Raw genomic sequence first — 144,179 nt, forward strand, 5'->3', positions numbered from 1 at the left:
ATTATTCTGTCATTCTCATGTATATACTATACTTGCACTATAAATGCTATCTTGTTAATTTGTCAAACAAATACAGAAAATACGATAGTGTAGTTTATTTATGATAAAATGGTCAAACAAAAGTACCAGTGAGGTACATGATATGCCCATCAGGAGTTTAATAGAAAGCCATATCTATATTAATGAATATGTTATGGGTATGATTCAATTGTAATTATGTGAAATGTTTGCAATGGGATGGATGAACAGCTTGTTTTGGACCAACCACTAACCCAAATTGTTCCTACATCAGGCATTGAAATAAGCATTGTGTCTGGTAACCCATTTACAGGTTACCACAAAATATAACCTGGTAACCTATAGGTTTCCACAACTATATGAAAGTTAGAATTGAATTCCTGTTACTACTACGCGGTCGTTCTGAAATTGTAACGGTGCGCGCAAACATCGGTACGAGAAACAAAATCCGGAAGTAAATTTATCTAGTGGGCACTGCTTAAACGCAGATTGCCAAAATTTGCTTTGCAATTCCACAAGTGCGCACGAACATCGGTGCAATTTTGTACGAGAAAACAAAACGCGGACGTAAATTCATCTAGTGGACGCTGCTTAAACGCGGAGTGACTTGCGCGCGAACATCGATGCAATTCCTGACGAGATAATGAAATGCAGAAGTCCTGAATGCATTGCCTGGTTTACGTTCGGAAACGAAACTACCGTTCGTTGAAATTTTTGTCGACAACGAAACACCGTTCTCGACTTCTCTAACATGTGGTAACCTCCCGGTAACCTGAACGACTGTTCTCGACTTATTTCGATGCCTGCTACATGTGAGGTTTGATGGTCCTGTAGGCATCTATGCAAGTCTGGACAAGGATTTACTGGTATGTGCAGTAGACCGTGAAAAGTAAGTCACAGTGACCTAGTGATAGAATGCGACACACCACCATCCTAAGTTGTTCCTACATGTGAGGTTTGATGGTCCTGTATGCAACTGTATGCAAGATATGATCCAGACAAGAAAAAGTGGACGAACGGACAGTGCCATGCCATACCATAATACGACCCATAGAAGGGTATAAAATAAAAAAGTTACTTTTTCAGCCATTTTTGTTCATGTAAAATAATTTATTACTGAATGGATGAGAGAAACAAATGACTCCATCATATGTGGGATAGAAAATCTATACCCCCGAGGTTTTGGAAATTTCGGCCATGGAACTCTGCAAGCATCGTCCCAGGTCTAACTTTTGGGTGTACTTTTTTTTTTATCCCATATGATGGGAGTCTTATAGTGAATCCCACCATATGTTGAAAGGAGTTGTTCAGTTTTTGTTCAGTGATGTATGTAAACAAAATACTTTATTGCAATTTGTGTTTTCGGTTGTACATCACATGCTTTCGGTCCTGATTTACCAATGAAAACACACTTGTAGTATAAACTGTTTTAAGAAAATTTACTTGTATCTTCTGTATTCTCGGTGTCTATCTCACTAGCTTACGTACAGTAAATCAGAAATGTATTTTGTACCACTATTGATCCAATGCTTGTAGGACTGCTTACTGGTATTTATATTCTGTTTAACGACACCACTAGAGCACATTGATTAATTAATCATCGGCTATTGGATGTCAAACATTTGGTAATTCTGACAAGTCATCCGAGAAAACCCGCTACATTTTCCCCCAAGGGATCTTTTATATGCACTTTCCCAGACAGGAAAGCACATACCATGGCCTTTGACCAGTTTCCTCATCTTAAATGCCAACATATAGGATTAGGCACATGAATTCTTTAGAACTCCAAAGTATCAAATTGGTTTCTTATGTGCATGCTTTTCAATCTTTTTTAGCCAAAAATCATATTTAGATGAAAATAAAAGACATAACTATGAATGAGCTTTGTTCTGGACAGTGGGACAACATGGTCACGTTTTGTGAATATGGTCATGAATGAGTTTTGTTCTGGACAGTGGGACAACATGGTCACGTTTTGTGAATATGGTCATGAATGAGCTTTGTTCTGGACAGTGGGACAACATGGTAACGTTTTGTGAATATGGTCATGAATGAGCTTTGTTCTGGACAGTGGGACAACATGGTCACGTTTTGTGAATATGGTCATGAATGAGCTTTGTTCTGGACAGTGGGACAACATGGTCCCGTTTTGTGAATATGGTCATGAATGAGCTTTGTTCAGGACAGTGGGACAACATGGTCACGTTTTGTGAATATGGTCATGAATGAGCTTTGTTCTGGACAGTGGGACAACATGGTCACGTTTTGTGAATATGGTCATGAATGAGCTTTGTTCTGGACAGTGGGACAACATGGTCACGTTTTGTGAATATAGTCATGAATGCATGCATTTGTAATCTTATGAGCAGCAATCCGTGTAGACAAAAACTAGGATGTATTATCCAACAAACTAGGATATATTGACCTGCAAAACTAGGACGTATCATCCAACAAACTAGGATATATTGACCTGCAAAACTAGGACGTAGTATCCTACAAAAGGTGCTGATCATCCTGGCAGTTCCATTAAAAAAGCAGCCTATGGTAGTTAAGAGTTTCTTCTGTTTAATGACACCACTAGACCACATTGATTAATTGATCAGCTATTGGATGTCAAACATTTGGTAATTCTGACTTGTAGTCAGTAGAGGAAACCTGCTACATTTTTTATAATGCAGCAAGGGATCTTTTATATGCACTTTCCAGACAGGACAGTACATACCATGGCCTTTAATATACCAGTTGTGGTACATTGGCTGGAACGAGAAATAGCTCAATAGGCCTGCCGATGGGGATCAACCCCAAAACGACTGTGCATCAAGCGAGTGCTTTACCACTGGGCCATGTCTCGCACCCCTATGGTAATTAAGTCGTGACTTTACCATAAGCAGATATTTTGAATACATACGATTTTCTTGTGCACATAAATGTAGGTACATCTAATATACAAGTTTTAAACCCATTTGAAATGATTCCCTCATCAGTAATCTCGTTTCAGTATTATTAAAGTTCTAAATTTTCTTCTTCAGGCCTACATATGAATAGCAATGCTAGTGAAATGCTTCTTCAATGCATATGATTATAACGGTCCAAGTCTGGCTCAGACCTGAATCAAACATGAACACACAAATCAGTGATAAACCATTTATTCACAACATACATTTATATGCACTTTCCAGACAGGACAGTACATACCATGACCTTTAATATACCAACATACACACATACAAATCAGGATTTCATGTTTTCAAACAGATACCATCTTCACTGATACAATTATGTTTGTTAAAATAACAAAATTCACAAATTTTGATTTGCAAATTGTAAAAACAAAAAGAAAACACAACTTTGTTTTCACCTGTCTGGTGGGACATATTTGAAATGTCACGTATGAATGTATAAAACTACATGTATAAACTAAAACAAAATCTGGGGCAATACGATCCATGTTTTGTTGTTAATATCCAGGGTCTTGTTTGTACAATACCTGTACTGGTATATGGAGAATGGGGCGTACACCTGGGTCCACCGACCCTTGTTTGTACAATACTGGTATATGGAGAATGGGGCGTCCACCGATCCTTGTTTGTACAATACCTGTACTGGTATATGGAGAATGGGGCGTACACCTGGGTCCGATCCTCGTTTGTACAATACCTGTACTGGTATATGGAGAATGGGGCGTACACCTGGGTCCACCGATCCTTGTTTGTACAATACCTGTACTGGTATATGGAGAATGGGGCGTACACCTGGGTCCACCGATCCTTGTTTGTACAATACCTGTACTGGTATATGGAGAATGGGGCGACACCTGGGTCCACCGATTCTTGTTTGTACAATACCTGTACTGGTATATGGAGAATGGGGCGACACCTGGGTCCACCGATTCTTGTTTGTACAATACCCGTCCTGGCATATGGAGAATGAGGCGTACACCTGGGTCCACCGATCCTTGTTTGTACAATACCTGTACTGGTATATGGAGAATGGGGCGTACACCTGGGTCCACCGACCCTTGTTTGTACAATACTGGTATATTTGGGGCGTCCACGATCCTTGTTTGTACAATACCTGTACTGGTATATGGAGAATGGGGCGTACACCTGGGTCCGATCCTCGTTTGTACAATACCTGTACTGGTATATGGAGAATGGGGCGTACACCTGGGTCCACCGATCCTTGTTTGTACAATACCTGTACTGGTATATGGAGAATGGGGCGTACACCTGGGTCCACCGATCCTTGTTTGTACAATACCTGTACTGGTATATGGAGAATGGGGCGACACCTGGGTCCACCGATTCTTGTTTGTACAATACCTGTACTGGTATATGGAGAATGGGGCGACACCTGGGTCCACCGATCCTTGTTTGTACAATACCTGTACTGGTATATGGAGAATGGGGAGACACCTGGGTCCACCGATTCTTGTTTGTACAATACCCGTCCTGGCATATGGAGAATGAGGCGTACACCTGGGTCCACCGATCCTTGTTTGTACAATACCTGTACTGGTATATGGAGAATGGGGCGTACACCTGGGTCCACCGACCCTTGTTTGTACAATACTGGTATATGGAGAATGGGGCGTCCACCGATCCTTGTTTGTACAATACCTGTACTGGTATATGGAGAATGGGGCGTACACCTGGGTCCACCGATCCTTGTTTGTACAATACCTGTACTGGTATATGGAGAATGGGGCGTACACCTGGGTCCACCGATCCTTGTTTGTACAATACCTGTACTGGTATATGGAGAATGGGGCGACACCTGGGTCCACCGATTCTTGTTTGTACAATACCTGTACTGGTATATGGAGAATGGGGCGACACCTGGGTCCACCGATCCTTGTTTGTACAATACCTGTACTGGTATATGGAGAATGGGGAGACACCTGGGTCCACCGATTCTTGTTTGTACAATACCCGTCCTGGCATATGGAGAATGAGGCGTACACCTGGGTCCACCGATCCTTGTTTGTACAATACCTGTACTGGTATATGGAGAATGGGGCATACACCTAGGTCCACCGATCCTTGTTTGTACAATACCTGTACTGGTATATGGAGAATGGGGCGTACACCTGGGTCCACTGATCCTTGAGCAAATGAAGGCAATTATTATTTATTAGTTTTAAAGTTATATTAATTAAAAAAAGAATTCAAACATGAAAGCTAAACCTGCCACTTGGTATAAGTTAACCCCAAATATCATTTAAAACAAAAACATTAATGTTATGAAGTTTACAGAACAGGTTGGGGAATACACTGGTTTCAGAGGTAGAAATATTAGCTACCTGTACAAAATAATACTGTAAAAAGAAATAATTTAAAAAAATTAAACTTTCCTCAATCTGTACCTATTTCCAGCAAACAAATTGAATACTTTTTATTCTGTTTAACACTGCAAGTTAAAAAAACAGAAGAGGCTATTTTCTTTTTCTGCTATAATTAAAATAAATACTGGCTAAAAACTGTACTGAAAGAAGAAAATGATTTAATATCGAGTCAACAGATACTTTCTGGAATATGACTTGTATGGGATGAATTGATTAGAGAATACAACTCCGTATCATAACACGACTATCACATATTTATTTGATTGGACAGGGTCACACACAACTCTTACTGTTTAGAAGTGAATGGCTGAAGAAACAAATTGCTTTTTAAAACTTTACACACGTAATGGATGATAGTGTACAACCATGTCTGCACTGAATTTTAGCAATACAATCACTGGGAAGAAAACATTACAATTCAATGGATGTCTACAGTATCCAAAACACACAGGTTAAATTTATGTTGACCAAGCAATAATGAGGGATTATTAAAAAAATAAATACATGTTCATCAATCACGAAGACTTGGATAACTTGGTCCCAAATATTTTAATTTGTATTTATTATTTAGGCCCGATGTCTTAGATGGCCATCAGTGTTGTCGTATTATTTCAATACATTTTTAAAAATGCTCACTCCAAATAATACCAATATTTGTTTTAATTATTTAATAAATCAATATATACATACATGTATATAAAATGCTAGGACCAACAATGTATAAAATGTATAGGCAATGTTAACTTGTTCAATATCATAGTACACAACATGATGTTAACAGACTAGAAATTACTATGAATGTACAGAATCAATGTAGAAATCCAGGTTTCTCTGCAATTCATACAGACACCAGAACAGACAGATATTCTCAAACTTACTGTATTACTTAAGTAAACATTAACAAAACTAGTCTTTGAAAAGCACAATGATTTTTTTTTTTTAACAAACTGTGAAACACTACTAACTGCTGAATAAAGTACAATTTCTAGTGCGTGGTAACATACTGAAGATATCTCAAATTTGTGGAACAGCCAATCTACAAATCATAAATAATCTAGAAAAATGTAAACAAGAAATCAATTCACAATCACAGGAAAAAAACTAATGTTTCAATATTTTATAATTAATATTCTGAATCTGGTGATTACAGATTTAGAAATAGCTTTAATTATTTTCAACTAGTTGAAAAAAGCTCTACAAAACACAGCTAAAATTGAATATTAATATCTCAACTTGTAACTAAACAACATATATACATACAATATTATCAATATTTAACATAATAAACATGAAACTTACAACTGATATTATTTCTTTTTTAATCCTATAACTCTGATGAATACAAAAACATAACTGTTAACGTAAACAATGAACAGTAAGATTTATTTATTTGTAACTTTTTTTAAAGCACAATTCTAATTGTACTAAGAAATTTTAACTGTTAACGCTCTAAAACCTTATTTTATGTTAAATGTATAAATGACATGAAATTATTAAAAATGATCTTGTACAATGTAAATGCATATTGTTCAACTAATTATGCGTCAACTATCTTTATATTTTCATACATCAAAGTTCATCTTTCAAGCTCATTTGGAATGATGTAAGTATATTTAGTCTACTCCCAAGCTGCTCCTTCTTTCTATCGCTAACTTTCCCATCTCTCAGCTTCTCTACCCTTGTTATTTCACTTTCAATAAAGTTGTCTCCCTTCTCAATGATCTTCTTCATAGTCTTGATGTAAATTTCAGCAGACGTTTTCTGGTCCTCTGTGGTAAAAGATTTTGCAACCTCCTCTGCTTTTGCAAGAATATCATTTCTTTTATTTCCATTGGCTGCAAAAAAATCCTTCACAATTTTGTCAAACTCCTCCAGGCAAGCTGGCAGTCCAAGCCAAAGTCCTAACAAAATGAAAATAGAAATTATGTGTAATGTAAGACAATTATAACAAAGAGTACCAGTGAGATAAAGTACATAATACGCCTGTCAAAAGTAAGTGCAGTGACCTAGTTATGGCAAACAACATACCACCATCCCAAGTTTTACTGGCATGCAAGGTTTGATGATCCATATGAATTGCTGCAAAAGATGTACTCCAAACATGACAGGCCTATACAATGAACATCCACCCACTTTCCCCCTCCACCTTCACTTCCTCTGTGTTTATCTGCCCCCCCCCCCCCCTATATCCGTCTCTTCAACTCCCTCTCTTTGTCTCTGTATCTCACTCTCTCTTTTTTGTTCATTCCAATAAACTTATGTAAAAAATAGACTAACAGGTATGATCATGTTCATTATGGATAGTGTCATAATGGACTTTGTCATCTTGCATAAATGTGTACCAAATACCTGATTCTTTCATGATAAACTTCTTGATGTCATCAGCATTTTTGGAGTTGCCCTTGTAATCAACCGGGTCATCGCGACCCTGAATGAACAGCTTGTATACTGGGTGATTCTCTTTCTTGACACCAAATTTCTCAGCTAGGTCTGCATTGTCTTTATCACCGTAGTCTGAAAATAAAGATAAAACAGTGTTTTTCGGTATCGTCAATATCACCATAGGCTTGCATAATACAATTTTTATTCCCAATATATATTAACGATACCGTAACACACAAGGGTAATAATCTCTTTATCATATAATCTCAAGCTTTATACATATTTTTGTAAACTGTACACGTAACTTTAATTCCAGTCTGCCATTAATAGATATATTCAAATGACGTATGAATATGTGCCGTGGTGTATTTTTGAATGGAAATGACGTCAAACTCCAATGACGTCATTTTGGATGTCCTTACATCAAAACAAACTAGAGCTTAACGTTTTTTGTTTTCTGAATGCTGGACAGCTTTCAGTGTAAAACTGCTATTGAAATGTTTTTATTTGATGAATATGTCAATTATGGAGTGTCACCCAAGTACGTTTACTTAAATGTCAATAAACCTAGTGCCTTGATCTCAATTAATTTACATCTAATTTGCAAAGTTATCAAATTCCTAAAGTATCACACGCTTTACACTGAAAATGTAAGATATGATAGATAGATATATATATATATATATATATATCAGGGGTGGGGAAAAATAAAATTGTCAATCGGTCCCACTTGATGTCATCATTAACGGGGGGGGGGGGGGGGGGAAGAAAGGAATAAAAAAAACCTCCACAAATTGTATATATTTTACATAATGGAATAAATAATATGAAAAAGGAATAAAAGTTATGAATTTAAATCCCATATATGTATAAAAAGTACGAATATTCAGTACTGTGTCCTGAAAATTAATAAAAGATCACACCGTTGGAAGCGTTTGACATCCTGAGCTAGCACATGTTTAGACAAAGAGATTAATAACGTCATCACTGATTGGACGAAATTTGACCTCTTGTGATAACCAGTACATGTAGCTGTTCTGCTTACTCTCACTTGTTAACAAAAAAGTGGAAACCTTTTGTTAATTTTAAAATCCTTTATAATTATTGGATAGACTACATTGAACAGTCAACAATAAATACATTTATAGATTATTTCAGTATATTTTATGCTATTTCAAGCAGTTTGTATTGCACAAAAGTCTCTTGCTTCGGACTGGGACACTCGACCCAACAAAGCTCCGTACATAGGTGTTGACAGGTGTTGATTGTAACCAGTTGCAAACTCTGGGTCCTTTGTTTTAATTGGAGTGTAATACCTTGATGGCTCTCTCACCAAGAATGGTGTAATTGTTAACATTAATTTTGTCAAAGTTGCTGAGCCGGTCAAGAGATTAAACATCTCTTGACCGGCTCAGCAACTTTGACAAAATTAATGTCTAGCCTAGTGGCTGTGGATTGACACCACTGTAGCCAGTGTAGGTCCGACTTCAGTGACTGACGATATATACTTAGGCAGACTTCAAAATCACAGACGTCTTGCCATTAGCCATATTGACCACTATTTATTATTATTTTAAATCATGCATGAGATACTGATGTCTGGGCAGGCCTGTCCACTTGACGGATAAGGATTTGTTCCAATAATAGAAATGGACAGGTGCTTCGGACCGACAAGAATGACAAAAGTGGGACCGGCAAACACACGTTTTTAAAAAATAATTTCGGTCTTGGAGATCGAGAATCGGTTCCAGACCGGGAGAAAAGGGCTTTTCCCCACCCCTGATATATATATATATATATATATATATATATATATATATATATATATATATATATATATTATATACACATACACACACTATGTATGATAAAAATAATAATATTGCATACTTTCTTGCAATTTTCTTAGTAATCAATACTGTTCATAACTATCACAAAAAGTGTATAATTTTGCTAAAATTTGCTAAAAATTAATATGCAACACTAGCAATACTATCTAAATGTTAAATAGTTAACCAGTTTTGTTTAAATAAATTCAATTTATATTACTTGGGAATAATATATTAACATTCAACTGTAGAGAGAAGGAGATATACACGTGTGTATGAAATTTAATGGGGGTTTTCTTGGTTTTTAAAAAAAAGACTAACTAGTAATATTCCAACCTGCAGTTTGAACTTCAGCAATGAGAAGATCTGGCTGTGAAGTGCTGGCCTCAGCAACTTTCTTGAATTCGTCCTGTTTTTCTCCATACGGATACGTCTCGTCAAACTTTACGAGAGCAACTTTATGCTTACTTATAATCTGCAAGAAAGGATGGAATAATTATAACCTTACAACCACTAACTGTCAAATAGTTTGTTTTCACTGTCATTAACTTTAATCACTAACCATCCTTACTTCATTTCACTGAATTATTTAATATAATTATATCACATTTGTGCGACATCAGTTTTCAACAAATGTTTGAAAAAGTCACTAGCCCCCACATAAAGTTATATAGTAATACAGTGGATCATTTCCACTAGCCCAGACCAAATATTCACTAGCCTGGACCGTGGACTAGTAGATTTGTCGAACCATGGCAATATTTAACAAGCAAACTCACTGTTTTTCGTCTCGTCATCAAGTGTTAAAATATTCGACAAGTTGTTCCAAATTATTGAATAGTGATCCATTATTTTTAATGTACATGCTATCCATTGAACGACTCTCAAAATCACTTTCAATCTGCTGTCCAATCAGACCACCAGCCTCTTTCACATTTCCTGTTAAGAAGTGCATTTGAATGGTCAGTCAATTTGAAAACAATTTGGCGGTTTGAACTCAATGGTCGGCAGGTTGAAAGCAATGTTAAAAAGCAAATAATTTGTAGAGTCATTTAGCATTTTCATTAAAAACAATGGATCAAATATTTAAAATTTTGGAACAATTTGTTGAAAATGTTGTAATCGGCTGTTAATGTCCGACCACTCAGCCAATGAAAAACATTGAGTTTATTAATAACATATATGCCTCTTATATTTCGGACACCCCAAATATGCCAAAGACCTGGTTTTTGGCATATTTACAATAAAAAACCCTCATAAAAACAATAATTCTGCGAAAATCGTATCCAGTAATTTTTTAACAGGTTTCCATCATCACAAGGTACGAACCGAAAAAGTGTTTCCCATGAAATTTGAAATCCTATGGCCTGCCCAAAACAGTTTAGTCTACTGTGCCGTGCCAAATTTCTTGGGAAATATTAAAAACCTATGATTTTATTTTGGTCTACGTGTCAAAAATTATATAAGTTATCAGCATAAAATCTTAATCTTGCAAATTTGCTACAGGAAATGTTTTACGGATGCTGGATGCTTGGGCATGATCATTTCCATCAAATGGATTCACTGAGATGTTCCAAATTCTCAAATGTTGATCCATTGTTTTTATTGGAAGTGCTATTTGCTAAACAACTCTCATCATCACTTTCAATCTGCCTACCAATTCAGATTGCCAATATTTTGAAACTGGCTATCAGGAATCCATCTGATTGGTCAGCCGATTTGAAAAAGTTGGTGCTCTGAATGGTTGGCAGATGTTGAGTCATTTTGCAGATATTATGTCAAGAGTAATTAAGTGCTTCTATTATAAAAACAGGCCTAATGAATCAATATTCATGAATTTGGAACAACTTGTTAAAAATTTGGTAATCGATGCCTACTATTTGGTCAATGAAAAATAGCGAGTTCGCTTGTTAAATATTGCGCAAATGCGGTAATACTAATTACCGACAACAACCTCAGAATTTACTGACAACAAACCCAGAATTACTACACTCCCAACAGACATTGAAATATAATGTGGACAACTTAATTTTGTTTAGATGAAAATACACGAATCGTAGTCATAACGGCCCTAGTACTAAACAGCCCTAACAATAATTGGCCAAAACGACCTTAAAAAAGTCAAAACGGCCAAAGTGAAAAAGTTAAAACGGCCCTTAAGAAAAGTTAAAACGGCCAAAGTGAAAAAGTCATAATGGCCTCTTGAAAAAAGTCAAGACGGCCTTAGATATAATACTTTAAAATTTTATTTCTACACAAGTGTCAAGAAAGATAACTGTGCAAAGACAGTTTTAATAGTAAGGTCTCACGTCGTCTTTTTTATGGTTGAATAAACCACAGTTTAAAATCTACATATGTGGTAGTATACTAGTAGATCTGTACTAATATGTAGATTTTAAGTACAGGTACGTTTTGGAGAAACATTATAAATAGTTATTATTATAACCATTCCAAACACACATCGCCCTAGCCATTATACAAGAGATTGTACCAAGCACAGGGCGCCCCACCCCAACCCTACCTCGCAGCCCAAACCCCAAGATTCTCAGTCTGGAGCTCGACGCGGTAACACGTGTTTGTTTCGCTTGTGCACACTGCATGTTCTTTCGCGGCTTAACTTGGGAATCCTTCACCTCGTTGTTTTTGTCAGCGAAGTGAAGTTTTCTACTGCATGGGATGTATGCGGCCATTGGAACTGATTGAATGCTGGAATGCTTCTCGTTTCGACAGTCTGCACCACCAGGTTGGATTATTCTTTTTAGCGAGATTCCTTGCCTCCACGTCATTTCTCCGGCTAATTATGTCAACTTATTTTTTTGTGTGACTCGTATGACGGCCATTCTGCAGAACGCCACAGTTGTTCGCGTTTAGTCTCTACATGTCTGAGCCTGTCCTAGCAGCACTGGAAGATTGACCGCCCCACTCTTAAGATGAAATAGGAAGCGGGGTCGGCCCCTACTACTCTTTTCTAGATTTCACTTTGCTTTATAGTGATACCATCTCGTATCATCCGGAGTCGGGCCCGTCCGCACCACTATACCAACCCATGACGACTGGACTAAATCCTAGTCTGATACTCTCTCTCGTTCAGACGGATCCGGCTTCTCATGATCTGTATTTCAGCACAGCACTACACATTAAACGTCTATCGACTGTCAATCTAGGGGTTTTCTTGACAGGATGCAACCCATCTCGTCCCTTTAAGCTGTGCACCCAAATGGCCTTAACGAGGCCACTCGCGTGGACACATCGATCGGACTTTAAACTTTTAGATCTGCGTTCAAAATTTTATGTCGAAATTACTTCCTTTTTTTTAAATATTATTAAGTCCGATCCTCTCTTCTTTCTCTTATTTAATTTTGGACTGTCCTTCTAAAATGCTCCAAATTATATAAATATTCGGCAGAGCAGACAATTCTTTTTTATTTTTGGCTTGTAACCTTTTTATTTAATCTATTAAAGCCGCACACCCTAGTTCCATCCAGCGAAAATAAATTATAATTTGGTTAATCTACAAACCTGTAACACACTTAGATCACGTTTTTATCAAATGGAGTGAAAAAGCAGGTCTTATATCGATAAATACCATGGGAATCCCCATGTCCCAATTGCTTGAAATAATTTTGAAAGTTAGTATTCTGATGTCACCAGTAGATGTCGCTCAAAGCACAACAATGCCTACGTCACGACAAATTTCAGAGACTTGGGGTGCGTTCGTTTCACCTCTCCTGGACATGTTCCAACTGTTCTGTCCTGGTTGTATCCCCTCTCCAGATATCGTAAGACTTAGCAAAATGATTGGTTTTAAGGGTTTGTAACGTTTTGTTTTGAGACACTTACTTGTCTGAACTTTGTTGTTACTGAAAATGTTCACGAACTGTGAAGAAAAATCTCACAAATGAACAACAACAAATCGGATGTTGATTGCGCGAACCGTGCACGAGAAAACAAACCGAACCAAAATGATAATGGTCACGTGATATACCAACGTTTATGACATTGAAATGGAAATATCCCCTCAATCAGGATTACCAAAAAGCACTTCAGGTAAATGGAAATGTGTATTCTAAATAATAAAATGTAAGTCAAGTGCAATTTTATTTGTGAAAAATGGGGTTTAATAGCGAAAAACAACGCCGTAATGGTTAACAAATAGCCGTAACTAGGGTGTGTCCCTTTAACATTTTTACTAATTGCTATTTTCAAAATTCTGCCCATTTTCAACACACCACCCCCCCCCCCCCCCCCCCCCATCCTGAGTCGGGCCACCGATCTTATACCCTAGTGGTATATGGGCACGTTAAACTAGTTACCATCATCATCATCTAGTTGGACCGGTAGGGGACTAAAAATGCTTTCACACAATGGCTGTTAGTTATTAAGTAGTCTGTTCATCCAGTTGCCTACTTCACATGATTTTTGTTTGGCACAATCATTGTGCTCTAGTGGTGTTTTTAAAACAGAAACTTTAACTTTTTGTTGACGGTAATTCTAAGGCTATTGTCGGTATTTGTCGGTTGTTGTTGGTAATTGTCGGTAATTAATACGACCCCGCAAATGCGATGTGGCCAATTTGATTACAAGCCCCTCCTATTTGTATATAATTTGATACATTGAAGCGAATCTGGCGTCAAATTAAAGCTGATGGCAGTTTGGCAGATGCAGCAGACTACTTTTGTCTTTTATCATGTAGGTCCCAAAAATTTCTTCAAAATCACAAAAAAAATTCCAATTCACAACTTTGAAAATAAGTGCTCTTACTTTGTCAAAGACGCCAGAGTTTAAAGGTACGGAACCCTTGACTATTTCGCCTTGAACAAGACAGATACAACCCAAAATTGCCAAAGCAACAATAACAAACTCCCTCATGTCAGCCATGCTTTCTTGTGTGATGATGTGGACGAATCAAAGTGATCGACTTATAAGACTAGACGGAAACGAGAGTGTGTTTACTTATAATTGGTCAATACTGGGAATCTTGTAGCTAATCAAAATTTAGATTTCTTAGGGACGTCAGTACAGTCAAGGGAGACAAGTACAGAATATTTTTTAAGGCGATCTAAATATCTGCAGGTAAAAGTGACGTTTTAAAGATCAGAATTGAGATTTGGTCTTTTTCTTTCTGTATTTTCTAAAAATTAAATTCACAAAATGGCATAAAAATAGCTTTTCTGACACTTTTTTTTAGCTTTGTTACTTTGTACACAATAAATAATGTGAATTTATGCTGCTACCTAGCCCGAGTACTCTGACTGTAAGAGAGCTAGACGGACATTTGGACATAAACACGCTCTCATTACAGTCAGAGACCAACCTATGTCTTTTTTTGGCAATTCCTGACTACCAGACGGTAGGCAACGAGTCCCGCTCTAATACCACAACAATCCTATGTTTGACGTCAAATACCTTTACATCAATCATTTTCGAGTTAAGTGATACAAAAAAATCCACATATTAATCACTAATACACTTACTACAGAAAGAAACCCGACAGCACCCACATTCAGCTACCCTTCGTGACACCCCGTCGCAACAATTGCAAAGCTCGGCGATCTATTTCGAGACGTAGACCACGTGATCGCGCACTGGGCGATTCCGCCTTGTGCAGCAGTTACAGGGGCTGTCTCATATCAAGCGAAGTTACAACATGGAAGAGTTGGCTAATGCCGTTTTGGATGAATTTGGATTTCATTACGTCATTAAACCAAAACAATTACACATTATTGATTCCATTTTGAATTTGAAGGATACATTTGGGTGTTATCGACAGGATACGGCAAAGGTATGTGCTACGTACTGCCTCCTCTTATGAAAGATAAAGTAAGTAGTAATTTAATTTGATTATTTTATGTTTTATGAATTAGTCATTAGTACAGTAGTAGAGTGTGTGTGTGGGGGTTTTTTTTCTCCAACAATTACGTAACGCTCTTGAGGGGATGGGGTATCATAAGATGTATTCCGAGGCGTTAAGGGGAAGGATGGCAATGCTTGTTACTGCAAAATCAAAATTGAATCGGTGCATAGCTCATTCGATCTTTAAAACTTATCTTATAGTTGTTTTGCTATTCAGATCAAACTAAAAAATACTGAAATTTGTTTTGTTCAACGACACCACTAGAGCACATTGATTAATTAATCACTAGCTATTGGATGTCAAACATTTGGTAACTCTGATATGAGTATTGGAGAAGAAACCCGCTACATTAGCAATGGATCTTTTATATGTACTTTCCCACAGGCCACTGACCAGTTCTGGTGCATTAGTTGGAATGACAAAGAAATCAATTGGTTGAATGGATCCATCGAGGTTGTTCGATCCTGCGATGCGAACACTCAAACGACTGAGCTGAAACCCACTCCCTAAGAAATATGCGGAAATGACTCAAATGTGAAACTGTGGTGTAATATCTCATTAAAAAGCAAAAAGAAAAATAAAGAAGAAAAAGGCGGTAGGATACTAGTAAATTAAGTAATAAAAATAGTTCAAATTTTGTTTTGGGTTGGTTGTAAGTATTCTGTTTGCTTAATAACTAATTTGATATGAACGATCGTTTTATCTAAGCAAATGTAAATCACATATATGTATGGTAGTTAATAATTATTGACAATGAATTAACCTACGTAGAACACAGCCCAATTGTTTTCAACAACTGAACAAAGACCGATTCTGTAACACAATACTCAATGATCAGTTGTAGACAGGAGTTCCGTCATAGTAGACAAGCTGACGCCTAGGGACCGATGGCGATGAGTTTCGCCGTATGCATGTATGGCCACAAATGACTGCCAGGTCCGATGTCGGGAATTAACCTGCTTATATCAGTTTGATGTTCAAGTACGCTACCACGATTTCTGATCAGGGCCACAAACTGTACTCAGAACGAGAGGGTGTGTGGGAGTTTTAAAAAAAGGTTTAGAACTTTTTTCAGCGTAGAATGTAGCCACAATTAATGAGATTACCCATCAATACGCATTGGCAGTTAACAGTACGACAATGATATTTGTCGCTGATTTACAAGTTCTTTTTTGACTGACGATTTGTTTATGAAAATAATAACCGCTTGATATGAGACGGCCCCTGTAACTGCTGCACAAGGCGGAATCGCCCAGTGCGCGATCACGTGGTCTACGTCTCGAAATAGATCGCCGAGCTTTGCAATTGTTGCGACGGAGTGTCACGAAGCGTAGCTGAATGTGGGTGCTGTCGGGTTTCTTTCTGTAGTAAGTGTATTAGTGATTAATATGTGGATTTTTTTGTATCACTTAACTCGAAAATGATTGATGTAAAGGTATTTGACGTCAAACATAGGATTGTTGTGGTATTAGAGCGGGATTCGTTGCCTACCGTCTGGTAGTCAGGAATTGCCAAAAAAAGACATAGGTTGGTCTCTGACTGTAATGAGAGCGTGTTTATGTCCAAATGTCCGTCTAGCTCTCTTACAGTCAGAGTACTCGGGCTAGCTGCTACCTAGAGTAGTTTAGGCCAGCTCTTTAGACAGAAAGAAATGTTTTATTTAACGACGCACTCAACACATTTTATTTACGGTTATATGGCGTCAGACATATGGTTAAGGACCACACAGATTTTGAGAGGAAACCCGCTGTCGCCATTACATGGGCTACTCTTCGATTGGCAGCAAGGGATCTTTTATTTGCGCTTCCCACAGGCAGGATAGCACAAACCATGGCCTTTGTTGAACCAGTTATGGATCACTGGTCGGTGCAAGTGGTTTACACCTACCCATTGAACCTTGCGGAGCACTCACTCAGGGTTTAGAGTCGGTATCTGGATTAAAAATCCCATGCCTCGACTGGGATTCGAACCCAGTACCTACCAGCCTGTAGACCAATGGCCTGCCACGACGCCACCGAGGCCGGTCCTTTAGACAGATGCCATTTCAATAAATCATAGTCACTTCGTACCCAAGTCATATCGTACCATCCATTTCGTACCATGCTGCCTGGTCATTTCGTACCCTAGTCATTTCATACCTTGGTCATTTCGTACCATTGCAAAAAGTCATTTCGTACCCTAGTCATTTCGTACCATTGTGAAAAGTCATTTCGTACCTCAGTCATTTCGTACCCTAGTCATTTCGTACCCTAGTCATTTCATTCCAGTATATAGAAAACGAATTGACTATAGCATAAAAGCAGTGGGTTTTGTTTTAAAACTTTATTTTGACAGTTTGAAAACCAGAACACGTTATTGTGCAGCATATCGTTATTGATACCCATAATACCTGTCAACTGTTATTTCCATTTTACCTGCCGTATATGGTATTTACTACTAACTGCCAACTTCGATTTTGTGTGAAATGGCTCCAGATAATTAATCAAAAACAACAAAACAATATAATGGACCAACAAAATATTATTTATTTATTAGGTTTTCTTTTCAAACTTGCTTATTTGCATCTTATTTGTTTAAGAAATAAACAATAACAGCCATTAAAACATTAACTACCTTACTGATTGCCAAATTAGCCAATTGCTAATGTTTATACAAAGTGGCAATAATTTTTAGTCTTTTGCTGATAAAATATCCCTTAAATTAACCACAAATTTGTAATTTAATGTTATTTTGTAAAAGACATTACCGGGGTGATTGTTATAAATTGTTATACCATGGTACGATATGACTTTCAGTTATGGTACGAAATAACCAAGGTACGAAATGACTTTTTACAATGGTACGAAATGACCATGGTACGAAATGACCAAGGTATGAAATGACTTTTTGCAATGGTACAAAATGACCAAGGTACGAAATGACCAGGGTATGAAACGACCAAATTAGGTACGAAATGACTATGGTACGAAATGACCATGGTACGAAGTGACTAGTAACCAATTCAATTACACTCTGTGGGCAATCCATATAAGATGAGATAAATTTTATTGCATATAAACATTCCACATATGGAATTGGATGCATTTATGCTGCTACCTAGAGACTAAAGTTACTAAGAGACTATTGTCTGAACCAAATTGTTAACAACTACAAAAAATTACTCCTACCATTAATTACCGTTAGATTTCCTCCAAAGTTTGTCCAGACACAAATCGCAAAAAACCCACTACAAATATACAGATTACACACACGAGACTGCAACGATGTCGCCGATATCGTCTTTGCTGAGATTGTATAGGAAAAAATACATGTAGTTTTCTGCCCTCTGCCATGTTGCTTGTTTATGGAATACTCTTCAAGAGGGGTGAAAGCCTCCATAGTATGTGACACAATTAATATGAAATCAATGATCTCTAGTGGTATCATTAAAAAAAAAAAAAAAAAAAAAAAAAAAAAAAAAAAAAAAATGATGTCATCACGTTTGCTTTTATATCATAACATGTTATGACGTTGTTAGATTAAGTCCTATCCTTTCACCCCTCTTGAAGAATATTCCAAAAAAAGTCAAAATGGCAGCTGGCACAAAATTACATGCTATTTGCCCTATGCGCTCTCAGCGAATTCGATATAGGTGACAGTTATCATCTGGTATGTGGAATCTGTCATTGTAATGGTTTTTTCAAGATTTTTGTCTGGACAAACTTTGGAGGAAATCTAACGGCAATTAAAGGTAGAAGAGTAATTTTTCGTAGTTGTTAACAATTTGGTTCAGACAATAAGAGTAGTTTAGGCGAGCTCTTTAGACAGATGCCAATTCAATGATTTATTCTTCACTTACACTCTGTGGGCATTTTTTTTTTTAACAACAATCCATATAAGATGAGATAAATGTTATTGCATATAAACATTCCACATATGGAACTGGATGCAAAGCATGTACTGATATAGTGATGTCAATGAAACTGAGGGTGTGATATCGAACCATTTTGGCCTGGTGATGGGTCACACTGGATATTTTTGAAAATTGAAGTGCAACCAATGGCAATTGCAGGCACTGTTAATTAACCAACCTTCACAGTGACTTTCATAAAAAAAACCCCACCCTTAACCCTGTCTTCCTGTTATCATGAAAATCAGAGTATTGAATTTGTTATGTCACAACACATTATCTAGACTCTCATTGAGCTCGCTATACCTGATCTTACTGTAATTGTACTTAAAATCCATATTTCATAAATAGTACAAATTTTTTAAGTACAAGATATTCTTCAAACACACTGGAGTGTATTAATTAGTAATTTTGAAACAAAAATGTTTCAATAACAATTTTATATTGAATTTGTCCTCACACTGGACAAATTCCAATATAAAACAGAAATATTCTTTCCGTCAACCTACAAAATTAAAAAAAATAAAAATAAATTCTGTTTGGTTTGTTGTAAGAAGAAAAGTAAAAGTATTTTGAAAATAACTAAAAATACTATTTTTGTGTTCAAGTTTGAAAACAATCAGCTCAGAAATAAATTGTAGTAAATTTCATAGTATGAAAAAAGGCGATCCCTTTGGGATGGACTATAGTTTATTGTTATTGTAAGGAAATGCAAAGTGATGTCATTGGAATACTGACATCATTCAGATTCTAAATTAACTATTTTGGTGCACCCTCATTGAAATAAAAAATGGTCTAGTTACCATGACCCCTGTCAAAAGAGTTACAAGTTCTCTGACACCCTATAGCTGATGTGCTGGGGTGTCATTAAACATTCATTCATTCTGTACATGTCAGTATGTTTTTATTTTTCATAATTTTAGACAAAGTATTAAGTTTAAGTTTTAAAAGATTCTAAATAAAAAGTACCATTCGTCAAATATATCAATTATGATATTAATTTTTTTTTGTTACATTTATTGTGTACAAAGCCAAAACAAGGGTGCAAAAAGTGAGTGTTATCAACCATAGACCAATTGTACTATTGAGCTTTGAGAACAGAGAAGGAAGGTAGATGTTTTTTTAAATGATGCACTAAACACATTTTAATTGCTGTTATATGGCATTGGGCATATTATAAAGGACCATGCCATGGGCTACTTAAAAAAATATCATCTCATAGACAGGATAATACATACCATGACCTCTGTTACCGTAAATGCCTATTTACTGAAACAGGTGACATAGTTATATGCACTACATTTATGATGTAACTACGACTACAGCTGATGCATTCTTTAGTTCTTGATGTGGCAACCTTTGCTATATAACAGCCAGTTTACTGCTCATTTGTAGCACATACATAGCAAATTTTAATAAAAATGTAGCTTATAACTTTATCTGCCATCTTTTAAATATTGATGTATTTTAGAACCGATTGCTTATTCCCACTGAAATTGATCTCCCTATAAAAAGAAAAAAGTTAAGTCAAATAAAAACTTGTCTTTGATCATTGTCCCAGACATCACATAATAGTGTGATGCCACCTTCGCAGGATTAGTGTCATGTAAGATCAAACTAGCCTAACCAATAATTATTAATTAAATTTGTTGTTTTATAAATCACCACAGAAAATTCCTGAAATTGTGCACCCACTGGTTTAAAAAAAAATATTTTTGAAAATTATTATTATGGCTAATCAGATTGTGGAAATCACAATCTCTTATAAATTAGAAAAAGCTTGATGTACATGCAATGAAGCATGAGCAACACTGTCGGAGATTATTTAAGTAGCATTGTTTTCATCACCAAATACATGAATAGTAATTATCTAATAATAGCCTACATCACTAATAATGTTTGTTTTTTGTTTAGATGCTTCCTAAATGAGTGGAGATGTCTGGAGTGTCTGTCAGTCTGTGGGTGAAGGCGGAACCGTTCAGTTACGGAGCTCTGCCAGTCACACCTCACCCCCGCCTTAATTTCAGTGTAAGTAAAGTTAATGTTAACATTATACATATGAGTGTTTTAAGTGATACCATTAATATCTGACCTCACCGTTTAAGGTTTACGGTTTAAGGGGAGTTATGACTGGCTCCCCATCACTTCCTGGAGATTAGTTCAAGGAGAGTGATTTTTAGCACCCCTTAGCATGTGAATTAAACAAAATATATAGTACTACAACTACAAGAGTATTAATTATCAATGCTCAGTATTGTAATATCCTTGTGTTATATACCAACACTATCATTTATTTCAGTGTTGACAGAAGCTACATAGAAGATAATAAACAAGTTACCAGTTATTATCAAATTTATGTCCCGAGTGAAATAAATTTTACTTGTCACGAGTTTTAGTGAGTGACAAGTGAAAATAATTTCACCCGGGACATAAATTTGATAATAACTGGTAGCGAGTTTGTTATTCTATTTATTACCCCAGCTATTTGCGTTTTTCTTAAAGCCTTTATTTTCGATATATATACATCAGCTACACGTACATGTATATAGAAACGACGTAAACTACTTTACTGTTCTGGGTATTGCTCTAACTTTTTTTTTAATTCACATTTCACAGATAAGTTTCAAAACCCAAAGTTCTGTATATTCTGTTTAAAAAAATCTACAATGCATTGCATTAAACTACCATTTTATTACAAGTTTAACACTGAAACCAGAAAGACAAACGCAGATGCTTTAAACTACGTGACGTCATTGTGTGTTCTTTGCCAAATCGTGATGACATCATATTTAGTACCGACAAGGTGATTGGTTTGTTGGCATCAAATCGTCCAATAGTAGTGTACGTTAAACCAATGCATGAGAAATTATTGTTTTTATTTTCCCCGTTATGAGTGCCTGCTGTGGTAAAAATTGTGTTATTCTCATTTTGCTTTTAGTTTTATCTACAAGTACAAATCTTGAACATGTTTTTTTCCACCAGAATATTAAGAAGATTGTGATTTACGCCAAGAACAAAGGGGAGACTGGTTTTCCATTGCTCAGGTATATTTAATGATTGTTCACTCATAGTAATAACAAAATTCCTAGCAAAAAGTACGCTAAAATTATTTAGTTAAGTTCACAAAGTTACGTTGTAGAAAACACTTGATGTTTAAGATTAAAAGAGGTGTTTTCACAATACTTAAAAAATACAATTCTTAAAGAGTTATTGAAAAGATGTTTGCTTCTAAAATTAAATTATCAGTTTTTTAAGAATATATCTAGTAAATTTTTTTTAAATGGATTTGTTTTGAATTGTATTGAATGTTATATTACAGTTACTCTATATATTGTATTAGGTTTTAATTTCTATATTTCTGTTTATGATTGTTTTGTTTTAGCTACTCAGTGTGGAAGCACATTGCCTGTAACAAGCTCCATCTGACAGAAGACCTTGCATGGATGTAAGTGTTTTGTTACAGATTTTTAAAACTAGTAACACTGGTTTGTTTAAATTAAAAAACCCAAAAACACTTTAGCTTATAAACCCTACAAAATTATTTTTAATAATACAGAATATAAAAAATGTATATCTGTAATAAACATTTACTTAAAAGTTCTTATACATTCACCATATTATTGTAGATTGTGTGTAATAATTTAAAGTTAACTCTGGTGAAATTATTTTAATCCTGCTATAAAACAAATGTAGCAAAGCAATAGTTACTGATTTATAAAAATTAAATATTTTTACTATGCGAGTTACGTGATATTTATGTTTTATATTTAGGTACTTCTCGTCATGTCATCTGTTTTGTGACTCTGTGTCACCTGTTGAGAGAATTGAATGGGATGAAAAATTTGTTCACGCTCAGTCTCAAGCCAAAGCAGGTAAGATGTGTGTATGGGTGGGTGTAGCTTTAGAGGCAATGGACTAGCATCCTTGTGGGATGTGGGATGGAAGTTGGGTACAGGGTGTTCAGTATTTTTAAATAGCAACCATTGTCATTTTATTAGCTATAAAACTTATATCAGTCTCTTGAAAATTGGTTGCATGAAGGAAGTAGGTTTAGAAAAACCACCATTCAGTATAACTGTAATTTCTAGACTACGGTTGGCTTCCATCGAAAGGACTAATTATCAAAATTGACAACAATACAAACTTATGTCACCTACTTTGACATAAACATGTTTATAGTTCTTAATGTCAAATGCAAACAGACCTGTCAACCTTTAGTCAAGAGAAAGCAGGAGGTGTGTGTTGAAAAAGCAGGAGATTTTGTCAAAAAGCAGGAGATTTTTTAAATTCACACAATTTAACCCAAAATCGCAAGATTTAAAAAAAACATTATTACAATAAGTTATATGAATACTATATAATGTCATATATACTTCTTAACCTTAGATCTTGGCATTAAAAAAACAAAGAAAAAACAAGTAAAAACATTTTTTTTTTTTTTTTTTTTTTAAAGTTTAAATATTATTATGATTTAATACATATTTAAAAAAAAAATATTTGATCCAAAAAATTAATGTTAAGAACATGAACAAGAAAAAAATAAATTAATTAGTACATTTACGGTATTACACTTACAGCCTTACAGGTTGCGTTACATTATCATTTGTGGTTAGTGTACCTAAGTACCAAAGACAAATTTATATAAATCTTATAAATTAATATTCAGTTTTTACTATAATGAGGAACGGTGGCGTGGTACTTATTTAAAATCATTATAATGATGCAATAAACATTGTATTTTCATTAATCATAAGTAAAACCTCATTACGGACATCGTGTGAAATATACCGGAATTATACCCATTTCCGTGAGTAACTTTATGTCAATGTCAAACAACATTTTTTAATTGTACAAAAATAATTTCTTGAAGAGTACCCTTATAACCAACATTTTACTGCACAAACATACAAAATTAACTGACACAAGTATGTTTATACAGCTAATTGGTCTTTTCGTTGTCTTGCTGTGACATGTGATTTTAACAAGCATCGTGTGTATCGCTGTCAACTCGGAGTCTTGCAGTTAACCCTAACCCTAATCCAGTGGGAAGACATTTTACAATTCAAACACGCTTCGTAGCCATTACGATGATAACAAACATTATAATAACATGTCATTTTATAAACTCCATGTGCTTTTTTAACAATATAAATAGGCTATCCCACAATTCTCACTTCGGCAAAGGTTAAACAGTCGGGACAATTCGGCCTGTTACATTCTCAGAAACCGAAAGTAGTCGACATTTTCCGAATGAGAAAAAAAAGGTGAGAGTTACTTCCCTTATGTTATTTTGACAAAAGAGGATCGATTTTTTTTTATGCTTACAAAAATGTCATTTAACAGGAGAAACTGTCTCCCGCACAGAGTAAAGGAGATTTGATCAAATAACGGGAGACTCCTGCGGAATCCGGGAGGGTTGACAGGTCTGAATGCAAATGAAGTCCATTGTAACTGCTGATATAATAGAAATATTTAAAACATATTGCTTTACAAATATAGTGACCAAACAGTCATGAATAAAACATCATATTCAACTAGATGTCTAATAAAAGTAAATGTTTTGTTTTTAGTGTAAAAAAAAAAATTCATGAACTAGCCCTCTACATTGTGACTGAAACATTGCATGCTATCTGTATATATAAAAAAAAAAAATAGATAAGTTTGAGATAAGTTCGAAATACATTTACTTACTAATAAGCGTTACAATATAACTGGAAATAACAGTAGATATATGTTGTTTCACCTATTTGTGTGTGTGTTACAGACAGCCTGCGCCTGAAGCTGAGTGTGGACACATACAAGATGGTTCTCTATCTGTACATCCAGCAGCTGTACCGCGTGTCGCTCCGGGCATCACTCGTAGCTGGCGACGAGTATCCTCTCTTACAGCGTCTGTCACCAGTTTCTAATATACCAGGTTAAACTTTGTTAATGTCCTCCCAAGTTCATCTTTAAAAATGTTAAGGGGAGCTGATAAGTAAAACCAAAATATGTATTTTGATTATAAACATTATTACAAATAGTCATCTGAATGTTATATTTGGTTATTTGTGACCCAAATTTTTATGTGCAAGAGTCATCACATGAAAATTGGAAGTGGGGAGAGCAGACCAACTAATTAGGAAAGTTTGACATTTGAGAAAACAGTACATATTTAAATAGATTGGGGCAAATTGACCAGCCATTATAGTGAGTTGCTTTTGGTGCAAGTGGGCCAACTACTGGTGCCAGTTAAAGTTGTGATAACCTGCTGGTGGGTGGGTGGGTGTAGCTTTATGGACTAGCATCCTTGTGGGACGTGGGATGGAAGTTGGGTACAGGGTGTTCAGTATTTATAAATAAGTTGGTCTGTGCATTTGATTGTAAAATCAATGTTCCTCAATATGTCCTCCCTGTCGGTGAGCCCATTGGGCTATGTCTTGTTCCAGCCAGTGCACCATGACTGGTATATCAAAGGCCGTGGTATGTGCAGTCCTGTCTGAGATGGTGCATATAAAAGATCCTTTGCTTGTAATGGAAAATTGTAGTGGGTTACCAAATGTGTCCAATAGCTGATGACAAATAAATCAATGTGCTCTAGTGGTGTCATTAATCAAAACAAACAAACAATATGTCCTATTACAACCATTGATCGATGATCATTGTTTTTTTTGTGTGCCGAACACTGTCATTTTGTAGCAAAAAATAAACATGTATTAGTATCTTAACTCTTGAAAGATGGCCGACACAGTCTTCTGTTGACTTGGAGGGAAGATCTACACCAAGAGGAACAAAGGTAATATAATAATGATTATCCCTGGGAAAAAAGGTAAGATAATAATGGTTATTCCTGGGGAACAAAGGTAATACTATGATGATCCTTGGGGTACAAAGGTAATGGTGGAATATTGTCACTAATACTTGTGGTGGCAGTAGCAAGAGTACCAATTATGTTACTAGACTGAAGTATTGCAGAGTAAGTTTAGCATAAATCGAAGTATTTAAAATCTTTGGAGTCTTCAGAGCTGAATTCATTGTGATTGTAATTCAAATAATTTACAAATGATGTTCTTAATACTTTAATTACATTATTTCTGGGTATTAATAGAACAAATCCAAGCTGTTGATTTTGATTATACTTAAGAATGCTGTGTTTGTTATTGTCAGTTGATGGACAACCACAGCCACCTGGTTGTTAAGAATGCTGTGTTTGTTATTGTCACAGTCGATGGACGACCACAGCCACCTGGATGTTAAGCATGCTGTGTTTGTTATTGTCAGTCGATGGATGACCACAGCCTCCTGGTTGTTAAGAATGCTGTGTTTGTTATTGTCAGTCGATGGACGACCACAGCCACCTGGTTGTTAAGAATGCTTTTTTTTGTTATTGTCAGTCAGTAGACAACCACAGCCATCTGGTTGTTAAGAATGCTGTGTTTGTTATTGTCAGTCGACGGACGACCACAGCCACCTGGTTGTTAAGAATGCTGTGTTTGTTATTGTCAGTCGATGGACGAGCACAGTCACCTGGTTGTTTAGCATGCTGTGTTTGTTATTGTCAGTCGATGGACGACCACAGCCACCTGGTTGTTTAGCATGCTGTGTTTGTTATTGTCACAGTCGATGGACGACCACAGCCACCTGGTTGTTAAGAATGCTGTGTTTGTTATTATCAGTCGATGGACGACCACAGCCACCTGGTTGTTTAGCATGCTGTGTTTGTTATTGTCAGTCGATAGATGACCACAGCCATCTGGTTGTTAAGAATGCTGTGTTTGTTATTGTCACAGTCGATGGACGACCACAGCCACCTAGTTGTTAAGAATGCTGTGTTTGTTATTGTCAGTCGATGGATGACCACAGCCACCTAGTGTTTGTTCAGAACCACCTCAGTGAGATGCTGGAGCTGCTGGCTGAGCCGGACAGTATTCCGCGGATCAGTGGATCTCAACCGGGGAACCTGTCTCTAAGAGCCATTGAGGCGCTCAGCTGTCTGCTTGACGGATCCATCGACAAGTTTAAGTAAGTTCCGCTGAAGTTTTCTTATTCACTTCCCCTTCATAAGCACAGAAGACTGGGGCTGGGGGGTCAACTGCCTCCCTAGTGCTGGAGCAAAACCTCAATTTCTGTAAAAAATAATAGATATTCTTGCAAAATGTGCTTACCTGAGACCTTTTTACCATGGGTTTCCATCATTCTACCCTCAAAAGTAGTTGAAAACTATGTAAAAATGTGTAGTGATTCATTTACAAACCTATATAGCTGTTTGGCAGAAATGCTAATATGAATAAATGTTGTTATTCAGATTTAGGTATTTTTGTTTATTTTGGGCAAACGCCAGCCTGCCCACCTAAAAAAAAATGGGAGCCCGCATGCCTATGTCCCTCTTCACTGAAATCTGTCGAAAGATTTAACTGATTATTATTACTTTTTTTTTTTTTAACAAAAATTTCTTTGTTAGGTTGGACATAATTGTATTGCTCTTAGCATTTTGGTTTTACTCTTTATTAAAATATTGTTTGAACTCTGACACTACCATATTTGTTTTTGGCGTCAATAAACTTGAGTTCATAATTAATATTTGAAATCTCATTACATATGTTCTGCAGTTCTTGCTTTTATTTAATGTCTTGCCTCGACAAATACAAAAGGTGAGATATAACAAATTATTTGTTTATTTACGGAATCAGTTTATTGTAGTTGAAACTATAAGAATCCATCACATGTGGTCATATGGGATAGAAAAATACACATGATGGTGGACATTTCTATCTCGGGTAAGGCTTGTTTTATTTTTTTTATTTTTTTTTGGAAATGACTTATACATCTGATTTATTTTTACTACAGAAGCCTGTTGCCACTACAAGAAATAGCCACAATGCCAGTGGTGCATGTACACAGTGGATACTCGAAAGTAAGAATCTTTACACTTTGCTTCTTCATACTTATTTAAAATACATTGACACATGAAAAAATAATAACTTTTTAATTAATGTATTTTTTTCTGTGCAAGAGTATTTCATTTATATATGAAATTTGCTTTAGATTAATAAATTCAATTTATATCATCTTCAGATCAGCATAATTTTTAAAGTTATTAATTTGCATTTTTAATGACTTAGTAATGTTGTTTATTTAAAACGTCTTAGGTCTATTATTAAATTATTACTGTGCCTTCAATCTCCAATTGTTATTACCTGTTGCTTATTGTACTGGTTAATAACTAAATATTGTTTTTTTGTCCAGGTAAACAAGACGTTTTCCGTACGAATCTTCCAGACTTGGGTGAAAGATTACCTCACACAGAACCCGTTTGGTGTCTCGGCTTGCATTGCATCTGGTGTTAGACTGTCCTGGCCTTTTGCTGGTGAGTTGAATTTTTATTCCAACTTGTGATTCATGACAGACTTCAAACATTAACTTTGTTTACAGAATGAAAGTTTGTCTCATTTCATTGTAGAATTTGATTTTGCTACTCGCCAAATTTGCCAATTGTGAATTTCAAAAACAATTGGCAAATTTTATGTTAATTTAGCGAAGTAATTTTATGTAATAATTGATATTTTGTTTTGAAAATAATTGGGTTTGTGCAAGAGCTAGCCAGTTACATTATTAAAGTTTTCAGGTAGCTTAGTTTGTAAATTTTAACTTCTTACTGCAATATGTACTATTGAGTAACTGCAAGTTGTTTGACTCATGTAAATCCAGTGTAAACATTGATTTACGTATCTATAGGTGATGACTCAAAGAGTGATGTTGTTAGTTCAACGAAGAGAGGAAAAATAGCCACTAATGCTAATATTGTACCCAAAGCCAACACAAAAGGGTGAGCATTATTTATATCAATTTAATTTTTATGATTAGTGTTACTGGTTTAATCGTAGAAAGTGATTAGGGCTTTTGGTTTGCTTGGTAACATGAGAAACAAAAATGAAGTAAAAAAATTAAAGTGCCCCACCCCACTCCCCACTTTTAAACCAAGCATTAAATACTACTGTGCATACCATTGGTAAAATAATTTACGGGACTTGTCATATTTTTTTTTTATTTGGCCAATAAATTTGTGTTATTTGCTTGGAACTATGTCCGTAAAATTAGTATAACAAGTTTTGTGCGGAACTAGGATAGTCAAAGACTGTTCTTGTTATTTTTGAAATAATCAACTTGGTCTCCAGGTCTCATCAATTAACTGAAATGGTGAGATGTATGGTTACTGTTACAGTAGTAGTAGTGCTATATATGTTGATGAAATGGTGAGATGTATGGTTACTGTTACAGTAGTAGTTGTGCTATACATGTTGATGAAATGGTGAGATGTATGGTTACTGTTACAGTAGTAGTTGTGCTATACATGTTGATGAAATGGTGAGATGTATGGTTACTGTTACAGTAGTAGTTATGCTATATATGTTGATGAAATGGTGAAATGTATGGTTACTGTTACAGTAGTAGTAGTGCTATACATGTAGATGAAATGGCTGTATATACCAGCTTCAGCTAAATAAATAAACTTACTATTTGTGTTTGTGAGATTTAATTTGGTGGTATGCTCCCAATATTGTATATTTTTATGGTAACACTGTGTTTAGTCAGTTTGTTATCTAGTGGAAAAACACAAATAGAACTGATTTTTGTCTTCTTTTTTCAGTAACAAGATGATAATTATGAGTCAGGTTGGCAAGCAGACAGTTGCTCGGGTAAGAAAACATTGAGATCAATACAACATGCACACTTGTAGGGCTTTAAGCAACAAGACATTATTTATATATCCAAAATAAATACGACAACTTATTTCTGATTGATAAAACAATAAATAAGCAAAATTACAGGGATGCAGAAATACTTCTAAAAAAAATCAAAGATAGCTTTAAAAAAAACCAAAATCAATATTTAAAATTTATGTAAAAGTTATTTCAACTTAGTTGCAAGTGACTTCACTTATTGGTATATTTTTCTACATGTATATTAATAGTAGTTATCGTAGTAGAAGTATATGTTTCTACATGTATATTAATAGTAGTTATCGTAGTAGGAGTATATGTTTCTACATGTATATTAATGGTAGTCGTAGTAGAAGTATATGTTTCTACATGTATATTAATAGTAGTTATCGTAGTAGAAGTATATGTTTTGCATATTCTATGTGTTTTTTGTAACTTTTGGTTATTTGGATTATATTTTCTTTTCATGCATAACCCGACATTTCTACCCAAGTGCATGACCCCTTCACTCCCTTGGACAACAGGCAAAAGGATACCCGGGGCAAAATAGTAGATTCCAACCAGTGATTGGCTGTTGGGATGCTCGGACCAGACCTTATTGAAACAGGGGAACGAATGCACTTGGCTAGAGAGGCCAGGTCAAGTATACATTGGGCCCAATTTATGACCTGTTTTTCTTAAATGCTGGTGTTCAAACATTGTAAATGTATGTAGTTACACGTGTATGAGACATAGAGAGGCTTTGAAAACCCAGCTTTTAAAGTTTTCTTTATGTTATGCAGAGTTCTGGCACACTGGAGATGAGTTGTGTGAAGATACACAGATGTCACTACTCCTTCCTCTACCTGCTTTCTCCTCTCAGGTAACTACACTACTAGTGAAATATCACACAAATAACACTGGCACGATATAATGTATATACTTGTATAGTTTGGGTTTTTCTTGTTGTTTTACTCATTAGAATTCAGCCTGATTTTTTTTTCTTTTATATATTTTTGTCAAATAATATCTGACAAAGATTGTCACTTCTCTGTTGTACTTTTTTTTTTATCAATGATAAACAACATTTAACTATTTGTTTTTGTACTAAATTATATATAGCAATGTTTGTAATAACTTGTGTTCTATACGTGTTTTTATCTGCAGGTCTGTGACGATCGAGAAGTGTCGCTACACCACGGTTGTGCTCGGTCCCGTTGAGACGTCCATCCACTTCAGTAACTGTGAAAACGTCACTCTGATTGCCTGCTCCAGAAATGTCATGGTCAGGTATGATATTGTCACTTGGGCAGATATAAAAACACTTTAGGATACTCATAAAACATAATGGCATCTTCTAAGCCCCTTAATCATTCATTAGGCCTTAGGGACTATTGACAATTGTTCCATGAACATAAAAATTGTGGGCTAATAAGAAGGGTGTTAATGCCTGTGCTCATTTTTAAAACAATTCTTCTGAGGTATGTTTTTAAAGGCCAGTTGGGAGGTACCAGAAAAGCGTATGCTTTGTATGCTTGTGAAAATGTCGATAATTATCGCTCCCTTAACAGTTACTGGTAGGAAATTGAAATAGTGGAAGATACTTAAAATGGTTGCTGGAAGATAATTAAAATTACAGAATGATAACAAAGTTACTGGAAGATAACTAATGGAGGCAGATGAAAATTAACATTATGAAATATTCTGTTTCAGTGGCTGCACGCTGTGCACGTTACATCTAATGACCCCAACCCGACCTCTGTTACTCGGTGGTAACGACACAGTGCTACTGGCGCCGTATCACACTCACTACCCACGACTCGAGGAACACATGGCCAAGGTGGGCATCACGGCTCACCTCAATGTCTGGGACCAGCCTCTCTGTGTTGGTATGTTGTTGGCTACATCTCATCAGTTATATACTTAGTATCACACTCACTACCCACGACTCGAGGAACACATGGACAAGGTGGGCATCACGGCTCACCTCAATGTCTGGGACCAGCCTCTCTGTGTTGGTATGTTGTCTGCTACATCTCATCAGTTATATACTTAGTATCACACTCACTACCCACGACTCGAGGAACACATGGACAAGGTGGGCATCACGGCTCACCTCAATGTTTGGGACCAGCCTCTCTGTGTCGGTATGTTGTTGGCTACATCTCATCAGTTATATACTTAGTATCACACTCACTACCCACGACTCGAAGAACACATGGCCAAGGTGGGCATCACGGCTCACCTCAATGTTTGGGACCAGCCTCTCTGTGTCGGTATGTTGTTGGCTACATCTCATCAGTTATATACTTAGTATCACACTCACTACCCACGACTCGAGGAACACATGGCCAAGGTGGGCGTCACAGCTCACCTCAATGTCTGGGACCAGCCTCTCTGTGTCGGTATGTTGTTGGCTACATCTCATCAGTTATATACTTAGTATTACACTCACTACCCACGAGGAACACATGGCCAAGGTGGGCGTCACAGCTCACCTCAATGTCTGGGACCAGCCTCTCTGTGTCGGTATGTTGTCTGCTACATCTCATCAGTTATATACTTAGTATTACACTCACTACCCACGACTCGAGGAACACATGGCCAAGGTGGGCGTCACAGCTCACCTCAATGTCTGGGACCAGCCTCTCTGTGTCGGTATGTTGTTGGCTACATCTCATCAGTTATATACTTAGTATTACACTCACTACCCACGAGGAACACATGGCCAAGGTGGGCGTCACAGCTCACCTCAATGTCTGGGACCAGCCTCTCTGTGTCGGTATGTTGTCTGCTACATCTCATCAGTTATATACTTAGTATTACACTCACTACCCACGACTCGAGGAACACATGGCCAAGGTGGGCGTCACAGCTCACCTCAATGTCTGGGACCAGCCTCTCTGTGTCGGTATGTTGTCTGCTACATCTCATCAGTTATGTACTTTGCTTGACACTCACAGACAGGGTTTTTTATTATTATTTTTTTTATGTGGATTTGTTTCATTTGTCTGGGCTAGAAATTAAGAATTATTTCCATTAGCTTGGGGTCTACTAGCCTAGAAAAGTTACTGGTCCCCAGGTAAAACCATTAGCTTCCTCCCCCAACTCCTTTATTGGTTGGAACTGTAACCATTTAATTGACATGTATTTGATTGAGAAACACCAGCCTAGTTCTTTTCGATTATATAGATAATAGATATCTCAACCTGTCAAAATTTACTCTACTCATCACCAGCAATTGTACAAGCGTGAGGCCTGTGGTGAGGGGTCAGATGTTAGTTTTTATGCATGTAAAATTTATATACGGACTATATGGTCATGTCTTGACACAGTCTGTGTGTTGGTAAATCCTTCACTTTGGTGCTGGTATTTTGTTTACACTGAACATGACAATGTCCACAGAGCCCTTGAGTGTTAAGGATTCAGTGTCATAAAATGTGATTTATTGACATTAATCAGCATGTTATATGGGTAGATGTAGTGTTTATATGTACATGTGTATTTCTAACGAAATCAAAGTGGAATTTTTGGGTGTGATCCTGAATATATATTATAGCTAAATGTTTGTCTTGCCATCAAGAACACCTCAAATATGTTTACAGGAGTTTGTGTTTATTGATTGTAGAATAGTGTATTAGTCTGTTGATGTCTGTGTGTATTGCAGATATATTTATTAGTTGTGAATGGTCAGTAGTATATGGGTAATATAGATATGTGCTAGAGATAGCACAGTGTATTAATAGTTTTTGATGTTGGTATGTACTACGTATTCCTTGCTGTTAATAGTCAACAGTATACAAGTTATATAGACATGTGCTCGAGATAGCACAGTGTATTAATATCATACATCTTTTGTACTGTAGATCTGTATTGTTGTTAATAGTTATCTGTTTTACTTGTGCTAAAGATACGTCAGTTATTTGTTGATATCTGTGCCGTGCAGGTCCCGACCACCGAGATGACCAGCCGATCTGGGAGCTGCTCCCCGTCCAGGAGTTCTTCACATTCAACATTCCTTTCGAGATAACCGGACCCACCAACGTAAGTGATCGGTCTGCGACATTTCTACACTTTTACTGCACAAACGAAAAACAAATAGTCCATTTTGTTAAATTGTGTTATTATTGTTAATGTGACCAGCCAACTGTATGTTATGTTTGTTTAGTTTAACGACACCAATAGAGCACATTGATTAATTAATCATCATCTATTGGATGTAAAAGAAATGTATAATGTATAATTGGGACAGGAAAAAACCCCAGTCCGAGAAGGGGTCCATGAGGGGTTCAATCTTCCGACCCACGCACGGCAGGTGAGCACTGCCTTGCGAGTTGGATCCAGTCCCCTATATGTCGTAAAGCCAACTCGAGTGTGAGTATAGATGTAACTCTGTACTAGCACTTGAACTTGAGGTCCACTGAGTGACAGGATCCATCCACTCCAGGAGACAAATTGGGTTGTTCCCATTCCAGCCAGTTCTGTAAAATTGGTCTATCAAAGACTAAGGTATGTGCCATCATATCTATGGAAAAATACACCTTAAAGACTTGTTGTTAGTAAGTCACACAAAGATTTCTAGTTCAATCAACCAGTAGAAAGGTTCCAGAAAAACGTCTAGCACACGTCCCCAAGACGTGAATGTGCCCTTTTCATTGTTTCTCATCGTTTAGGAGGTAGACGGCCATTACTACCTGTTGATTATGTCATTCTGTAAGCAAGGTAGTACCTGACGTCATGTAATATGTAACACTGCATACATTCTTTTTAGTGACTTAACATATATCAGCTGAGAGAAGGAGTGACGTCATGGTACAAAAATAAAATGCAGTGAATTTTATAATAATTATACTAAAATTATAAGCATAATTGAACTAGAAAATATTTCTGGCACTCGTCCTTTTGTAGATGGTGTTTCTGACACAAGTCTCAAGAAAATCAATTTTTGGAGCCAGCTCTAAGGATTTTCTTAAGACTAGTGTCAGAAAAACCATCTACAAAAGGACGAGTGCCAGAAGCTATTATTCAGTCTGGGTGTATAGTTGGGAACTATAATAAAAACATTCTTTACCGGTGTTACTTTGAACACCATTGTTTGGAGGAATACAAAATTTTAATTGGTTCCATAGTTTAAACATTTCATTTATTATTAACTAAAGATATTGTCAGCTTGGTTATATAATTTGTGAAAGTAGTTTTGACCATCTCTCTCTGCAGTCGATACCAGGAGGCCTGCCAAGTCGCTATCAACGAGCTGTCACTCAGCGGCAGAAGGCCATTGATCGCTGGCAGAAGATGGTCAAAGACGCAGGACTAACACGTGACCAGAGAAAAGAATTCCAGAGTCTTGTCGAAACCAGATTTCATGTATGTTGTCTTTACTTTTTAATAATTTGTTTTACAAGCTGAAAACAGGATTTCATGTATGTTGTCTCTACTTTTTAATTAAATTATTCTTTGCACACTGAAAACAGGATTTTATGTATGTTAAAGATTTGTACTTAGTAACATTTGTTACTAAATGTTACTATTAGTCAGAAGATACCATATTTCATTGTCTCTACTAAGTAATAAAATTATTCTTTCCAGAATTTTATTTTTGTACTTATGTTTTTCATTACTGTTTATGTTTGTACTTAACAATGTAGCCTATATGGTGATGGTAGGTTTCTCATTTATTGTATACTTCATGTCACAGACGCTATATGTTTGACACTTGATAGCTACTTACTGAACAATGTACCAAGTGGAAAAATATTTCTGTCATTAATATTAACAGTAAGAAAACACTTATCAGTCAGTTCAGTTTACAAGGAATTCCTACCTTAATTATTAAACTATGTTCAGATCATTCTACCCACGAACATTACCTTATGATTAAAGAAATATAAATCCAAATTTGATTATTTGTTTTAATAGATTTGGTTGGCCGAAACTGGACACAAGCGAGAAGTGGACAGCCTTGTGGTTCCCCTCCAGACCACCAAGCAATGAGATAATTAAACCCGTTACACCGACTGCCAGACTGTGAATTATTCTTTACAACAGCTAATAAACACCAACAAATCGTCAATGCAGAACCGTATGATGTCGGACGTTAGACTCGGACTGTTTGGATTATTTCTACCAAGCACATGAATTTAACATTGTGATTTCAAAACCCATTATCTCGATTATTTCTCCCAAGCACATGAATTTAACATTTTTAATTCAAAACCCATTATCTTGATTATTCTCATGATCTCTTGTCGTCCGTCCATTATAATATATATATTTTTTGTATATTGGTTATAATTTAAATATTATGTATAATAAAAATTTAACTGTTCAGCTGTTTTTATTGTTAAAGTTTGTTTAACAACACCTTGATTTATTAATCATCAGCAATTGGGTAGCAAGGGATCTTTATCATCCCACAAACAGGACAACACACACCTTGGTCTTTGATATACCATTTGTGGTGCACTGGCCGAATGAGCCCACCGTTGGAGATCGATCCCAGACTGACCACACATCAGGCTAGTGTTTTACCACTGGGTTAAACAAAATTAAACCATCAAAATAGTAGATTTTTTCATTCTAAGCAAACTTCAGCTAAATGAAAACATTTTTAACACCAGACCGACAAAAAATATAAATGTCTATCCATTGGATGCGAGTCAAATATCAGTTTTTGACAACTAGAAAGTAATAGAAAATATTAAACAATTTTTTGATAATTGCTAATAAATTTTAATAGAACAGTACTTTAACAAAAATATATTGTAAATATTACTAAAGGTGGTAAATGATACCCTTTACAAATAAAAAAACCCCCATTTTTTAAAGTTGCAATCTCTCCAATACATTTTTTAATATTTAAGCATTTAAAACCGATTTGGGCCTGCTATTCTTCAGTTTCCTTTAAATGCTATCTGCAGTCCAAGTCATAGTCATATTCAAATGCAGCTTTAGTGAAACTAACAATATGTAGGTGTCTTTCTTGTGCATGTACAAAATATTAAAAACATTTCTAAATATTTCATCTTGTTCCATAACCATTTGGGAAAATACTTTGCATTATTAATATATATAACATCTATAATATACTAGTCACAACAAATTAAGGACCACACTGACACTACCTCTGAGAGGGGTAGCCCATTGCTGGGCCAGTGGTTTGGGAATGTCTTTGCAGTTAATGGATGACGGAATGTCTCACTTGCAGGCATCTCGCTACTTGTCGTATGGATATGCTATCTTTCAGATATGGCAGGGCTCGACCAGTCCCGAATGCTCTGTTTACGTTTCGGTAGGATGGTTATCCAAAGCCTATTTGTAAAGAAATGTTTACCCTCCCAACCCTAATCCAACATGAAAAGTGTCAACATATAAAAGGAGTTTCACGTGCATCATGCAGTTTTCAGCCAGGTGTTCTGCTCAGTCAGAATTATTTTTTTTAAAGTCAAACAATCTTGGGTTTTTTATGCATTTGCCATACGCTTTCTACCGGCCACAAACAAGCTGCGAGTAAAAGGCTCATGCACATACAATCTGAAATGCTTTATTCAAGTCTGTAACCTACTTTTCATTACATATCATCACCTCTGAATTTTTGTTTAATTTTGGAAAAAGTAAGGTAAAATTTGATACTGGCCCGTAACTTGTGACTAGTATAGCAGATCCAAATAGTACAAATAGTGTCCAAAAATTATGACAAGATTTTTGAGTTGCATCTTGGCAGTTGATGCCAATGATACCTGTTGACAGCAAAACAAAAATGCTTGTGTTTGTGGTTGGTATTAAAAAAAAAAAAAAGATAGAGATGAGATTGCAGCTTCAAAATTATAAATAAATATATTTTGTGATTAATTACATTTTACATGAATACAAAAAGGAAAAATATATTGCAAAAAAAAAAAAAAGGTTTGCTTTTTGACAGACAAACTATCTCCCCACCTCGGCCAATGAATTCAAATTTTTATTACTGCCAAAAATAAATAGTTATGTAATAAATGACAATATGCAAAAACCTAAATACCAGATGACTCGAATCTAGAAGAGATGAGACAAAAATTATGTTCCAAATTCATTGAGAAACAGATTGCTGCTATGTACCACAATGCTGTTGCCAAGATACAGAAGATACTGTATTTCCTCTAATAAGCGTCGGGGTGCTTGGTTCATTTCAAAATGGTTGCAGACCTGGCGCTTATTGGAGACCTGGCGTTTATTTTTTCAAACAAATGTTTTAAATTAAAGCTAAAAACTACAAACTTACAATTGAAATAATACGGAGTTAATAGCTGTCAACTCTAACCATCCAGCCATGTGGTTCTACATTGTGAGACAGGAAGTGACTTGTCATTTTTAATAAGTTTTTTTGTGTTTTTTAAAAATTATGCCAAGGAGTAATCAGTTTTCGGCTGTCTTACCCGGCATTTATTGGAGGCCCGGCGCTTATTAGAGGCCCAGCATTTATTTGGTTGCAAACCCGACGCTTATTAGAAGAAATATGGTACATGTAAACGTCATGGAATTACCCCCAAAAGGAGTGTTACACATTGTTATAATCTTACAATAGGATTCATTGAAATAATACATACCTTGTACATGTATATTGTATATGGCTGTTTTGGGTTTATTTTATTTTCCAAGAATTAGAGGAATGCTAGTTGTCAAAAAAGATAGATATATATGTTTGAAAACAGATTACACTGCTCCAAACATATGGCACACATTAGAAAAAGACACACATGAAATTCCCCAAAACAAAATGGTTGAACAGTAGAAACAGGAAACTTCATAACACATTGTTTTTGTAATTCCTTAAAATGTCCTTCATAGTTAAACAGTTTATAATTATTATGTGTGCATTCTTATTTGCTACAGTTATGTCTGTTCCATGGAATAGGAATTTTCATTTCTAAACTGGATATAATAATGGAAAGGACTGTTTGGCCAGTCCAGTGTCACTCAGTTGGCAACCAATAGACAACTAGAGAAAAACTACTAGATTTTATATAATTATTAAAAAAGGTTTTGCATCTCTCCAAATCTCACAACTATGATTAGAAAAAGTTTCCCAATATTTGAATTAGGTATGCAATGTGATGTATTGATGTAAATGTAGACCAGGAATTTGCTAAAAAAAAACATGATTAAAGAAATATAACAACACTGGTTACATACATAAATAAACAACTCTAAAAGTAAATATTCACCTAGCAACAAATGACTAAATAATGCACTTGTTTTGCACCATAAATCATGCACTGCAAAGATTCTATACAATTCAGATTCTCTGTTGTAAAGTAAAATGTCCGATCACTGTCGATAAAGAAAAGCGCTAGAAGACAAAACATTGTGATGTAACTCAGAGGTGACAGGATGCAATGGCGGCAGACTTCAGTCTGGGTAACCACGCCTGGGGGTCGTCTCTGAAAGAGAAAAGTTTAAACTGGAATGAGAACTTTGTTAACACAGATTTAATTTACTACATGTGACCTGTCTTCCCAGTTTGTACACTGAGAGTTCATTTCAAAAATGCAGTATATCCATTTACACAATTTTGAGAAAATCTTTACAGCAACATGATGCAGTGTATATTAGATGAAAAAGCAGTTTAAAGATCCTGTTTAATGGGCATAGATAGCATTTTGACGTAAACTCTATTGTTGTATATTTGAAGATATATTTTTGTAAACATCTCCACTTTTAGAAGTGCAATCTCATAGGAATCAATTTACAATATTTTCAGAAAATAGTCTCAGTTTGCTATACTAGAAATAACCCAGCTCCATACCCTGTCACAACGCAATAATATAGATGTCAGAAAATAGTCTCAGTTTGCTATACTAGAAATAACAACCCAGCTCCATACCCTGTCACAACGCAATAATATAGATGTCAGAAAATAGTCTCAGTTTGCTATACTAGAAATAACAACCCAGCTCCATACCCTGTCACAACGCAATAATATAGATGTCAGAAAATAGTCTCAGTTTGCTATACTAGAAATAACAACCCAGCTCCATACCCTGTCACAACGCAATAATATAGATGTCAGAAAATAGTCTCAGTTTGCTATACTAGAAATAACAACCCAGCTCCATACCCTGTCACAACGCAATAATATAGATGTCAGAAAATAGTCTCAGTTTGCTATACTAGAAATAACAACCCAGCTCCATACCCTGTCACAACGCAATAATATAGATGTCAGAAAATAGTCTCAGTTTGCTATACTAGAAATAACAACCCAGCTCCATACTCTGTCAGAAAATAGTCTCAGTTTGCTATACTAGAAATAACAACCCAGCTCCATACCCTGTCACAACGCAATAATATAGATAGATGTCAGAAAATAGTCTCAGTTTGCTATACTAGAAATAACAACCCAGCTCCATACCCTGTCACAACGCAATAATATAGATGTCAGAAAATAGTCTCAGTTTGCTATACTAGAAATAACAACCCAGCTCCATACCCTGTCACAACGCAATAATATAGATGTCAGAAAATAGTCTCAGTTTGCTATACTAGAAATAACAACCCAGCTCCATACCCTGTCACAACGCAATAATATAGATGTCAGAAAATAGTCTCAGTTTGCTATACTAGAAATAACAACCCAGCTCCATACCCTGTCACAACGCAATAATATAGATGTCAGAAAATAGTCTCAGTTTGCTATACTAGAAATAACAACCCAGCTCCATACCCTGTCACAACGCAATAATATAGATGTCAGAAAATAGTCTCAGTTTGCTATACTAGAAATAACAACCCAGCTCCATACCCTGTCACAACGCAATAATATAGATGTCAGAAAATAGTCTCAGTTTGCTATACTAGAAATAACAACCCAGCTCCATACCCTGTCACAACGCAATAATATAGATGTCAGAAAATAGTCTCAGTTTGCTATACTAGAAATAACAACCCAGCTCCATACCCTGTCACAACGCAATAATATAGATGTCAGAAAATAGTCTCAGTTTGCTATACTAGAAATAACAACCCAGCTCCATACCCTGTCACAACGCAATAATATAGATGTCAGAAAATAGTCTCAGTTTGCTATACTAGAAATAACAACCCAGCTCCATACCCTGTCACAACGCAATAATATAGATGTCAGAAAATAGTCTCAGTTTGCTATACTAGAAATAACAACCCAGCTCCATACCCTGTCACAACGCAATAATATAGATGTCAGAAAATAGTCTCAGTTTGCTATACTAGAAATAACAACCCAGCTCCATACCCTGTCACAACGCAATAATATAGATGTCAGAAAATAGTCTCAGTTTGCTATACTAGAAATAACAACCCAGCTCCATACCCTGTCACAACGCAATAATATAGATGTCAGAAAATAGTCTCAGTTTGCTATACTAGAAATAACAACCCAGCTCCATACCCTGTCACAACGCAATAATATAGATGTCAGAAAATAGTCTCAGTTTGCTATACTAGAAATAACAACCCAGCTCCATACCCTGTCACAACGCAATAATATAGATGTCAGAAAATAGTCTCAGTTTGCTATACTAGAAATAACAACCCAGCTCCATACCCTGTCACAACGCAATAATATAGATGTCAGAAAATAGTCTCAGTTTGCTATACTAGAAATAACAACCCAGCTCCATACCCTGTCACAACGCAATAATATAGATGTCAGAAAATAGTCTCAGTTTGCTATACTAGAAATAACAACCCAGCTCCATACCCTGTCACAACGCAATAATATAGATGTCAGAAAATAGTCTCAGTTTGCTATACTAGAAATAACAACCCAGCTCCATACCCTGTCACAACGCAATAATATAGATGTCAGAAAATAGTCTCAGTTTGCTATACTAGAAATAACAACCCAGCTCCATACCCTGTCACAACGCAATAATATAGATGTCAGAAAATAGTCTCAGTTTGCTATACTAGAAATAACAACCCAGCTCCATACCCTGTCACAACGCAATAATATAGATGTCAGAAAATAGTCTCAGTTTGCTATACTAGAAATAACAACCCAGCTCCATACCCTGTCACAACGCAATAATATAGATGTCAGAAAATAGTCTCAGTTTGCTATACTAGAAATAACAACCCAGCTCCATACCCTGTCACAACGCAATAATATAGATGTCAGAAAATAGTCTCAGTTTGCTATACTAGAAATAACAACCCAGCTCCATACCCTGTCACAACGCAATAATATAGATGTCAGAAAATAGTCTCAGTTTGCTATACTAGAAATAACAACCCAGCTCCATACCCTGTCACAACGCAATAATATAGATGTCAGAAAATAGTCTCAGTTTGCTATACTAGAAATAACAACCCAGCTCCATACCCTGTCACAACGCAATAATATAGATGTCAGAAAATAGTCTCAGTTTGCTATACTAGAAATAACAACCCAGCTCCATACCCTGTCACAACGCAATAATATAGATGTCAGAAAATAGTCTCAGTTTGCTATACTAGAAATAACAACCCAGCTCCATACCCTGTCACAACGCAATAATATAGATGTCAGAAAATAGTCTCAGTTTGCTATACTAGAAATAACAACCCAGCTCCATACCCTGTCACAACGCAATAATATAGATGTCAGAAAATAGTCTCAGTTTGCTATACTAGAAATAACAACCCAGCTCCATACCCTGTCACAACGCAATAATATAGATGTCAGAAAATAGTCTCAGTTTGCTATACTAGAAATAACAACCCAGCTCCATACCCTGTCACAACGCAATAATATAGATGTCAGAAAATAGTCTCAGTTTGCTATACTAGAAATAACAACCCAGCTCCATACCCTGTCACAACGCAATAATATAGATGTCAGAAAATAGTCTCAGTTTGCTATACTAGAAATAACAACCCAGCTCCATACCCTGTCACAACGCAATAATATAGATGTCAGAAAATAGTCTCAGTTTGCTATACTAGAAATAACAACCCAGCTCCATACCCTGTCACAACGCAATAATATAGATGTCAGAAAATAGTCTCAGTTTGCTATACTAGAAATAACAACCCAGCTCCATACCCTGTCACAACGCAATAATATAGATGTCAGAAAATAGTCTCAGTTTGCTATACTAGAAATAACAACCCAGCTCCATACCCTGTCACAACGCAATAATATAGATGTCAGAAAATAGTCTCAGTTTGCTATACTAGAAATAACAACCCAGCTCCATACCCTGTCACAACGCAATAATATAGATGTCAGAAAATAGTCTCAGTTTGCTATACTAGAAATAACAACCCAGCTCCATACCCTGTCACAACGCAATAATATAGATGTCAGAAAATAGTCTCAGTTTGCTATACTAGAAATAACAACCCAGCTCCATACCCTGTCACAACGCAATAATATAGATGTCAGAAAATAGTCTCAGTTTGCTATACTAGAAATAACAACCCAGCTCCATACCCTGTCACAACGCAATAATATAGATGTCAGAAAATAGTCTCAGTTTGCTATACTAGAAATAACAACCCAGCTCCATACCCTGTCACAACGCAATAATATAGATGTCAGAAAATAGTCTCAGTTTGCTATACTAGAAATAACAACCCAGCTCCATACCCTGTCACAACGCAATAATATAGATGTCAGAAAATAGTCTCAGTTTGCTATACTAGAAATAACAACCCAGCTCCATACCCTGTCACAACGCAATAATATAGATGTCAGAAAATAGTCTCAGTTTGCTATACTAGAAATAACAACCCAGCTCCATACCCTGTCACAACGCAATAATATAGATGTCAGAAAATAGTCTCAGTTTGCTATACTAGAAATAACAACCCAGCTCCATACCCTGTCACAACGCAATAATATAGATGTCAGAAAATAGTCTCAGTTTGCTATACTAGAAATAACAACCCAGCTCCATACCCTGTCACAACGCAATAATATAGATGTCAGAAAATAGTCTCAGTTTGCTATACTAGAAATAACAACCCAGCTCCATACCCTGTCACAACGCAATAATATAGATGTCAGAAAATAGTCTCAGTTTGCTATACTAGAAATAACAACCCAGCTCCATACCCTGTCACAACGCAATAATATAGATGTCAGAAAATAGTCTCAGTTTGCTATACTAGAAATAACAACCCAGCTCCATACCCTGTCACAACGCAATAATATAGATGTCAGAAAATAGTCTCAGTTTGCTATACTAGAAATAACAACCCAGCTCCATACCCTGTCACAACGCAATAATATAGATGTCAGAAAATAGTCTCAGTTTGCTATACTAGAAATAACAACCCAGCTCCATACCCTGTCACAACGCAATAATATAGATGTCAGAAAATAGTCTCAGTTTGCTATACTAGAAATAACAACCCAGCTCCATACCCTGTCACAACGCAATAATATAGATGTCAGAAAATAGTCTCAGTTTGCTATACTAGAAATAACAACCCAGCTCCATACCCTGTCACAACGCAATAATATAGATGTCAGAAAATAGTCTCAGTTTGCTATACTAGAAATAACAACCCAGCTCCATACCCTGTCACAACGCAATAATATAGATGTCAGAAAATAGTCTCAGTTTGCTATACTAGAAATAACAACCCAGCTCCATACCCTGTCACAACGCAATAATATAGATGTCAGAAAATAGTCTCAGTTTGCTATACTAGAAATAACAACCCAGCTCCATACCCTGTCACAACGCAATAATATAGATGTCAGAAAATAGTCTCAGTTTGCTATACTAGAAATAACAACCCAGCTCCATACCCTGTCACAACGCAATAATATAGATGTCAGAAAATAGTCTCAGTTTGCTATACTAGAAATAACAACCCAGCTCCATACCCTGTCACAACGCAATAATATAGATGTCAGAAAATAGTCTCAGTTTGCTATACTAGAAATAACAACCCAGCTCCATACCCTGTCACAACGCAATAATATAGATGTCAGAAAATAGTCTCAGTTTGCTATACTAGAAATAACAACCCAGCTCCATACCCTGTCACAACGCAATAATATAGATGTCAGAAAATAGTCTCAGTTTGCTATACTAGAAATAACAACCCAGCTCCATACCCTGTCACAACGCAATAATATAGATGTCAGAAAATAGTCTCAGTTTGCTATACTAGAAATAACAACCCAGCTCCATACCCTGTCACAACGCAATAATATAGATGTCAGAAAATAGTCTCAGTTTGCTATACTAGAAATAACAACCCAGCTCCATACCCTGTCACAACGCAATAATATAGATGTCAGAAAATAGTCTCAGTTTGCTATACTAGAAATAACAACCCAGCTCCATACCCTGTCACAACGCAATAATATAGATGTCAGAAAATAGTCTCAGTTTGCTATACTAGAAATAACAACCCAGCTCCATACCCTGTCACAACGCAATAATATAGATGTCAGAAAATAGTCTCAGTTTGCTATACTAGAAATAACAACCCAGCTCCATACCCTGTCACAACGCAATAATATAGATGTCAGAAAATAGTCTCAGTTTGCTATACTAGAAATAACAACCCAGCTCCATACCCTGTCACAACGCAATAATATAGATGTCAGAAAATAGTCTCAGTTTGCTATACTAGAAATAACAACCCAGCTCCATACCCTGTCACAACGCAATAATATAGATGTCAGAAAATAGTCTCAGTTTGCTATACTAGAAATAACAACCCAGCTCCATACCCTGTCACAACGCAATAATATAGATGTCAGAAAATAGTCTCAGTTTGCTATACTAGAAATAACAACCCAGCTCCATACCCTGTCACAACGCAATAATATAGATGTCAGAAAATAGTCTCAGTTTGCTATACTAGAAATAACAACCCAGCTCCATACCCTGTCACAACGCAATAATATAGATGTCAGAAAATAGTCTCAGTTTGCTATACTAGAAATAACAACCCAGCTCCATACCCTGTCACAACGCAATAATATAGATGTCAGAAAATAGTCTCAGTTTGCTATACTAGAAATAACAACCCAGCTCCATACCCTGTCACAACGCAATAATATAGATGTCAGAAAATAGTCTCAGTTTGCTATACTAGAAATAACAACCAGTCTCAGTTTGCTATACTAGAAATAACAACCCAGCTCCATACCCTGTCACAACGCAATAATATAGATGTCAGAAAATAGTCTCAGTTTGCTATACTAGAAATAACAACCCAGCTCCATACCCTGTCACAACGCAATAATATAGATGTCAGAAAATAGTCTCAGTTTGCTATACTAGAAATAACAACCCAGCTCCATACCCTGTCACAACGCAATAATATAGATGTCAGAAAATAGTCTCAGTTTGCTATACTAGAAATAACAACCCAGCTCCATACCCTGTCACAACGCAATAATATAGATGTCAGAAAATAGTCTCAGTTTGCTATACTAGAAATAACAACCCAGCTCCATACCCTGTCACAACGCAATAATATAGATGTCAGAAAATAGTCTCAGTTTGCTATACTAGAAATAACAACCCAGCTCCATACCCTGTCACAACGCAATAATATAGATGTCAGAAAATAGTCTCAGTTTGCTATACTAGAAATAACAACCCAGCTCCATACCCTGTCACAACGCAATAATATAGATGTCAGAAAATAGTCTCAGTTTGCTATACTAGAAATAACAACCCAGCTCCATACCCTGTCACAACGCAATAATATAGATGTCAGAAAATAGTCTCAGTTTGCTATACTAGAAATAACAACCCAGCTCCATACCCTGTCACAACGCAATAATATAGATGTCAGAAAATAGTCTCAGTTTGCTATACTAGAAATAACAACCCAGCTCCATACCCTGTCACAACGCAATAATATAGATGTCAGAAAATAGTCTCAGTTTGCTATACTAGAAATAACAACCCAGCTCCATACCCTGTCACAACGCAATAATATAGATGTCAGAAAATAGTCTCAGTTTGCTATACTAGAAATAACAACCCAGCTCCATACCCTGTCACACAACAATAATATAGATGTCAGAAAATAGTCTCAGTTTGCTATACTAGAAATAACAACCCAGCTCCATACCCTGTCACAACGCAATAATATAGATGTCAGAAAATAGTCTCAGTTTGCTATACTAGAAATAACAACCCAGCTCCATACCCTGTCACAACGCAATAATATAGATGTCAGAAAATAGTCTCAGTTTGCTATACTAGAAATAACAACCCAGCTCCATACCCTGTCACAACGCAATAATATAGATGTCAGAAAATAGTCTCAGTTTGCTATACTAGAAATAACAACCCAGCTCCATACCCTGTCACAACGCAATAATATAGATGTCAGAAAATAGTCTCAGTTTGCTATACTAGAAATAACAACCCAGCTCCATACCCTGTCACAACGCAATAATATAGATGTCAGAAAATAGTCTCAGTTTGCTATACTAGAAATAACAACCCAGCTCCATACCCTGTCACAACGCAATAATATAGATGTCAGAAAATAGTCTCAGTTTGCTATACTAGAAATAACAACCCAGCTCCATACCCTGTCACAACGCAATAATATAGATGTCAGAAAATAGTCTCAGTTTGCTATACTAGAAATAACAACCCAGCTCCATACCCTGTCACAACGCAATAATATAGATGTCAGAAAATAGTCTCAGTTTGCTATACTAGAAATAACAACCCAGCTCCATACCCTGTCACAACGCAATAATATAGATGTCAGAAAATAGTCTCAGTTTGCTATACTAGAAATAACAACCCAGCTCCATACCCTGTCACAACGCAATAATATAGATGTCAGAAAATAGTCTCAGTTTGCTATACTAGAAATAACAACCCAGCTCCATACCCTGTCACAACGCAATAATATAGATGTCAGAAAATAGTCTCAGTTTGCTATACTAGAAATAACAACCCAGCTCCATACCCTGTCACAACGCAATAATATAGATGTCAGAAAATAGTCTCAGTTTGCTATACTAGAAATAACAACCCAGCTCCATACCCTGTCACAACGCAATAATATAGATGTCAGAAAATAGTCTCAGTTTGCTATACTAGAAATAACAACCCAGCTCCATACCCTGTCACAACGCAATAATATAGATGTCAGAAAATAGTCTCAGTTTGCTATACTAGAAATAACAACCCAGCTCCATACCCTGTCACAACGCAATAATATAGATGTCAGAAAATAGTCTCAGTTTGCTATACTAGAAATAACAACCCAGCTCCATACCCTGTCACAACGCAATAATATAGATGTCAGAAAATAGTCTCAGTTTGCTATACTAGAAATAACAACCCAGCTCCATACCCTGTCACAACGCAATAATATAGATGTCAGAAAATAGTCTCAGTTTGCTATACTAGAAATAACAACCCAGCTCCATACCCTGTCACAACGCAATAATATAGATGTCAGAAAATAGTCTCAGTTTGCTATACTAGAAATAACAACCCAGCTCCATACCCTGTCACAACGCAATAATATAGATGTCAGAAAATAGTCTCAGTTTGCTATACTAGAAATAACAACCCAGCTCCATACCCTGTCACAACGCAATAATATAGATGTCAGAAAATAGTCTCAGTTTGCTATACTAGAAATAACAACCCAGCTCCATACCCTGTCACAACGCAATAATATAGATGTCAGAAAATAGTCTCAGTTTGCTATACTAGAAATAACAACCCAGCTCCATACCCTGTCACAACGCAATAATATAGATGTCAGAAAATAGTCTCAGTTTGCTATACTAGAAATAACAACCCAGCTCCATACCCTGTCACAACGCAATAATATAGATGTCAGAAAATAGTCTCAGTTTGCTATACTAGAAATAACAACCCAGCTCCATACCCTGTCACAACGCAATAATATAGATGTCAGAAAATAGTCTCAGTTTGCTATACTAGAAATAACAACCCAGCTCCATACCCTGTCACAACGCAATAATATAGATGTCAGAAAATAGTCTCAGTTTGCTATACTAGAAATAACAACCCAGCTCCATACCCTGTCACAACGCAATAATATAGATGTCAGAAAATAGTCTCAGTTTGCTATACTAGAAATAACAACCCAGCTCCATACCCTGTCACAACGCAATAATATAGATGTCAGAAAATAGTCTCAGTTTGCTATACTAGAAATAACAACCCAGCTCCATACCCTGTCACAACGCAATAATATAGATGTCAGAAAATAGTCTCAGTTTGCTATACTAGAAATAACAACCCAGCTCCATACCCTGTCACAACGCAATAATATAGATGTCAGAAAATAGTCTCAGTTTGCTATACTAGAAATAACAACCCAGCTCCATACCCTGTCACAACGCAATAATATAGATGTCAGAAAATAGTCTCAGTTTGCTATACTAGAAATAACAACCCAGCTCCATACCCTGTCACAACGCAATAATATAGATGTCAGAAAATAGTCTCAGTTTGCTATACTAGAAATAACAACCCAGCTCCATACCCTGTCACAACGCAATAATATAGATGTCAGAAAATAGTCTCAGTTTGCTATACTAGAAATAACAACCCAGCTCCATACCCTGTCACAACGCAATAATATAGATGTCAGAAAATAGTCTCAGTTTGCTATACTAGAAATAACAACCCAGCTCCATACCCTGTCACAACGCAATAATATAGATGTCAGAAAATAGTCTCAGTTTGCTATACTAGAAATAACAACCCAGCTCCATACCCTGTCACAACGCAATAATATAGATGTCAGAAAATAGTCTCAGTTTGCTATACTAGAAATAACAACCCAGCTCCATACCCTGTCACAACGCAATAATATAGATGTCAGAAAATAGTCTCAGTTTGCTATACTAGAAATAACAACCCAGCTCCATACCCTGTCACAACGCAATAATATAGATGTCAGAAAATAGTCTCAGTTTGCTATACTAGAAATAACAACCCAGCTCCATACCCTGTCACAACGCAATAATATAGATGTCAGAAAATAGTCTCAGTTTGCTATACTAGAAATAACAACCCAGCTCCATACCCTGTCACAACGCAATAATATAGATGTCAGAAAATAGTCTCAGTTTGCTATACTAGAAATAACAACCCAGCTCCATACCCTGTCACAACGCAATAATATAGATGTCAGAAAATAGTCTCAGTTTGCTATACTAGAAATAACAACCCAGCTCCATACCCTGTCACAACGCAATAATATAGATGTCAGAAAATAGTCTCAGTTTGCTATACTAGAAATAACAACCCAGCTCCATACCCTGTCACAACGCAATAATATAGATGTCAGAAAATAGTCTCAGTTTGCTATACTAGAAATAACAACCCAGCTCCATACCCTGTCACAACGCAATAATATAGATGTCAGAAAATAGTCTCAGTTTGCTATACTAGAAATAACAACCCAGCTCCATACCCTGTCACAACGCAATAATATAGATGTCAGAAAATAGTCTCAGTTTGCTATACTAGAAATAACAACCCAGCTCCATACCCTGTCACAACGCAATAATATAGATGTCAGAAAATAGTCTCAGTTTGCTATACTAGAAATAACAACCCAGCTCCATACCCTGTCACAACGCAATAATATAGATGTCAGAAAATAGTCTCAGTTTGCTATACTAGAAATAACAACCCAGCTCCATACCCTGTCACAACGCAATAATATAGATGTCAGAAAATAGTCTCAGTTTGCTATACTAGAAATAACAACCCAGCTCCATACCCTGTCACAACGCAATAATATAGATGTCAGAAAATAGTCTCAGTTTGCTATACTAGAAATAACAACCCAGCTCCATACCCTGTCACAACGCAATAATATAGATGTCAGAAAATAGTCTCAGTTTGCTATACTAGAAATAACAACCCAGCTCCATACCCTGTCACAACGCAATAATATAGATGTCAGAAAATAGTCTCAGTTTGCTATACTAGAAATAACAACCCAGCTCCATACCCTGTCACAACGCAATAATATAGATGTCAGAAAATAGTCTCAGTTTGCTATACTAGAAATAACAACCCAGCTCCATACCCTGTCACAACGCAATAATATAGATGTCAGAAAATAGTCTCAGTTTGCTATACTAGAAATAACAACCCAGCTCCATACCCTGTCACAACGCAATAATATAGATGTCAGAAAATAGTCTCAGTTTGCTATACTAGAAATAACAACCCAGCTCCATACCCTGTCACAACAATAATATAGATGTCAGAAAATAGTCTCAGTTTGCTATACTAGAAATAACAACCCAGCTCCATACCCTGTCACAACGCAATAATATAGATGTCAGAAAATAGTCTCAGTTTGCTATACTAGAAATAACAACCCAGCTCCATACCCTGTCACAACGCAATAATATAGATGTCAGAAAATAGTCTCAGTTTGCTATACTAGAAATAACAACCCAGCTCCATACCCTGTCACAACGCAATAATATAGATGTCAGAAAATAGTCTCAGTTTGCTATACTAGAAATAACAACCCAGCTCCATACCCTGTCACAACGCAATAATATAGATGTCAGAAAATAGTCTCAGTTTGCTATACTAGAAATAACAACCCAGCTCCATACCCTGTCACAACGCAATAATATAGATGTCAGAAAATAGTCTCAGTTTGCTATACTAGAAATAACAACCCAGCTCCATACCCTGTCACAACGCAATAATATAGATGTCAGAAAATAGTCTCAGTTTGCTATACTAGAAATAACAACCCAGCTCCATACCCTGTCACAACGCAATAATATAGATGTCAGAAAATAGTCTCAGTTTGCTATAATCTTGCTAAATGAATAGGCAATTATACACCAACATTCTTAAAACCTTCTTTTTAAAATTTAATTTGTTGATATGCAACATTTGACGGTCTTTATTAATTTGAAATCTTTTTAATAAAATAACTTCATGTTTCAGAACTATAAATTAATTATCTCTGTGCTGTCAATCATTACTGACCAATCACAAACCATGTCTCACCATGCTGGTTTGCCATCTGCCAGTGCTGTACATTGGAGGCTGTATTTTCATTCATAAAAAGAGGAAACTCAACAATGTCTCCAGCCGCAAACACACCTGCGACATTTGTCTTCAGACCCTGTTTAAAAAAACAAAAGGAATATATTCTGAAGACAGGAATATTAAATTAAATATCTTAAAAAACAATTTGATTTTAAACTTTATGTTGATGACATAGTTGTTAGTATTTGTTCCCAAATCAACTTTAAACAGTAACAAATTACATTTTCTATTATATTTTTTACTTTGTTGTCTGAAATACAACTATATTTTCTATGCCACATAAATTAATAATTATTTCTTAATTAATTATTTTATACAGATTATTACCTGTTTTATTTCAACATCAAGGTCAGACAATAATAATCTATAATTTGAATTATTTGATATTTCTTCAATTACCTTGTCCACTGTAACAAATCCTCGAGATGTCAGATTTATTCCTGAATTCTTTAAAAAGTCAGTTGATGGAACCACACCTGGAAACAGACATTCATAAGAATCTCGAGCATATATGTTGACATACCTCACCATGTTTACTAGTACAATGCCATCTAATTCACACCAGAATATATGAACAAGCATTATTACAATACAAATTAACTACAAACATAAATTAAATATTCATAAGTATTGTGTTTTTCTCAAACAGTAAAAGGTGTTAAAAGTTGTCAAGACTTTTGCCCTGGCCACATCTAAATTTAGCCAGTATTCGGAGAGTACTGTTAAAGCAATACATGCAATATGTCTCTTACCGGGCCACACATTTGTTTTCGTATTTCCTACATTCAAGGGTGATAACTCTGTGAATATTAACTTGATCTGTAACAGTACATGATAAAGCTATATATGAAATTTTATCTCAATATCTTCAGGCATCAAAAAAAAGAAGAAGTCTAATTAAGGGCCATAACTCAGAAAATGGGTAAATTGATAGAAGTTAAACTTGATCTGTAACAGAACATGATAAAGCTATACACAAAATTTCACCCCAGTATCTTCACACATTGCCAAAAAAAAGTCTGGAAAACTATTTTTTGTATCTCCTAAGTTCAAAGACCATAACTCTGTCAAAACTGGGAAAATCATGAAAGACAAACTTGATCTGTAACAGTATATGATACAGCTACACACACAATTACAGCATAATAGCTCAAGGCATTGTGAAAAAAAACCCATCCGGAAAACTATATTTGGGACAGATGGACAGACAGACAGATCGAAGGATGGAGATGAAACTTATAGTCCCCTCTGGTTGGACCGGTAGGGAACTAATAAAAATAATCGTTGACGATGAAATGAAAGAATAACAAACCAATTCCGAGCACGCAGATATCTGCCGGGAGTTTGGTTCCGTCTGCGAGAAGAACTTCCTTCACCTTCCCATTCTCGCCGACAAACTCCTTGATGCTGTTTTCAAAATAGAACTTCACTCCCTTCTCTTCGTGCAGCTTTTAAAAATGTTCACAATTTTACAGTGCATTCAAACAATGTATTGATAGCAAATATGCTGTACATAAAAATATAAGTATAATAAAAACATGTTTATAAATATAGCTGATAAATATATTGTATAAATAACAAAATTAAATGCAAATATAGTCAATATATCTTATAATCAGTTAGTTAAATTATTACAAATTATTGTAAAACAAAACACAAGGTAACACAATTAAAAATACATTTATCAAATTATTTGACAACTCAAATTCATTTATAAAATACATAATGAAAAACCTAAAATATGCCGGAAATCTAAATATGTTGCTAGTTTTTATTAATATTAATACTCCCAACATTCACCCAATAACTGCTGTTAACATAATCAGTAGTTGAAAAATTCCATGCCTCTCAAATATTGTTACAATGAATGGATATTCATCAAAATACCAGACCGCTAATACACTTTATAAAATATCTTGTAGTATATTTTCAAAGTGTATAGTTAAAAGAATGATAAAAATATACAAAAGGCCAATAAATAAAGGAACAAAACCAATTAAGTGATTATATTTACAGACAGGCATAATAATAGTAATCATAAATTAAAAACCAAAACCAATTAAGTGATTATATTTACAGACAGGCATAATAATAGTAATCATAAATTAAAAAACAAGGTAATATTTAACCTATATGTTATTAAATAATTGTAACAGAATTTGTAGAAATTTATATAAAATTATCTGTAGAAATCAACTATATATTACAATTGTTTGATGACACAGGCAATACACTTTGCTAGCAAATATATGTACTGTGCTAATTTATGGCTGTTACTAGCGATGACACACAAATACTACCTTCTTGTAAACCGCTCCGACCTGTTTACCAAGGATGACTTGCAGGGGCATGGAGCTGCGGCCAATCACAGTGATGCTGTTTGTTTTCCGACTTGCCATGAACGCTGCCACCTCTAGCCCTGAGTTTAAACATGGCACACTCAACACCAACAAACACAATCACGTCACCCTGAGTTTAAACATGGCACACTCAACACCAACAAACACAATCACGTCACCCTGAGTTTAAACATGGCACACTCAACACCAACAAACACAATCACGTCACCCTGTGTTTAAACATGGCACACTCAACACCAACAAACACAATCACATCACCCTGTGTTTAAACATGGCACACTCAACACCAACAAAGACAATCACGTCACCCTGAGTTTAAACATGGCACACTCAACACCAAGAAACACAATCACATCACCCTGAGTTTAAACATGGCACACTCAACACCAACAAACACAATCACGTCACCCTGAGTTTAAACATGGCACACTCAACACCAACAAACACAATCACGTCACCCTGAGTTTAAACATGGCACACTCAACACCAACAAACACAATCACATCACCCTCATGTGTTTAAACATGGCACACTCAACACCAACAAACACAATCACATCACCCTGAGTTTAAACATGGCACACTCAACACCAACATACACAATCATGTCACCATGAGTTTAAACATGGCACACTCAACACCAACATACACAATCATGTCACCATGAGTTTAAACATGGCACACTCAACACCAACAAACACAATCACGTCACCCTGAGTTTAAACATGGCACACTCAACACCAACATACACAATCATGTCACCATGAGTTCAAACATGGCACACTCAACACCAACAAACACAATCACATCACCATGAGTTTAAACATGGCACACTCAACACCAACAAACACAATCACATCACCATGAGTTTAAACATGACACACTCAACACCAAGAAACACAATCACATCACCATGAGTTTAAACATGACACACTCAACACCAACAAACACAATCACATCACCATGAGTTTAAACATGGCACACTCAAACACAATCACATCACCATGAGTTTAAAAACATGGCACACTCAACACCAAGAAACACAACACATCACCAATCATGGCACACTCAACACCAACAAACACAATCACATCACCATGAGTTTAAACATGGCACACTCAACACCAACAAACACAATCACATCACCATGAGTTTAAACATGGCACACTCAACACCAACAAACACAATCACATCACCATGAGTGTAAACATGGCACACTCAACACCAAGAAACACAATCACATCACCATGAGTTTAAACATGACACACTCAACACCAAGAAACACAATCACATCACCATGAGTTTAAACATGGCACACTCAACACCAAGAAACACAATCACATCACCATGAGTTTAAACATGGCACTCAACACCAAGAAACACAATCATCACCATGAGTTTAAACATGGGAAACACAATCACATCACCACGTTTAAACATGGCACACCACCAACAAACACAATCACATCACCATGAGTTTAAACATGGCACACTCAACACCAACAAACACAATCACATCACCATGCGTTTAAACATGGCACACTCAACACCAACAAACACAATGACATCACCATGAGTTTAAACATGGCACACTCACATCACCATGAGTTTAAACATGGCACACTCAACACCAACAAACACAATCACATCACCATGAGTTTAAACATGGCACACTCAACACCAACAAACACAATCACATCACCATGAGTTTAAACATGACACACTCAACACCAACAAACACAATCACATCACCATGAGTTTAAACATGGCACACTCAACACCAACAAACACAATCACATCACCATGAGTTTAAACATGGCACACTCAACACCAAGAAACACAATCACATCACCATGAGTTTAAACATGGCACACTCAACACCAACAAACACAATCACATCACCATGCGTTTAAACATGGCACACTCAACACCAACAAACACAATCACATCACCATGAGTTTAAACATGGCACACTCAACACCAAGAAACACAATCACATCACCATGCGTTTAAACATGGCACACTCAACACCAAGAAACACAATCACATCACCATGCATTTAAACATAGCACACTCAACACCAACAAACATCACAGACAGACGAAAACCTGCTCTTACTGCACATATGACTGAGCAAATGATGGATCTACAGACTGTGAATGTTTTAATGATCTGCAGATTGTAATAGCTTTAATGATCTCTGACAATATTAATGATCTACAGACCGATAGCCTTAATGATGTGTGATAGTTTTAATGATCTGTGATAGTTTTAATGATTTACAGTAACAAATTGTGATAGCTTTACAGATCTGTGATAGTTTTAGCTATCTACAGATTATGAGAATGTCAACGATCTATAGATTGTGATAGTTTAAACAATATCTAGATTGTGATACTTTCAACAATCTACAAATTGTAATACTTTCAACTACTTATAGATTGTAATAGTTTTAATGATCTATAAATTGTAGTAGCCTGAAGTTAATGATCTATGATAGTTTTAGTGATCTGTATTACTACAATTTAAATATTCTTTCTTATTCATCTCGTAAATATTCTACAGCCTGATTATCAGTTGATTATGATACTTCTCATTTGTAAACTGTAAATGCTGTTTTAACACATACATCGGTATTTGTTAATGATTGAAGGATTTTAAAGACAGTAATATATAATTGCTTTTATGACAGTTTTAATAATTTTTTGAATATGATTGCTTTAATAATCTGTAAATTAAGATAGCTTTGATAATTTTTTCAGACCAGTAATCCGAAGAATGTGATTACTATAGCCTTTAAAATTTATGATTTGCAGATTGTGATAACTTCAGTAATGTGAAGACACTACTAGACTGTGATACTGTGTTCACTAGACTGGCATAGTGTTCACTAAGTAGTGATACAGTGTTCACTAGGCTGTGATAGTGTTCACTAGGCTGTGATACAGTGTTCACTAGGCTGTGATACTGTGTTCACTAGGCTGTGTTACAGTGTTCACTAGGCTTTTACAGTGTTCACTATACTGATAGTGTTCACTAGACATGATACTGTGTTCACTAAACTGTGATCATGTTCACTAAACTGTGATACAGTGTTCACTAGGTTGTAATTCACTAGGCTGTGATACAGTGTTTACTAGGCTGTGGTACTGTGTTCACTAGGCGGTGATACTGTGTTCACTAGGCTGTGTTACAGTGTTCACTAAACTGTGATACAGTGTTCACTAAACTGTGATACAGTGTTCACTATACTGACAGTGTTCACTAGACATGATACTGTGTTCACTAAAATGTCATACAGTGTTTACTAAACTGTGATACAGTGTTCACTAGTCCAATAGTGTTCACTAGGCTGTGATACAGTATTCACTAGACTTATACAGCGTTTACTAGGCTGTGATACAGTGTTCACTAAACTGATAGTGTTCATTAGACTGTGACAGTGTTCATTAGACCATGATACAGTGTTCATTAGACTGTGATACAGTGTTCACTAGACTGTAATATAGTGTTCACTAGACAGCGATACAGTATTCACTAGACTGTAATGGTTTTCACTAGACTGTGATACAGTGTTCACTAGACTGCGATACAGTGTTCACTAGACTGTAATAGTTTTCACTAGACTGTGATACAGTGTTCACTAGACTGCGATACAGTGTTCACTAGACTGTAATAGTGTTCACTAGACTGTGATACAGTGTTCACTAGACTGTAATACAGTGTTCACTAGACTGCGATATAGTGTTCACTAGACTGCGATACAGTGTTCACTAGACTGTCATAGTTGCAGTGTTCTCCAGAAGTTTTAAAGACACGTAAGCCAGATTTTCACTATTAATCCAGACACCAAAAGTAGAAGCTATGCACAATACAATGTTCTCGCTGAAGGAAAATTAAAGCACAACCCCCCTCCCCTGCCCTTAAAAAAAAAAACCCAGAAAAGAAAAAAAAAAGAAAAGAAAAGAAAAAGAAAAAGGGGGAAAAACCTACCCCTTATTTTGCCCCTCAGTATCTGGTACAAAACATTGGTACAATGTACAAGCTAACACATCTGTACCCTTAGTTAAACCAGAGATATTGTCAGTCTGGCATTAATTTTGCTTAATCAATCAAAATTTTAATATTATTATTTTAATAAAGATTTCAGAATATCTGAAAAATAATAAAGATTTTTTTAAAGTGATTCCTTATGTGGGATAACATTTTTCTGTTCCTTTTATTTTCATCTTCTTCGAATGAATCGATCTCACTGATATGATCAGCTAATAAAAGTTGTTTCATTTTTGTAAAGGCAGTGTATGTATTATTTGACAACAAAGAGAAAAGATTTTAGTGATGAACACTACCATGTTTTTATAAGTGTTAATATCCCTAAGAAAATGTAAAATTTCTAACACACATGTGTTTTATTTGGAATTGCTGAATAAACAATGACAGTAAGTAAAAAAACAATCATCAGTTACGAATACCGGCCTCAGTGGCGCAGTGGTTAAGCCATCAGACTACAGGCCAGTAGGTACAGGGTTCGCAGCCTAGTACCAGCTCCAACCCAGAGCAAGTTCTTAAGGGCTCAATGGATAGGTGTAAGGCCACTACACCCTCATCTCTCTTACTAACCACTAACCAACTAGTAACTAACCCACTGTCCTAAACAGACAGCCCAAATAGCTGATGTGTGTGCCCAGGACAGCATGCTTGAACCTTAATTAGAACGAAAATAAGCTGAAATGAAGTTACGATTAATTAAATCTGCAATTGAGGACAAATTATCAGACGAGAGTCAGTGGACACAAAAGACAAACTGACCATGTGACAAACTTGGATCAAAATAAGGTTTTTTTTTCGATCGAAAATTGCCAAAATGGTAAAAATAAAATATAACTTTTATTATGTGTATTATACATACTGGAATTGGACACAATAAAGGCTGTTAAAAATACTGTTAAATTATGGTAACTGCTGTAAGCTACTGAAGTTTTTCATCAATTGCGTTTCCATACACATTGGAGCTTGTTGTCTTTGATGTCCAATGTGCAGACTGATCATTTTTTTAAGTGTGAAAAAAGTGCATTTTAAAATAGCGGAGCTGGGTGCTGTAAAACATAGTAGCTCGGATGACAGAAAATAAAGAGGGGTGCCAAAACACGAAAGCGGGATGTCAAAATGGAGCAGCGAGAACACTGTTGAATGATAATAAAGTAATAATAAATACATTTGCCACCACAAAGCAACTACAAGCAATATTCTAATTCAATTTGTGTATGCAATATAAAATTATACCAGAAACAATTTTGTACCAAGTAGATGTATTTATAAGTGTGCATTATATTTAATATGAACAATTAATGGATGATTAATACCAGTTTTAAAAAAGAATTAATGATGTATGCCTTTTAAACCAATTATTATGTTACAAAATTTTAGTCACTGTAAATTTGTTGAATTAGAATGAGGATAACTATGTTGTATTTAAGCATAAACCTCAATTAGCAATATAGTAACACCAGCATTACAACAGAGTTATTCAATAAATACAAATGAGTAAACATACATGAAGAAGAAGAATCAAATGGTGAAGCAAAATGGAAACAACTCTATTGTCAGTCACCAAACAAGAATTAAGTGTTTTAATTGATAATAATTGATTGTGGGTTGAGTTGTTTTGGGGGTTTTGTTGACAACTGAAGCCAGGGTGGAAACAAATGTTGAAGTCACCTTTTGAAGGGCAGAGCCCACTTCCTGCCCCAGAACCAGCTGGAAGGAGACTTTGATAAGGTCAACGACCGACACACTTAGAGCTTTGTTAGCCAAAAACGCTGCCACTTCCATCCCTGAGAAAAACAGTGTACAACACTAAAACTGCAGCCATTGCAATTCACAAAATGGCCTCAGCACAAAGAAAATGGCCTCAGCACAAACAAATGCTGAAGCTGAAGTAGTTTGTTTCAGCTAAAATACATACAGTATACTATTATCTTATCACAATAATATGCACCCGCTAAAAAACCACCCCAGCATTATGAGAGTACAGCTGAAACAATATATGTCTCCTAATGAACCAAATCATTTTAGCTCAATGTCTCAAGACCTTCTAAAAAAAGGTTTTTACACCACCTAACTTCAAGGGCCATAACTCTGTAAAAATGGTAATTTGCAATGAAAGTCAAACTTGATCTGTAACAGTACATTATAAAGCTATACAATATTTCAGGTCAATATCTCAAGGCCTTCTAAAAAACAACATCTGAAAAACTATATGTGGGACAATCGGACAGACAGACAGAAGAACGGAGATGAAACCTATAGTCTCCTCTGATTGGACTGGTAGGAGAATAAAAAGAACAGAAGAAAAAAAGATGCTGTAAATTAATTTTACTTCAGTTTTAACATTAGCATTGCTGAATGCTGAAGCAAATTGCAAGGGCTGAGACTGAAAGAATGTAAATAGTTAAAGATCAAATATCACAGAACAGGAGAATATTATGCCAGTTTGGCTAAAGTGACAGTAGAGTAGTGGTAGAAAGTAGTGACGAGCATTCGGTGCACTGTACTACGAGCACATGTTGTAAATCAAAGCAAAGGAAAGAGATGTTTGTTTACTGACAAATTTAAAACTATGGCTATAGGATTATTTTGACATTTGGTGAAAAGAATGAGAAAGAAAACACAGGCTAAACCTACAAAAGAGCCACTTTTTAACTCAATGCGTGCTTTACTACTGGGCTACATCCCACCCAGAAATAGCAGCAAGTGAGTAACGTCCAGTTTCCCAAACAAACGATGGTACAGTAATCAGCAGACATTTTCTATTAAAACAAACTAAACTTACAATTTTATAATTAAATTCAAAAATTATAACATGTTCTTAACACTCCGAACCTTCCCAATTGCAAAATTGCCAAAATTCATGACTCAGTCAATAAAGAGTTTTTGTGCTAAGGTGAGATTTAAAAAAAAAAATGGTTTTAGTCATTATAGAATACTTTGGTTAATATTAAATTGACTAATAAATTAAAGTTAAAGTTTGTTTTGCTTAACGACACCACTAGAGCACATTGATTATTAATCATTGGCTATTGGATGTCAAACATTTGGTCATTTTTACATTAGTTTTAGAGAGGAAACCTGCAACATTTTTTTATTAATAGCAAGGGATCTTTTATATGCACCATCCCACAGACAGGATAGCACATACAATAGCATTTGATTTATCAGTCATGGTGCACTGGCTGGAACAAGAAATAGCCCAATGAGCCCACCGACAGGATAGCACATACAACAGCATTTGATTTACCAGTCATGGTACACTGGCTGGAACAAGAAATAGCCCAATGAGCCCACAGACAGGATAGCACATACAACAGCATTTGATTTATCAGTCATGGTGCACTGGCTGGAACAAGAAATAGCCCAATGAGCCCACAGACAGGATAGCACATACAACAGCATTTGATTTACCAGTCGTGGTGCACTGGCTGGAACAAGAAAAAGCCCAATGAGCCCACAGACAGGATAGCACATACAACAGCATTTGATTTACCAGTCGTGGTGCACTGGCTGGAACAAGAAATAGCCCAATGGGCCCACAGACAGGATAGCACATACAACAGCATTTGATTTATCAGTTGTGGTGCACTGGCTGGAACAAGAAATAGCCCAATGAGCCCACAGACAGGATAGCACATACAACAGCATTTGATTTACCAGTCATGGTGCACTGGCTGGAACAAGAAATAGCCCAATGAGCCCACAGACAGGATAGCACATACAACAGCATTTGATTTATCAGTTGTGGTGCACTGGCTGGAACAAGAAATAGCCCAATGAGCCCACAGACAGGATAGCACATACAACAGCATTTGATTTACCAGTCATGGTGCACTGGCTGGAACAAGAAATAGCCCAATGAGCCCACAGACAGGATAGCACATACAACAGCATTTGATTTATCAGTCATGGTGCACTGGCTGGAACAAGAAATAGCCCAATGAGCCCACAGACAGGATAGCACATACAACAGCATTTGATTTACCAGTCGTGGTGCACTGGCTGGAACAAGAAATAGCCCAATGAGCCCACAGACAGGATAGCACATACAACAGCATTTGATTTACCAGTCGTGGTGCACTGGCTGGAACAAGAAATAGCCCAATGGGCCCACAGACAGGATAGCACATACAACAGCATTTGATTTATCAGTCTTGGTGCACTGGCTGGAACAAGAAATAGCCCAATGAGCCCACAGACAGGATAGCACATACAACAGCATTTGATTTATCAGTCATGGTGCACTGGCTGGAACAAGAAATAGCCCAATGAGCCCACAGACAGGATAGCACATACAACAGCATTTGATTTATCAGTTGTGGTGCACTGGCTGGAACAAGAAATAGCACAATGAGCCCACAGACAGGATAGCACATACAACATCATTTGATTTACCAGTCATGGTGCACTGGCTGGAACAAGAAATAGCCCAATGAGCCCACCGACAGGATAGCACATACAACAGCATTTGATTTACCAGTCATGGTGTACTGGCTGGAACAAGAAATAGCCCAATGAGCCCACAGACAGGATAGCACATACAACAGCATTTGATTTACCAGTCATGGTGCACTGGCTGGAACAAGAAATAGCCCAATGAGCCCACAGACAGGATAGCACATACAACAGCATTTGATTTATGAGTTGTGGTGCACTGGCTGGAACAAGAAATAGCCCAATGAGCCCACAGACAGGATAGCACATACAACAGCATTTGATTTACCAGTCATGGTGCACTGGCTGGAACAAGAAATAGCCCAATGAGCCCACAGACAGGATAGCACATACAACAGCATTTGATTTATCAGTTGTGGTGCACTGGCTGGAACAAGAAATAGCCCAATGAGCCCACAGACAGGATAGCACATACAACAGCATTTGATTTACCAGTCATGGTGCACTGGCTGGAACAAGAAATAGCCCAATGAGCCCACAGACAGGATAGCACATACAACAGCATTTGATTTACCAGTCATGGTGCACTGGCTGGAACAAGAAATAGCCCAATGAGCCCACAGACAGGATAGCACATACAACAGCATTTGATTTATCAGTTGTGGTGCACTGGCTGGAACAAGAAATAGCCCAATGAGCCCACAGACAGGATAGCACATACAACAGCATTTGATTTACCAGTCATAGTGCACTGGCTAGAACAAGAAATAGCCCAGTGAGCCCACAGACAGGATAGCACATACAACAGCATTTGATTTACCAGTCATGGTGCACTGGCTGGAACAAGAAATAGCCCAATGAGCCCACAGACAGGATAGCACATACAACAGCATTTGATTTATCAGTCATGGTGCACTGGCTGGAACAAGAAATAGCCCAATGGGCCCACAGACAGGATAGCACATACAACAGCATTTGATTTACCAGTCATGGTGCACTGGCTGGAACAAGAAATAGCCCAATGAGACGACACACAGGGATTGATCCTAGACCAACCACAAGCGCTTTACCACTGGGCTATGTCTTGACCCCGACTAATAATTTAGAATGATTCTAAGCAATGTGTATATTATGAAAAACAGTCAGCCACAGATACACAGTAATTAATAATAAAGACTGAAATGTTTCCCAAACATGTTTTTGGTGTTTTACTGTTTTGAAGCTAAACAATCTTACACATACTAGAAAGGTAACAAAACTGTTAAGTGGCTATTGGCTTTTATATCACATGTTCTGAATAGTTAAATATTATGCTAATTAACAAGAATTACAAATTATTAAGTACACTAAGGAATCAATAATGCAACAGTAACTAGTGTCGTAAGTTTACATTGCTAGTATTTTAAACTATTTTGAGCAAAGCCTAGGAAATAATTAGTGTTATGGAAAACTAACTGTATATTTACAGTGGCATAATTTAATAATAAAGTCAGGGAACATTTTGCTAAGAAATTAAGTTTCAGAGATCACTACATAGTTTTAACACATTAAACAGTAATTCATAATCTATTTTCAAGTGACTAGAAATATCACTAATCGAGAATTTGAAAACAAAAATTCTCTTGGACAAATACATCCCTGAACATCTGAGACAGCAAATAGCAGTACTGCCACATAAAGCTGAGGCAAAAATTGATAATTATCAGGTTAGTATCTGTAAATTTACTGTCATATTTTGAAATTGAGAAGCTCAAAGCTTGGTCCCCATGGTGCTAAATTAAGTGCTGCATTCATCCCTGTGGCAGAATGGAGGTCCCCATGATGAAAATCAGCAGAAGCCCAAAGCTAAATTCAAGCCTGCTTGCTAGACTAGTTTTTGTACATTATGTTAAACTGAATGATGACATCAGGAAATCAGTCAAATTGTTGCCAAACACAGGCCACATTTCCCTGCCACCAACACTAACCCTGAAAGCTAGCAGCCCAGCGTATCTAGACATTTCTAATGGTGAGAGAGGGGATCTAGCAGACTTGGTGTTTGACTTCTTTATTGCTGGTCTCAGTGGTGTAACATACTTAAGGCTGGTAGGTACTAGGTTCACATCCCGGTACCGGCTCCCACCCAGTGTGAGTTCAATGATTGTGGGTATGTGTAAGGCAACTAAACCGACTTCTCTCTCACTAACTACTAACAAATTAACCACTAATCCACTGTCCTAGACAGACAGCCCAGATAGCTGAGGTTTGTGCCCAGGACAGTGTGCTTGAACCTTAAGTAGATATAAGCACAAAAGTAAGTATGAACAAACAAACTACTTTGTTAAAGCTTAAAGCTGCACAATGATCTGGGCCCCTGCTTATAAAACTTAAAATCTAGACTTTAATAAAGTCCACACTTTAACGTAATGCTATTTGAATGGTGTTGCCACAACGTTAAAGTCTGGACTTTATTAATGGCTAGACTTTAAGGTTTATAAGCACGGGGCCAGGACCCATTTTATCCGGACATTTTTCTTGCATTGTATGATCCTTTCTCTATTCTTGTAAATGACACCCATGTATGAAAGCTGTGTGTGCACATGAACTATAGTAAGAAGTGTGGTGACAAGTGTTTGTGAAGACTTTTAAAGCACATTAACATAATCATAAAATACATTAAAAATCGTTTTAACAGCAAATTAATCTTTAAAATAACTATTTCAATAATTAACCACTGTCAAGTGTATAGAATAGTTTTAAATCAACTGATATGTTTATTTAATTCAAAAGGGTACTGTTGGTGTTGTTATGTTGTAAATTCTGATCTAAAGGATTTAATGTTATGCATATCGATACCGGAGTTGTATTGAAGATACACAATTAACTGCAGTCTTAACTGACAAAGACACCTTTTTTTTTTCTTCAAATAATATTATATTTATTCCATTAATAAATTGTACTGGCTGTAGGCCTATATAAATGCCTCTCACAAGATGACATTACATGTATTTATTACCCATAATAGAACGCCAAGTGGGACGTAACACTTCGACATCATCAATTGGCACACTAACACCACAACATTACAGGAATGTCAATTAAACAAGTTGAGTGATATAAATTAACATCGATTATGGGTAATAAATAGGATATTAAACAAGCTACCATTCTGTATCATGTTTATATCCCTCATGAAATAATTTTCATTGTCACTCACTAAAACTCGTGACAAATGAAAATATTTCATAAGAGACATAAATATGATACAAAATGGAAGCTTGTTTAATATCCTATAAATATATTGTAAGTTCAAATGAACGTACCTATAAACGATGAGCCCAGTATGACAACATTCTTCCCTGCTGTATCGTTCCCAATCTTGTTGGCCTCGGCCGGGTTCCGCACCTGACACACATTGTCCAACTCAATCCCAGGAATTGGCAGAATTCTTGGTCTATAAATATATGAGACATGAATTAAATAAAAAACAGATTTTAAAGAATTTTGTGACATAAAATTGATGACTGCCGGATACTGGTAATTTAGTTTTGTTTGTATGTAAAAAGATATATATAATTTTAAAATATTTTAACACACAATAAGTGGATCAGCCACGTGCATGTGTGAGCCAAGTTTTATGGATATAGAACTCATAATTTGTCACAAACTAACACCATTTTTGCAAACACTGAATTCTGAGCTCAACACAAAAGATGGTGCTGTTGTCATTTGGCTACTGGAAAATTAACATCATCTTCCGACTTAAGGTTAGAGAAAACTGTAACATACAAGCCGTTGTCACAAGTCTAACAATATTCTCATTCTGATCAAACAGCAGGATAAATTTAAAAAAATTAAACACTACATCATAAACACAGCACAAGAAAGCCTGAAGATTTTGCATGCACTTGAAAAGGGGTTACTGTGAGCATTTCATTAAAAAACAAGGAGAGAAATATTTTTTGAGCAAAGCTAAAATCCAAATTTCCAAACAAATTCCAACATTTTCATCTCTGGATTACTTTGTGATAATAAATGACTGTGCATTATATAACAGTTATTTTCATGTGATGATTAACCAACTCACTTTCCACCTGTTGCTATCAGCAGAGAGTCATATTTTATGTTGCCGCCATCTTTGAAAGTCACAGATTTCGTTTTAGTGTCCACACCAACCACCTGAATAAAACCAAACAGCACAAGAAAGTTTAAAACAGTACAAGATTAATCACTCAGGGTAGAAACCATTGTTTGCTAAATGCTGAAGTATATATTTGGTAATTATGTCGCCAATATGTTAATTTAAAAACTAAACCAAGACAATTATTTTAAGAGCCTTAACTTTCTTTTATTAAAAATAAACACACTGATTAATTAATCAGTGGCTATTTGATGTCAAACATTTGGTAATTCTGACTTGTAGTCATCGGAGGAAACCCGCTACACTTTTCCATTAGCAGCAAGGCATCTTTTATAAACACTTTCCCACGGACAGGAAAGCACATACCACGGCCTTTGACCAGTTGTGGCGCACTGGTTGGAACGAGAAAAAACCTAATCAGTTGAATGGATCCACTGAAATGGGTCGATCCTGCGACACATGCACTTCAGCTAAATCCCACCCCATTTCTTTTATTATGTTTGCCTAACTAAATTTTAATCTGATCTCCAGTTTTCTCATCAATTCACCAAATAGTTAGAAATTGTTATGAGTATTTCACGATCAATTCACCAAATAGTTAGAAATTGTTATGAGTATTTCACGATCAATTCACCAAATAGTTAGAAATTGTTATGAGTATTTCACGATCAATTCACCAAATAGTTAGAAATTGTTATGAGTATTTCACGATCAATTCACCAAATAGTTAGAAATTGTTGTAAGTATTTCACGATCAATTCACCAAATAGTTAGAAATTGTTATGAGTATTTCACGTCTGACTGTAACCCTGATTAGTCTATACTAAACACAAAAACAGTATAATTAGTTAGTGTTGACTGGAGTATCACGTACAGCTAATGAAACTGATTGAAACATGTTGCTTAGTGTTTAAAACCGTACACGAATTAACAGTGAAATACTTTAAGCAGGAAATGAGTGCGAGCATAAAAACTTCAACGAATTTAGCGATGCCATACAAGATGCTACTATTTTGTGACACTAAATTTAAAGAGACATATAACCGACCATCCTGAAAAAAGTTTATATGACAATGGTTACATGCTATTGATTAAACCAAAATAGATAGCAAACAATAATAGTTAGTTAGCATGCACATCCTACCATTTTCTAATAAAATGCAGCTGTCTGTAAGCTGCATAATGTCCCAATAGATCAATAGTATTAGTTTTCTTTTTTTTCAGTTTCTGATATAACATTGCTAACATTTTATGTCACTAATATGTCACTTATTTTGATTTTGCTAAATATTAAGATCGGTAAAATTTTATGATTTACAGCACAATAAAACCATCAAAACACAAGCCAAATGGGGTACCTGTAAACCAAATTCCCTCAAAACACAACCCAAATGGAGTACCTGTAAACCAAATTCCCTCAAAATTGTATGTTTTTTCATAGTCCCTTTTTCAAACATTGGTACAAAACATAACCTCTTTAAACTAGACCCCCTTTAAAACAGGACTTTTTTCTAGGTCCCATGGGTGTCCAGTTTATAAGGTTTTCTCTGTATACATAATGTTTGTTTAAAATTATTTTCACTGTATACACAATGTTTGTTTAAAATTATTTTCACTGTATACACAATGTTTGTTTAAAATGATTTTCACTGTATACACAATGTTCATTTAAAATTATTTTCACTGTACACACAATGTTTGTTTACTATTATTTTCACTGTATACACAATGTTTGTTTACTATTATTTTCACTGTATACACGTTTGTTTACTATTATTTTCACTGTATACACAATGTTTATTTACTATTATTTTCACTGTATACACAATGTTTGTTTACTATTATTTTCACTGTATACACAATGTTCATTTAAAATTATTTTCACTGTACACACAACGTTTGTTTACTATTATTTTCACTGTATACACAATGTTTGTTTAAAATTATTTTCACTGTATACACAATGTTCATTTAAAATCATTTTCACTGTATACACAATGTTTGTTTACTATTATTTTCACTGTATACACAATGTTTGTTTACTATTATTTTCACTGTATACACAACGTTTGTTTACTATTATTTTCACTGTATACACAATGTTTGTTTAAAATTATTTTCACTGTATACACAATGTTCATTTAAAATTATTTTCACTGTACACACAATGTTTGTTTACTATTATTTTCACTGTATACACAATGTTTGTTTACTATTATTTTCACTGTACACACAACGTTTGTTTACTATTATTTTCACTGTATACACAATGTTTGTTTAAAATTATTTTCACTGTATACACAATGTTCATTTAAAATTATTTTCACTGTACACACAATGTTTGTTTACTATTATTTTCACTGTACACACAACGTTTGTTTACTATTATTTTCACTGTACACACAATGTTTGTTTAAAATTATTTTCACTGTACACACGTTTGTTTACTATTATTTTCACTGTATACACAATGTTCATTTAAAATTATTTTCACTGTACACACAACGTTTGTTTACTATTATTTTCACTGTACACACAACGTTTGTTTACTATTATTTTCACTGTACACACAATGTTTGTTTACTATTATTTTCACTGTACACACAATGTTTGTTTACTATTATTTTCACTGTATACACAATGTTTGTTTACTATTATTTTCACTGTATACACAATGTTTGTTTAAAATTATTTTCACTGTATACACAACGTTTGTTTACTATTATTTTCACTGTATACACAATGTTTGTTTACTATTATTTTCACTGTATACACAATGTTTGTTTAAAATTATTTTCACTGTACACACAATGTTTGTTTACTATTATTTTCACTGTATACACAAAGTTTGTTTAAAATTATTTTCACTGTATACACAATGTTCATTTAAAATTATTTTCACTGTATACACAATGTTTGTTTACTATTATTTTCACTGTATACACAATGTTTGTTTACTATTATTTTCACTGTACACACAATGTTTGTTTACTATTATTTTCACTGTATACACAATGTTTGTTTAAAATTATTTTCACTGTATACACAATGTTCATTTAAAATTATTTTCACTGTATACACAATGTTTGTTTACTATTATTTTCACTGTATACACAATGTTTGTTTACTATTATTTTCACTGTATACACAACGTTTGTTTACTATTATTTTCACTGTATACACAATGTTTGTTTAAAATTATTTTCACTGTATACACAATGTTCATTTAAAATTATTTTCACTGTACACACAATGTTTGTTTACTATTATTTTCACTGTATACACAATGTTCATTTAAAATCATTTTCACTGTATACACAATGTTTGTTTACTATTATTTTCACTGTATACGCAATGTTTGTTTACTATTATTTTCACTGTATACACAACGTTTGTTTACTATTATTTTCACTGTATACACAATGTTTGTTTACTATTATTTTCACTGTATACACAATGTTCATTTAAAATCATTTTCACTGTATACACAATGTTTGTTTACTATTATTTTCACTGTATACACAATGTTTGTTTACTATTATTTTCACTGTATACACAACGTTTGTTTACTATTATTTTCACTGTATACACAATGTTTGTTTAAAATTATTTTCACTGTATACACAATGTTCATTTAAAATTATTTTCACTGTACACACAATGTTTGTTTACTATTATTTTCACTGTATACACAATGTTTGTATTTTCACTGTACACAACGTTTGTTTACTATTATTTTCACTGTATACACAATGTTTGTTTAAAATTAATGTACACATAATGTTTGTTTAAAATTATTTTCACTGTATTCACAATGTTTGTTTACTATTATTTTCACTGTACACACAACGTTTGTTTAAAATTATTTTCACTGTATACACAACGTTTGTTTACTATTATTTTCACTGTATACACAATGTTTGTTTCACAATGTTCATTTAAAATTATTTTCACTGTACACACAACTGTATACACAATGTTTGTTTACTATTATTTTCACTGTTACACAATGTTTGTTTAAAATTATTTTCACTGTACACACGTTTGTTTACTATTACACTGTTTACTATTATTTTCACTGTATATGTTTGTTTAAAATTATTTTCACTGTACACACAATGTTTGTTTAAAATTATTTTCACAACGTTTGTTTACTATTATTTTCACTGTATACAATGTTTGTTTACACAACTGTGTTTGTTTACTATTATTTTCACTGTACACACAACGTTTGTTTACTATTATTTTCACTGTATACACAATGTTTGTTTAAAATTATTTTCACTGTATACACAATGTTTGTTTAAATTATTTTCACTGTATACACAATGTTTGTTTACTATTATTTTCACTTTCACTGTATACACAATGTTTGTTTACTATTATTTTCACTGTATACACAATGTTTGTTTAAAATTATTTTCACTGTATACACAATGTTTGTTTACTATTATTTTCACTGTATACACAATGTTTGTTTACTATTATTTTCACTGTATACACAACATTTAAAATTATTTTCACTGTACACACAACGTTTGTTTACTATTATTTTCACTGTATACACAATGTTTGTTTAAAATTATTTTCACTGTATACACAATGTTTGTTTAAAATTATTATTTTCACTGTATACACAATGTTTGTTTACTATTATTTTCACTGTATACACAATGTTTGTTTACTATTATTTTCACTGTATACACAATGTTTGTTTACTATTATTTTCACTGTATACACAATGTTCATTTAAAATTATTTTCACTGTATACACAATGTTTGTTTACTATTATTTTCACTGTATACACAATGTTTGTTTACTATTACTATTCCTCACTGTATACACAATGTTTGTTTAAAATTATTTTCACTGTATACACACACACAATGTTTGTTTACTATTATTTTCACTGTATACACAATGTTCATTTAAAATTATTTTCACTGTACACACAATGTTTGTTTACTATTATTTTCACTGTATACACAATGTTCATTTAAAATTATTTTCACTGTACACACAACGTTTGTTTAAAATTATTTTCACTGTATACACAATGTTCATTTAAAATTATTTTCACTGTACACACAACGTTTGTTTACTATTATTTTCACTGTATACACAATGTTTGTTTACTATTATTTTCACTGTATACACAATGTTTGTTTACTATTATTTTCACTGTACACACAATGTTTGTTTACTATTATTTTCACTGTACACACAATGTTTGTTTACTATTATTTTCACTGTATACACAACGTTTGTTTACTATTATTTTCACTGTATACACAATGTTTGTTTTCTATTATTTTCACTGTATTCACAATGTTCATTTAAAATTATTTTCACTGTACACACAACGTTTGTTTACTATTATTTTCACTGTACACACAATGTTTGTTTACTATTATTTTCACTGTATAACACAACTGTACACACAATTTGTTTACTATTATTTTCACTGTACACACAATGTTTGTTTACTATTATTTTCACTGTACACACAACGTTTGTTTACTATTATTTTCACTGTACACACAACGTTTGTTTACTATTATTTTCACTGTATACACAATGTTTGTTTACTATTATTTTCACTGTACACACAACGTTTGTTTACTATTATTTTATTATTTTCACTGTACACACAACGTTTGTTTACTATTATTTTCACTGTACACACAACGTTTGTTTAAAATTATTTTCACTGTACACACAACGTTTGTTTACTATTATTTTCACTGTACACACAATGTTTGTTTACTATTATTTTCACTGTATACACAACGTTTGTTTACTATTATTTTCACTGTACACACAACGTTTGTTTACTATTATTTTCACTGTATACACAATGTTTGTTTACTATTATTTTCACTGTACACACAACGTTTGTTTACTATTATTTTCACTGTATACACAATGTTTGTTTACTATTATTTTCACTGTATACACAATGTTTGTTTACTATTATTTTCACTGTATACACAATGTTTGTTTACTATTATTTTCTTCCACTCACCTCTTTTTCATTCATAATTTCAATGTCAGCTGATTTATAAAACTCCGCGTCTTTAAGTGCAATGTCTTCGGGTTTAGTCGTCATGACCTGTAGAAATAGTATTTCAGAGTTAACACACACTCTCTAGCAGTCGTCCATTTGGTGCAACTGGTCCTGGTTGTTAAGAAAGTATCACCAGACCCGTAACAATATGTAACGGGTTTGTGTGGCACTATCACTAGTGCAGGAGGCACAGTCTTTACTGGGGGGAGGGGGAGGAAGGCACAAGTCATATTTTCATCTTTATTACTCTAGGATAAAACCATTTCCTTCTGCACAACACACACACGTTCCTATGGGCCTGATCAGACTTCTGCTACACAGTTATTACTCTAGGATAAAACCATTTCCTTCTGCACAACACACACACGTTCCTATGGGCCTGATCAGACTTCTGCTACACAGTTATTACTCTAGGATAAAACCATTTCCTTCTGCACAACACACACACGTTCCTATGGGCCTGATCAGACTTCTACTACACAGTTATTACTCTAGGATAAAACCATTTCCTTCTGCACAACACACACACGTTCCTATGGGCCTGATCAGACTTCTGCTACACAGTTATTAAAGCACTGCATTAAGGCTAGAAGGTACAGAGTATTTTTCCTAATATTAGCTTTGACTAGAGTCTAGCTCGAAGGAAAGGTGTTTGGCCACTACAGTGACTTCGCTCTCACTAACCACACAGGCATTATGGGAAGTAACAGACCAGGGAAGTGTTGTCCTGGGGCCTCGTTCACAAAGCATTTTTCAAAAAACATCACATTGTCTTTACGTTTAGTGAATTAGGCCTCTGGACACAGACAGTCCACACTATTGAAATCTGTGCCCAGAACGGAACACTTCAATCATAATTGGATATCAATTTGATATGTTGTGGTCTAAACTTGTCTATAATATATGCAATCTAATTAAAATTAGCTCCATTATTACATGTGGATCTAACACCAGCCAGTTGGAGCTCATGTCCACCAATCAAAACCTTACTTGCACATTCCGAATTATCCTGAGGGTATACGACATGTTTCGTGTGAATTACGAATGCCTTAAAACATGTTTTATTTTATAAAATAAATAATTTGTAATGTAAAACTGAAGACCGATTTAGTTGAGTTTTTTTATAAATAAATAAATAATTTTTAATGTAAAATTGAAGACTGATAACCCACCCCGTACGTATTGGTATGCTTCGCTGTACTGCGGCCACCAAAATAGACTCGCCTGATATTTTTAGAATTTGTATGCTCCCAAATAACGTTATAAAAGGCGAAGTGTGATTGGTCAATATTTAAATTATTAATTAAAGACGAAATGTTACCTGGACTTTGGGGACTACGCAGTGTTGTTAGTTTTAAATCACTGGCATGATTCTGCAAGTAAGGTTTTGATTGGTAGACATGAGCTCCAACTGGCTTGTGTTAGATCCACATGTAATAGTGGAGCTAATTTTAATTAGATTGTAATATATGTAATGTCACCACTACCAATATTATGTCTGTGATAATTTTTCTTATGGTTTTCAATAAACATTGCTCTAAATACTGTACCACAAATACTTACCTTAGTCAACTTTGTCCTGTCATAGGGAAGATATTTTTCTTGAGTAACCATGACAACTCTTCCTGTAAAGCCTTCCTGACGTAGAGTCTGTGCACAGGTCACAGAGGCGGCCCCTATTGTTAAACAAAAACATATTTAAAAGTTAAAGGTTAAACTTTGTTTTGTTTAACAACACCACTAGAGTACATGATAAAGCTACACAAAATATGATCTCAATATCTTGGATCGGTAGAGGATTAATACGGGTCTTACATCAGGTAGCAAACTCTTGAAATTCATGACTATCACACTGACAGCTAATTACAAGTAGGCTATGAGCTGGACCACAAAATTTTGGCTACAGCGAAGCCTCAGAAAATACAGATTTTGGAGGGGCATACAATCCTGTATGCCTGTCAAAAAACCGCATAACAAATTTATTACCTTTTATATCTTTGTTTTATAATTAAACTAAAATACACTAACAAAGTACACACACATTTTGAGTTTGAGTTTAATAACATAACATCAAATTCCTCAAAATATATTAGATTTTTTTGTTAACAAATAACTATACAAGGTATTATTGCTTGCAACAAGGATTCCGTGTGATTTTACCCTGAAATAATTTCGAACCTCCATGTTTCGCAAAGGGAGACAACTTCTTGCACCGTATTATTTTGCATGTTTTAAACGTTTATGATTATGATGTAATTGTATCGGGAAAACAATATTGAACACCTGCAGCCGAAAAAAAATATCTGTCGTGCTGTACTAACTTGCAGAACCTGTTAAAAAACATGTCAACTTATTACGTAAAATATGTTTGTGATAATTAGCGTAAGCTCTAACACGGTAACTGATTATGCAATGTTAAATTCTAGCATTAGCTTTTAATATGTGAACAACTACAATCTAGCACCTTTTTTGGCCAAACATGCTCAAGAAATCTTCAAATAAACAGTTAAAATAAAATGTACCGAACTGTGGTATTCATAATGAATTCAAGACTTTTAACAAAATTAATCAGAAAGGCGAGTTGGAGAAAATTTCGTCAGTCTCACCCGCAGTTTGTATTTTCATACAACCAGTCGAACAAGTCACATGACATTTCGTACACCCCGGCAAATTCTATATCTTCCCACAAATCCTGTATTTTCCCACAAATGACACAGTGTACTTGCGGTATGCATTGGCTATTGACCAATCAAAATGCATGGAATTTATCTAAAAGGTAAAATAAAATAAATGCCAGATTTTCAAGCCCACCCACCCCAAGAATTGACCATGTGCTCTATGTACAGTATTTTAATTGTCTTGCACATATAAAAAAAACCCCACAATTTCTTCCCCATCCTCATTTTGAATACAATTTGGATGACAACCTAGCATTTATTTTATTACGGTCTAAGAGACATGCAATGAGAATGGTTGTTAACTCACCTGAACCAATCAAAACAAAAGTTTGTTTATTGTCACGGGATGCCTTCGACATGGGCTTAACACGTTTATTTCCCGATGTGGTGGGATCATCTTTAACGAACACCTTTCCATTCTTGACAGAAACCTAGAAAACATGTTTAAAATATCACAAATAACATGCTTTTGCATTTTATAGAAAGAACAGTTTCCACAAGCATACTGGTAAAATCAGGGAACCAAACCTCTGTTACCCATTATCATGTAACATAATCAACCACTACAGTGATTACTGAAAAACAGTTTCAACAAGCATAATGGTAAAATCAGGGACCCAAACATCTGTTACCCATTATCATGTAACATAATCAACCACTACAGTGATTACTGAAAAACAGTTTCCACCAGCATACTGGTAAAATCAGGGCAGCAAACATCTGTTACCCATTATCATGTAACATAATCAACCACTACAGTGATTACTGAAAAACAGTTTCCACAAGCATACTGGTAAAATCAGGGAACCAAACATCTGTTACCCATTATCATATAACATAACCAACCACTACAGTGATTACTGAAAAACAATTTCCACAAGAATACTGGTAAAATCAGGGACCCAAACATCTGTTACCCATTATCATGTAACATAATCAACCACTACAGTGATTACTGAAAAACAGTTTCCACCAGCATACTGGTAAAATCAGGGCAGCAAACATCTGTTACCCATTATCATGTAACATAATCAACCACTACAGTGATTACTGAAAAACAGTTTCCACCAGCATACTGGTAAAATCAGGGAACCAAACATCTGTTACCCATTATCATGTAACATAATCAACCACTACAGTGATTACTGAAAAACAGTTCCCACAAGCATACTGGTAAAATCAGGGAAGCAAACATCTGTTGCCCATTATCATGTAACATAATCAACCACTACAGTGATTACTGAAAAACAGTTTCCACCAGCATACTGGTAAAATCAGGGACCCAAACATCTGTTACCCATTATCATGTAACATAATCAACCACCACAGTGATTACTGAAAAACAGTTTCAACAAGCATACTGGTAAAATCAGGGACCCAAACATCTGTTACCCATTATCATGTAACATAATCAACCACCACAGTGATTACTGAAAAACAGTTTCCACCAGCATACTGGTAAAATCAGGGACCCAAACATCTGTTACCCATTATCATGTAACATAATCAACCACTACAGTGATTACTGAAAAACAGTTTCCACCAGCATACTGGTAAAATCAGGGACCCAAACATCTGTTACCCATTATCATGTAACATAATCAACCACCACAGTGATTACTGAAAAACAGTTTCCACCAGCATACTGGTAAAATCAGGGAACCAAACATCTGTTACCCATTATCATGTAACATAATCAACCACCACAGTGATTACTGAAAAACAGTTTCCACCAGCATACTGGTAAAATCAGGGAAACAAACATCTGTTACCCATTATCATGTAACATAATCAACCACCACAGTGATAAATGAAAAACAGTTTCCACCAGCATACTGGTAAAATCAGGGAACCAAACATCTGTTACCCATTATCCTGTAACATAATCAACCACTACAGTGATTAATGAAAAACAGTTTCCACCAGCATACTGGTAAAATCAGGGAACCAAACATCTGTTACCCATTATCCTGTAACATAATCAACCACTACAGTGATTACTGAAAAACAGTTTCCAATGGTTTCCTATGATTGTAGGGCAACTGAAAAAGTGTTTGCCATACAATTTGAAATCTTGTGGCCTGCCAATTTGAATTTTAACAGCCCTATGAGGTGTAAGGCCACCAGACTGAATTTTGTCTCACCAACCATTAACGATTAATACCAATCCTAGACAGACAGCCGAGGTGCCCACGACAGCAAGATTGAACTTTTATTGGAAATAAAAACATTTAAGTTTTGAACAAAATATGCATTACTTTATAAAGAGAATCTGAAATGTGAGTGAGGATGAAAAAGTTAAAGTTTGTTTTGTTTAATGACACCACTAGAGCACATTGATTTATTAAGCATCGGCTATTGGATGCCAGACGTTTTGGTAAATTTATAAAGAGGAGTTCCGCTACATTTTTCCATTAGTGGCAAGGAATCTTTTATATGCACCATCCCACAGACAGGATAGCACATACCACAACCTTTGATATACCATCGTGGCACACTGACTGAAACAAGATATAACCCAATGGGCCCACCAATGAGAATCGATCCTAAACCGGCCGCGCATCAGGTGGCTTTACCACTGGGCTACGTTCCATCCCATGAGGGAGGATTAAAAGAATATTGTAATTAAATACGGCAGAACTGAGCAACTTTAGTATGCGACTAACATCAAACTTGGGAATACTGTCGAGGCCTGGAAAGTCTTCGATGTCTCCAGTCTTGATGTTAAAACACGCACCGTGCCACGGACACCGCACTCGCCCATTACACAGAACACCTGATGGCAGAAGGAAAGATGGCATTAACTGGCTTTAGATATTTATTTAATTTAAATAAAATATGGCTCTTTAACATACAACTAGAAAAAGTAACAACTTAAACAATTTTTAACAATCAACAAATATTAATATTACCGGTACTTATTTTTCAAATCATAACTAAGCACATACAAGCTTGGGATAATGTAAATTACAAGCTAACTTGTCCATCTGCATCAGGATATATTTCTAACTGGCCAGATTAAAATTATTACAGTTTGTCTTATGTGCTGTCTGCCTGGTTATGTAGCCTATGAAAATAACAATCAGCTTTCAAACTTATTCAAAAAATAAAACATAATTTATATGTCTAGTTAAAACAAATGTTTTAAGTGTTATTTAATCAATTATTACAAATATAAAATTCATATATTTAATCTCTAAGTAAAAGCATTACCTGATGCTAATGGCGCTCCAAAATGGGAACATTTTGGCCCAACTGCATAATAATTTCCTCCCTCCCGCACCAGGAGAGCTTTCCTACTTCCAACCTCAACCTCCTTCATCCTACAATAACACATAATATTATAACCTCCTTCATCCTCCAATAACACAGATTATAACCTCCTTTATCCTACAATAACACAGATCATAACCTCCTTGATCCTACAATAACACAGATTATAACCTCCTTGATCCTACAATAACACAGATCATAACTTCCTTGATCCTACAATAACACAGATTATAACCTTGTTCATACAATAACACAGACTATAACCATGATCCTACAATAACACAGATTATAACCTCCTTGATCCTACAATAACACAGATTATAACCTCCTTGATCATACAATAACACAGATCATAACTTCCTTGATCCTACAATAACACAGATTATAACCTTGATCCTACAATAACACAGATTATAACCTTGATCCTACAATAACACATATTATAACCTCCTTGATCCTACAATAACACAGATCATAACTTCCTTGATCCTACAATAACACAGATTATAACCTTGATCCTACAATAACACAGAATATAACCTGCTTGATCCTACAATAACACAGATCATAATCTCCTTGATCCTACAATAACACAGATTATAACCTTGATCCTACAATAACACAGATTATAACCTCCTTGATCCTACAATAACACAGATTATAACTGTGATCCTACAATAACACAGATTATAACCTTGATCCTACAATAAGATTATAACCTTGATCCTACAATAACACAGATTATAACCTCCTTGATCCTACAATAACACAGATCATAACCTTCTTGATCCTACAATAACACAGATTATAACCTTGATCCTACAATAACACAGATTATAACCGTGATCCTACAATAATACAGATTATAACCTTGATCCTACAATAGCAGATTATAACCTCCTTGATCCTACAATAACACAGATTATAACCTTGATCCTACAATAACACAGATTATAACCTTTATCCTACAATAACACAGATTATAACCTCCTTAATCTTACAATAACACAGATTATAACCTCCTTGATCCTACAATAACAGAATATTATAACCTCTTTGATCCTACAATAACACAGAATATTATAACCTCCTTGATCCTACAATAACAGAATATTATAACCTCCTTAATCCTACAATAACAGAATATTATAACCTCTTTGATCCTACAATAACACAGAATATTATAACCTCCTTGATCCTCTAGTAAAATAGTCTCAAGAAACTTGTATTTCTATGACTGTCAGTTACCTTAGCAGACATGATAACTGTATATAATAGAGAATGGTACATGAGTGGCCATTAGATACCATTTATCTTATGAGCTATTTTAAAATGTTTTAAAATCTAAGAAGCGAAAGCCAGTTGGATATGTTTTTAAAAAACGAGTTGTGAGATAAATGGTATCTAAAGAACACAAATGTTGTATTCTACTTGTTACATATCCTGAATAAACAGTTTTAAAGTAAATTTAAATGCCTTTTCCAAGAAAAACCTATTTACCGTCCTTGTGCTTATAGTTGATTTCAGGTTATCTTGTACATCACTGAGTGATCGATTCGACTATTCTGTTTTTTCACTGGACGGTATGGCATTGGTCTTTAAAATGTTAACACATGTATATGTGTTAACAAGTATGTGTTATTGATGTTCTCATCAATGGGTGTGTAAGAAAAAATATTACAACCTACCATCAACAACCATATCAAATACCCTTTTTCAAGTGAAGCCTACAAATGTAGATGACACAATTTCCTGGATTAGGTTACCAAAATGCTGTAAACACATTGTACATGTAATTTTGTGATATCACACAGGGGAAGTGTGTATACGAAGCTTTGTAAGTACAGGCAGGACGTAGCCCAGTGGTAAAACACTCACTTGATGTTAATTGTGATATCACACAGGGGAAGTGTGTATATGAAGCATTGTAAGTACAGGCAGGACGTAGCCCAGTGGTAAAACACTCACTTGATGTTAATTGTGAGATCACACAGGGGAAGTGTGTATACGAAGCTTTGTAAGTACAGGCAGGACGTAGCCCAGTGGTAAAACACTCACTTGATGTTAATTGTGATATCACACAGGGGAAGTGTGTATACGAAGCTTTGTAAGTACAGGCAGGACGTAGCCCAGTGGTAAAACACTCACTTGATGTTAATTGTGATATCACACAGGGGAAGTGTGTATACGAATCTTTGTAACTACAGGCAGGACGTAGCCCAGTAGTAAAACACTCACTTGATGTTAATTGTGATATCACACAGGGGAAGTGTGTATACGAAGCTTTGTAAGTACATGCAGGACGTAGCCAAGTGGTAAAACACTCACTTGATATTAATTGTGATATCACACAGGGGAAGTGTGTATACGAAGCTTTGTAAGTACAGGCAGGACGTAGCCCAGTGGTAAAACACTCACTTGATGTTAACTGTGGTAAAACACTCACTTGATGTTAATTGTGATATCACACAGGGGAAGTGTGTATACGAAGCTTTGTAAGTACAGGCAGGACGTAGCCCAGTAGTAAAACACTCACTTGATGTTAATTGTGATATCACACAGGGGAAGTGTGTATATGAAGCTTTGTAAGTACAGGCAGGACGTAGCTCCATTGTGGTAAAACACTCACTTGATGTTAATTGTGATATTACACAGGGGAAGTATGTATATGAAGCTTTGTAAGTACAGGCAGGACGTAGCCCAGTAGTAAAACACTCACTTGATGTTAATTGTGATATCACACAGGGGAAGTGTGTATACGAAGCTTTGTAAGTACAGGCAGGACGTAGCCCAGTAGTAAAACACTCACTTGATGTTAATTGTGATATCACACAGGGGAAGTGTGTATACGAAGCTTTGTAAGTACAGGCAGGACGTAGCCCAGTAGTAAAACACTCACTTGATGTTAATTGTGATATCACACAGGGGAAGTGTGTATACGAAGCTTTGTAAGTACAGGCAGGACGTAGCCCAGTAGTAAAACACTCACTTGATGTTAATTGTGATATCACACAGGGGAAGTGTGTATACGAAGCTTTGTAAGTACAGGCAGGACGTAGCCCAGTAGTAAAACACTCACTTGATGTTAATTGTGATATCACACAGGGGAAGTGTGTATACGAAGCTTTGTAAGTACAGGCAGGACGTAGCCCAGTAGTAAAACACTCACTTGATGTTAATTGTGATATCACACAGGGGAAGTGTGTATACGAAGCTTTGTAAGTACAGGCAGGACGTGTAAAACACTCACTTGATGTTAATTGTGATATCACACAGGGGAAGTGTGTATACGAAGCTTTGTAAGTACAGGCAGGACGTAGCCCAGTGGTAAAACACTCACTTGATGTTAATTGTGATATCACACAGGGGAAGTGTGTATATGAAGCTTTGTAAGTACAGGCAGGACGTACAGTAGTAAAACACTCACTTGATGTTAATTGTGATATCACACAGGGGAAGTGTGTATACGAAGCTTTGTAAGTACAGGCAGGACGTAGCCCAGTGGTAAAACACTCACTTGATGTTAATTGTGATATCACACAGGGGAAGTGTGTATACGAAGCTTTGTAAGTACAGGCAGGACGTAGCCCAGTAGTAAAACACTCACTTGATGTTAATTGTGATATCACACAGGGGAAGTGTGTATACGAAGCTTTGTAAGTACAGGCAGGACGTAGCCCAGTAGTAAAACACTCACTTGATGTTAATTGTGATATCACACAGGGGAAGTGTGTATACGAAGCTTTGTAAGTACAGGCAGGACGTAGCCCAGTGGTAAAACACTCACTTGATGTTAACTGTGGTAAAACACTCACTTGATGTTAATTGTGATATCACACAGGGGAAGTGTGTATACGAAGCTTTGTAAGTACAGGCAGGACGTAGCCCAGTGGTAAAACACTCACTTGATGTTAATTGTGATATCACACAGGGGAAGTGTGTATACGAAGCTTTGTAAGTACAGGCAGGACGTAGCCCAGTGGTAAAACACTCACTTGATGTTAATTGTGATAACACACAGGGGAAGTGTGTATACGAAGCTTTGTAAGTACAGGCAGGACGTAGCCCAGTGGTAAAACACTCACTTGATGTTAATTGTGATATCACACAGGGGAAGTGTGTATATGAAGCTTTGTAAGTACAGGCAGGACGTAGCCCAGTAGTAAAACACTCACTTGATGTTAATTGTGATATCACACAGGGGAAGTGTGTATACGAAGCTTTGTAAGTACAGGCAGGACGTAGCCCAGTGGTAAAACACTCACTTGATGTTAACTGTGGTAAAACACTCACTTGATGTTAATTGTGATATCACACAGGGGAAGTGTGTATACGAAGCTTTGTAAGTACAGGCAGGACGTAGCCCAGTGGTAAAACACTCACTTGATGTTAATTGTGATATCACACAGGGGAAGTGTGTATACGAAGCTTTGTAAGTACAGGCAGGACGTAGCCCAGTGGTAAAACACTCACTTGATGTTAATTGTGATATCACACAGGGGAAGTGTGTATACGAAGCTTTGTAAGTACAGGCAGGACGTAGCCCAGTGGTAAAACACTCACTTGATGTTAATTGTGATATCACACAGGGGAAGTGTGTATACGAAGCTTTGTAAGTACAGGCAGGACGTAGCCCAGTAGTAAAACACTCACTTGATGTTAATTGTGATATCACACAGGGGAAGTGTGTATACGAAGCTTTGTAAGTACAGGCAGGACGTAGCCCAGTGGTAAAACACTCACTTGATGTTAATTGTGATATCACACAGGGGAAGTGTGTATACGAAGCTTTGTAAGTACAGGCAGGACGTAGCCCAGTGGTAAAACACTCACTTGATGTTAATTGTGATATCACACAGGGGAAGTGTGTATACGAAGCTTTGTAAGTACAGGCAGGACGTAGCCCAGTGGTAAAACACTCACTTGATGTTAATTGTGGTAAAACACTCACTTGATGTTAATTGTGATATCACACAGGGGAAGTGTGTATACGAAGCTTTGTAAGTACAGGCAGGACGTAGCCCAGTGGTAAAACACTCACTTGATGTTAATTGTGATATCACACAGGGGAAGTGTGTATACGAAGCTTTGTAAGTACAGGCAGGACGTAGCCCAGTAGTAAAACACTCACTTGATGTTAATTGTGATATCACACAGGGGAAGTGTGTATACGAAGCTTTGTAAGTACAGGCAGGACGTAGCCCAGTGGTAAAACACTCACTTGATGTTAATTGTGATATCACACAGGGGAAGTGTGTATACGAAGCTTTGTAAGTACAGGCAGGACGTAGCCCAGTGGTAAAACACTCACTTGATGTTAATTGTGATATCACACAGGGGAAGTGTGTATACGAAGCTTTGTAAGTACAGGCAGGACGTAGCCCAGTGGTAAAACACTCACTTGATGTTAATTGTGATATCACACAGGGGAAGTGTGTATACGAAGCTTTGTAAGTACAGGCAGGACGTAGCCCAGTAGTAAAACACTCACTTGATGTTAATTGTGATATCACACAGGGGAAGTGTGTATACGAAGCTTTGTAAGTACAGGCAGGACGTAGCCCAGTGGTAAAACACTCACTTGATGTTAATTGTGATATCACACAGGGGAAGTGTGTATACGAAGCTTTGTAAGTACAGGCAGGACGTAGCCCAGTAGTAAAACACTCACTTGATGTTAATTGTGATATCACACAGGGGAAGTGTGTATACGAAGCTTTGTAAGTACAGGCAGGACGTAGCCCAGTGGTAAAACACTCACTTGATGTTAATTGTGGTAAAACACTCACTTGATGTTAATTGTGATATCACACAGGGGAAGTGTGTATACGAAGCTTTGTAAGTACAGGCAGGACGTAGCCCAGTGGTAAAACACTCACTTGATGTTAATTGTGATATCACACAGGGGAAGTGTGTATACGAAGCTTTGTAAGTACAGGCAGGACGTAGCCCAGTGGTAAAACACTCACTTGATGTTAATTGTGATATCACACAGGGGAAGTGTGTATACGAAGCTTTGTAAGTACAGGCAGGACGTAGCCCAGTGGTAAAACACTCACTTGATGTTAATTGTGATATCACACAGGGGAAGTGTGTATACGAAGCTTTGTAAGTACAGGCAGGACGTAGCCCAGTGGTAAAACACTCACTTGATGTTAATTGTGATATCACACAGGGGAAGTGTGTATACGAAGCTTTGTAAGTACAGGCAGGACGTAGCCCAGTGGTAAAACACTCACTTGATGTTAATATGTGGTAAAACACTCACTTGATGTTAATTGTGATATCACACAGGGGAAGTGTGTATACGAAGCTTTGTAAGTACAGGCAGGACGTAGCCCAGTGGTAAAACACTCACTTGATGTTAATTGTGATATCACACAGGGGAAGTGTGTATACGAAGCTTTGTAAGTACAGGCAGGACGTAGCCCAGTGGTAAAACACTCACTTGATGTTAACTGTGGTAAAACACTCACTTGATGTTAATTGTGATATCACACAGGGGAAGTGTGTATACGAAGCTTTGTAAGTACAGGCAGGACGTAGCCCAGTGGTAAAACACTCACTTGATGTTAATTGTGGTAAAACACTCACTTGATGTTAATTGTGATATCACACAGGGGAAGTGTGTATACGAAGCTTTGTAAGTACAGGCAGGACGTAGCCCAGTGGTAAAACACTCACTTGATGTTAATTGTGATATCACACAGGGGAAGTGTGTATACGAAGCTTTGTAAGTACAAGCAGGACGTAGCCCAGTGGTAAAACACTCACTTGATGTTAATTGTGATATCACACAGGGGAAGTGTGTATACGAAGCTTTGTAAGTACAGGCAGGACGTAGCCCAGTGGTAAAACACTTGCTTGATGCGTGGTCAGTCTCGGATTGATCCCTCTCGGTGGGCCTATTGGGCTATTTCTCGTCCCAGCCAGTGAACCACGACTGGTATATCAAAGGCCATGGTATGTGCTATCCTGTCTGTGGGATGGTGCATATAAAAGATCCCTTGCTACTAATGGAAAAATGTAGTGGATTTCATCTCTATGACTGTGTCAAAATGACCACACGTTTGACATCCAATAGCTGATAAATCAATGTGCTCTAGTGGTGTTGTTAAACAAAACAAACTTTAGCTTTAACTTTGTAAGTTCAGAGCTTTAAATCTGCCAGTGAACAGAGAGATTTAAATCATTAAGTTAAATTTATATACCACACTTATCTAGAACACTAATGGTTAAAGGTTCAACCAAACATTCTTATGAATTCAACACAAATGGCCACTAATAAACAAAACAACTATGACATTAAGTAAGATAATTACTAAACTTAATAAATCCAGCTGAAAACACAAATATAATCATGAAAAAGTCATGTAACACTGATATTTAAATCAGCATTTTTTTTCTCAAAAACCAGGTAATGAAAAAACAGAAAGATACTAAAACTATGCTAGTGAAAACTGAAATCTAAATCAGCCAATGAAAACAGATATTTAAATTAGCTAGTGAAAACAGAGATCTACATCAACCAATAAAACCTGAGATCTAAATCGACCAATGGAAACATTTCTTACTCGCCATCCTTCAGCTCCTCTGCATCACACACAACGTATTCGACCCCCGACATGGTGTTCTCGGATTCTGCAGTTGGTGTCTCGGTGAACGGAGAATCTTCACGTGGATACAGACTCACAATTTTAACACTTGACGCTGGGAAAAAAAGAAAAGAGCAAAATAAATAAATAAATAAATAAATAAATAATTGATAACCATGATGGACTGATTACTGACAAATATGGAGAATGATATACACATCACCTTACTAAAGTTAAAAGTGAAGGTTTGTTTAGTTCAACACCACCACTAGAGCACAGCAGCTATTGGATGTCAAACATTTAATATTTCTGAAACCCAATACATTTTTCTATTAGAAGTGTAGACATGACAGTACATACCTCAACCTTTGATAGACCAATCATGAGGCACTGGTTGTGACGGTAAAAAACAACCACTTAACTAGATCCCAGCCACCTCACTATTTAAACACTATTGTGACTCCTTACTTAAGATTTGTTCACACACCTGTTAAAATTGATACATTATATAGGCCACTAAAATATCGCTACGACACTTTCAGTATATACATGCAGCCAGCAGCATTCCTCATCTCATTTTTTCAAGCATAGATCATGATTCTCATTTCTCCCTATGGGTATATCATAAACGGTCCACCTACCCCCGTCCTCAAAATATGCCAGTCAGCATAGGTTACGAGGTATTTCTCAGTCACAAAGGATTTGTTACTACTTTCCAGTCCTTCCCACAAGGAACACCATTTTCTTACTAGTAGTAGATCCGTGAACAGTTTACGGTGACAAAGGTTTGAAGGTGGTCTTTATATCTTCAAAGCCTTCTGAATAAATAAGTAGTGGGGGTGAAACTCTCAAAAGTGTGGGCTAACTCTGCCAGGTGGAGAAATCCAAGATGGCCACCACAATGATCAAAACGGGCATTATTTCAGCTTCTGCTTGTCGTATGAAGATGGATTTGATGTCCAAATATATATTTAGTAGTCAAAAATTAACATTTTATCACTAGAACAGAGTCGGATAATAAATGAACAATTTTAGATGATAATCCATAATAGTTGCCAAAATTCATAATTTTATTTTCATTTTTATACAGCTCATTTTGTATTTTTAAAGTTGCATATACAGTGCTGTTATTCGTATTTACATTCTACCTGCTTTGGATACATGGGAAATGTAACGAGACTTATCTAATGAATACTTAACAAATAAGTCGTAACACTGTCCTTCTCGGACTCTGAATCAGTTGGTCAATTGCACTAGCTTTCTTATTCTGCATCCTCTACCTGTTAAATGTGTTTCTTATTCTGCATCCTCTACCTGTTAAATGTGTTTCTTATTCTGCATCCTCTACCTGTTAAATGTGTTTCTTATTCTGCATCCTCTACCTGTTAAATGTGTTTCTTATTCTGCATCCTCTACCTGTTAAATGTGTTTCTTATTCTGCATCCTCTACCTGTTAAATGTGTTTCTTATTCTGCATCCTCTACCTCTTAAATGTGTTTCTTATTCTGCATCCTCTACCTGTTAAATGTGTTTCTTATTCTGCATCCTCTACCTCTTAAATGTGTTTCTTATTCTGCATCCTCTACCTGTTAAATGTGTTTCTTATTCTGCATCCTCTACCTGTTAAATGTGTTTCTTATTCTGCATCCTCTACCTCTTAAATGTGTTTCTTATTCTGCATCCTCTACCTCTTAAATGTGTTTCTTATTCTGCATCCTCTACCTCTTAAATGTGTTTCTCGTTACAACCAAAGGTATTTACTACAAAATAATTTGCATTAAAGAGACTGCTGCCATTATAACCTGTTTTCAGAGTATTTTGAACAAATAAAATTACATATATGTAAATACCAGTGTATGTTATTGCTTAAAATGTCAGTGTCTGTATATACAATGTGTTTCTTGTTATCCTAATGTTTGTATGTAGCCCAAACCACATTTTACCTCTAATAACATCGTACATAGGGGCCTACTAAAAAAACTAATTAAATTAGGAAATAAAATGAAAATTGAGCTGCTACAAACATTAAGATGACCTGAAACACATTCGATATGCAGACACTGATATTATGAATAATAACTGTATTCAAGATACAACTTCAGTTTTTACAAAGTTTTTTGTTTGTTTTGTTTTGTTTTGTTTTGTTGTTTTTGTGTGTGGATTTTTTTGTGTTGTTTTTATTTTATTTGGGGGGGGGGGGGGGGGGGGGGAGTTAAACTAAGAAATATGTTACAATGGTTGCAAACTCAGGATAGTCCATTTAATATATTCACCAGGGATTCACTAAAGCAATATAAACGTTTTAAATTGTGTTATGGAAGCTGTAACATATATAATGATTATTAATCTGCCAACAGCTTATTCCGTACACAATCTCTGCAAAGTATGACAGAGTCATAAAGGTTTGCAGCCAGGACTCACTGACACATGCTTTGTCTACAGATGAGAACTGATCATATTAGTGTATGGACCGTCACTCTACTGCGTACGTCAATACAGCAGGGGACAACATTTCAAAATCTTAGGTAACTGGAAGTCAGTTCACGTGAGTTTTACTTGGGTAACCAATTATTCAGTTATGTGAATATAGTTCTTGTAACCGATGAGTTAGGCCTATCTAACCATAAACATGTGAACTATGGTTCTGTGTTAACATTGGTGGTTCAAATGTATTTAAAAACAAATTGATTTTCACTTTCATTACTTAATTTTAGAATCTAATAGTTCACCACGTAACCGATTGGCAGTTCTCGTGATCTTAAAATTGCGTAACCAACAAGCGAACAGAACAATGGTTCTTGTGAAATATTGTGCCCTGATACAGGCGGCAAAAACCTACAACAGCTTCCAAACACAGGCACATCTCAACGAGCATACGGATGTGCATTGAATAATATTTCATGAGTGTAAGAAATTATTGACAACTATTTTCGATTATCGTCTGAAATAACTTCAACTGTTACCTAACACTGTTCAAGTGAGTAAAATTGAATTATTTGACCCCCAAAACATAAATTCAGACATCTTCATATGACAAGCAGTTCTAAGCTAAAAAAATGCCTGTTTTGATAATTTTGGTGGCCATCTTGGATTTCACCACCCGGCGGGGTTAGCCCACTACTTTTATTCAGAAGGCTTTGAAGATATGAAAAACACCTTTAAACCTTTGTCCCCGTAAATTGGTCACTGAACTGTTATTTTGCCTCTACTATATAGTATTTGTACCACAAGTTACTTATTTCTGAGCTTATTGCTTTCTGAATCACACACAAAAATAGTGGGATTTTGTTGTTTCCAAAACACTGTGCTGTGCATCAATTCATATTAAACACTGGACCAGTATGCATGGATTGTGCTAAACACCATGAATCACAAAATTTAGTTAATGCTGTGCATCAATTCATATTAAACACTGGACCAGCATGCATGGATTGTGCTAAACACCATGAATCACAAAATTTAGTTAATGCTGTGCATCAATTCATATTAAACACTGGACCAGCATGCATGGATTGTGCTTAACACCATGAATCACAAAATTTAGTTGACGCTGTGCATCAGTTCATACTAAACACTGGACCAGGATGCACAGATTGAGTTAAACACCATGAATGAAGCATTTAGTTAATGCTGTGCATCAATTTGCACCAACTGGGATCGATCCCCATCAGTGGCACCATTGGGCTATATCTCTCATTCCCGCCAGTGCAACACGACTGGTATATCAAAGCCATGGTATGTATTATCCTGTCTGTGGGATGGTGCATATAAAAGATCCCTTGCTATTAATGAAAAAAATTTGCTAGTTTCCTTTCTAAGACTACAGGTCAAAATTACAAAAATGTTTGACATCAAACAGCTGATGATTAATAAACCAATGTGCTCTAGTAGTGTCGTTAAACAAAACAAACTTTAATTTTAACCGTTTGCAGTGAACAAATGTCTCATTTGCCCCATAATTCCTGAAATGTCTTACTACCCCCATCCCTATACAGCATGTATCATATTTCTCCCATATATCCTGAAGTGTTACTACTACTACCCCACACCCCCCCCCTCCCCCATCCCCACACAGCATGTATCACATTTCTCCAATATATCTGGTTTATCACCACATAGTCTGAAATCTCCGTCCTAAAATGACACATAAAAATGTTGTTTTTAAGGCATATTTTTAGTGAACATTTTATATTTGTTTTAAAGTATACACTGGCTAAAGGTCCAACCCCCCCCCCCCCCACCCGACCCCAGTGTATACTTTGTGTATGCTTGTGAAAATGACCCTGTATATTAACAAGCTAACACTTCAATACTAACCAGTAACGGTAACCACTAAACTAAGAAATGTTGATATCAAAGCCGAGAAGAGCAAAGTGTAACACATTTATGGCCTGGAGGTCAAATGTAATAAATTATACTTTGTCATCAGGGTCTACTTAGTTTATAGAGCCGTCTTTCCTTTGAAATCAATCAATCAAGCATAATGAAACCAAACACTGCTTCAGTCAAAATGTTCTCACGGTAACACTACGATTTGGATATTAAATAGAAATAATGTGAAGTTTTGTGGCATACAAATGCAAGGTTGATGACAGTCACTTTTCGCAGCCTTGTTTTGGCTTTGTACACAATAAATATAACACATACAAATGCAAGGTTGACGACAGTCACTTTTCGCAGCCTTGTTTTGGCTTTGTACACAATAAATATAACACATACAAATGCAAGGTTGACGACAGTCACTTTTCGCAGCCTTGTTTTGGCTTTGTACACAATAAATATAACACATACAAATGCAAGGTTGACGACAGTCACTTTTCGCAGCCTTGTTTTGGCTTTGTACACAATAAATATAACACATACAAATGCCAGGTTGACGACAGTCACTTTTCGCAGCCTTGTTTTGGCTTTGTACACAATAAATATAACACATCCAATGGTAATTTTTTGATATGATATATTTGACAAAAGGTACTTTTTATTTCTTTCATCTTTTAAAATTTAAACTTAATATTTTGTCCAGAATTAGGAAAAATAAAAACATACTGATCTGTAAACAGCGTCATCTGCTGGTTATAAAATTTTAACACGGTTCAAGGTTAGTAGACCAGTTTTTATTTTAATGTGGCGAAGCATTGTAATAATACAACTAATTTAGAATTTTAATGACATCAGTATTCCAATGACGTCACTTTACATATCCTTACAATAGCACTAAACTGGGTACATGATGTTTCCATTTTAAGAATGCTGGAAAATTCCAATGCAAAATTGCTATTGATATTTTTTTGTTTGAGCATTACGAATGCTACTGAATGTGGTTGAGGAGTCTTGTGATTAAAAAAGTGTACCTTTTACGAAATATGGATTTCAAGTGAAATTATGGTAAGATATGTTATATTTATTGTCGACGAAGTCAAAACAAGGGTGCGAAAAGTGACTGTCATCGACCTTAGCAAAGAGATTTTATACTAAACTTGTGACTGTTATTCATCAATAAATGAAAAGGATATTAGAAAATGATTAAAGTGATTGATGTGTATTTTTAACTTAATAAGTATTGTTTGTAATTATAAAAATTGTTTGTCATTTTTTATGACAATCTTTATAATTACAAACAACACTTATTTAGTTAAACTACTGTAATACACATAAATCACTTTAATCAATTTCTAATGTCCTTTTCACTGCCTGTTTTATGCATGACATTCTATTTGATGTAATGACACCATTTTTTAAAAGGTTTATCAAGGGATAACATTCAGTCTTTTAGTGAGAAATTATACCTGATTAAAATTTTTTTTCCAGCATTTCAGATCGTTTTTAATCTAATTTGTTCAAATTATTTTACACCAAAAAAAATAAAAAAAATAAAAATTGAAATCAGATAAAAATCTGAAAAATCAAATCTCTGAATAATTTACTTGAATAATTTTGTTAATGATCTGGTAATGTGTTGATCATAAATGTAACCTACCATGTAGTACACGTTACTATATGAAAACTAATTTTTCAAAAGCCAAAGCAGGTCAGGAAAGGAAAGGCCTGGAAAGAAGTACAAACTGGAGTAGGATAACAATGTTATCTTTTAGATTACAAACTACAAGTGAAAAACCTTGACCCGCATGTTACATACAAGACTTCTTATTGTATGGGAAACACTATAAAAGTTAGATCTAAGCAATGTCATCATTAGGACCCACTGGACACCGTTTTTCAGTGACTATGGTAATTACTGGTGAATTATGTTACATGAATAATGGATAACAAACTTTCTGTTTCATGATTTTGTCAACATGCTATCAGAAACAATCATTTATAATAACTATTCATTATTACTGAACACTGGAAAAGACCCCACAAAAGTTTTCATAAACACTTTTAAACAAGTTCAGGTGCGTGTGAAGGAATATTAGTGTGTGTGTGTGTGTGTGTGGGTGGGGGGGGGGGGGGTACACAGATACAAACAAAGTTTATAGGGGGTCAAGATGTATTGTGAAAAAGAAAAATTTGCTTGAGTGGGGGAAAGGGTGTGTGTGTTTTTACACCCCCTGACTGGGTTTTTGTGACAGGGTAAAACAGGGTATGATGCCATACCCAAATGTTTTGCAGATGTTTTTTGTTTTTTTTAAGTTAACCTTTTGACAAAATTAATTACTCTTATAATTACTGTATTATTTTCTTAACCCTAATCCTTAACTTACCCCATGTTTTTTTCTGGGTGAGGTCCCCCATACCCCGTTGACTGTGGCTGCATTCAATTCCAGTGCCATGCCCAAAAATTTACTTCTGACAGAAAGACTACCCCAAAACTCACCCCCTGCACACACTTGAAGATAAATCCTGTTAAAAATCTTGTTTAAACAGTTTCAAAATTACCTCTATCTATTCATTAAAATAAACCTTAGGCATATGCTTGTATTCTAGAGGTTTAGTTTAAAGGGATAGACCCTAGTTTTTAAACACTAAGGCACATTTCTTTTTACTATTGAAGACGTTTATAATCACTGAAATCAAACATTACTTATATTTTATTGTTTAGATTATTCACTTCCGTAGAACTGAAGTGTTTCTGGTCATCCTGGTGTTTCTAATACCACAAAATGCATTTTTCCTATTTTTAAAAACGAACGTGTGTCTGAGAAGTAGGGGTTATGTATTCAAGTTCTAGTTTATTTTTAAGGATATTTCTCAGTTTTAACATCACAGACTCTTCTTTAACTGTGTTGTAACTTTATCCAAAGGTGATACAGGTTTGTAGATTAACTAAACTAAGTGTCCATTTTTATGGGCTGAAACTAGGGTGTGTCCCTTTAATGAACTAACCTCTATGTTGGTGAGTTTAAAACTAGTAATAAACAATTATACAAAGATGAAACCCTTCCATTAAAGGATTCAAGTGTAAAAAGACCATTTAAAAACATTCCAAATGACTTTGATTTATGGGCCTCCTTTACCATGAAGTTTAAATATTAATTGAAACAAATTAAACTTAAAAAGATGAAGAATAAAAAAAAGAAAGATTTAATAAACAAAATCCCTCAAAACTTGCAAGTTCATCACAATATATTCGCATTATTTATGAGTTGCACAGATGCCAAATTAAAATAATAATAAAATAATTAAAAATAAAAAACAACTAATAATAAAATACATTTTAAAAAACAAAATGTAAAAAATAATTCCTACAAAATTAAAACGTGCCATTTGTTTATTCGGTTAAATACGGTAAAGCTAACAAACTTCAACTCTCAACATGATTCATCAAAAATTAACACCCGTCAAGCACGTCATATATGATATTAATGAAACGGCACACGACTGAAATAACTGTACGAAACAAGACTTGGATTTCTTGGACGTTAACTTACGGGCGCACTAGGAATGACACAATGTAATTGGCCACAGACAAAAATCCAGTGTTTACCGATTTTGTTTTTCAACCGGTAGATCTTCTCTGGCTAATGTGAGTCACGTGACTACAGGCGAACTGTATAGATCTATTGATGTTATAACACGAACGTAGGAAAGTGCCAAAAAAGTGTGTGTGTGTGTGTGTGTGTGGTGGAGGGGGGGGGGGTGGGGCGCGCACGCACGCACACACACACACACACGCACGCACGCACACACACACGGTACATACAACCATCCATCCATCCATACATATACAATAATAGGCCTACATGTATATATAAATATATAAAAACCATCGCTGCTGCTAAAAAGTGTGTGTGTGTGGGGGGGGGGGGGGACCCTGCTCTCCCCTCTCACCCCGCTTCCTACGTCAGTGTTATGACGCATTATCAGTTTGATGTAAATCTTTAGTCCTTCCCACAGGAAACGCTTTTTTTCATACTATGGAATTTACTCAAACTTATTTATTTCAGAGCCGATTGTTTCTCTAAATTGCACACAAATAATAGTATGTTTTGGTTATTTCCAAATCACTTTTACTTTTCTTCTTTCGTCAAACCAAACTGAAATTATTTACAAAAAAACAAATATTTTTGTACAAGGATGGGCGAACAGTAAGTGTAAACTAGAACCTTAATTGACATGAAATACACAGAGCAATATTAGCGCACAGATCAACTAGACTCAGGCGTAAGGTACCAAATGTTGAGGGGTGGAGATGGGGGGAGGGGGGAGCAAAATCTGGATTTTCTTTTTTAAATCTGTTATTATTATTATTTTGGCATGATGCACGAAATTCTACTTTTAAAGGGAGAGAGAGAGAGAGAGAGAGAGAGAGAGAGAGAGAGAGAGAGAGAGAGAGAGAGAGAGAGAGAGAGAGAGAGAGAGAAGGGATATAGATATAGATATATATATAAAAGTAAAGTTTGTTTTATTTAACGACGCCGCTAGAGCACATTGATTTTTTATCTTATCATCGGCTATTGGACGTCAAACATATGGTCATTCTGACACTGTTTTTAGAGGAAACCCGCTGTCGCCACATAGGCTACTCTTTTTACGACAGGCAGCAAGGGATCTTTTATTTGCGCTTCCCACAGGCAGGATAGCACAAACCATGGCCTTTGTTGAACCAGTTATGGATCACTGGTCGGTGCAAGTGGTTTACACCTACCCATTGAGCCTTGCGGAGCACTCACTCAGGGTTTGGAGTCGGTATCTCGATTAAAAATCCCATGCCTCGACTGGGATCCGAACCCAGTACCTACCAGCCTGTAGACAGATGGCCTGCCACGACGCCACCGAGGCCGGTATATATATATATATATATATATATATATATATATATATATATATATATATATATATATATATATATATATATATATATATATATATATATATATATATATATATATATATATATATATATATATATATATCTATATGTATATATATATATATATATATATATATATATATATATATGTATATATATATATATATGTATATATATATGTATATATATATATATATATATATATATATATATATATATATATATATATATATATATATATATATATATATATATATATATATATATATATATATATATATATATGTATATATATATATATGTCCAGAGAGACAAAAAAACCCTGAGAAAGTAATAAATAATAAATAAATAACAACAAAAAGTTTGAAAAAAAGTATAGATTATTTCGAATGATATTTTTCTCTATTTCAAATAGTTTATTTTTGTAAACAAATAATAAATTAAAATAACAGTTGGCTTTAAAAACTTACATTAAATTACAAAACTATGTCACTTCTCGAAGTAGAAGTCTTCTATACAACAAGTCAAACATGCAATTTAATAAAAGCTACGTGGTCATAAATTGTGTCAAAATTTTCCAAACAAACATCTCCACCAAAATCGCTTTTTAAAAACGAGTAACCAGGGTAAACAACTCTTCCAAGCATGAGTAACTGTAATAAAGTAGTAACATCCCCTTAATAAAGAACTTTTAAAACAAGTTTGTTTTGTCACCGGCCTCGGTGGCGTCGTGGTTGAGCCATCGGACATTTAAGGTTGGTAGGTACAGGGTTCGCAGTTCGGTACCGGCTCCCACCCAGAGCGAGTTTTAACGACCCAATGGGTAGGTGTAAGGCCACTACACCCTATTCTCTCTCATTAACCACTAATAATTAACAACTAACCCACTGTCCTGTACAGACAGAAAAAGATAGCTGAGGTGTGTTCCCAGGACAGCGTGTTTGAACCTTGCATCGGTGGGCCCATTGAACTATTTCTCGTTGCAGTCACTGCTCCACGACTAGTGTAAAAAAGGCCGCGGTATGTACTGTCTGTGGGATGGTGCATATGAAAGATCTCTTGTTGCTAATCGAAAAGAGTAGCCCATGAAGTGGCGGCAGCGGGTTTCCTCTCTCTATATATCTGTGTGGCCCTTAACCATGTCTGACGCCATATAACCGTAAATAAAATGTGTTGAGTGCGTCATTAAATAAAACATTTCCTTTTCTTCCTTGTAACAGTCTACATAATGCTAGGTTCAGACTGTCAACTGTTACAACTAAGTTGGCCAACTCGACGGTTGCGTTCTAATTTCCCCAACTCCCTACTTACAACGGGTGCGTTCAGATTAACAACTAATGGGTTATACGACAAGAATCGAGTTGTAAGAGCGCTAGCAACTAGACAGTTGTAGAAGTTGCGAGAGCAGGACGTTGGCCAATCTTGTGCTGGCAGTTGACACTAGCATAAGGTATACCTGCTTTCGAAGGACTGAACTTGGATTGTCGTTTCCCCATATTGAGGTCAGGTTACAATATGGCGTCTAAGCTCCAACCAAGACGTACCCCTTCTGAAGATTGGTCAGAAATCTACAAATATAAAGAATAATGAACACTTAACACTTAACACGGCCTGGACTTAAAGAGACATTCCTGAGATTGCTGCAATTTTTAAGAAGTTATCGACTAACAGAGACTTTTTGACAAATGTAATTACATATCAAATATATTTTTCGGCATAAAATATTAGTGGCTATATATTAAACGTGTTTCTGGTCGTTCTAATATTTGTACTGGGTTAAATTTAATTTTATTTCCTGAAAAAGATTTGTTCGTACGTATGAAATTATTTGAAGACAAAATCAAGTTTGGGCTTCTTACAAATATTAAGACAACCAGAAACACATTGAATATACAGACACTGATATTCTAAACAAAAAAATATATTTAATATGCAAGTTTAATCGTAGAAATATTGTATTAGTCGGAATCATCTTACAATGCAGCAAACTCGGGAATGTCCCTTTAATAGTTTTACATATTATTACAAATATTATAAGACTGCATCATATGCGGCCATGTAGGACAGAAAAGGTACATTCTCTATGGCGGAAAATTCGATCTGGGACGAGCCTTTCCGAGACTCATTGTCGACATTTCCACCACCAAGTCAACTTTTTTTTTTTATCCCATATGATTGTAAGGTGAAGTATTTTTCTCTCATCCATTCGGTAAATAAACTATTATCATAAACGAACTAAGATGGTTGAATAAGTAACTTTTTTATTTGACCTTTTTTTTTTCATAAATAAACTATGCTGTCATTTTTGCCGTGTTTGTTTTATATGTTAAATAGAGAACAATACTCGAGTACTCTTTGGCGCCGATTTATCATACAGACTGGTTGACAGGTTGACAAACGATCGAAATTTAGGCTATAAGATAAATTGCATCCAGCGAGCACGACTGTATTATACTGTTTCTCACACACCCTGAAAAAGTTATTATTTTTAATGTAGTATAACCATAAGCGTACGAGACCGGGTTAGGTAGACGAGGAGGGTAGGGGTGGGGTGGGTAGGGGTGGATGTGTGTTTGGGGGGGGGGGGGGGGGGGGGCTAGCCCAGTGCCGAGCAAATCTTCGCATTCAGGCAAAAAAAATGATGGCGACGTTCGAGCAAAATGAGCTGGCCTGAAACCTTTTCACCATGTAGGCCCTATTTCCATCATTCTACTCACAATGTTAAATCGTATTAGATATTTAAATGCGTACTGATTCGCTTGCAACCCTATACAGCTGTTTGGTAGCAATGCTAATATGAATTAACGTTGTTAGGCCAGTATTTTGTTATTATTCGGTTTACGAACCCGCCGACGTAAATGTTGCTCAAATAAAAAAAAATGTAAAAGTCGTATTTTTCACATTTATTTTATATTTTTTTGCCGCCGACTTCCACAAATAGCTCTAAAGAAAAAAAGAGTTACCATTCTAGTCTATTGTGGCGTATTTCGTAAGGTAACAGTGAGAGAAAAAAAAGACCACCCCTACTGATACACCCTAAAACAGGGTTTTGTTTGTTTTGTTTTTTCCTTCCTCCTACCTTTGTGCACACAAGTTCTTGTTCGTAAACCTAAAAATTAAAAAATACTGGCCTTATACAGATTCGGGCATTTTCGTTTATTTCAGGCAAAAATCAGCTTGCCCCCCCCCCCCCCCCCACACACACAAAAAACGGAGCCCGTACGCCTGTGTATAAGACTACAGTTATTTGTGAATCTTCAACCGAGATTTCAATGCTTACTGTACCAACAACTCTACTTAGCCATCATAAATGCCCACCTATGTTTGTGTATAGCGGCTGTGACCCTCCATTATAGTTTATAGCGCCCCCCCGGTGACCCTCCATTATAGTTTATAGCGCCCCCCCCCCCCCCCCCCCCACTCCAGAGGTCGTTGACAGTATCATGACACATATAGTTATTGAAACTTTGCTTATCAAACCTTTCAAAGATACTCATTTGAATAAAAGTTTACCTATTCACTTTTCACAATCTGTTGGAGCTCATGTCCAGTTGACCTTTCATTCGACAAATCAAAACCTTACTTGCAAAATCATGCCAGTGATTTCAAAAGAATTTGAAAATATTCGGGATTATGCCGAGGGTATACGAATTATTCGGGTGAATTACGAAGTATGCCGGACACTAATTGCAATATAATTTTTTTATATAAAATTCGTTTCAAGACGAAAAAACAACAACGTGACGCTATAGCCATAAAATCTGTTTATACTAGTATACAATCTAGAGTTTATTACAATCTAATTAAAATTAGCTCCACTATTACATGTGGATCTAACAGCAGCCCGTTGGAGCGCATGTCCAGTTGACCTTTCATTCGACAAATCAAAACCTTACTTGCAAAATCATGCCAGTGATTTCAAAAGAATTTGAAAATATTCGGGATTATGCCGAGGGTATACGACGTTATTCGGGTGAATTACGAAGTATGCCGGACACTAATTGCAATATAAATTTTTTATATAAAATTTGGAGACTTCCAAGCTAACTCTCGAAGAAGCTGGACGCTGGCGCCTGTGCTCTCGACTTGCCCCCCCACCCCCCACACCTGGGGGGATTGATTGCAAGCTTTGGATCGCTGCTGGAGTTTCGCGTCGCGTACACTGGGTCACGGGCAACCGTGACATTGGTGTATTGCGACTCGGACTCACAGAAGAGGAAGGGAAGCGGACGGAGGAAGAAGAAACGTGCGCCAGAAGCGGCTCAGGGGGGAACAAAACTGGCGGGTCAACCGCCAGCGGCGGTCCCTTCTGCGTCGCCGCCCCCAGCTCGGCCCAAGACGAAAGGACCAGCTCATCCGGACCCGCCGTCAACACCGAGGGATGCTCTCAACGCGCCGATGTGCGAGACGCCCGCAGACGGACCTCCATCTCCCTCTACGCCACCGCCTACACGTAACTGGCCACTGTCACCAGTCTTGCCAGTTCGGAAGGCGGCGGTCCGGGCAGGAGCCGTTGCGAAGAGGAAGGCCGTCGCCCAGCCGAGCGACCAGCCTGACAAGGCAAGGCCTCTACCTTCACAGGCACCGTCCCCCTCCGACTCGGAAGCCGTCTGGAAAGTTCAGATCGGGAAAATCAGGTCCGGCTTCCTGAAGTTCGTGCAGGGGGACACCTCGGATCCGGCATTACTGATGGGCGGACTAGTGGAACCAGAGCTGAAACAACTGCCTGATGGAAGCGCTTACGAGCTACACACCATCAAGTCTACAGCCGGCAAGACGGGGTTGGTACTAACTCAGCGCCGAGAAGGAGTCTACCGACAAGCGGTCCTAGTTAGAGAGATGGATAGCCATACCATCCACAGGATCGTCAAGGCCCTTTTCGGCAACGACTACCGGAGTGTTATAACCATCCTCGCTGACCAAAGATGGAAGCACTTCATCCCCGCCTTTGCCAGTTCTCCGCTCATCAGTTCGCCATAGGCCAACCTCCACACCCTAACGGCTTTAACGAGGCCACTCACGTGGACATATAGATTGGACTTTAAACATTTAGACCTTCGTTCCAAATTTTATGTCGAAATTACTTTTTTTTTAAATATTATTAAATAGACCGATCCTCTCTTCTTTCTCTTATTTATTTTTGGACTGTCCTTCTAAAATGCTCCAAATTATATAAATATTCGGCCGAGCAGTCAATTCCTTTTTTTTTTCTTTTTTTTGGCTTGTAATTATTATTATTTTTTTTTAAATTATACTATTAACCTTTTTACTAATTGCTATTTTCAAAATTCTGCCCATTTTCAAAACTACCCCCCCCCCCCCCCCCCCACACACACACATCCCGAGTCAGGCCACCGATCTTATCGGAGGTCGGACTCGGGATGGGCGTGTTCGAAACCCTAGTGGTATATGGGCACGTTAAACTAGTTATCATCATCATCATCATATAAAATTCGTTTCAAGACTTAAAAAAACCGTGATGGTATAGCCATAAAATCTGTTTATACTAGTATACAATCCAAAGTTTATTACTGCACTCCCCCCCCCCCCCTCCCCGTTTTTTCAATGTTGAAATAGACCAACAAGTTCGCCTATTGCATAAATAGTCTCGCCCGATATTTTTAGAATTTGTATGCTCCCGAATAACGCTATAAAAGGCGAAGTGTAATTGGTCGATATTTAAATTGTTATTTATAGATGAAATGTCACCTGGACATGGCAGTCCATGCAATGCTGTTAGATCTACTGGCTAGACCCAGTAGAGCTAATTTTAATCAGATTGAGTTTATTACTGCACTTTTTCCCTGTTTTTTTTTTCAATGTTGAAATAGACAAAGTTCGCCTATTGCATAAATAGTTTCGCCCGATATTTTTAGAATTTGTATGTTCCCGAATAACGCTATAAAAGGCGAAGTGTAATTGGTCGATATTTAAATTGTTATTAATAGATGAAATGCCACCTGGACATGGGATTCCACGCAATGCTGTAGAGCTAATTTTAATCAGATTGCACTTTTCACAAAATCAGCTTGTTTGAAAATTACCCAAATTAGTCACGTCCCACGTTTGCCACATGCTGAAACATGGTACATGGATATAAAACATCATTACCAGTGGCGGATCCAGAAAATCCATTTAGGGGGAGGGAGCCATGGCATGTAGCGGAATGCCAAGGGAACTTTGAGGGAGGTTTGGAGGGGGTCTAAAATTTAGGGGGTGGGGGGGGTGGTGGTGGTGGCTGGCCCATAGATCCGCCTCTGATTACAGCCAACCAAATAGCACTTCTGGTAAAAAATCTATTGTAATTTGTTTTAATAACTCCTTGGCTATCACTAAGCTTTCATATTCTAAATAATCACCCTTGAAATAAAGATTTATATTATGCAAAAATAATAAAGGAATCTTTTCGCGACATGGTAAACAAGGGAGCTAACTGTATACTACTACCTAGAGGCTGAAAGTGTATAAATTAATGACGTCGTAGCCGCACCTGACGTACTAAAACGACGTCATGCGTTCATGCTTACTCAGGAGACTTATTAGGCCATGCCCTTGGAACAGCCATTGGGCTATTTCTCGTTCTAGTCAGTGCAGCACGACTGGTATATCAAACGTCGTGGTATGTGCTATCTTTTCTTTGGGATAGTGCATATACAAATATTACACGTTTTGTATCCAGTTCCAAATATGGAATGTTTATAAAGTTTATCTAATTATCTATAAAAGATCCCTTGCTACTAACGGAAACATGTTGAAGTTTTTTTCTCTCTAAGACTATGTGTCAAAATAACCAACTGTTTGACATCCAACAGCCGATGATTAATAAATCAATGTGCTCTAGTGGTATCGTTAAACACAATTAACTGTTTCTGTCCTTGACCAATCTGAATGAGATATAAACGGTTATATAGCGTCAGGACTACACAAATATTAAGAGAGGAAACCCGCTGTCGCCACTTCATGGGCTACTCTTTTCGATTAGAACCAAGGGATTTTGTATATGCACCATCCGACAAACATGATAGTACATACCACGGCCTTTGATATACTAGTCGTGGTGCACTGGCTGGAACGAGAAATATCCCTATGGCCCCACCTACGGGGATTGATCCCAGACCGACCGCGAATCGAGCAAGCGCTTTTCCATTGGGCTACATCCCCCCCCCCCCCCCCCCCCCCCATGGACAAATGAAAACGAAAGGCTGGACTCTAAGCACCAGATTCAAAGGATGGGCCCGATTTAGTCACCAGTTGATTTATAATGTGTCTTTTAAGAACCATGCAATCATAACCGTTTGATGAGATACATTTGCCGTACAAGATTATTATTTTGATCCATTTTGTAGACGGGGAAAAAGACGCCAACTTTATCTCTAACCCACTCACCTGCCCCCTACCCCCCCCCCCCCCCCCCCCCCCCCATTCCCGGTGACAGATACTTTCATTACGCCGCTAGTACACTTAGAAAACATTTTCAGTTTACTGAAACAAAGTTTGGTTCTCTTTTAACTTAACATTTGCCAGTACTGTCGGTTAAAGCCGGCGCACACGAGCGATAAAAAACGCAGCGACGTGCGTCAAAAATCGCAGTCCGGCAATAATCGGATGAACGCAGTAAAAACGCACAATGTGCGACTAACCTGCGTTGCGGCTGAGTTGCGTTTTTTAATACTGCGATGCATTTTTAGGAATCAAACATGTGTGATATTGAAAGCAGACGGATCCGATTGAAAACGCACCGTGTGCGCTAGTCTGCTTCTGCGCTGCGTTGAGATTTGTTAGATAAACCAATTCTCTGTAAAAGCGTTTCAAAATGGCGTCATCCACCGACACCATGTGGACTCAAATTAAGGAAACGAAGATATGTCGATAGAGCTCTTCCAGGAGAGAGCGTGCCCGTACCAGGTTCAATCACCGGAGTATAGTGACAGAGTTTTGAAGGCTGCGGCAATGGGGGAAATTGCCGAAAAATTACAAATGACTGGTATGTGTAATTTTCGTACTGTAAGCCTTCATTTGACGTAAATAAAGTCAACGACATGATATGTAACCCTTTGTTTTTTTTTTTTTTTTTTTTTGCATCGCAATTTATTTGCAGTGTAATGTTTGCTGCCATTTTGTACATATCACATGATTATACACATCACATGAAAAATCCCTAACCTATCGCTGGTAAACGCCAACGCGACGAATGTAGGCGCACACAAGCGGCATGGGTTTTTAGACGGACTGCGATTTTTAACGCACGTCGCTGCGTTTTTTAAAGGCCTTTACACACTATACGCGAATTCGCGAGCGAATTAGACAGGCGAGCGAGTGAAAAATATAGAACAAACACAAACTATACTGTGAATGCACACTGCACGCGTACGAATGGAGAGCGAGCGAATACTTAGGCGAGCGAATTTAAAAAATAGAATAAAATGGCACCGTCAACCAAATAAAATAAAAAGGAAGAACTGATAATAGCCGTCCAAGAACATCCAGTGCTTTATGATAAAATCAGCTGCAACTACAACTCCACAACTGGTGTAACAAAGGCCGTGGTATGTACTATCCTGTCTATGGGATGGTGCATATAAAAGACCCCTTGCGTTAAATAAAACAGCTCTTTCTTTCTTTTACAACATGAGAATAGAACATTTTAAGTTATTGTCTATTTTTACTATTTATGAAACTAATAGTAATAAATGCATACAATACCTCAAAGTTATTGCTAATCATTGTTCATCAGAAACTGCTTCACGAAACGGCGAGTATTGTCACTGGCAACTGAAAATTCGCACGAATTTTTTTTTTTTTTTTCGCGAGCAGTGTGCATGTACTTGTCGCTAGTGTCAACGCGAAATTCGCGCCAACAATCGCTCGCGTACAGTGTGTAAAACACTTAACGCTCGTCTGCGCCGGCCTTTAGATATAATACTTATGCTTGTCGCGCACTGCGTAATGTAACCTTATTCAGTATGTTGATGTAGCGGTTTATTGGCATATTATATAGGCTATATAGAGAATAATACATGAGTGGCCGTTAGATACCATTTATCTCACAAGTTGTTTTAAAAGAGAAAGCGAGTTTGATACGTTTTTAAACAACGAGGTGTGAGATAAATGGTATCTAACGGACACGAATGTATTATTCTATTTCTTACATATCCTCAAAAACCAGATTTTAAGCAAATTTTAACATTTTTATCTACTAAAATGTAGTTACAACCTTTTGCACTTGTAGCTGACTTACACGTCACAACACATGATTGTGTGTGTGTGTGTGTGTGTGTGCATGTGTGTGTCTGAGTCACTGTGTGTATGTATGTATGTATGTATGTATGTATGTATGTATGTATGTATTGATGTATGAATATCTATATATTGTATGAATGTCGAGGTTGACTGTTACATACATAGATATCAACACACTGGCGCAGGGGATAATTAAATCCTTTCTGGGCTCACAAATTGTCCCAAGCCATTGCTGGGACTCGAACCTATGGCACCGAATCGCCCGCAAATTGCTGACTAACCACGATGCGTTCTGAGCTATCCAGACATGTATGTATGTATGTGTGTATGCATGCATGTGTGTGTGTGTGTGTGTGTGTGTGTGTGTGTATTTGTGTATGTGTATGTGTGTGTATGTATATGTATATGTGTATATTTATTTATTACATGCATTGAAATGTATATTGTTTATGTTTGGAATACATTGTGTAATGATCGGCAATCCAAAGAAACATAATATTCGTATTCGTATAGTAAAATTCCAGTGGAATGCAATGAATACGTCTACTTGTGATAGGCCCTACACTAGAAAAGTAGCGCTATGTAAGGATGAAAGGCGACCAATCACTTGAGAGGGTTCTAAATGGATAGGTGACAAGTCACGAGTGTAAATTCTTCACCACCTCTCTACCTGTTTGTTTTAATGACATCAACTATCAACAAGCTAAATGTGCTGTTCAGTCTGTCAAGCAGCTGTTATCAGAAACTGTTGTCCAGTTTTACAGATGACTGCCTGCAACTGTCTTACGAATGACTGTCAGAAGCCATGTTGTCCAGTCTTACTAATAACTGTCAGAAACTGTGATGTCCAGTCTTTCCAGTGACTGTATCAGACAGAGGAAACATGACGCGGCTCACTGCGAGCCCTCCCTCTGAGATCGATTCCACTCGGTGGTTTCTCTGTATCATCTCCCGCACGTAGATAATCGAGAACATAACATGAGTAACCAACCACAAACACACAGGAGTTATATTATTATATATTTGCCGATAGCATAACATACTCGAATTTTTCTCAGCGAAAGATCAGCTAAATATGAGAGGGCGTTGGTTTATTTCAGATCTACTAACGGAGTGAACAGTAAGATCTAGATCAGATAGACATCCCCGTCCCTCTTCATAATTCAAAGGGGATAAATAAAATTAATTTCTCTCACCTACTAAAAATTATTATAAATTTACATAATGTTTATTATTTTTTCCTGTATTAGTTTTGTTTTGTTAATATGTGTCTCCATTTTGTATGCATTTAGGATTATATAAAAACATAATAGAGAAAATATATTTTAAAACCCCATGAACACACGACATTCTTCCTTATGGGTGAGTAGTGCTGGTTTATTTTTATCTGACAAATGGTTTTACAAAGTGCGAATAAAATATAACGTTTTGGTTATTTTTAATATAGTTTTACTTTTCTTTTTACGTCAAGCTAAACTGAAATGTTTGACAAAAAACCCACCCACTTGACATTTTTGGAGGAGGATGTTAGTGTAGTTGCCTTACACCTTCCCACCAACTCGTTAACACCAGCACGTTAACACCAGCTCGTTAACACCAACCCGTTAACACCAACTCGTTAACACCAACACCAACCTGTTAACACCAACACCAACTCGTTAACACCAACACCAACCTGTTAACACCAACACCAACTCGTTAACACCAACTCGTTAACATCAACACCAACCTGTTAACACCAACACCAACCCGTTAACACCAACTTGTTAACACCAACACCAACCCGTTAATACCAACACCACCCGTTAACACCAACACCACCCGTTAACACCAACACCAACCCGTTAACACCAACTCGTTATCACCAAACTCGTTATCACCAACTCATCAACCTGCACGTACCAGCCTGAACGCCAAGTAAGACAATGATACCGACCACCATATCTTAGCGGCAGACGACTTTCTCTATGAACACTCCCACAGGACAACACATACCAACACCTTTAATATACCATGCAGTCATTAAGCACTGTTTATTTTATTATTGCAAGCACCATATACGTCAATTGGTTTATGTCGAGATGGAGAGAACAGTGCCCTTGCTCACCAACGAACGCCCATTGTAGCAGACGTTCTTAACTATCTATGAACTGTCCCACAGAATAGCACATACCAAGGTCTGATATATATTGCAAGCACCATATACGTCAATTGGTTTATGTCGAGATGGAGAGAACAGTGCCCTTGCTCACCAACGAACGCCCATTGTAGCAGACGTTCTTAACTATCTATGAACTGTCCCACAGAATAGCACATACCATGGTCTGATATATATTGCAAACACAACCTCATTATTGATTATATTATGAACACGCCACTGTTACCTATTCTTATGCAGTTTTAGGAACAGCCACTTCGTAATGTTAGTCATATTTGACGATACTTTGCTGATGTAATTAACAGTTTTCAAATGCTGTATTTATTAGAAAACATAGTTAAATAGTTATTAAAAATGTCACCTTACCTGTCATTCTAACCGGCACACATGTGTACATTCACAGTTGGGAGGTTTTGATTATGACATCATCCAGTGGGTGTGAGTGTACTACACGGGGACATAACGAATGTGCTAATCAACTAAACCTTGTTCACAACGTTGCGCCAAAAGTTTCCATCCATGCTCGATTAGACGCGTTTGTATTTACTTATGTATACCGTAACAGATAGACGTAGGAGACGGGGAAGTTGTCGAAAAGGAGATTCGTGGGGGTTGGGTGGTGGATTAAGAATTAAATATTTCATATTGAAAATCGGACAAACCAGCAAACCTAAGTACAGTCAATGAAAATTAGAAGAATACGATGGGAAAGTAGTTGCATGGAAAATGGCTGTATTCCAAGATTGAAGAATTAATTAATTTCGTTGTGGGTTTTTTAATTTTTTTTATCTGTTTTGGGGTTTTTGTTTTCCCCCAGTAAACTGTATCTGGAAAAATCTTCTTTCTTTCGATCAAGGCGCTGTCGCCCCAATGCTGACATAAACTTGATAAATATGACAGTTTTAACATTATCATAATGAAATTGATCAGTATCGAAATCGGAAGCGCATGTCCGTCATTTTGTCCATATGTCTGTTTTGTCATAAGCTCCACACAGCGCATCTATAGACGTTAGCATTGTGGAACTGATTTGATCATGGTCTAAATTGTGCATACAAACCAAGGCATCAAAGAATTAAACATTTTATTCGAACATTTTGTTTTTCAAGTAAATAAGGACACAAGTGTCGAAAATATTACCTATGTATTGGCGGCTGCGGGTTTCTTCTCTCTCTCTCTCTCTCTCTCTCTCTCTCTCTCTCTCTCTCTCTCTCTCTCTCTCTCTCTCTCTCTCTCTCTCTCTCTCTCTCTCTCTCTCTCGCATGTTTTGCAAATGCAATATAACTGATACCGTCTAACACGTTTTAAAAATATATTAAGTATACATAAGCCGCTCATTCTGTCTGCTTGTAGTTAAACTATGTAATTAAACTTGCGGCGCGGGACTGTAGTGAGGGCCTCCAGCCAAATGGAGATATTCGCTTAGACTACTGTCGTGTTATGCGCCCTCGGGCATCGGTTTGTCGCTATTTACAGAAGATACATTTTAACATCTGCTCGAAGTACAAGTGTCAACTTTGTGAAATGCAGAGCGGAAAACAAATGTGGCATAGATATAGATTTTTAAAAATTAAATTTACATTTCGGTCATTACCGGACGATTGCCGATTGCCCCATTTATTTTTTAATATGCTACCTATTTACAATGAACCAGGTTCTCCTTGAATGTTAAATATATATATATGTACATTAAAAGTGTTTGTGCTTGTATCATAGTAAAATATATTTACTGCATGCTTGCGTTCTTGTTTTCATTTAAAAACTTTAGTGTATGTTGTTTAAAATTGATTAGTTAAAAGAAAAAAAGAAATATTTTATTTAACGACGCACTCAACACATTTTATTTACGGTTATATGGCGTCAGACATATGGTTAAGGACCACACAGATACTGAGAGAGGAAACCCGCTGTCGCCACTACATGGGCTACTCTTTCCGATTAGCAGCAAGGGATCTTTTATTTGCGCTTCCCACAGGCAGGATAGCACCATGGGCGTACGACCCGGGGGGCAAAACAGTGGGAAAATAGTGGGGAAAATTCGGGCAGTTTTTATCTGAGTAAAATTTCGGGCAAATCAATCCCTCCAGCCCCCCTAAATCAAAGAGTCCCCATACGCCCATGGATAGCACAAACCATGGCCTTTGTTGAACCAGTTATGGTCGGTGCAAGTGGTTTACACCTACCCATTGAGCCTTGCGGAGCACTCACTCAGGGTTTGGAGTCGGCATCTGGATTAAAAATCCCATGCCTCGACTGGGATCCGAACCCAGTATTTACCAGCCTGTAGACCGATGGCCAAACCACGACGCCATCGAGGCCGGTGGTGATTAGTTAAAATATTCTAACCTGGCCTCCAAAGATACAAGCCAGGAGGTCCAGGCCTATTTTTTTTCTTCTACGTTTTGTGCATCATTAGCCAACAATTTTCATAGTTGCGACGTAATGTCGAAGGCGTCATTGCACGAGGCAACAACCTCTTCGAAACACCAGTATTTTAATAATTTTCTCTTCTATTAGGCCGTTCTAATGCGGCAAAATATTCTGTTTCAACCCTTGAGTATATTAAATGTTTGAAAAGTGCTATTTCATTAGCCTAATTGGCTTATCACCCTCTAATAATTTTCGTGTAGTCGAAATTATCCTTATAACTTTACTCCAGAGAAAGATTCCTAAGTTCGACGCATAGTTGTCAGGTTTATGTTTGATTCTAAAGATCATTCTATATGGATTTAATCTGAATTTGTATCCGAAACGTTTTTAAAAGATAGGTTCGATCTTCCAATCATATAGCTATTTTCTAACTGCAATTATATTTCTAATCATTTTATAAATTGAATCAAAATCATAATTGTCAATTAAGCCGGAATATAGTGTCTGCCTGTGACGGAACATGCTCTTATCTTTTCGCCTGTGGCGATGTTAATTGTTTTAGAGGGCCGTGTGCAGCTTGGTTACGTAATACCCCCGCGCGACGGTGGTAGAGCTGCGTTCCAATATGCACTTAGACCAGTTGTGGAGGCCATGTGGCCAGTAGTTACGTAATAACTCCGGTAGTACGGTTTTACGACCGTGGGTTCTAGCGAACTAGGCACGGTCTGTCTGGCCATCTAAGAGAAAATACCGTCCCAGGGAGTTGTGGAAATATCTCATGATAGGTGAGGTACCGCGTTGTGCCCCCAGGCGATATTCGCTGTCTCTGAGATTTTTGAATAAATAGATAGGATTTTAGATATATCGGGGAGAAACATTGGAAGGCTCCCGGGGAACGTAGTCCGACTGGACTGGTAAATATATTTTTTCTGCTCTGTTGTATAACCTTGATGTGATTGATGTGACTTTAAATATTTTAATACTGTATTGTACCAATATTCTTTAGACAGTGTCTCCGGTAATCTGACGAAGTAAATTGTAGGCTTCACTGTTCTAATATTTTTATACGAGTATTTGGTAAGTTAAAGCTTAGCCAGTCATCCTAGAGGACCTAGGTAAACTGTAGGTTATTGTCTTTATTGGGATATGTACCAGTATTAATTCTGTATTACAAGGTTACTGAATGAGTAGTTAAGGGTTAATTAAAAATTAACCAGTTAGGAATAGAGTTGTAATTCCTTTATTAATTAAGTTCCCCTGGCAGCGTTTCTCAATTATCACACGTGTGTGTGTTGTATCACCGTGAAGTGATTAGAATATGGTGTAAACTAGACACCTAGTGTTTAACTAATTAAGTGATTAGCTCTGGGTTGTTATTATATTGTTGTTGTTAATTAACTACTGCGGTAAGTACATTTGTCAGCGTAGTGTTAATACAGATTCCAAAGTGCATTGTGTTTTGTTGTGTTTTCTAGTGAACTAAACGTGCTACATATATATATATATATATATATATATATATATATATATATATATATATATATATATATATATATATATATATATATATATATATATATATTTATATAAGATCTTATCTCTGATTATACCTAGAGCCGAGCCACTCGGGTATTAGACTGCCCGATACAGAGAGATCTAAAAGATATACAGTTAGAAGAGATATTTGGATAATCGTGTTTTATTCAGTTACGGGTATTATAGGATCCATCCCCGTGACACTGCCAATTTTTTTTTCCAGTTTATGCTTTCAGTAAAAATGGTTTCCCATCTGGTCTTAAACGATGCGTCTCTGTGAGTTCTTAATAACACTGTATATGTCTTTAGTTTTTGCGACTGTCACGTCTTTGTTCGTAGCACCTACGTTGATACCAAAGATGGCGTTTAAGTCACCATCAAAAGGATCTTATTCTTTAATGTCCATAATAGCGGTCGCGAAAAGTTGTCCTGTGGGTCTTTAATTTGGCGATAAAATGCCGCTTTAGTCGGACAACCAGCGAAGTCCATAAAGTCTTTCGTCCCCAAGTCCCAAATGTCTCTGACTAAAGTTAGTCCTTCACTATGTATGTGCTTGTATTGTTTGCTACCTATCGTCGTGGAGAGGTTCAGGACTCGAACTTATGCCAGTTGTGATTTGTTTGTTTGTTTATTTTGTTTATTTGTTTGTTTGTTTATTTAATTTCGTGTATGGCTTTAGTTTCTTAAATAAAGCAAGTGCCGAATATCGGTTGGTTCAAGCAGTGCAGCTATGTATGAATACACCCCCATAAACTTCGCCATCTCACAATCTCATCCACTGCCCGCATACTTTTTGCACAAGCGACTGTATCCTGCTATAGTTTTGTAACCTTTCGTGCATAAAATTATGGTACACTGATAGAATTATCCCACGTCTTGTATTTTAATGTTGCTGCTCACGGCCCCCCTCCTGTTTTTTAAACAAAACATTTAACGCAACCCGACCAAAAATGAAGACGCCGCGTGGTTAACTCGTCATACGGAGGGGTCAATTTGTGTCCCACAGCAATTTTAAAAATAATTGTCATGGGTGAAACAGTCCACCGACGGCAATTTTGAGCCTGCCTATGGTAGTGACATTTGCAGCAAATAAACCTGACTGAAAGGCTATCTTGTTATATGTAGACATCTTTTAAATGTGCAAATGTTATAGCATACTCTTTAAATGTACTAGAGATACAACTTTGCGGTGGTTTCAGTACAGAATATTGCATCGAATACTCGCAACTAACCATTTTTTTATATACTATTCACTATAATATTATAGATACCAATAAATGTACTTTCTGTAATCTGCTGCCAGAGACAATGAAACACTTATTCTATGATTGTCATTTTCTTAAAAAAAACTATGGAAATCTATTGCAAATTGGATAACAAATACTATTTGTGAACATATTACTTTTGATAAACATATAGTTATCTTAGGTTTGCCTAATGAACAAAACAGCAGTGTAGTAAACTGGATGATTATTAATATAAAATATTATATTTATTCTATAAAAATGCAAAAACAGAAATTGAACTTACGATCATTACAACGGACAATTAAAAACAAATTAGAAATTCAAAGGTGTATTCTGCTTAAAAACTGTGAATACGAATATTTTGAAACATATTGGCAGAAATGGTATAATTTATTTATTGACAATTTTACATGAACTTTTTCAACTGTAGTTTAACATACTGGCTTAGAGACAAACATTAAAAGATAAAATTTGCAACCCGTTATTCTTTTCTTTCACTTCTGATATTTCGTTTTCCCCCTTTCTTCTTTCTCTTCTTTCTTGCTCCCCGAAATAATTAAAACTAATTACCGACATGTATGAAAACTGATGTACATGGATATTTGTGTGTGTGTGTGTGTGTGTGTGTGTGTGTGTGTGTGTAGGCGAGTGGATGAGAGAGTTTTTTGAATGCAGTATATGTTTTAAACATGAACATTGTGTACATGTAAATAGTCTGTATATACAGTGTGTATATATATATATGAAATATAATTAAAATATGTGTACGTCAGTGAGCTCAGGGCACCTCAACCCTGACACTGCCAAATATTTCTGAGGACAATGAAAAAATAGAAGAAAAAAAAGAGAAAAAAAGGGCAAATGTTAAATATTGGCAAATAACGTACACAAGGTGTATACATTTCGCCTATGTTGAGGAGCGTTATCGACGGCACAAAAGTGTCATCGGTAATACTTGCTACCTACGACAATTTATATGTCAACGACGGCAACTGCCGTCGGTGCCGTCGTTAAGTTCAAGCCATGTGATTTACCTGTTCTCTAGAAGGAAGTATCATCCGCAAAGTGCCCGATACTTAATTTAGAATCAGTACTTTTATTTGTAACGATTAACGCCTCAGCCAAATCATTAATAAAAATTCCAAAAAGTGTCGGTGCAATCACAGAGCCCTGGGGGATGCCATTTTCCAATTCCAATTTAGGTGAGAGGTATCCTACAAAGGTGTTAAGAATTGTTCAATAAATGAAAAAAGAGCACCTCTCACTCCTATTTAATAAATTTTGATCAACAACCCACGGCGCCAGGCCATGTTGTATGCCTTTTCTATATCCACAAATACACCGGCCACCCTGTGTCCCTTACAAAAAGCATCTTTAATTTCGGTCTGAAGACGCACAAGATGGTCGGTCGTGCAATGGTGTTTCCTGAACCCACTTTGAAAAACAAATAATAATTTGTTAGTTTCCAGGAAGTGGGAAAGGCGGTTGTTCACCATACATTTCATGGTCTGGCACACACTGGATGTTAAAGCTATAAGGCGGTAATTAGTAGGGTTAGTGAGGCCCCCCTTCCCCTTCTTGGGCACAGCAAAAACCTCTGCATGTTTCCAAGCAAGGGGATGGTAACCCTCGCTCCATACTAAATTAAACAAATCCATGAAGAGCTCAAGGGTTCTAGTCGGCATATTTTTGAAAAATAAATAACTAAATTTATCGGGCCAAGGAGCTGAGACCTTACGATGACTAAAAGCCTGGATAGTAAAGGATATATCATAATTACAGCCGCACATTGCCTCAAATTTGGGCCAGTTGGCTTGTTGAAATTCCATTTTTTGTTCTTTATTAGGCTCTTGCCAATCATAATTATTAAATGTTATTTTAATAGGTAAATGGCCACTACGTCTGTTATCTGAAGGGGTGGAGCGGGTGTGCTTGGTGGAGATTTGCCGGCGGGGGATTTTTAAGAAATCCCCCCAGATGTATGTCCCTTTGTTTAACACATTGAGGAATGCAGTAAATCGGAAGTTAAAGAAGTCTATCAGGCGGGATTTGGTCCCCCTGTCTACATGGTACCCGGATGACTTTTTGGCTGATGGTGTTCACTTTAATGCCCGGGGGATGCGGAAATACTTTTTCCGCATTCGGGAAGCTATCAAGCCTCGTTAGTGTCCCAACGGCCCTTTTAAGGGCCACTAGAACATTTGGGAGTGTTATGTACCAATTGCCAAACACGATTTTTAGAACATATAAAACATATTAAATATTTACATTAAAAACTATTAGTTGTTATTATCATTCGCTACCGTCCCGCCGTTGATCCCCGGGTTGAAGTGCTTGTTGGTCGGGTGCTTAAGGTCGCTCTTCCATCCAAGGGATGTACAGGCGGGTGGTTTTGAATGATTGCTAATTTGGTTTATATTTAGTGGTTTATTCTACTACTTGTTTACCTTCCCGCCGTTGACCCCCAGGTTGAAGTGCCTGTTTGGTCGATTGCTTAAGGTCGCTCTTCCATCCAAGGGGTGTACAGGCGGGCGGTTTTGAGTAGTTGGAAGTTATTATTATTGCCCTTATTTATAGGTATATTTATGCTTTTGTCGTTGCGCCGTTCTCTCCCCGGGTTGGAGTGAATGTTCGTGGTCGAATGCATAAGGTCGCTCTTCCATCCGGGGAGTCACAGGTGAAACGAGAAGCGTAATATATGTATGTATGTATGCCCACAAATGACTGTCAGGTCAGATGTCGGGAATTAACGTGCTTATATCAATTTAATGTTCAAGCACGCTCGTTGCGAGCACGATTTTTGACTAGGGCCAGAAACTGTACTCACAACGAGAGGGGTGGGGAGAGTTAGTTAAAAAAAAAAATTAAAAAAAATTAAAAACGTTTATACATTTGATTAGATAAAAATACTAATTGATGGTTAAATAAAGTTTATTTACAAGGAAGTTAAAAAGTGTTTATACAAAGGGTTAAAAAGGGTTTCTACAAATGATTAGGTAAAAAGTAGAATATTGACAATAAAATATGTCTGGTTAATCTGGTAAGAAGCGTAAGTCGGGTGGCGCATATTTATAGCTTTGGTTTGGTGGACTGGACGAATTGATAAACTGCTTTGAAGGTTTTGTGTTTTAAATATTTATCCGGGTTGAGTAGGAAGTTAGGCGTGATTTGTTTATTATGGTTGGCTTCGATTATTGACTCTAACATTAGTTTTCTCTGATTGTTGTGTAGCGTGCAATCGCATTCAGGATTTGGTTTGGTAAAGGAGCAGCTGTTGAGCTGTGAAGATTTACCTAAGCGTAATTTAGTGATTAGTTTATCCACATGAGTGTTTAGGTGTTTAGGTCTGATGGAGTTGACTAGTGGCTTGATGTTATAGTGCCATGTATTGTTTGTAAGGTCCCAGTTTGCTTGCCATTGATTAATGTAGTGTTTTTTTGCTTTTGACATTAGCTCTGTTATTCCTAATGGTAGTGCAGTAATTGTACTAGTGATTGAGAGTGCAGTTTTGGCTCCATAGTCTGCTATTTCATTGCCAATTATCTCTACATGAGCTGGGACCCATTCGAATACTACTGTTAGGTTAAGTTGGTTTAGTTCCTGAAGTTTATTGTGGATAGCTGCAAGGATATCTGGTCTGGTGGATTTGTTGGTTTGGAGAGATTGGATGGAGCTAAGACTGTCTGAGAAGATAACGCTTTTAGGGTATTGTTTATTTTTAATACAGATTAGTGCTTCGTAGATGGCTGTTAGTTCTGCTGTGTAGACTGATAGATTATCTGACAACCCGGCGTATTTAACTAATTTAGAGTGTTTAGATATTTTTTCTTCAACTATTGCGAAGCCAACTCTACCGTTATCTGGGGTTTTTGAACCGTTCGTGTAGATATGGACGTGCTCAGGATAGTTTTCGTTGGCTGCGGCTTCAAACAGGACTTTCTTAAATGGTGGAAAGGGGGTTTCATCGGTAGCTTTTTTGATTAGATATGGAGTGTGGCAGTCCACTGGTTGGTTGGGGTGGTATAGTGCCACTAGTGTATTATCGATACCTACTTCTATTTCAAGTTTACTAGCCCTAGTGGCAAAGGAGTCGTTGAGCTTTTTATTCGTTTTAAATTCTATTCCTGGTTTAGCTATTATGGGAGTAAGTTCCTGTACTGGGTGATCTATATAGATTAAGCGAATGGATTTTAAGGTGATAGCTGAGATGTTGGAGGTTGCGGCGGCATTTAAGCGGCATAATGTTAAATTCTACTTCTAGGCTTTGGCCGCTAGTATTAGTTGGAACTTTAGCTATTGTTCTGAGAGCTTGGTTTTGGATAATATCGAGTTTTTGCAGCAGCTTTGGGGAGGCGCAGCTGTAGGCTTGGGCTCCATAGTCTATTTTGGAGAGTATACATGCTTTGTAAACCATAAGCATTGCTTCCGTTTGCGCTCCCCAGCTGGTGCCTGAAATTGCTCTTAGCAGGTTTAGGGTACTTTTAGCTTGTTTAATGATATCATTTATATGGTCGCTAAAGGTTAGTTTTGAGTCAAAGGTGACTCCTAGGAATTTAAATTTTTTGACTCTTGGAATTAGCTTATTATTTGAAGTTATCTGGAGGTTATTTGATGAGTTGACTTTATTAAATAGCATACAAACTGTTTTAGTTTCTGATAGTTTGATTCCCCAGTCCAGGGCCCATTTATTTAGTTTATTCATATCATTTTGCATTAGAGTAAATAGATTTTTGATCACTCTGCCTGTGCGCCAAATGGCGCAGTCATCGGCAAACAGTGCTGTGTTTAACGGAGTAGTTGATTTAATTTTGCTTTTAGCATTAAGTGCTTTGTTTATGTCATTAATGACTATATTAAATAAGGTTGGTGATAGGACCGAGCCTTGTGGAATTCCATTAATTATTTCTGTTTTATCTGAGTAGTGGCCCTTTACTCTGACTGAGATTGATCTATTATGGATAAAATTATTGATGAAGTTAAACATGTTTTTTTAATTCCGTTAGTTTGTAGTTTGTTAAGTAAACCTTGTCTCCATACCATATCAAATGCTTTTTTTAGCTTTAAGAACAGTTTTTAGTTCTATCATTGTTAGTGGTTTATTAAATTCTAGGTTATCGGTGTTTGGATGGTTGGCCGTACTAGTATTAGTTTTTGGTAAGGAGTTATCTTTCTTGAGTTTATCAATAAATTGTTTAGGGAAATTTTCGTTACTGCTATTTTTGCTAAAGGTTTTACTTAAAAGATCAGCTTTTTGTTTATTAGTGGTTGCTGTTTTATGTTTTTGAAGGACTGTGGTGGTCGCACGGTGTCCTTGAATAGCTTAAACTTTTTTCCACATTTCTCTGATAGATGTTCTATTATTTATTTCACAACAGAATGTTTGCCAGCTGGCCTGTTTAGCTTCAATAATTAATTTACCTATTTCATTTTTTGCTATTTTATATTTAGAGTGGTATTCCTGTTTACCTGTTTTTTTTAAGAGTTTCCGCATCCTGTTTCTGAAGCCGCATTTTGTTTTAATTTCTTCTGTCCACCAACTAACAGGTTTATTTTTACTGGGTTGTTTAGTTTTAGGTATATTTTTCTCCGCTATTTTAATTATTTCGTTGGTGAGTTTATTAGTGGCCTCGTCAATGGTTATGTTGTCTTCTAGTTTAATTTTGCTACAGTCGCTTGTAAAGCCTGCCCAGTTGGCTTTACTAAATTTGAATTTAGGTATAAATTTTTCTATTTCAGCGTATTCTACATTACTTTTATAGTTGACTAAGATGGGGAGGTGGTCACTGTTGAGGGCATTGAGTATTTCTCACTGGGCGTTTGCTCCTATGTTGTTAGATGTTATAGTGAGGTCGATGGCAGATGAGCTTGGCGATTGATCGTGGTAGAAGGTATTACTGCCATCGTTGAGACATACTAGGTTGTGTGTGTTAATGAATTCTCTTCCAACTCAATTACTTTTTATTTTTATACCAGGAAACATTGTTTGCTGATATACGTTCGGCGAGTGCGAACAATTTTTACATGCTCATATACCACTAGAGTTTCGAGCATGTCCGTCCCGGGGCCCGTCTCTGGATAGCCAGGGGCTTGTCCCGGGGTGAAAATGGACAGAATTTTGAAAATAGCAATCAGTAAAAGAAATTAGTAGGATTAATTAATGTTTTTTAAATTTAGAGCATTTTTGAAGGACAGTCCAAAAATAAATAAGAGAAAGAAGAGAGGGTGGTGTGACGGCTTTCCGCTTAGCGGCCGCGGCAACAACTGTATCCATTGCCGACTCAACAGGAGCGGTAAGTAAAGTTAACCGCTTCACCTGACAGGCTCGGACATGTAGAGACTAAACGCGAACAACCGTCATACGAGTCACGAAAAAAACTAGTCAACATAGTCAGACGGAGAAATGACGTGGAGGCAAGGAATTTCGCTAAAAAAGAATCCAACCTGGTGGTGCAGACTGTCGAAACGAGAAGCGTTCCAGCGTTCAATCAGTTCCAGTGGCCGCATACATCCCAGTAGAAAACTTCACTTCGCTGACAAAAACAACGAAGTGAAGGATCCCCAATTCGAGTCGCGAAAGTACGTGCAGTATGCACAAGCGAAACAAACACGTCTTACCGCGACGAGCTCCAGACTGGGAATGTACACCGAGATGTGGGGATTATATCAACTAACAGCACCCAAGCTGTCTACCCTCGAGTCTCAACCATTAATTTTAACTATTTTTCTCAGTAGGCTCTAGTTGGGTGTCTAGTCCTGCTCTGAGTTGGTACACCTCCCTTAGTAACTGTTTGAAAGGGGGGAGGGGGGAGGCTTGTGAATTGGAGGCGGCCCACACATTAGGCTTGCCACCCCTTTCTGGCTGGATTTACGTTTTTGTAAAAGGGGATGGGTACTCCCTTAGTCCGCCCCTGGGGGTTGTCAACCACTGAGTTCAGTGTTGGAAAGGGGTCTATCTCCATTTCTGATTGTTCTAAATTTAGAGGAAGACTACTGTTGGCTTTATTGGTGGAGGGAAGTTGAACTCCCCTTTTAGATTTAGTGTGGACAGCCGCAGGGGTGGGAACGTTCTTGGACGTTTAAGATAGTCGTCAGGGTTAGGGGAATCCCCAACATTGGACCCCTAGTAGTTGGCAAACCTCCTCTTTCTTTTTTTGTATGTAACTTCCTTGAAGTCACTCTGGTTACCAGGCAATAGGTGGATGGTGCAAGATTCATCTCCCCACATATACTTTCCCCCACTACACTGCCTTTGGTGATATTAGCCTCGGCGGTCTCCGCCTTGTTGACAAACGATTCGGCTCTGCTCGTCACATGTTCGGGCTTGTCCGCTCCGACGTCAACAAAGGAAACAGCCGAAACAGTTGCAGTATTACCTTCGGTGGCAATCGTGGGGAAATCAAAGATGTTATACAAATATTAACAACTTGTTTTGGAATGACTGTATTGGGGCTTTTTATAATTTCTCTACAGGTATTAAGGTAACAGACTTTAAAGATATTTTATCACAACCAATCTTCTATAATTGTCATATAACAATTGATAGCAAAACGTTTCTAAAACAAAATTGGTTCGAAAAAGGCATTTCTCAAATATGTGATCTAGATAATGACCGTGGAGAATTCTTTACATTAACTAAATTTAATTATATTTATGACTTACATGTCTCTTTTTTTATAATGTCAGGGGAGTGATTAATTCACTCAAAGTGTACCTTAAAAAAATCTAAAATTAGTAAGATAGGCACAAATATTCCTTTAGACGATTCGCCTGTCCAAAGAAAACTTTGTTCCATTAAAAAAAGATCAAAATTATACTATTACACATTAACATATTCAGGCGTACCAAATACCGCAGTGGCAAAATGGCAAAATCGTTTTAGTACTAATCTTATCTGGCCCATTATTTATTTGAAACCATTTCTCACCACACAAGAAATAAAATTAAGATGGTTCCAATATACACAGAATACTAACGACAAATGTGTTTGCCTTCAAGCTAAAACTTATTAATACTGAAACATGTACCTTTTGTAATGTAAATAAAGAAACAATAGGACATCTTTTTGAGGAATGTAACTTTGTTCAAACGTTTTGGAATTCATTTTTAAACTGGTTATCGAAGTACTGTAATCACTTATGTAACTTAAAACCGTCTCTCGAATTAGTCATATTTGAATTTAAAGACAGCATAAAAACAGATAACATGTTTGATCTCTTGCTACTTCTAGCTAAGTATTTCATATAAATGTAAAGTGCAAAATGTTAAGTTAAATATTATCCATTTTAAAAAAGAAATTAAAGAAAGATACTCTATAGAAAAACATTTATGTTTGAGTAAGAACAGTGATAGCAATTTTTTTACCAAGTGGTCACTGTATCATTCATAAGTTGAAAATGTTTAATCTAATAATTTATTATTATTATTATTATTATTTAAAATCCTCTCGTCTCCAGCAACACATGTAATATATAGTAATTTAATAGAACATCTACTTCCTACAGTATCACTGAGCATTAATAAACTACTCATAGAAAACTAATCACATGTATAAAATTGTTATCAAGCTGTTGCGTGCTTGTATATATGCGTGTATGTGTGTGTATACGTTTTAATATTAGAACTATCTTGTCCTGTTTTACCTCATCTCTCTCCCTTTCTCCCCCCCCCCCCCACATCTCTCTCTCTCTCTCTCTCTCTCTCTCTCTCTCTCTCTCTCTCTCTCTCTCTCTCTCTCTCTCTCTCTCTCTCTCGTCAAAGATAGCCGCTCTAATACAACAACAATTCTATGTTTGACGTTAAATACCTTTACATAGATCATTTTTGAGTTCCCTGATAAAAATATTCCACATATTAATCACTAATACACACACTACAGGAAGAAATCCGTCAGCGAATATGTATTTAACCGGAACATTATTAGAAGAGTGTGCTGTCGGGTTTCTTCCTGTAGTGTTAAAAATAAGAGTATGTCCAATTTTAATTGAGGTTGTCATAATGCGTTTCTTGTGCTTAAAATCTCAAATGGAGACCTGGTGAGAACAGGATATTGAATGTTTAACTGTAGCCATATTGGATTTATGCAAAGTAAAGACGTGTCAAATTATAACTGGTATTCTCTTAATGAGTTTCTCATGAGTAAAATGCGCGAACAAGCATTTTAAATGCATCCACAGTTCCACCCATACGTGACGCCCCAAACGGTGCTCTGAAACGTGGTCGAGAGAACAGGAAACTTTGTTTGACGCCAACTCCGTATATTTTAAATTACGACTATTTAGACACAATCTTGTAGAAGTACTGTAAACAAATATGACATATTACGTCATCAAGACTCAAAATGGTTCAGACGATACGATAGAATACTCGTAGATTTACCTACTGACTTCCCAAAAATGCTGAATCTTTAATGATGTTATATCACAAATGATATGATGATAACATATATTGTCAGGTTCAGATATATTGTCTCGGGGAAAAGCGAATGTCTAAAATAATGCCACGAATTTCACATATTTTCTGATGTGCTATCTAAAATAATATCATTAGAAATTTATGCTGTATTTGTTCAACAAAGCAATTCAAATCATCATAATTCCACAACTAAGACTGCAATTGATATTGTTCAGTTACATCTCATACCTACATCTTGTGAGGAGTTCATAGTTCTATGTTCAAAATTTTATTTTATTTTTGTAACAGTCATCCCCAATGTCTGGTTTCAGACCATCCCCTTTTCCCCCACAAACTAACTCTCGATAGTTTGCTGATATCTGATAGCTGATAGTTAACACATCGCTGCTTCACACAAAAACCTTGTACCTTCTTAAGTATTGCACTATGCATATTACAAATAATCTTGAGGTTGTACGACAACTACAAATTTCCTGTATATAAAATGTAGCAGGTATGAAATGTGCTCACCAAATTAACGCTCAACAAAAGATTGTCCCAAACCAAATACTAGCTGTCAATGATTTCATATCTGGGTTTCTGGTTTCGGAAAAACATATTCCCCATCTTCTTATTCTTATACATTTGTGGTTGTGTTGGAAAAGGTGCGCCACTTAATGTTGATATGTACTTTGTGGAATTACAAATTCCCGCTAACGTCAGATACATCCAGTATCACACTTATCATGTATGCCGGTATTACCAGGTTCACATTTGGATGGGAAAGGAGGTTGACCTGAGGCCAGAAATCATGGCATAGCTCTTCAGACGGGGAACATATGAACCTAATCTAAAGGATCTCCTCACACGCTCCAATCTAAAGTTTATAGAGTGCCACTGTAAAAATTGATTGCGACTTTACACAATACAACTCCAATGAATGCGGTGATTGCAAAGCCAAATGTGCAGTTGCCAAAATATGTTTGTAGATATCACATATCTAGATCACTTGAACCTTGGTGTGGTTTGATTAAGATTTGAATTGCTCTATTGAATAAATTCATCATATATTATACTGGATACATGTCACATTTGGAAATTTGTTTTAATTCGTGGGATTATTTTAGACATTGACTTTCCTCCGAGACAATATACCTTAACCTGACAATAATTGCTATCATCCTGCCTACCATTTTGTAATATTACATCAGTAAGGATTAAACAATAATTAACCACCAATAAGACACAAATACAGCTAACTGGACCATACAGAAAACTAACGATGATCAGATACATTAAAGCTGTAATTATACAATGTATTGAGTATTTAAATCTCGTCGTTGACTATGGGCAGCTTTACTGGTCACAACGCACTAGTTGAGTTGATCAACTCGTCAGCTTGCCCATTCCAGACAGATTTCCAGCGAGCGAGATGGCATAATGAATATATAATGTAACTGACATGTTCATAATATGTATGGAGTACATGATGGTAACTTTGCTTATGTTTTCAAGCACACTAAATCACTTGAAATGTGTTTTTGTTAGGTCCTTGATAACACTGAAATATGTTCCTCAAATAATAAAGCCAGAGCCAAACATCTTGCACCCCAAACAACAAATAGAATATCGTTTTAGAAAACGTCCTTGGCTGCAACTATGCTTAAGTACATATTCTGGCCCTCACTGATGCCTTAGACATTGACCAATATCAAAACAACATGCGATCGCCTTTTTGAGCAGGATATACAAGGGAGCTAATTATTGTGTTATTCTATCTAGTCTGGCGTTTATCAAACTTTGAGAGTCTAGTCTAGACTGTAGAAGAGTCTGGGACTTTAACGTCATGGCAATCCCATCAAACATTTATGCGTCTTACGTCATTAGAGATTTAAATCTGGACTGTTTTGTAAGGCCGTTGTTTACAGCACCACCTGTTTTGGACAATGTGGACAATAAATTGAACTACATGTAGTTTTTGTTTTTGCAGAATCAAGCATCGCAAAGAAGCATGATGAACTCCGACAATTCCTTTCCAATGCTGTACGTCAGGGGAAGCAACTACGATGTGGGATTCAGTATCGGAGGCACATTCAGCAACCGAATCAAGATGTACATTAACGAATCTAAAGGAATGAACGAAACAATGATTCCATTTTACAATTCGCCAACAGGTCGCGCCGTTTTTGACTTAACACTACGTAAAACAGAAGACAACTTTCCCCAGTACGTCGATGAGATCAAAGGCACGGCGCAGGGTGTAGGCCTGCCGTTTGAACGGCTGTTTTTACTCAACATGGAACGAGACATCGTCGACGGCCATGGCTGCAGCACTGTGCTCATCAACAACCCAGATGTAAAGCTGATGGGCCACAACGAAGATAGCAACCCAGTGGTTCAACACCACGGATACATGGTAAATGTGGCAATCGAGAACCAGGCTGGCAGAGTGGAGGAACAGTTTATGGGAATGTGCTACCCTGGAAAACTTCCTGGAAACACTATCTTCATCAACCATCATGGACTCGTGATGGCCATAAACAACATCCGTATCAATGATCCCCTGACGACGACACCAAGTCAGATTGTGCTGCGAGCCATGATGGCGGCAAAATATCTCGACGATCTTGTCACTATCTTGACGAACAAAGGTATCGGATGTGCGGCCGGCATGGCGGTGAATGTGTGGTCGCTGAATAACCTTGACACGCCGTCGGTGATTGAACTCTGTCCCAGCGACACGAAGTCGAGCTGTCACGTGATCAAGATCGAGGAGCCGAGCTACTACCACTTGAATATGTACAGATACCGAGGAGAGGAACTGCTGCCCAAAACGTGTTCCGTGAGGCGCACAGAAAGATTAAAGGAACTGTCGCCTACCCGGTGTTTCGCCGATATCCGAGACATCCTGGGCGATACGGAGGTGAAGGATTACCCTCTGTATCGGTTACCGAGTCCAACAGACAACACGCAACGATTCGTACTAACATCGTTGACATGCTGAACAAAGAGCTGGTGGTGTATCGAGGAAACCCCAAGACTTCCAGGCCACTGATACGTATGCCCCTAACACTGTTCTAAACATAGAACAGCAGCAGCATTAGTAGTAGTAGCAATAACAGCAATAATAACAATAACAGTAGCAGCAGCAGCAACAACAATAGTAGAAAACTACTGTGCTTCCAGACAATCTGACCCATCTTTTGTTAATATTTTAAAGACACTACGGGTATATTAGTTCACAGAGACGAAGATGGGGTTTTTTGTTTTGACTACATAAACATAACATTGGCCACCGAAATCCACTTCGGGCTATCAGACACCCAAAGCCGGTTATTCAATGGTCTGCTAGAGTTTTCCACATGTAAATTTGATCTACAATGCCTGAGAGAGAAATATAACAAAAATAAAATACTAAAGTAGTGTCGGAATTAGAATAAAAATGATTTTTGTCAATTAATTCTTTCATATTACACTGACAAGTAAATATTTTGTAAATATCTATTTAATGATACTCTACCTAATTTAGCATTCACTTGTTTGGGCTGTCATTGATGTACAAAGTGGTGTTTACTCATGAAATTAAAATAAAGATGTCAGTAAATAGATTTGTGACTTTATTGGAACAGACACAGTTTGGTGGATATGTGTCAGTTTTATTTACCCTTAAACAAACTTTTAATTTAAAACTGCAAGTTATCTAATTATTTTGAATTGCAGCATAAATTATTAATTATGACCAGCATATTTAGTGAATATAAATTCAATATTAGTACATTAGAAATTTACACAATCTTACAACCACTTAAAGGTGCTATATCAGAAGTTATATGTGAGCATCTGTCTGTGATAAAGATTCTTCAATAAAAATTTATTTTCTACTAGTAGATAAAATTATTTCCTATATTCATTTATGGGCATATAGTTAAAGGTGTAATCTTTAAATGTTAAAGCAAAATTTAATAAAAACATGATTTGCAATAGCTGTCATTATGCAACTTTGAGATAGCACCTTTAATACCGGTATAATAGATCACAAACTCAAAATGGTTCTTGACAGTTTTGCTCAAAAGTTACTTATAAATGTCTAGAAATATTTTGTTTTGGAGAGAAATAGGGGTAAACCGTCATCAGAAACTGTCCCTCAGATATTGAAACAGCAACGAAATTGATACATGTTGATCAAAATGTGTTATAGTCTGTTCCAATAAAGTGCACAAATCACCTGTTTACTGACATATTTCTTTTAATTTCAAGAGTAAACACCACCTTGTGCATCAATGAGAGCCAAAACAAGTAAATGTTAAATTAGGTAGACTATATTTAAATAAATATTTACAAAATATTTACTTGTCTGTTTAATATGTAAGAAATAATCCATGAAAATAATTTTTATTCTATTTCCGACAGTACTTTTTTAAAATAATATACAATGTGCGATTTCATGAGACAATCCTATGTAATAATGCCACACGTATCAAAGCTTTCAAGCTAGGTTTAGTAGCAAACGGATTATATCCGTACTTAGTTTGTTTGACTTATTTTGACTTGTCAGCGTAATACATTTAGATACATATAAACGTGTGATGCACCAGAATTTAAAGGATATTAAACGAGCTTCCATTTCGTATCATGTTTATGTCCTGTGTGAAATAATGTTTTAGTAAACATGATACGAAATGGTAGCAAGTTTAATATCCTATTTATTATCCATAATCGATCTCTTTCTCTTTCTTCTTTTAAATGTTTTTTTTGCCCCAGAAAAACAATAGATAGTGTCAGGGTTAAGGCCCCGAATCATTACCGTACATAGCAATTATACACAGAATATACCATGGAGCAAGGATAGAAAGGGAAGGAAGAAAGCAGAAATAAGTTTTTCCTCCAAACCAGCAACATTGTTAAACAACCATTGTCTTTTTTATATAAAAAATCAGGCTGGTCGTTTAAATATTTTCCAGAAATCTTAACCAACATTCCCAGTTTTCGTCGAATTCTTAATGTAAACAATTCTTGTAATGTATATATTTTTCTAATAATAGCTTATCTTCAATATAATGTTTTAATACAGTTTTATTGAGTGTAGTGTTCTGTAATTTTGTTTTATATATATAATACTTTACATTTATAATTAACCAATTTACGAAATTGTTTTCCTTATTTATATCACCAAATAAAATCATAATTTTGTCAAACTGGAAGTCTTCACCTGTTTGTTGCAACCTTTGCTCGATAAGAATCCTGAGTTCGACGACTTTGGGGCAAGCAGTAAAGCAAGTGATCGCCCATAATGTACGACACTGCCAACACTCGCCCATAATGTACAACACTCAACACTCCTCCATAATGTACGACAGTCAACACTCGCCCATAATGTACGACACTGTCAACATTCGCCCACAATGTACAGCACTCAACACTCGTCCATAATGTACGACACTACCTACACTCGCCCATAATGTACAACACTCAACACTCCTCCATAATGTACGCCAGTCAACACTCGTCCGTAATGTACGACACTGCCAACACTTGCCCATAATGTACAAAACTCAACACTCCTCCATAATGTACGCCAGTCAACACTCGCCCATAATGTACGACACTGTCAACACTCGCCCATAATGTACAGTACTCAACACTCGTCCATAAAGTACGACATTGTCAACACTCGCCCATAATGTACAACACTCAACTCTCATTCATAATGCACGACACTGTCAACACTCGCCCATAATGTACGACACTGCCAACACTCGCCCATAATGTACAACACCCAACACTCGCCGGTAATGTATGAAATTGTCAACACACGTCTACAATGTACGACACTGTCAACACTCGCCCATAATGTTCGACACTGTCATCACTCGCCCATAATGTACGACACTGTCAACACTCGCCCACAATGTACGACACTGTCAACACTCGCCCACAATGTACGACACTGTCAACACTCGACCATAATATTCGACACTGTCAACACTGACCCACAATGTACGACACTGTCTACACTCGCCCATAATGTACGATTGTGACGGAACATGCGCCTAAATTTGTTTCGCCTGTGGCGATTTTAATTGTGTTAGAGGGCCGTGTGCAGTTTAATTGCACTTAAGCCCAGGTGGGCAACTTGTTATGGAATACTTCGCGCGATCGGGCATTCCAATATGCACTTAGTCCAGCTGTGGAGGCCATGTGGCGAGTAGTTACGTAATACCTCTGCGAGTGCGGTTTTTACAACCGTGATTTGGCGACGATGGCGTCAGTAAGTCTGACGATCAGAGAGAAATAATACCGCTTGGTCGCGATGGAAATATCAGATGATAGGGGGAGGTACCGCCTTGTACCCCCAGGCGAATTCTGATTTTTTAATAAATTGCTAGTTTTTAGAGATATCGAGGAGAACGAAAAGGAAGCTTCCCGGGAACGTTAGTCCGTTTGGACTTTGGTAAATATCATTTCTGCTCTGTGTATAACCTTGATGTGATTGATGTGACTTTAAATATTTTAATACTGTATTATACCAATATTCTTTAGACAGTGTCTTCGGTCATCTGACTAAGTAAATCGTAGACTTTTTGTTCTAACATTATATGAGTATTTGGTAATATAAAGCTTAGCCAGTCATCCTAGTGGACCTAGGTAAACTGTAGGTTATTGTCTTTATTGTGATAGGTACCAGTATTAATTCTGTGTTACAAGATTACTGAAAGAGTAGTTAAGGGTTAATTAAAAATTAACCCGTTAGGAATAGAGCTGTAATTCCTTTATTAATTAAGTTCCCCAAGAAGCGTTTCTAAATTATCACACGTTACTGAACGAGTAGTAAGGGTTAATTAAAAATTAACCAGTTAGGAATAGAGTGGTAATTCCTTTATTAATTAATTTCTCCTAGAAGCGTTTCTCAATTATCACACGTGTGGGTGTTGTGTAACGGTGAAGTGATTCGCATATTGTGTAACTAGACACCTAGAGATTAACTAATTAAGTGATCAGTTCTGGGTTGTTATTATTGCTGTTATTAATTAACTACTACGGCTGTACATTGTCAGCGTATATTAATACAGATTCCAAAGTGTATTGTGTTTTTGTTGTGTTTCTAGAGAACTAACGTGCTATAATAATATATACTTTATATAAGATCGTATCTCTGATCATACCTAGACGAGCCATACTAGGGTTTAACCGCCTGTTACAGAGAGATCTAATAGATATACAGTTAGGAGAGAGATTTGGATAATCGTGTTTATTCAGTTACGGGAATTATAGAATCCCCGTGACAACGACACTGTGAACATTCACCCATAATGTACGACACTGTGAACATTCACCCATAATGTACGACACTGTGAACATTCACCCATAATGTACGACACTGTGAACATTCACCCATAATGTACGACACTGTGAACATTCACCCATAATGTACGACACTGTCAACATTCACCCATAATGTACGACACTGTCAACACTCGCCCATAATGTAAGACACTGTCAACACTCGTCCGTAATGTGCGACACTGTCAACACTCGTCCATAATGTGCGACACTATCAACACTCGTCCATAATGTACAACACTCAACACTCGCCCATAATGTACGGCACTGTCAACACTCGTCCGTAATGTACGACACTGTCAACACTCGCCCATAATGTATGACATTGTCAAGACTCGTCCATAAATGTACCACACTGTCAACACTCGCCCATAATGTACGACACTGTCAACACTCGCCCATTATGTACGAGTCAACACTCATGTATTATGTACGACACTGTACACACGCCCATAATGTACGACACTCAACACTCGCCCATAATTACGACACTGTCAACACTCGCCCATAATATACGACACTGTTAACACTCGCCCATAATGTACAACACTGCCAACACTCGCCTACAATGTACGACACTGTCAACACTCGCCGGTAATGTATGAAATTGTCAACACACGTCTACAATGTACGACACTGTCAACGCTTATCCATAATATATGACACTCAACACTCGCCCATAATGTACGACACTGTCAACACTCGCCCACAATGTACGACACTGTCAACACTCGCCCACAATGTACGACACTGTCAACACTTGCCCACAATGTACGACACTGTCAACACTCGCCCATAATATTCGACACTGTCAACACTCACCCACAATGTACGACACTGTCTACACTCGCCCATAATGTACGACACTGTGAACATTCACCCATAATGTACGACACTGTCAACACTCGCCCGTAATGTACGACACTGTCAACACTCGCCCGTAACGTATGACACTGTCAACACTCGCCCATAATGTACGACACTGTCAACACTCGCCCATAATGTACGACAATGTCATCACTCGCCCACAATGTACGACACTGTCAACACTCGCCCACAATGTACGACACTGTCAACACTCGCCCACAATGTACGACACTGTCAACACTCACCCACAATGTACGACACTGTCTACACTCGCCCATAATGTACGACACTGTGAACATTCACCCATAATGTACGACACTGTCAACACTCGCCCGTAATGTACGACACTGTCAACACTCGCCCGTAATGTACGACACTGTCAACACTCGCCCATAATGTACGACACTGTCAACACTCGCCCATAATGTACGACACTGTCAACACTCGCCCATAATGTAAGACACTGTCAACACTCACCCGTAATGTACGACACTGTCAACACTCGCCCATAATGTACGACACTGTGAACATTCACCCATAATGTACGACACTGTCAACACTCGCCCGTAATGTACGACACTGTCAACACTCGCCCGTAATGTACGACACTGTCAACACTCGCCCATAATGTACGACACTGTCAACACTCACCCATAATGTACGACACGACACATAATGTTCGACACTGTCAACACTCGCCCATAATGTACGACACTGTCAACACTCGCCCACAATGTACGACACTGTCAACACTCGCCCACAATGTACGACACTGTCAACACTCGACCATAATATTCGACACTGTCAACACTGACCCACAATGTACGACACTGTCTACACTCGCCCATAATGTACGATTGTGACGGAACATGCGCCTAAATTTGTTTCGCCTGTGGCGATTTTAATTGTGTTAGAGGGCCGTGTGCAGTTTAATTGCACTTAAGCCCAGGTGGGCAACTTGTTATGGAATACTTCGCGCGATCGGGCATTCCAATATGCACTTAGTCCAGCTGTGGAGGCCATGTGGCGAGTAGTTACGTAATACCTCTGCGAGTGCGGTTTTTACAACCGTGATTTGGCGACGATGGCGTCAGTAAGTCTGACGATCAGAGAGAAATAATACCGCTTGGTCGCGATGGAAATATCAGATGATAGGGGGAGGTACCGCCTTGTACCCCCAGGCGAATTCTGATTTTTTAATAAATTGCTAGTTTTTAGAGATATCGAGGAGAACGAAAAGGAAGCTTCCCGGGAACGTTAGTCCGTTTGGACTTTGGTAAATATCATTTCTGCTCTGTGTATAACCTTGATGTGATTGATGTGACTTTAAATATTTTAATACTGTATTATACCAATATTCTTTAGACAGTGTCTTCGGTCATCTGACTAAGTAAATCGTAGACTTTTTGTTCTAACATTATATGAGTATTTGGTAATATAAAGCTTAGCCAGTCATCCTAGTGGACCTAGGTAAACTGTAGGTTATTGTCTTTATTGTGATAGGTACCAGTATTAATTCTGTGTTACAAGATTACTGAAAGAGTAGTTAAGGGTTAATTAAAAATTAACCCGTTAGGAATAGAGCTGTAATTCCTTTATTAATTAAGTTCCCCAAGAAGCGTTTCTAAATTATCACACGTTACTGAACGAGTAGTAAGGGTTAATTAAAAATTAACCAGTTAGGAATAGAGTGGTAATTCCTTTATTAATTAATTTCTCCTAGAAGCGTTTCTCAATTATCACACGTGTGGGTGTTGTGTAACGGTGAAGTGATTCGCATATTGTGTAACTAGACACCTAGAGATTAACTAATTAAGTGATCAGTTCTGGGTTGTTATTATTGCTGTTATTAATTAACTACTACGGCTGTACATTGTCAGCGTATATTAATACAGATTCCAAAGTGTATTGTGTTTTGTTGTGTTTCTAGAGAACTAACGTGCTATAATAATATATACTTTATATAAGATCGTATCTCTGATCATACCTAGACGAGCCATACTAGGGTTTAACCGCCTGTTACAGAGAGATCTAATAGATATACAGTTAGGAGAGAGATTTGGATAATCGTGTTTATTCAGTTACGGGAATTATAGAATCCCCGTGACAACGACACTGTGAACATTCACCCATAATGTACGACACTGTGAACATTCACCCATAATGTACGACACTGTGAACATTCACCCATAATGTACGACACTGTGAACATTCACCCATAATGTACGACACTGTGAACATTCACCCATAATGTACGACACTGTCAACATTCACCCATAATGTACGACACTGTCAACACTCGCCCATAATGTAAGACACTGTCAACACTCGTCCGTAATGTGCGACACTGTCAACACTCGTCCATAATGTGCGACACTATCAACACTCGTCCATAATGTACAACACTCAACACTCGCCCATAATGTACGGCACTGTCAACACTCGTCCGTAATGTACGACACTGTCAACACTCGCCCATAATGTATGACATTGTCAAGACTCGTCCATAAATGTACCACACTGTCAACACTCGCCCATAATGTACGACACTGTCAACACTCGCCCATTATGTACGAGTCAACACTCATGTATTATGTACGACACTGTACACACGCCCATAATGTACGACACTCAACACTCGCCCATAATTACGACACTGTCAACACTCGCCCATAATATACGACACTGTTAACACTCGCCCATAATGTACAACACTGCCAACACTCGCCTACAATGTACGACACTGTCAACACTCGCCGGTAATGTATGAAATTGTCAACACACGTCTACAATGTACGACACTGTCAACGCTTATCCATAATATATGACACTCAACACTCGCCCATAATGTACGACACTGTCAACACTCGCCCACAATGTACGACACTGTCAACACTCGCCCACAATGTACGACACTGTCAACACTCGCCCACAATGTACGACACTGTCAACACTCGCCCATAATATTCGACACTGTCAACACTCACCCACAATGTACGACACTGTCTACACTCGCCCATAATGTACGACACTGTGAACATTCACCCATAATGTACGACACTGTCAACACTCGCCCGTAATGTACGACACTGTCAACACTCGCCCGTAACGTATGACACTGTCAACACTCGCCCATAATGTACGACACTGTCAACACTCGCCCATAATGTACGACAATGTCATCACTCGCCCACAATGTACGACACTGTCAACACTCGCCCACAATGTACGACACTGTCAACACTCGCCCACAATGTACGACACTGTCAACACTCACCCACAATGTACGACACTGTCTACACTCGCCCATAATGTACGACACTGTGAACATTCACCCATAATGTACGACACTGTCAACACTCGCCCGTAATGTACGACACTGTCAACACTCGCCCGTAATGTACGACACTGTCAACACTCGCCCATAATGTACGACACTGTCAACACTCACCCATAATGTACGACACTGTCAACACTCGCCCATAATGTAAGACACTGTCAACACTCACCCGTAATGTACGAGACTGTCAACACTCGCCCATAATGTACGACACTGTGAACATTCACCCATAATGTACGACACTGTCAACACTCGCCCGTAATGTACGACACTGTCAACACTCGCCCGTAATGTACGACACTGTCAACACTCGCCCATAATGTACGACACTGTCAACACTCACCCATAATGTACGACACTGTCAACACTCGCCCATAATGTAAGACACTGTCAACACTCGTCCGTAATGTGCGACACTGTCAACACTCGTCCATAATGTGCGACACTATCAACACTCGTCCATAATGTACAACACTCAACACTCGCCCATAATGTACGGCACTGTCAACACTCGTCCGTAATGTACGACACTGTCAACACTCGCCCATAATGTATGACATTGTCAAGACTCGTCCATAAATGTACCACACTGTCAACACTCGCCCATAATGTACAACACTGTCAACACTCGCCCATTATGTACGAGTCAACACTCATGTATTATGTACGACACTGTACACACGCCCATAATGTACGACACTCAACACTCGCCCATAATTACGACACTGTCAACACTCGCCCATAATGTACAACACTGCCAACACTCGCCTACAATGTACGACACTGTCAACACTCGCCCATAATGTACGACACTGTGAACATTCACCCATAATGTACGACACTGTCAACACTCGCCCGTAATGTACGACACTGTCAACACTCGCCCGTAATGTACGACACTGTCAACACTCGCCCATAATGTACGACACTGTCAACACACGCCCATAATGTACGACACTGTCAACACTCGCCCATAATGTACGACACTGTGATCACTCGCCCATAATGTACGACACTGTCAACACTCGCCCATAATGTACGACACTGTCAAGTAACTATCAAGAGACCAAACGTATCAAAGGAAGGAAATGTTTTATTTAACGACGCTCTCAACACATTTTATTTACGGTTATATGGCGTCAGACATATGGTTAAGAACCACAGGGATATTGATAGATGAAACCCGATGTCGATGTTTCATAGGCTATGGTAGTACATACTAAGGTCTTTGATATACCAGTCGTAGTGCACTGGCTGGAACGACAAATAGCCCAATGGTGTAGCCCTGTATCACAACAAAGCCACAATGCAGGCAAATCGGTAACTTCTGAAGCCTCGTAAATTATTTATTCTATCAAAAAAGAAGAAGAAAGAACAGTATTAAAATAACATTTTATTAGAAATTTAATCGCATGGCCATGCAACAGTTGGCGATGTTGATCACAGACCATTAGATGTGGCCACGTCAGATTGAATTTGACAGGCGAAATAAAACCAACTTTTACACGGCTATTAACAAGTTGTAAACGCTCGTCGATCGTAGTGGCGACTTCAAGCTTTTTCTACGGAGGGTCCCAACATCACACGCAATGGCACAGGCAGTGCTCCAAACAAAAATAACATGCATCAGGCTACTAGTATATAAAGACCATTTTCCTTAAAACAACAACACTGAGCCGACCGAGATATTATATCTCCAGCACTGACAGGAAATAACTCCATAATGTCCATACGAATAAACAACAGGGGCGGATACAGGAGTTTGTAAAGGACGGGGTACACCAAATTCTAAGAAGGGCAAGTTTGAAATTACCGAAGGCAAATGAGCGGAGCTCCCAAAGGTACTGAGTTCTGTAGGAAGATTTGGGAGGTGTGTGTCAATGTGTGTGTCTGTGTCACTGTGTGTGTGTCACTGCGTATGTGTCACTGTGTGTATGTGTCTGTATGTGTGTGTCACTGTATGTGTATCACTGTGTGTGTATGTTACTGTGTGTGTCTGTGTCACTGTGTGTGTGTCTGTGTCACTGTGTGTGTGTCTGTGTCGCTGTGTGTGTCACTGTGTACGTGTCTGTGTCACTGTGTGCGTGTCTGTGTCACTGTGTGTGTGTCACTGCATATGTGTCACTGTGTGTATTAACTCTCTTAAATGTTATGGTATGTGACCCCCCCCCCCCCCCCCCCCCCCCCCCCATTTTCTTGCAGTTAGATTAGATGCGACGTGCCACACTTTTTATTGCTGTACTTCCTGGGTATTTTGATACACTGCTTATATCACTTTTATTAGTAAACAATAACATTATGGGCAATTGGAATTGATTTGGTCTATTAGAACCTACTGCATCAACTTCCTGTTCCCTTTGGGGAAGTGGTATGACCCCCACCCCCCAGGACCTGCGCCTGGAATGCAAAAACAAAAACAAATATCCAGTAACATTATATGTGAGGCCTACGGGCGATCGAATATGGACATGTATAAAACCACAGTTTCGTCACACAGATATTGATTTCTGTAGAGTAGACGGTCAAGTATGGAGCTGACTTGTCGCGTTATATAGCATACCGTACAGAGTTTCGTCAAAGGTGCTCGTGGAGAATTTTGTAAACAGAACCCGACCCAGCTTATGCCACAACACGGTAAGTTCTAATTAGAAGATAACCGTATTCTAGATATTATCCGACCGTCAGTTACTATTACTGTCAAGTGGTTATAGTTGTCAACTGGGAACCAGTCTGCATATGCGTCACGTCTGGGGCTTGAAGTTTGCACTGAACCAAATAACAAAGTTCCATGTCAAAGTTCGAGGTGCTACCCGTCAAATATTTATAAGGAGTAAAAATGGTCACGGCTCTAATTGGTAGTGGGGGGGATTTAACTCAGTCGGTTGAGTACTTGCCTGGGATGCTTGCGTCGCAAGATCGAACCACCTCGGTGGATCCATTCAGCTGATATGTTTTTTTCTCTCATTCCAACCAGTGCACCACAACTGGACAAAGACCGTGTTATGTGTTTTGCTGTCTGTGGGAAAGTGCATATAAAAGATCTCTTGCTGCATTAGAAAAAATGTAGCGGGTTTTCCTCTGTTGACTACGACTCAGAATTACCAAATGTTTGATTAATTAATCGATGTGCTCTAGTGGTGTCGTTAAAGAAAACAGACTTTAAACTAACTGGTAGTGATATGCGACATTGATTATTTGTGCAAATACTATTATCCATCGCCAATAAAAAGGTTTGTTTTGTTTAACATATAGCCTAAGAGAGGAAACCCGCTACATTTGTCCATTAGTAGCAAATATTCTTTTAAACGACCCATCCCACAGGATAGCACATACCACGGCCTTTCATATACCAGTTGTGCTGCATTGGCTGGAACGCGAAATAGCCTAATGGGCCCACCGACGGGAACCGATCCCAAACCGACCGCACATGAAGCGAGCGCATTCCCACTGGGCTACATTCCGCCCTACCCATCGGCAATAAATAAATAGAGTTTATTTAGTATACAGTTGTTATGCAGTATACATTAGAAGTTGAAACCAGTGCAGGGTACCCCTTAACCCGACCACTCTGCCATTCAAGAACTAAACGGACATTTGGACGGCTATGGTCGCTCTCTGCCGCCAGAGATAACTGTACATCGGCAATAAATAAATAGAGTTTATTTAGTATACAGTTGTTATGCAGTATACATTAGAAGTTGAAACCAGTGCAGGGTACCCCTTAACCCGACCACTCTGCCATTCGAGAACTAAACGGACATTTGGACGGCTATGGTCGCTCTCTGCCGCCAGAGATAACTGTACATCGGCAATAAATAAATAGAGTTTATTTAGTATACAGTTGTTATGCAGTATACATTAGAAGTTGAAACCAGTGCAGGGTACCCCTTAACCCGACCACTCTGCCATTCGAGAACTAAACGGACATTTGGACGGCTATGGTCGCTCTCTGCCGCCAGAGATAACTGTACATCGGCAATAAATAAATAGAGTTTATTTAGTATACAGTTGTTATGCAGTATACATTAGAAGTTGAAACCAGTGCAGGGTACCCCTTAACCCGACCACTCTGCCATTCGAGAACTAAACGGACATTTGGACGGCTATGGTCGCTCTCTGCCGCCAGAGATAACTGTACATCGGCAATAAATAAATAGAGTTTATTTAGTATACAGTTGTTATGCAGTATACATTAGAAGTTGAAACCAGTGCAGGGTACCCCTTAACCCGACCACTCTGCCATTCGAGAACTAAACGGACATTTGGACGGCTATGGTCGCTCTCTGCCGCCAGAGATAACTGTACATCGAAAACACAGAATGGCTCCCTAGCACACGGTAGGCAATGATTTTCGCTCCAATAAAACTAAACTCCTATATTTGACGTTAAATACCTCTAGGTCATTTCCGAGTTCGTTGATAACAAATATTTCACATAGTGACCCCTAATAGCCACACTATAGGAAGAAACTTAACAGCACCCCCTTTTACTAATATTCCGGTTAAATACGTAGGCGACAATAGCCACAAGAGACAAACACATGTCGCGGTTGGAGAGACAAGGACTGGGATGTGGAGGTGGACTGCGAAAAAAGTTAATAAATAAGAGCAGTTGCCCGATTGGAAAGAAATGAGTGCGAGTGCAAATAATTTGTACATGCTCATATACCACTAGAGTTTCGAGCATGTCCGTCCCGGGGCCTGTCTCTGGATAGCCAGGGGCTTGTCCCGGGATAGAAAAAAATTAAGCGGTCAATTTAGAAATTTACATCCAAAAATTAAATAGTGGGCCTTTAAAATTTTGATGCGCATCTCTAATTAATATAATTAATAAAGAAAATTTTACTCATTAAATTTGGTCGCTAGATTAGATCGGGTGGTCAAAAAGAAATTAGAGAAGATCGGTGGTCTGACTCGGGATGGAGGTGGGGGGGGGGGGGGGGGTAGAGTTGATAATGGGCAGAATTTTGAAAATAGCAATTAGTAAAAAAGTTAATAGAATTTTAAAAGCCAAAAATAAAAAGAATTGACTGCTCGGTCGAATATTGATATAATTTGGAGCATTTTAGAAGGACAGTCCAAAAATAAATAAGAGAAAGAAGAGAGGATCGGCCTAATTAATAATATTTTTAAAAAAAGAAGTAATTTCGACATAAACTTTTGAACGAAGGTCTAAAAGTTTAAAGTCCGATCTATATGTCCACGTGAGTGGCCTCGTTAAGGCCGTTAGGGTGCACAGCTTGTATGACGAGATGGGTTGCATCCCGTCAAGAAAACCCCTAGATTGACAGTCAATAGACGTTGAAGGTGTAGTGCTGTGCTAAACTACAGATCTTGAGAAGCCGGTTCCTTCTGAACGAGAGAGAGAATCAGACTAGGGTATAGTCCAGTCGTCATGAGTTGGTATAGTGGTGCGGACTGGCCCGACTCCGGAGGATACGAGATGGTATCATAGTAAAACAAAGTAAAGTCTAGAAAAGAGTAGTAGGGGCCGATCCCGCTTCCTATTTCTTCTTAAAGTGGGGCAGTCAATCTTCCAGTGCTGCTAGGACAGGCTCGGGCATGTAGAGACTAAACGCGAACAACCGTGGCGTTCTGCAGAATGGCCGTCATAGGAGTCACGAACAAAAACAAGACGGAGAAATGACGTGGAGGCAAGGAATCTCGCTAAAACAGTATTCAACCTGGTGGTGCAGACTGTCAAAACGAGAAGCGTTCCAGCGTTCAATCAGTTCCAATGGCCGCATACATCCCAGTAGAAAACTTCACTTCGTTGACAAAAACAACAAAGTGAAGGATCCCCAAGTCGAGCCGCGAAAGCACGTGCAGTGTGCACAAGCGAAACAAACACGTCTTACCGCGAGGAGCTCCAGACTGGGAATGCGGAAAGAAATGAGATGAAATTCAAAGGAGAAAGGAAAGGAGGCAGAGGGATCAATTTTTATTTTTTATTTGTTTTGGTATATTCAGTATTTGTGTTCATGTTTGTTCGTGTTCGTGTTGAAAACAACATGCCGAGCATGGACACAACAGGACGCGCTGTCACAGTTAAACTGTTCAGGTGAATTTTTTTATATCATGTTTCAACCATCCTCAACTTGTTTTGAGGTTTCTACGTGACACTAAATTCTATTCTAAATTTTAATTGTACCTGCCTGTGATATTTACATTTTTGACTTTTAATTTAACTTTTGAATTTTAATATTAATGTGGTAATCATTTCTATATTTAACCTTTGTTTGACACCCAGTACCGTGTATTTCTAGCAGGAAGTGAGTGATGTACGAGTGATTCTAGGTTCCTGTCACTATATGCACTTTTAAACATAATAAAACGACACAGAGGTTTTCTGGACCGTGAACCGTTGAAACCAACAGTGACTACCTTTGGTGAGAATTACCGTGTGTCCGATCTATAGAGAATAATACATGAGTGGCCGGTAAATACAATTGACCTCACAACGAGTTATTTTAAAATGTATCTAACGAGAGAAAGCGAGTTTGCTACATTTTTATACAAAGAGTTGTGAGATAAATGGTATCTAACGGACACGAATGTATTATTCTATTTCTTATATATCCTCAAAAACCAGGTTTTAAGCAAATTTTACATCTTTTTCGACTATACTTGTAGCTGACTTACGCGTGACAGACACATGAATGTGAGATTGACTATATGTCACAGTCTAATCGATTTCCATCGTGTAGTTTTTCGTTGGCTGCATGGCACTGGTGACCTGATCATCACCTAGGAGCAGCCAGTCGTATGTCATGAAATTGTTAACACACGTACGTACGCGTGTTAACAACACAGGTGTTATAAAAAATAATGCATGGTATTCTCACCAACGGGTGTGTCAGAAAAACATTTATTCAACACAACGTTCTGTAACGCACGCATACTGAGATATTAAACAGTTTCTGCCGTCTCCACAGCTCGTACTAGAACACTATTATGTGATGCACTGTGTAGCACACTGAGATATTAAACAGTTTCTGCCGTCTCCACAGCTCGTACTAGAACACTATTATGTGATGCACTGTGTAGCACACTGAGATATTAAACAGTTTCTGCCGTCTCCACAGCTCGTACTAGAACACTATTATGTGATGCACTGTGTAGCACACTGAGATATTAAACAGTCCCGGTCGTCTCCACAGCTCGTACTAGAACACTATTATGTGATGCACTGTGTAGCACACTGAGATATTAAACAGTCTCGGTCGTCTCCACAGCTCGTACTAGAACACTATTATGTGATGCACTGTGTAGCACACTGAGATATTAAACAGTCTCGGTCGTCTCCACAGCTCGTACTAGAACACTATTATGTGATGCACTGTGTAGCACACTGAGATATTAAACAGTCTCGGTCGTCTCCACAGCTCGTACTAGAACACTATTATGTGATGCACTGTGTAGCACACTGAGATATTAAACAGTTTCTGCCGTCTCCACAGCTCGTACTAGAACACTATTATGTGATGCACTGTGTAGCACACTGAGATATTAAACAGTCTCGGCCGTCTCCACAGCTCGTACTAGAACACTATTATGTGATGCACTGTGTAGCACACTGAGATATTAAACAGTCTCGGTCGTCTCCACAGCTGTACTAGAACACTATTATGTGATGCACTGTGTAGCACACTGAGATATTAAACAGTTTCTGCCGTCTCCACAGCTCGTACTAGAACACTGTTAAGTTATACACCGTCTTTTATAATTAGACTATTTGCAGATCTGTCCTGATTTCACTGTTAAACTTTAAATTTGGTCACCCAGGGATCACTGCTCTGATATACATACATATATATATATATATATATATATATATATATATGTGTGTATACAGTCGACCTTCGATAACTCAAACTTCGATCTTTCGTAAACGTCGATCTCTCGAAGTGAAACGGCGGTCCCGGCCGAACTGCTAATAAAAACTAGTAATAAGAGACTTTGAACACTCAAACTTCGAACATTCGAAAAACTCTATCTCTCAAAGTAATTTTGTGGTCCCACCATAAGAAAATAAGGGATATTGCACTTCCAAAACTCGAAGTTTGTGGAGTGACTGAGCCTTTTAACTGTACCGGTAATACTTTAAAGAAAAATGAATTGTCACCCAAGCCAAGCGTGAGTGTTCCGACTGGTATCGGCTATCGATGATACACGCGGTAATTACAGAATAATAGATCGCCGACTATGCGGAACGAAATGATCCTACATGTCTGCATTGGGTTGTCGGTGTTTGTACACGGCAGCGGGCCTCATTACACAAAGTACGGATAGTCTTGTAATCTTCAAAGAACTGTTGTAATAACAATTAACGCTGTTTGTTTTTTCTCTTAAACGAGTGCATCATGTCAAATTTGTTATTTGCTATTTAAGTGTGAATTCAAAATGATTCATTACTAGTCATTTAGTTATGTTAGAAACTGATACATCAGAGATCGAGCAATCTGCAGAAGGACCCGGTAACGGGGGGATAGCCAGATCGGTCAATAGTCACGCTTTCTTGTCATCCAAGCAATCTGGCGAAGGGCCCAGAAATGGGGGGATAGCCAGATTGGAGACAGAAAGAAAGGGTGTGAAGAGAAAATTAACGGTGAAAGACATCGAGACTTTGTGATTTGAGAGCTATAAAATATTTTGTACTGTTGTGAATGTTTTATATGTAAAAAAAAAGTACATAACCTAGTGCTATTTGGCATACAGCGTTTTGATTTGTTATGTTATGTCTCGCTATGTTAGTGAGGGTTTTTAAAATGATTTTTGTGATTTACAATAATTTTGCTATTTATATTGTGTATTTTTTATTTGGTAAACAAACGTACTTTGTGCTAATCGACATTCAGTATTTCAATTTATTACAACGTTACGTTCCGCCTTTTTTTGACATTTGAAAAATATATCAACTTTAATTAATTTATCGCTTACTTTCGGTTATATGTAAGTACGTGCTTTCAGTTTTCGTTTTTTTTTTTTTTTTTACTTTACTGTCAATTAATACAATAAAAGTACATAGAGATGTACGTCAAATTGATTGGATTTATCTCGTTTCTGTTAATATTTACTTAGTTTTATCATATACACAGAAGAAATGTGCTAACATCCGATATCAACGAAATGATAATACTGCTGTACGAATTTCGAACACTCGAACTCCCTGAGACTCGGACTATTTCGTCGTCCCCTTCAACTTCGAGTTAACGAAGTTTGACTATATATATACCCTTCCACTTCATTAATGCTTTAAGCGCAGCATTTTCAGGGAGTCATGCTAATGCTGCTACAGTAAATATATCAGATATATTGCCGAGTACTGCTAAACTTCCAGTATCACCGTACCTTATAACAGACTGACAGACTGACAGATAGTTTATTACAGTGTCACCTTATTACACATAAAGCGCCAATCTATACTGAGGTATAGGAGACTATTCAATAAAAGCATTTAAAAACAAAACTTATTTATTACACTTGAAACATTTAGTACAGGCCCGTAGCATGGTGTACATTATTTGGGGAGGGGGGCAATTGAACGAGCGCCGAAGGCGCGAGTTATTTGGAGGGTCTGGGGGCATAATTCAAAGGTTATTTGCCCGTTACTGTAACTCTCGCCGTTAATCTCGATCCGTTAGTCTCGCTACAACTTTTACATTCAGTCAAAAACAAACAGCCAAAATTATTGGGGGGAGGGAGGCCCTGTCCCCCACCCCTGCTACGGGCCTGTAGTAATGTAAAATACAAAACTACATAACAGTTTTAATGTGTTATCGCTATCAGCAATTATAGATAACTATCTTGAAGCCTACAATTTGTTGCCAAGTGTGTCCCAAATAGCGACCTACTATTTGAGTATTACAATAGAGATTGTGTTATCGCTATCAACAATTGGGAGCATATACTCGTAACGTTTTCAGTAGGATTAAAACATCAGCTATTTTGGTCTTCGCAAAATCAGCTTGTTTGTAAATTGCATAGATCGGTCGTGCCCCATTTTTGTTTCATATGAAATTTGATGCATAGTCCGAGCCTCATTATAACCAAACATTTTTCACCTCTAATAACAAAAAGAATGTAATTTAACCCCTCCCCCTTAACTGGAATTAGGCTAATACACATTTTAACCCTCACTGATGCTTCAAACATTTACGGAGACAAAAAATAAGAAGCGATCGACTCTTTGAATAAGATCTACAACAGATCTAATTATTATATAATCATGTCTAGTCTGGCGTTTAGAGCCGAATTTACGAAGCCTGCTTTTCTTACACACCGGTGTTGTAAATACACGTAGTTACACTCGTGTACGTATAACACAGGGGCCAATGTAGCAAAACAGCGTCAGTTTACGTCTGTGACTACCAGTTATACCGGGCATACGTTTACACGTGTTTGGCATCTATTTCACACATTTCATTACGGAAAATGGAGCATTTTAATGACAAAAGAAAATGAAATATGTGTACTTAAAACTATATTTGTTATACTATAATAGTAATAAGAATTATGTTTTAGTCGTAGATTTACGATTACGTGCAAAACTAGGCTTACGATGTTTTGTGAAATTGGACCCTGGCTTTGTAAATTCGGCCTTTAGTCAAGACTGTAACAAAGTCTGAGACTTTAACGCCATGACAACGGCATATAAATAGCATCTGTGTGATGTCATTAGAAAGAAAGAAATATTTTATTTAACGACGCACTCAACACATTTTGTTTACGGTTATATGGCCTCAGACATATGGTTAAGGACCACACAGATTTTTGAGAGGAAACCCGCTGTCGCCACTATATAGGCTACTCTTCCGATTAGCAGAAAGGGATCTTTTATTTACGCTTCCCACAGGCAGGATAGCACAAACCATGGCCTTTGT

General features: G+C 37.0%; 4 protein-coding genes across 12 annotated transcripts; 2 read left to right on the forward strand and 2 right to left on the reverse strand.

Moving 5' to 3' along the window:
- Nucleotides 1-3,148: 3,148 nt before the first annotated feature.
- LOC121369364 (endoplasmic reticulum resident protein 29-like) lies at nt 3,149-14,492 on the reverse strand. 8 transcript variants are annotated; one of them, XM_041494404.1, is made up of 5 exons: nt 14,335-14,492; nt 9,910-10,048; nt 7,712-7,876; nt 4,528-7,263; nt 3,149-3,505 (listed from the first exon to the last, which is right to left on the reverse strand). In XM_041494404.1, exons 1-4 carry the CDS (start codon nt 14,449-14,451, stop codon nt 6,932-6,934), a joined length of 753 nt encoding a protein of 250 aa, XP_041350338.1. In that variant the 5' UTR covers nt 14,452-14,492; the 3' UTR covers nt 3,149-3,505; nt 4,528-6,931. The 8 variants fall into 8 exon arrangements, with proteins under 8 accessions (XP_041350338.1, XP_041350337.1, XP_041350336.1 ...); XM_041494403.1 differs by having other exon boundaries at nt 3,149-3,988; nt 4,093-7,263; XM_041494402.1 differs by lacking the exons at nt 7,712-7,876; nt 9,910-10,048; nt 14,335-14,492 and adding an exon at nt 4,093-4,527 and having other exon boundaries at nt 3,149-3,615; nt 4,638-6,926.
- Nucleotides 14,493-14,564: 72 nt separating this feature from the next.
- Nucleotides 14,565-36,323, forward strand: LOC121369363 (TBCC domain-containing protein 1-like). Of its 2 annotated transcripts, XM_041494396.1 has the most exons (19): nt 14,565-14,646; nt 21,231-21,344; nt 22,299-22,360; nt 22,699-22,761; nt 23,088-23,188; nt 25,081-25,189; nt 26,034-26,091; nt 27,142-27,317; nt 28,143-28,209; nt 28,542-28,662; nt 29,031-29,121; nt 29,944-29,992; nt 30,799-30,878; nt 31,163-31,285; nt 31,709-31,835; nt 31,965-32,013; nt 33,942-34,039; nt 35,213-35,362; nt 35,915-36,323. In XM_041494396.1, exons 2-19 carry the CDS (start codon nt 21,252-21,254, stop codon nt 35,987-35,989), a joined length of 1,692 nt encoding a protein of 563 aa, XP_041350330.1. In that variant the 5' UTR covers nt 14,565-14,646; nt 21,231-21,251; the 3' UTR covers nt 35,990-36,323. The 2 variants fall into 2 exon arrangements, with proteins under 2 accessions (XP_041350330.1, XP_041350328.1); XM_041494394.1 differs by lacking the exon at nt 31,965-32,013 and having other exon boundaries at nt 31,709-31,884.
- Nucleotides 36,324-51,946: 15,623 nt separating this feature from the next.
- LOC121368943 (apoptosis-inducing factor 3-like) lies at nt 51,947-107,674 on the reverse strand. The gene is made up of 14 exons (XM_041493707.1): nt 107,573-107,674; nt 97,265-97,376; nt 86,535-86,670; nt 78,901-79,010; nt 78,354-78,463; nt 75,995-76,118; nt 74,573-74,685; nt 72,968-73,054; nt 66,888-66,979; nt 66,124-66,254; nt 54,318-54,436; nt 53,330-53,465; nt 52,417-52,493; nt 51,947-52,093 (listed from the first exon to the last, which is right to left on the reverse strand). Exons 2-14 carry the CDS (start codon nt 97,302-97,304, stop codon nt 51,947-51,949), a joined length of 1,422 nt encoding a protein of 473 aa, XP_041349641.1. The 5' UTR covers nt 97,305-97,376; nt 107,573-107,674.
- A 16,083-nt stretch (nt 107,675-123,757) lies between these two features.
- Nucleotides 123,758-125,189, forward strand: LOC121366908. The gene has a single exon (XM_041491156.1). The coding sequence runs from the start codon at nt 123,761-123,763 to the stop codon at nt 124,751-124,753; it is 993 nt and encodes a 330-aa protein (XP_041347090.1). The 5' UTR covers nt 123,758-123,760; the 3' UTR covers nt 124,754-125,189.
- The last annotated feature ends 18,990 nt before the right edge of the window (nt 125,190-144,179 follow it).

The sequence above is a fragment of the Gigantopelta aegis genome, chromosome 3, assembly GCF_016097555.1.
Source record: "Gigantopelta aegis isolate Gae_Host chromosome 3, Gae_host_genome, whole genome shotgun sequence".
In the NCBI taxonomy this organism is placed as follows: Eukaryota; Metazoa; Mollusca; class Gastropoda; order Neomphalida; family Peltospiridae; genus Gigantopelta; species Gigantopelta aegis.

Bases quoted from the DNA above. Each gene is read 5' to 3' on its own strand.
- LOC121369364 (XM_041494397.1), bottom strand. From the start codon at position 4,961: ATGCCAGGACGGGTATTGTACAAACAAGAATCGGTGGACCCAGGTGTC. The intron at 4,054-4,100 runs CAGTACAGGTAT...CCCCAAATATAC, and splicing joins ACGCCCCATTCTCCATATAC to CAGTATTGTACAAACAAGGG.
- LOC121366908 (XM_041491156.1), top strand. From the start codon at position 123,761: ATGATGAACTCCGACAATTCCTTTCCAATGCTGTACGTCAGGGGAAGC.
- LOC121369363 (XM_041494394.1), top strand. From the start codon at position 21,252: ATGTCTGGAGTGTCTGTCAGTCTGTGGGTGAAGGCGGAACCGTTCAGT. The intron at 28,210-28,541 runs GTAAGAATCTTT...TTTTTTGTCCAG, and splicing joins TACACAGTGGATACTCGAAA to GTAAACAAGACGTTTTCCGT. The intron at 35,363-35,914 runs GTATGTTGTCTT...TTGTTTTAATAG, and splicing joins TTGTCGAAACCAGATTTCAT to ATTTGGTTGGCCGAAACTGG.
- LOC121368943 (XM_041493707.1), bottom strand. From the start codon at position 97,304: ATGGGGAAACGACAATCCAAGTTCAGTCCTTCGAAAGCAG. The intron at 79,011-86,534 runs GTAAGAAATGTT...GTGTTATTGTAG, and splicing joins GAGGAGCTGAAGGATGGCGA to GATGAAGGAGGTTGAGGTTG. The intron at 52,094-52,416 runs GTAATTGAAGAA...TTTTTTAAACAG, and splicing joins GATTTGTTACAGTGGACAAG to GGTCTGAAGACAAATGTCGC.